Raw genomic sequence first — 135,668 nt, 5'->3', positions numbered from 1 at the left:
TGATGTGGATATTTATAATACTTTTTGAAAGACAACATTTCCTACGTCTACTGTATCAGTATATATACCACGAGGCACCAATCAGCCATTCAATTGTAAATGTCCACAGGTACACGGTCAGTGATTTAATAAATTCATTTTTTTTAATCTAGGAAGATTATTTGGCATTTTGAACAATTTTGCCGCCCCCCCCCCCCTTTCTGGTCCCTGGGGTTCATCCAGGACCAATATGGATATGGTATTAAAATGCTATTTCAGGCTAATAATTCTAACCCAGTTTGACTCATTTCCTATGAAAGCAAGCAAATAATGTTCATAAAAGTGTTTTCCTATATAAACTTTAGTAAATTTGACCCCCTCCCTAGGGGAAAATCTGAGATTCCAGGGCCATGAAATTCACAATTTTTGTAACGGGCATTACGACCTTCCAATCTATGAAGAGTATCTGGTTCCATCAATCCTGTGAATTGTTGTGTATTATAGTCACGTATAAATCATAAAGGAACACACCTAGCTTTGATGTGGATATTTATAATACTTTTTGAAAGACAACATTTCCTACGTCTACTGTATCAGTATATATACCACGAGGCACCAATCAGCCATTCAATTGTAAATGTCCACAGGTACACGGTTCGGTGTTTTTAAAATGCCATGTTGCAGTACATCATAAATCGCACAATTTGAATTGAATAATAATACATAGAAGTTCACTTTTAATAGCTTTCGCCGATTGACGATTGATTGCTGTAAAACACAGTGTATTTATCAGGAAAAAGAACATAAAGCAGACATTGGTTTGATCTAGGACGAAATGGAATGTTACGTCAAAGATTTGAGCTTCGATTTCTTTTCTCCGTTGTTCATGTATACGTAATAAACGCTGTTTCGAAATATCATTTACATAATAAATAAGTGGCATATAATTAATTATTTCATAACACTTTTACCAGGAGAAAAAAATGAGTACAAGAGGCCCACGAGGCCTTGACGGTCACCTGAGTGCTGCTACAGAAAGAGCATTGCAAAGTTGGTTCAAATCTGTAAAAACTAAAAAGTATTTACGAATTAGAATAAACTTTAAAGTTGAACCTTCGTATTAGAAATTTTATCTTTTGTTTTTCATTTTGATAGTGTATTATATTACTAAACTTATGCTTCAAATTCCAATTTGCTTTGCCAACGTTAAACAACAAAACCAAACTAGAAGTCAGTCAGCGTCAGTGATTTAATAAATTCATTTTTTTTAATCTAGGAAGATTATTTGGTTTTTTGAACAATTTTGCCGCCCCCCCCCCCCTTCTGGTCCCTGGGGTTCATCCAGGACCAATATGGATATGGTATTAAAATGCTATTTCAGGCTAATAATTCTAACCCAGTTTGACTCATTTCATATGAAAGCAAGCAAATAATGTTCATAAAAGTGTTTTCCTATATAAACTTTAGTAAATTTGACCCCCTCCCTAGGGGAAAATCTGAGATTCCAGGGCCATGAAATTCACAATTTTTGTAAAGGGCATTACGACCTTCCAATCTATGAAGAGTATCTGGTTCCATCAATCCTGTGAATTCAGAAGAAGATTTTTTAAAATTTTAGCCTATTTGACCCCTTTTGGCCCCGTCCAATATGGATATGACGATAAAATGCTATCTCAGGCTTAAAATTCGAACCCAGTTTGACTAATTTCATATGAAAAATAAGCAAATAACATTCATAAATGTGTTTTCTCTATATAAACTATAGTAAACTTAACCCCCTCCTCAGGGGGAAACCTGAGACCCCAGGGTCACATAATTCACAATTTTTGTAAAGGACCTTATGATCTTTCTATCAATAAAGAGTATTTGATTGTACCAGTTCCAGAATTTCAGAAGAAAATTTTTGAAGTTTTAGCCTATTTGACCCCTTTTGGCCCCGCCCCTAAGGCCCTTTGGAGTCAGTCATGGAAAATTTATTAATAGGATTCAATGGCCATTTCATAGGGATAATTCTGACAACACTTGGTTAATCTTCTATTATAAATGACCAAATAATGCTCCAAAATGTGTTTTCACTATATAAACTATAGTAAACTTAACCCCCTCCCCAAAGGGAAAAGAGAGACCCCAGGGTCATATAATTCACATTTTTTGTAAAGGACCTTAAGACCTTTCTTTCTATGAAGAGTATTTGATTCTACCACATCTGTGAGTAGAGAAGATTTTTGAAATTTTAGTCAATTTTACCCCTTTTGGCCCCTCCCACAGCCCCTGGGGGGTCATACAATTCACAATTTTGATTAACCTTAGGCCTTAGAAGGTTTGTGCAAAACTTCAAATTTCATTGAAATTGCTTCGGCGGTTTTTGAGAAGAAGTCGAAAATGTAAATTGTTTACGGACATACGACGGACGACGACGGACAAAAGGCGAATAGAATTGGTCACTTGAGACCTCGTCTCAGGTGACCTAAAAGCCTAAAAGGACTATATTTATCGGTGCGTTTAATTAAACATACATTTTAGTTCATTAGCATTATTGCAACAGGATCGGACACAAATTAATTCTAATTTACAAACACCCTCTCCATGAAAATTTACAACACATAATATTAACATTATAAGATAAAGATATATAAAATAAATATTTTAAATGTTATATCAATATTATTTTTCTTAAAGATGAACAGATTATAGAGTTCGCAGAACCAAATGATTTCTCTATGTACGATATGTTAACGTTTGCCACTGTCCAGGTTAAATGAAGTTTTCAAGTCTGGTCACCTGTCACTAATTTTGAAGAATGGCATCTCGCATATTGTGAATAAAAAGAATAATAGAATCTTACATGGGTCTGTCAAGTGTACAGGGATATCTCAACCCGAGTGAAGGATTTTGGCTGGTCAACCCGAGGCTTGCCGAGGGTTGACGGCAAAATTCTTTCACGAGGGTTAAGTATGGGAGAAATTAAGATTATCATCTTGCCAGTCTTTTATGTGGGGGTGCCAACTTATGATGAATTCCGCACCAAAGATTGACCAAAATATCATGAAATTCAAATATTGATTACCTCCTCCTGTCAGAAACACACTTGACAGAATTTTAAAATTTCTTAACATATTATACATCTACATGTATTACCTAACCCACACATCAAACATATGAAACTGATGCGCCCTGCATATCCAATCAGCAGGCTCCGAAACATTCACCTCTCCATGAAATCTTGTGCCCAAAAGGGGTTTCCAGGAATCTATTTTTGGTTTGATTCTGCGGTCCCATAAGAGAGAAGAAAGAGAAAGATAGATATAGAGAGGAAGGGATGGATGTAACATCAATATATCACATCTTATTTACGATCATTTAAAGATGCTCCACCGCTGACAAATGGTATTTTTTCACTATCAAAACAGCAGCAGACGATTTAGTATTTTTCTTCAGTTACAAAAGTTACTTAATTTACACCATTACCACCATTGAAAATTTTGAGCTTCTAATTTTACTTCAAGTTAGAAATATGAAAAATAATTAATTGCATCCGTTGCGCTATATCCTATATGGAATGAAGTACTGATTGCGCATGCACCAAAGGCGAAATAAATTATTTTATATTATTTTTGTGTTAATTAGGCATATATATACACGATTAAACACCAGTTATTGTTCAAATGATGAATATCATTTATGCTCTGTCGGCGGTGCAGCATCTTTAATTGGGACATGTTTTATATACAGTATAATTAAAGAAACTTTGTGCAGCCCACACTTACAATACTATCACGATCCAAAACTTACAGCTTTTCTTTATGTTCGTCACATCCACAGGGGGCCAACTCAATGAAAGGGATGCTTACATTTTTAGTATTTGGTGCATGGACTGATTAGTATATATGACAGTCGTGTGATTTTTTCAGAAAATATGAAATTTGAAAAATTATTTTAAAAAATCGGGATATTTACAAAAAGTTTTGTTTACTATGCCTGTTGAAGCGTTACGCCGGTGCTAACATCGGGTTCTGGTATCACGTCATCATCAATAATGGTTGTTATGTAGAGCCATAGGGGTAATGACAAAGGCGGTGTTAACGATGATATCTGATATAGAGTAGTGATGATGGTAAACAATGACTGACGCAAGCCATTGACTGATGTAAATAAAGCCTGATCAAGTATAAAACTCAGATTTCAATGCCAAGTACGTGGGTAGGCTTGGTGACTTTACAAAATCATGTTATATATGTGTTGGTAATTCAACAAAAAAACCCACACGTTTCTGGCAATAATTACCTGACGTGTTGATGCATTGGAGGTGACGAAGGTGAGCAGGGTGAATGTCATTGACCATCTATGACCAAATGACTGACAAGAATACATTAAATATCAGCATAAATGAGAAAACAAAACGCCAAAGGGCCTTAACGGCCATCTGACTACCTTGGTAACAGTTGTATAGGAAATTAATTAGATAGGATGTCATGATGGCCATCTTTGATTTGGGTTCAACCCAAAATGTAACAATTCATTTCAGGCAAGTTTCAGCCAAATCGCACTAATAGAACTTGAGAAGAAGTTCAAAATGTGTTTTCAAGATGACGGCTGTGGCGGACATCTTGGATTTCGGATCAACCCGAAAAATAACAACACTTTATCGGGACCATGCCAGGATCATTTCAGGCAATTTTCAACCAAAACGCACCGGCAGAACTTGAGAAGTTCAAAATGTGTTTTCAAGATGGCGACTGTGATGGGCATCTTGGATTTCGGATCGACCGGAAAATAACAACACTTTGTCGGAACCATGCCAGGATCATTTTAGGCAAGTTTTAGCCAAATGGTACAAGTAGAACTTGAGAAGAATTTCAAAATGTGAAAAAAGTTTACTGGCCGCGGACGACGACGGACGAAGCATTATGATTATAGGTCATCAGACCTACCTAAAAACCATAAGATTATCAACTACATAACAGGAATGCCGTTGTAAGCAGTTGATGAATTAGTCAATAAGTTTGCTCCGTTTTCGCCATGTTTCTATCCGGAGATGTACATGTTTGGCTAGACACGACAGCGTGTCGTTCACTAAAGCTGCAATAGTTATCAGGCAACGCTTCTTTCTGGTTTACTTTCTTTTACTCCCTATCACCAGCAGAAATTCAAATCTTCCGCGATACAGTTTAAAGATTTCTTTATAATGATATCTGCGCTCATAACATATAGGCTTCATTGCAAAAATATTGCTTTTCTAAAAAGGAAAGGGAAAATATGTCTGTTTTCTTAAATAAGATGAATGATTTCCGAAAATTTACTGTTCTAGTATTGTGTTGGTTGATTTTGTTCATGAATTAATAATATTTTTGAAGAACAATGAAAATTTCGATATGTTAATAGATCGTTTGCCGATGATTTACATATAACTATTGTTCTCACGTTATATCGGTGATTTTGTTGGTTTTTTTTAAAGCCGGTGTAGCCTTTTAACAATGTTGGTGATAACAATCCAATGATCTACGATTATTTGATATCAATTAAAAGAATTATAGGAAGACAACAACATCATTATTGACTGGTTCAAATCAAATTACACAAAGACTCCCAGGCAACTAGTATTGAAAAGGCGGCTGGTAGAGCAGAGTTAAATAAATGCTTGAGTGTGAAAACTGTGAAATTGCTGAATGTGGATATTGACTTTCATTTAACTTTGATCTACATGTTGCATGATTATATAAAAACGCATCAAAGCAACTTGTAGTTTTTAAAGAGACCGGAGAGAAATCTTACTAAGCAAGAAGAGATTATATCTTTTAAGTCTTTACATTGTCAACGTATTAATCTCCACTACACAGGTACTTATGCACACTACATATAAATTCGCCAAACTCTTTGAAAACGAGGCTGCGTGGAAATGTCAACATGGACATGTGTTTCTCAGTCGTGTCGGTTTCGTTTGATAAAACCACTAATGCGGTATGCAAATTGTTGTTTTGAGACGATACATTTGATGCAAATGAAGTATTCTTACATTAATGACAATGCTTTGTAATCATTTTTCGATAAAAGCATCTTGTACATGGAAATCGACACAAATATTCGGCCGATGCAGAGATGGGGCCCCGGCAAGGGGCAATTATTGCAGCATCGCATTCGTCGTATTTTACATCAACCGAATCATGAAGGTTAAATACAAATAATCGTAACATAATTTCCCATTTAAAACCACACGAAAACGTTCCATAGAACGTCCATGCATGTAGCTGTCAAAGATGTGAAAATAAATTAGCTCATACATAGATATTTTACAAGTACAATATATGTGTTCAAATTATTCGTGTAGTTTTTTTGCAGAGATTTAATTAAATTATCTATGTCTCTGGTTGTTTTTTTTTTGTAAACAATATTTGAGTTCTGGAGAGAGATGACATGAATGTCCAGCTGGAAGGAAAGAAACTTTTATGATGTATATGTATCGTACAATGTATATATGTAAACGTACATTCCATGTAGCTGCTATAGAATTACAACTAGGAAATTCTCTCAAACATTGATAATATTTAATTCTTTACATTCATGTAGGCCTATGCTGTGAGAATTAACACATCATATATATTTCCAGAAAACATATAGGCCTACATGTATGTTACTTTCCTTTTCTGTTGTTTCCTGTTCTTTTTTGTGCTCTGGAGAAAAAGATGATTGAGTTGAAGAAAAGTAATCAATTAAGAGAAATGTGTACCACAGTACTTTGTCTGTAGCCGAGGGGTTCTATACTGTTTTAATAGTCCAGTAATTAATAATGTTAAATTGAAAATTTCAAAATTAAGATGAAATTGTAAATTCCATTTTTGAATGAAGTGGTTCCCCTCCTTTGAGAGTACACAGTGTGTATACCCTTTTTGGTTTTTAGGAATAATACCTGAATAGGAACCTGAAATAACATGACAATCAATCAGGTATGTGTGTGTTGGGGGTGGGGGGCTAAAAGACAGAAGAATCATGAGGTTGGGAAGTTGTAACTTGAGTGGGGGGGTTGAAATATAGAATAGCTACAGATAACTGGAAGTGGAAGGGTGCTTTATCATTGATCTGGTCATTGCATATTTGGGGTTTACATGGCTTTTTTTTTTGGTTATTTAGTCTCATTGATTTTGGAGCAACTTTGAATCCATATGGTACTGTATATTTTTCTTTTTTCCATGTGTAGCTATTTCTTCTGTATTTCACTCTTCGCCCAAGTCACAACTTCCCAATAGGTACCACTTTTTTGTTTAGAACTCAAATCAAAGACAGATGTACATAGTACTACATACTACATTTTAGTCTATGTGTTTGTAATCACTGTTACTACAGTATCAATACATAAATGGTCTATGTACAAGTTACACATAGACAATAAATGTGAAATTTGGTTCAGACAAAAAGATTTTTAACATTTCAGATAACTTGCTAGTTTTATGGTTTTATTTATATGTTGAGTCTACTCTCTTGTAAAGTAGAATTTAGAAATCCTAAGACAATGGTATCTATATTGCTATATGTAAAAAAAATCCTTATATTTTAAAAGTAATTGAAAAGCTACCTCACAAGCCCTGACAAACAAATGGGCAGGCATATGGATGCAAGAATTATAATCACTGGATCTAGAGGACTAATATAAACAATGAAAAAGTATTGCATCATAATTTTATTTAATGATTACAGTTGAAAGAGAACATTTAATAAATTAATAATGTTTAAATGTTCTGTTCATGATCTTCTAGGTCCATATTGGAAAAGTTTACTTTCAAGAGCACTCAAATCAACATTCTTCAGTCTTCATATGATGCTAATTGTATGTATATGTATACATACACTTGTATACAGGTCCAAGGGATGAACTTTATGTATTCATGTCACTATGCATGCATGGTGTCTGAAAAAAAGAACCAACAATTTTTTATATCTGTTGAATGTGACAAAAATTGAAATGATCAATTTCAAATATATATAAATGAATAAATGTAGGTTCATTCTATAGGTTTTTTTTTTTTTAAAGAAAACATTTTATAAGTTGTGAATGTTTCACTGATGCATTTGATAGAATCAAATATTGTTTCAAAAAAGATACAAAATTCATTATCTATAGTTCCAACAAAAATTCAGAATAATTATAAATGATACATGGCTGCAGTACATTTCAACTCTGTAAAGTTTGTCATATACACATGTACAAACACTATTTATTATCATGACCAGAAATAATACTGTATGTGTCCTCCAAAATATATCTAAAGAACAAGCTAAAACCTACATGTACATATGTATATGTGTATATCAGAACATATACAATACAATTTTACCAATTAATTATAAACCTACAATGTAAATCCTATATACAATGTATGTGTATAACACTACCAGAACATGTACAGAACAAAAATTTACAAATTAAAAATCTATAAATATATACATCAGAACTGTATGAATTGACCGGTAGCATAATATTATAGATTAATTGAAACAAATCTTAGCTTGATAATGCACTAGCGGTTACATTCTAACTGTACATGCATTACAACGGTACATTTTATAAATATACAGGGCATTCATTACCCCTAAAGAGGCCCCACTAAAGAACCGCTATTTACCCCAGGGTTACGTTTTACGCGATTGGGGAACAGGTATGAAACATGTGACCATATGTGACGACTCATTTATGAAAAAAATACTGCTAGGGACTATTTACATAATGATCAAAATACGAAGACTCACTCACTATCAGCTGAGCAGGGAGTACCGGGTAGTAGGCCTAGGTACGTACAGTAGCGGTCCGGAGCCGCGTGCTCGTTTGAACAGTTCTCTTCACTATAACAAGTTGTATTAACACTGTCCATGCGTTGTAATGTTTAACGAGTCAGTTGTTGGGATTTGTCGCTGCTCCATTGCCTTTCCTTTCGCATTTTAGGTGAGTCAGTTGGTTGTTTTTGCGGAAACATTTTGGTTCAAAACTACGGTAGCCATGTTTTGTTTACTACGGAGAGTGGTGGGTGTTGCGCATGCGTTAAGGTTGAACTGCACTCATAGCCGGTCGGGAGGACTTTTAGGATTCCCATAGATATTATTATTTTCTTCGCATGTACAGCGATTTTGACGGAAAGTTTTATTTTTCTAATTCATAAGAAATTATACCGGATATATTAATACCATTTTTACCGATTTTACAGTCACTTGCCCGACTATTCGCTTTAATGAACACTACATAAAAACAAGTTATACTATGGATATGAAAGGAAACTGAAGAGCAGCTGTTCGTTTTATAAGAAATATTTTCATTTCCCTGTCTGTAATATTTTAATAATTTGCATTTGACCAGTTAAATGCATCAATGTTTGTTAATATTTTGAATGACATTTTTTCCAATTTGTTTTGCTCTTGATAAGAGAGGGTTTTTTCCACAACGTTTGGAAATGGAGCTACCTGCTCAAGAAGCGATTGGGATCCCTCGACTACCTGGTCAAGCAGTTGAACAAAATCTTTAAGATATACACAGCGTCAAAAGTGAAGTACCAACCTATTTTGTAGATGAACAAACATGTTATGTATACATTACCTGTTTATTTTTAAGATAGGCTAGTACATAAAGTTTCTCAATCAATTGATTAATGCACACATATTTTTTAATTCAGACATCTTGCAACGCAGGAAACCAGGTGGACAGCAAAATGTTATTTCAAGATCCTATAAAGATGGCTTTAGAGGTATGGTCATTACAATATAATGGAACAACAACAATCAAAATTGGGAAATAATACTCTAAGATTATATTCTGGTATTGTAGACCATTTAAAGGGACAATTCAGGCTAAAAGAACATTAAAATTTGTACATATATCGGAAAAAACCCAGTTCTAATGGAAATTAGAACAGTCGGTTTTACTGTGATATGCCAGAAAAGCCCATGGTGGCGAAATGCGTGTGGAGTGTTCAAACTCGCTCACTGTCCGCCATTACACATTTTGGTCGAACATTTTGTATGCCGAACCCCGTCCCTTGCTCGTAGAGTAATGCTACTTTTGTCTAGAACTGCTCAAATCGCTCTGACAATAGTGTGTTTACCTTATTAGGTAAATTGGCTGGTCTAAAAAATCATTTTATCACCTCCTCAGTGGTTATGCAGTTCATTTGTTTAACGTGCGTGACGTTGGCTCGGGTATTGATACAGCGTACATATTTTACCTGCTGAATCGTATTGATCAACGATTTATAATTACAACGGTATAGATTAAAATACTAAACAATGACGTGGAATTTGTCAATATTTTATGTTATATGTTTCATAAGAAATGTAGAACAATACATTTATGCCAAATTTTGCTTCTTGGTTTTGTAAAAGAATTAGTCTTAGAATTACAGTCATAGGAAACAAAACCAAGACCTTTACGAAGCCACCACCGAATGCATCTGTTGGTATGGGTGTTTCTCTGATGGTATGTAGTTCTTCGTTCCCTCTATACACTCAGCAACCAACAGTAACACGGAGGAAGAACCGACTTTCATCCGACCAATGACTAGAGGCAAAGGAAGAGACGTTCATGACAGCTGTAAAAATCTACACAGACGTTCCTGACGTATTAATTCCGATACTCTGCAGTCTCTTGTCTTTTGATAACATCTGTCCCTGTTATACTCCGGGGGCAACTCTTGCCAGCATCCTGCTCCAAGGAACCTACAATACCTGTCACTCCGGTGACTAACCCCTGGTCCTACCGCAGAAAGAGTGGTAATTTTCCTTTCAAAATCATCCTACATAACTACAAAAAGTGTCGTTACTAAGACGATAGCAGCCCTGTTTCATCAAAAATATCACGCAAATGTGCTCTCCTTTCGATTGGGAGCTGTCCAGGTTTCCTGGAAAATAGTTATATGTTTTTAAAAACAATGGTAAAACCGGTATGAAATCCCGACATGCACATAGTGCTAAAGTTCTAGCTATAAAAATGTCAAAGATTATAATACAACGCACGGACAGGTGAAAAGCATGTCGACGCACTGAAACTTTTAAAATCATTCAAAGCTGTTGTAGCAAGCAGTAACAGCGGACTAACCTACTGACGCGACTAGCAGAACATTAAAATAAAATCGCTACACCTGCGAAGTACTAAAAGCGTGTCTTTGAGAGATTTGAATTGTTAAAAGCACTAAGGCAAAGCCACTGTACACTAAAGATATCACAGTTTCAATAGTGGGACGTACCCACGCCTTCCCCTTATATTGCCGTTGACACAGTTCATTTCCAAAATTTCCGGGTGATAAGTTGAGAACACATCAACGGGATTTGTTCAAACTTCTTACGATGGTAACATAGGGGATAACATAGATTTGGATTGAATTTGGGGTCAAAAGGTCAACTACAAAGGTCACTATTACTTAAAATAGATTGTTTCACAAATGTTAGTTTCTGGATAAGCTGAAAACACAAAAACGGAATTTGTTCAAATTTCATACAATGGTAACATAGTGGATAACACAGCTTGGGATTAAATTTAGGGTCAAAAGGTCAACTACAAAGTGATAAGTTGAGAACATATACAATGGTAACATAGGGGATAACATAGCTTGGGGTTGAATTTAGGGTCAAAATGTCACTGTCACTAGAAATAGTTTGTTTCATAAATATTTTGTCTCCGGAGGATAATTTGAGACAGATTTTTTTCAAACTTCATACAACGATAGCATAACTAAGCAATAACAACTGGCCAAAGGTAAGAAAATTGTAATTGACGGCAGGGGACGTGTGTTGCTTGCAATACTGTAAGCTTCTTCATAAGTATTTTGGTGCGTGCTGGGTGGAGTGAGTAGCAGAGGTTCCTTGATACCACTTCTAGTTCGATGGAGTTTTGATGTTTTGTTTTGACAATTTCCTGCTGTTGGGTCCAGAAGTTGTTGATCGAAAAGTCCGTTTGTTAGGATGTTCTTGGACGAGTTCTTGCCTCCGATTTCTTCCAGATGCTCCATGATTCTTGTAGATGTCCTTGTCTTGTGGTTTCTAGTTTTTGGCATTTGGTTAGAAAGGGCGAGATATCCTCGTCATCCTCATTGCACATCAGACATTTTTGTCTAAGATTATTCTTGCTGAATTTGGCTACTCTCCTTAGTTGGCTGTATGTGTTGGTAATCAGTCGACCCTTGACTTCTTCTGCCTTGACGTCCCTGGCCGACGCTCCAGTTATTGTCCAGATGTTATGAGCTATGTTGAGAGGTTGGTCTTGCATTCGAAGTTGTGCAGTGAGGAGTGTTTTCCAGGCATTCCATACAGTCTTCAACAGAGGTTGTTTGCTTCCGTTTTTAGCATTCCCTTCCATATTATCTTCCTTGGAGGGTTTTCCAGTATGAACCAGGCGGAGGGTAGTTTGTATTTATCGAAATGTTGTGCAGCTCTTGTAACGGGACGCGCTGTTGGGCTCATTAATCAACAGAGCACGGCGAATGATGGCATTTTCCACTGAATCGATGTTTCTAGCAATATTGACGAAGAATACCATGGCGTTCTTTTCCAGCGTTATCGTGATTGACTCTGCACCGATTAGTAGGTAGATCGCAGTACTGGCTGTTGAGGTGGAGAGACCTTGTAGCTGTTTAAGAATCTTTCTTTGTACCTTTCGATGTTTTCAATGTCTGTGATCATTAATAGCATAAGCTCCAGTCCGAAGGTTTGGTGTGGAACAACATAGGTTCTCCACAGATTCTGTGTTGTGATCAGTGATATACCTTATTTTGCATAGAGTCTGTTCCCGGGAGCAAATAGATAGTTTTTCTTGCATTTTTTGATATTTTCTTTGGTATTCGGTTTGTTTGACTTTGTTCTAATGATTCCTAGGTGCTTCGCATCATCAAATGTTCCGATTGTCATCTTCGATGTTCACCGTATATGATCATTTCTGATTTGGAGGCATCGATGGTAAGTCGGTCCATTTTGGTGGGTTGGGTAACAAGGTCCAAAATAGCTTGCATTTCGTGGTGCTAGTAGCACTATGTCGTTCCCGCATATTTGGTTTGCAATGTTAATGTCACCAATATGTGTTCCCATTGCCGTGTTTGAAATCCTGTCTCTGGAAATTCATCATGGCACTTTCTAATATATTATGCATGCATTTTTCCCGGGTGTAATACATAAAAACGTTTCTTTTCAGTCAGCCATTGAGATTGCAGCAGTGATCTCGCTCATGCATAATGCATAAAAAATGGCATGATGAATTTACACTGCCCGATGGAGAATATTTGAGTGTTATTGTTGTTGAAACGGGGCTGCTATAGGCTTAGTACAACGGTGGTAATTGTTCTATGTGAAGACTTACTCGAAATGTGATTTTTTAGCCGTTAAAGCTACGTGGGGTAAAAGTTTTATCTCTGGGAGCTTTCCGCCCTTTACGTGTATAGTACAATGTAGAATAGGATAATCATTTTATCTAGCCCCTGAAACGCTTTAAATGGTGTAACAGTATGGGCACTTTGGTGGGTCCATATTTATATCAACTGTAAGTCCTGCCCCAAGGACCTCTGCTGAATACAGAATTCATTTGCATATTGTAGTAAATTGCAGTTCTAATTTTTTGTTCAATATGCTACACAATATAAACTACATAACCCTATTAAATTACTTTCTATAATCACCACAATATTGTACGATACAATATACCATTTTTCACAAGCTTTGTTAGTCAAATTACAGTAATGATCACCAACGTTTACCAAATGTATCACCAACCCTTATCAAACGTTATCAAAGGAAGGCAACTTGATCAGAAATTATCACACCATGACAAATGAGATTTCTTGAATCTTGCTTGCTACAAGTATTAGCTTCCCAAAAAGCTAAGTGGGCTATGCGGAAGCTTAACCCTTTGATTGGACACAATATGGAAATTAAACAATGATATGATGGTATTGTTTTGCAATTTTAATTGTTCTTTTGAAAGCCATTTTATAATTTGTGAACTTGTGTTAGTGTAAGGTACATGAAGCTAGGTCTGAAGCTGGGCCCCGCCCCTCCTGCCCCGGGGGGGACAGAGCCAAAATTTATACAAGTTCTGTTTCCCCTCCCCCAAGGATGTTTGTGGCCAAATTTGGTTACAATCCATGCAGAACTCTATGACTAGTAGCGATTTAAAGGAAATGTTGACGGACGGACGGACGACGGACGGTGCGCCATGACATAAGCTCACCGGCCCTTCGGGCCAGGTGAGCTAAAAAATCAAACAAAGAAAAATCGACCCCGCAATTTGTTTAATTTTGAATCCCAACCATATAATGATGCTATAGATACCATAGGAATATGCTATCAAATACATTGTTTCAGAGAGGAAGTAATTTATATGAAAATAGTAGCCTAATTAATCTTTTTGGCCCCGCGCCTAAGGCCCCAGGGGTCGGCCCTATCATTTTCACAATTTTGAATCCCCATTCTATAAGAATGCTACCATTGCATTATGAAAGTTATCCCATCCTTAGTTACAGAGAAGTTGTTAATATCGTAACAAACAAATTGATCCCTTTTGACCCCACCCCTCTGCCCATGGGGGGGTCAGCCCCATCATTTGTACAATTATGATCCTCACGCTGTAAGGATGCTACCATTTCATTATGAGTGCTCTCCCATGCTACGTTGCAGAGATCAAAGTGCCAAGGCCATTCATAGATGTTGTGAATGAAAGATTCAAACAAAGGAATAAAAGAATTGGTTTATCATTTATATTAAATTTAGTTAACATGTTATAGAACATTGCATTTATATAATGAACAATATTGAATTTTGGAGTTAAACAAAAGATATTTATTATTTCATTATTATCAAAGTTGATTCAGCCACCATAAGTTACATATGTTTTTACTGAAATATAATTTATATATTAAAATTTCTTATTTCTGAAATAAGCAGATTTATTAAAACAATAAATCTGGTAAAAATCCGAGTGCCACTAGTGCCATTTTCGTTTAATACATGTAAGTAATCTATATCCACGTATTAATTATTGAAATTATCAATTTCATCGACGTATCTTTAAAAGAAAAGAAGAAAGTTAATTAATGTGTGTCACTGCTTTCTGGATTATGGAGAAATAAATTAAGAAGGCTTTGGGTGTGGTTTTTCGGGAATACACAAAATCTGAACTAAGATCAAAACGAAATAGTTCTAAGTAAACATCAGAAAACATCACTGATTGCGTAATTGTACACATCAATTATCATTGTGACAGTTATTGTAGATGAGTGTTTTATTATTTTATACCTTCAATTAGGGTGTGAAAGTAACAAAACAGCATTTAATTTCCATCGTGGATTCATATTATCGTTTTGATGTGTTCAGGCTTGCTTAGCGTACCTATGATTGCTGTTTCACAGCATCGAAAAAATCGTTTATATGGAAATAGCCAGATTGACCCTTATTAACCCTGCCCCTCAGGCCCTCGAATTTGTACAATTTTGAAACCCCACCCTATAAGGATGTTACCATTGCATTATGAGTGCTCTCCCATCCTTAGTTTCTGAGAAGTTGTTTAAATGGAAATGGTCAAATTCACCCCTTTTGACCTCGCACCTCAGGCCTCCAGGTGACAGCCCCATCATTTTTACTTTTTTGAATCCCCACCCTAAAAGGATGCTACGCATACCATTGCATTATGAGTGCTACCCCATGCTCAGTTGTAGAAAAGAATTAAGTCATTATATGAAAATAGCCAAATTGATCCCCCTCAAGCGGCATAGCGACAATGTACATAGTGAATTTGAGATAGTTTCTTTCAGCTCATTCAACTCTGCTAAGCTCTGTTCAAACAGTGAACGTGAGCTGGTCTAGTCAATTTTTTGTTTTGAAGTTGCTTCATATAAGTATTAATAGACCAATAAGTTTTACTGTGATGAGAATTAGGGTAACTTTAAGTAAAAGTGAGAAGATGAGAGGTAATGATACACATACCAGTTTAGGAAACAATTTTGAGCACTTTATTACACATCATTCAATTTGTATCAGACATAATTACCATTCATGAATGTTCATCCATTCTATTTTCTCACTCTCTTATTTAATTCAAAAATATTAACCAGTATAAACAGCACACTAGCACAGTTGAAGATCCAATAAAGAAACACTAGTTCATCTGATAATCGATATTAACAGAATGCACATTACCAGACAAGTGGTACAGTTCATGATCCAATAACAGATCAATTGTACATCTCATGAATAGATAACCAAACGAAAGCACTTCTCATGACTTGCTTACTGATCACGATTACATTTCATTGTCCCCTAACATATCACTGGCACATTTCATTGTCCAGTAACAGATCACTGGCACATTTCATTGTCCAGTAACAGATCACTGGCACATTTCATTGTCCGGTAACAGATCACTGGCAGATTTCGTTATCTGGTAACAGATCATAATACATTTCATTGTCTGCTAACATATCACTGGCACATTTCATTGTCCAGTAACAGATCACAGGCACGTTTTATGGTTTGGTAGCAGAACACACGATCCTGATTTGCAAAAATATTCCTATTTGCTGTCATCAAATGAATATTTAATCACCAAAATTTCCAGATAAGCTGTCACCAGGAAGGCACACCAAATCGGAGCATCAGTTTGTCCTGGTCCGCAAGGTCTTTTTGTACTTTTTTCCTCATATAGAATATTGGACAATCTCGACTGTAAAGAAATAAGATATCCTGTTAACATCAATAATTACACCTAAATGTTTTTAACACCAAGCGGTCAACAGACAATCATGTAGGAAATTAATTAAATATGGTGTCATGGTTGCTTCAATTTGGGTTCAACCAGAAAGCACTTTGTCGAGACCATGTTAGGATCATTTCTGCCAGGTCAGAGCTAAATCGCAGGGGTAGAACTTGAGAAGAAGTTCAAAATGTGAAAAGTTTACGCACAGTGGACGACAATGGACGAAACATGATGACTGTCTGACTTACCTCGTACACAACACATCCTCGTGAAGGCTACCCTGACATCGTTGACACTGGGTCCAAAGACGAGAAAACTTTTCCTCTAACATGTTAAGATGAGAGACTTCCTTCTGGTACAGACCTGATTCCTTAGGTTTACAATATTTACACACGGCCGACTCTAACAAACACAACAAAAATTTGGTCAAAAGTCATAAATTGGACACTAGAGGTTGTTGGACTATTGTGACAGTCAGCTTAAAACATCTGTAGTAAAAACATTTAAAATCTAAGCAATAAACTGTCTTGTTAACAAACGAAGGCAAGGAGTGATTTTATTGCATTTAATTACTACCTAAAAAAGGACATCACTCAAATACTTTATCATGTGAATGATCAATGAGGGTTACACTAAGAAATATGGCCAATGAAGGTTAAACTAAGATATAACAGATTCCTGATACCATTTCAAATTTTTTCATACTATCAATTTGTTTTTTGTGATGACTAATTCCCATTTCATTTCTGTTTGTTGAACCGTGTATGTTTGTATTATATGGTTACAAATATGTCATTTTATCTAAGTGGGATTAAGGTGTTTAATCTGTAAATGACCATCTAACTGTAATAAATTGACCAGATAAAAGGTGGAGACACTCACTATCATCAAGAACTGTTTTACATCCGATACATTTCTCTTTCTTGGTGGCGAATGCCATGAGGCCCCCAATCTTGGCCGTTACCATGGTTTTAGTCCGGGTATGGTCACCACCTGGTAAAATATCACTTTTCATATCATATCATATATCACACTTCAAAGGTATGTTATGTTATATTCTTTTTTTATTTATTATTAAATTTTTCAAAACTAAAATTTTGCACATTAGGCAGTCATACGAAAATTGGCTCCATAAATTGAATAATCTTTTGAAAATAATTGATAAAATTCAATATTACAAAAAATTATCTACAGATCAGCAAATAAGTTTTTATCTAAGTAGATATAACTCACGTAAGAGTTCAGATTCAGCTTTCTTCTCCCCGAGAATAGGTTCAAATATCCGGAGTAGAGGTTTGGACAGCTGGTTCTCCAAGTAATACTGTGTGTCGATAGGGATGTTGTTCTCGAGCACATATATAGGGTCCTACATCAGACAAAGGGTATAGGTCAAAGGTCAGTACCATATATAGGGTCCTACATCAGACAAAAGGGTATAGGTCAAAGGTCAGTACCATATATAGGGTCCTACATCAGACAAAGGGTATAGGTCAAAGGTCAGTACCATATATAGGGTCCTACATCAGACAAAAGGGTATAGGTCAAAGGTCAGTACCATATATAGGGTCCTACATCAGACAAAAAGGTATAGGTCAAAGGTCAGTACCATATATAGGGTCCTACATCAGACAAAAAGGTATAGGTCAAAGGTCAGTACCATATATAGGGTCCTACATCAGACAAAAAGGTATAGGTCAAAGGTCAATACCATATATAGGGTCCTACATCAGACAAAGGGGATAGGTCAAAGGTCAATACCATATATAGGGAACTACATCAGACAAAGGGTATAGGTCAAAAGTCAGTACCATATCGAGGGTCCTACATCAGACAAAAGGTATAGGTCAAAGATCAGTATTAAACATAGGTCCTACATCAGACAAAGGGTTTAGGTCACATAAATTTTATCTAAGTGATGATTACAAATTATGTATTTTATCTAAGTGATGGTTACAAATATGTCTTTTATCTAAGTGACTGGTTTCAAATATGTATTTTATCTGTGATGGTTTCAAATATGTAATGTATTTATCTATAGTTATGATTACAAATATGTATTTTATCTCAGTGATAAGGTGTATAGCTACCTAATAAATGATACTTTGGGGTCACCTACAGAAAAAAATTGACCAGATAAAAGGTGTAGTGACACTCACTATCATCAGAGAACTGTTTTACATCCGATACATTTCTCTTTCTTGTGGCGAACGCCATGAGGACCCCCAATGGCTGTTACCATGGTTTTAGTCCGGGTATGGTCACCACCTAGTAAAATATGATCATCTGTAGAATTTGATCATATCATATGGCCACACTTCTTAAAGGACTATGTCCACGCTGACAAACTTCACACTTTGTCAATTTTCATATCAAAAGGTGTTGACAGGTTCAGACATTTCGGACTATTTTTCTTCAGTTACAAAAGTTACTTACTTTAACCATTACTACCATTGTCTTTAGAGCTTCTAATTTTACTTCAAGATAAAAACATTAAAAATAATTAATTGCATCCAAAAAAATTCTAAAAAATTACTATGTTCTATATAGAATGAAGTTCTGACTGCGCATGCACCAAAAGTAATCAAACCTGAAAATTATTGTATATTATTTTTTTGTTAATTAAACATGTCAATACTCACATACACGATAAACACAATTGTTGTTCAAAAATATCATTTATGGTCCGTCGGCGGTGGACAAAAATCTTTATATGTTGTATCATATTCTTTTTCTCTTTTTTGATAGTACTACATTAAATTTTCAAAAACGAAAAACTGAGTCATAAATTGAATAATCTTTTCGTTAAAGCATTGTAAAATTCAATATTACAAAAACATATTATCTACAGATCGTTTTTTATAAGTAGATACAACTCACGTAAGAGTTCAGATTCAGCTTTCTTCTCCCCGAGAATAGGTTCAAATATCCGGAGTAAAGGTTTGGACAGCTGGTTCTAAAGTAATACTGTGTGTCGATAGGGATGTTGTTCTCGAGCACATACATATATAGGGTCCTACATCAGACAAAAAGGGTATAGGTCAAAGTTCATCAGCGTACTGTATATAGGGTACCTACATCAGACAAAAAGTATAGGTCAAAGGTCAGTACCATATCAAGGGAATTAATTGGTCAGACAAAGGGGATAGGTCAAAGTTCATACCATATATAGGGTCCTACATCAGACAAAGCGTATAGGTCAAAGGTCAGTACCATATATAGAGGGTCCTATCAGACAAAGAGATAGGTCACATGTCAATACCATATATATGTTCTACATGGGTGAAAAAGTAAACAAGTCAAAAAGTCAAAGGTCAACACACTGTATTTTAAAACATAGGACAAATACAATGTCATCAAGAGAAAGGAATGAGTCATCAATATCAATACAGTACCTGAACCGTTTTTAACGTTCCCAACCTAACGCAAAGCAACGCAAAAAAATCGTCGTCCGTTAGCTAACTCTAACGATTGCTAACGCTAACGATTACGAGTTGATTAACGATTAACGATAAACGATTAACGCAATACCGGCTAACGATTAACGATTAATGCAAAACGCAAAAACGATCGGCACTCTATGATAAACCGGAAATACCATTGTTATAATCACGGACACGGCTTGACGGTAAATAAATAAATTACGGATCTTGATGTTTTGAAATACAAACGAAAGTACAAGAAAAACTGGAGTATGTTCGGGATTAAACTAAGTTTGTAAAATATCAGTCAACATTTCATATAAACTACAAAATAAGTCAAGTTTCGATCACAAAACAATGGACACAGAAGAAGTCAAAGACGACAGTACAAATGCAGTCAAGTTTCCATGTACAAAATGTAAGTCAAGTTTTCACACTCTATGAAAAATACACAAGTAATCACACAATCTAAAAACACATGTAGTCAAACAAGTTCTGTACTCGATACAGTAGTTCATCACACTTCACACGTACGTTTACAACTTACTTGTACACACCGTATGTTAAAGTTGAGAATTGTATTATTTATAAGTGTCATATTTGTCCGACATTTTAAGAAATAGTCAAACAAATTGTTACACTCACAACACTTTATTGATAATATTACCGTCACAATCTCATAAACTTTAGTGAAGCGATCGTCATACTGGTACAAATGTACTTTAAATGGAAACATTTTCACACAAACACATTTAAAATGCTGTAAATCAAATTTCATCTATATGTTTGATTTCTATTATCGATGTTTCATAACTCAACAATGGTAATAATTTAACATCTATAGTGTTTCCCGCATCAATCACAAGTTTCAGGGTTTTTACAAATCGTCGAAAGTCTCTTGACACCACGCTTATCATCACAAAAATTGTATTCTCGGAATATTTTTTCACATAACGGATTACACGCTCATATATTACTAGGGTGTGCATTCATAAAAGCTCTACAAAATATAAGACTCAAGTTCATCGATTTTAGGGTCGTACATGTACATTTACAAATGCAAATGTCACACTCTACAAAATATACAGCCGGCGCATCACAGCTACTAAAAAGATTGAACATTTGAATTCGTGTTTCGCCATTTGCAGTTCTCTCATTTTCAGTTTTTTCAGTTCATGCATATAATAAACAGATGAAGAATGAAAATCATTTCACTTCCAGTTATTTATATTCAAATTAAGTCAATTATACATAATCATTGATGACAACGACGATGAAGATAGTGATCACATGCATACATGTATGCACACTGAAAATACTGTAAAATTGCATTGCGACAAATTTACAATTAATAGACGTATATTCATAACTGGTGTAAGAAATATAGTTATTTGATCACATTTCACCAAGCAACTCTTCAATTTACAGTTTAACAAATTAATTTTTCATACAATGTATTTAAGTGTAAGCTAATTCATTCCAACGTATAAATATAAGAAAGCATATTGCACACATCAAAACTTTGAAAATACGACAGAAGTACATATATAAATACGAAAAATTGAAATAATGTACTGTCACAGTGTACATTTGCACGGGGCACAGGTAAGTTGGGTATAAAGTTAATCTCCCTCCCAAGAAGGTGTTAATTACAGGTCAAACTCCGCCCGTCAGCTACAGGGGGTCGACACAAGGTAACACCAGTCGTGACCTATATACTGTACAGGTAAAATACCCGTGCGCGTCATGCTGGGAATTGAAAAGATTCCAGGTACAAATACAACCAACACATGTGAGAAGGTGCCCATGACTGTCCAGTTTTTATTGATATTTTAAGCTTAAACGTATATCTGTGCCTGATTTGACACGCGTAATACAGTATGTGTGAAGGCTTACAATGTATAACGTTTCCACTGCACAGTTCAATTCTTACACGTGTTCTACATTAGTTGTGTATACTCGTACATTGCTTAACAAAAAACATTTTCTAAGTCGTCATTTTATTCCATTTTCATATAATGTAAATTAACTTTGCGTTTAAAAAATATGTACATGTGTAAATGCCAAATCTCACCTATTCCCCGTGTGTTCAAACTCGTCATATTAATGATTTTTACAAAGTTCACGAATTTAAATTTCAAAAATCAAAGTCATTTTTTGTTGCGTTTTTCGTACATGTTTCATAAATCAACAAGAACAAATATTATGCACGTGTCTCATCAGAACTTTTTTTATATTTTTATTATCTGTTTTAGCTATTTTCTTGTGTATCAATCAGTCGTCTACAATATTCATTTGTAAAATGATGCTTTTGACATTAATATTCTGTAAGACAATTTTCGTTAATGCAGAAAATGCTTTTCAAGAAATCATAGTAAAATACATTCATATATAAGATATATGTTTCTGATAATAATAATCAAAAAAAGCCGTAATAATCACACGAAGTTTTGAAATGTCATTTAAAGTATTACACGAGTATTTTCAAACGTTGTCGAACGGGTATAGGGGTCGAAAACGGGTCATGTATGCGATCTTGTTACTGTACTGATTTTAATTTCAACACATCTATCGTACACACAAACAGTATATACATCATCAAGAGATATAAAAAATGCACATGAGTCACACACTTACAATATTCATTTTTTTTTTCATCATTTAAAAATACAAATGTTCTTTAATCGCTTCTACATAGCGGTAAATATAATATCATATCCGGATCGTCAAAGCATCTCAACAAGTTCTATTTTTAGTGGCTAACGTTAGCTTTAAACATGGGGTGTCCTGCTAACGTATCATTTTTAACGCAAACGATTACTAACGCAACAGTAACGATTAACGATTCTAACGCAAACGATAAGTGATTAACGATAAACGATTGCTAACGCTAAACGATTGCTAAACGGAAATAACGCAAACGCAAACGAAACGCAAATTTTTGGGAACGTTAAACGGTTCAGGCACTGTATTTATCATTCATAGTTTCATTAATCATCTAAAATATTCTTAAGGAGTTATTTTACCACCTCAATATTTATAGGCTGCTGTCTTCTTAAGCTGCTGCGATGATCAATAACAACTCGATGTCTCCTAGCTAGCTTTGGAGCACATGCCAGGGTCTCTTTACACTTTATCCTAGTTATAAAATAAAAATTTTTCAATTTTAACGGCCATCAGTATGGTAAGGTGACCTAATAAATTATCATTTTGACACTACAGAACAAATTCTCTTTACACTATATTTATTTACAGTGTGCCAGTTCTACGTGTCACCTGTTTTACTAGTACTCATCATCAGTATAATTGTGAGTTCCTCATTTTGGTGATGACCAGCTGTGATATGTCTATCCTGCATTTACACAATAATATCAGAATGAAATAGTTTGGCATTCACAGCTCCTTTGGGGTCCCTGAGAAAAAAAACAAAGTTAAAAATAGTGATGACTTGGATCAGAAGCGCTCTCACCAACAAAGGCGAAGCACAGACTACAGTTCAAGTACACGGGAGGTCTCTATTGGACTATTCATGTCACAGCCAAATAAGGTCACACGCTTCAATAAGGTTTACACTATCGGACCTTGTCACAGCCTCACTTCACAGGGACCTGTCAATAAATCTGTAGACAGGTGTACAGATGAGGTTGGCCACTATCGGGATATATTGTCACGTACACTTCACTTCACACTTACCTCAATAAGAATCATCTTAGCACACTCTAAAATGAGGTTGCCGCTATCGGACAATTGTCACGTCTCACTTCACACTTACTGTCAATAAATCATCTGTAGACAGGTGTTCGATAAGGTTGGCCACTATCGGACTATTACATGTCACGCACATTCACACTTACCTGTCAAAAGGCAAGTCATCTATAGACAGGTTGTCACAAATACAGGTTGGCCAAACTAGTCAATACCACGGTCTCTATACCTACAGTGTCAATCTACAGTTTAACAGGTATTATTACAGTGTCAGTACAGTCCAGCGTACCGTTTCTTGTTGATGAGTAGATAGGGAAAGTAAACCTGAAACAAGGTATGATTGTATTAGCACTGGTGTCAATACTCACATACACATTAGAGGAACCACACTGGTACAAACAATGGGATCTTCAGGGATGGTTTAGTATTCAAACAATAGCCACGACATATGGAGGCAGTACACCAGCTGTTGATAGTACAACACTCAGCTGTCAAAAAGTCTTTACTAACTAAGTTACTTTTTCCGTATATAAGCATTTTCTGTGAAATCTGAAACCAAGCAAATACATATTCTTTGAATCCGTTTTTTTTATGTACATAATACTAACCGAGGAATATAATATTCAAAATTGGACAAAATATACAGCTATTGCATTTAAGGCAAATGTTATTAATTAATTTTCATATTTAGAGAATCATAGAATGATTGGTCTTCAAACAGAATGTCATTACAAGTCCTGAACACTTCTAACTAGATATACACTACACCTACCTTTTTCAAATTCTAGTTTGATGGGACTAACAAATTTCGCCGAGATAAAATTGGCTGCTTCTAGTTTAAATATTACCATGTGCTCATTGCCCTGTGTCCCACCTGTGCCCCAGTAAATTAATTACCTGTGATATCTCTAGACAGGGCAAGCTTGCCCACCTGAGCCCCAGTAAATTATTACCTGTGATATCTCTAGACAGGGCAGCTTGCCCACCTGAGCCCTTGGCAGTAAATTATTACCTGTATGATATCTCTAGACAGGGCAGCTTGCCCACCTGTGCCCCAGTAAATTATTACCTGTGATATCTCTAGACAGGGCAGCTTGCCCACCTGAGCCCCAGTAAATTATTACCTGTGATATCTCTAGACAGGGCAGCTTGCCCACCTGAGGTCCCAGTAAATTATTACCTGTGATATCTCTAGACAGGGCAGCTTGCCCACCTGAGCCCCAGTAAATTATTACCTGTGATATCTCTAGACAGGGCAGCTTGCCCACCTGAGCCCCAGTAAATTATTACCTGTGATATCTCTAGACAGGGCAGCTTGCCCACCTGAGTCCCAGTAAATTATTACCTGTGATATCTCTAGACAGGGCAGCTTGCCCACCTGAGCCCCAGAGTAAATTATTACCTGTGATATCTCTAGACAGGGCAGCTTGCCCACCTGAGCCCCAGTAAATTATTACCTGTGATATCTCTAGACAGGGCAGCTTGCCCACCTGAGCCCCAGTAAATTATTACCTGTGATATCTCTAGACAGGGCAGCTTGCCCACCGGAGTCCCAGTAAATTATTACCTGTGATATCTCTAGACAGGGCAGCTTGCCCACCTGAGCCCCAGTAAATTATTACCTGTGATATCTCTAGACAGGGCAGCTTGCCCACCTGAGCCCCAGTAAATTATTACCTGTGATATCTCTAGACAGGGCAGCTTGCCCACCGAGTCCCAGTAAATTATTACCTGTGATATCTCTAGACAGGGCAGCTTGCCCACCTGAGCCCCAGTAAATTATTACCTGTGATATCTCTAGACAGGGCAGCTTGCCCACCTGAGCCCCAGTAAATTATTACCTGTGAAATCTCTAGACAGGGCAGCTTGCCCACCTGAGCCCCAGTAAATTATTACCTGTGATATCTCTAGACAGGGCAGCTTGCCCACCTGAGCCCAGTAAATTATTACCTGTGATATCTCTAGACAGGGCAGCTTGCCCACCGAGTCCCAGTAAATTATTACCTGTGATATCTCTAGACAGGGCAGCTTGCCCACCTGAGCCCAGTAAATTATTACCTGTGATATCTCTAGACAGGGCAGCTTGCCCACCGCTGAGTCCCAGTAAATTATTACCTGTGATATCTCTAGACAGGGCAGCTTGCCCACCTGAGCCCCAGTAAATTATTACCTGTGATATCTCTAGACAGGGCAGCTTGCCCACCTGAGCCCCAGTAAATTATTACCTGTGATATCTCTAGACAGGGCAGCTTGCCCACCTGAGCCCCAGTAAATTATTACCTGTGATATCTCTAGACAGGGCAGCTTGCCCACCAGAGTCCCAGTAAATTATTACCTGTGATATCTCTAGACAGGGCAGCTTGCCCACCTGAGCCCCAGTAAATTATTACCTGTGATATCTCTAGACAGGGCAGCTTGCCCACCTGAGCCCAGTAAATTATTACCTGTGATATCTCTAGACAGGGCAGCTTGCCCACCGAGTCCCAGTAAATTATTACCTGTGATATCTCTAGACAGGGCAGCTTGCCCACCTGAGCCCCAGTAAATTATTACCTGTGATATCTCTAGACAGGGCAGCTTGCCCACCGGAGTCCCAGTAAATTATTACCTGTGATATCTCTAGACAGGGCAGCTTGCCCACCTGAGCCCCAGTAAATTATTACCTGTGATATCTCTAGACAGGGCAGCTTGCCCACCTGAGTCCCAGTAAATTATTACCTGTGATATCTCTAGACAGGGCAGCTTGCCCACCTGAGCCCCAGTAAATTATTACCTGTGATATCTCTAGACAGGGCAGCTTGCCCACCTGAGTCCCAGTAAATTATTACCTGTGATATCTCTAGACAGGGCAGCTTGCCCACCTGAGCCCAGTAAATTATTACCTGTGATATCTCTAGACAGGGCAGCTTGCCCACCGCGCAGTCCCAGTAAATTATTACCTGTGATATCTCTAGACAGGGCAGCTTGCCCACCTGAGCCCAGTAAATTATTACCTGTGATATCTCTAGACAGGGCAGCTTGCCCACCGGAGTCCCAGTAAATTATTACCTGTGATATCTCTAGACAGGGCAGCTTGCCCACCTGAGCCCCAGTAAATTATTACCTGTGATATCTCTAGACAGGGCAGCTTGCCCACCTGAGCCCAGTAAATTATTACCTGTGATATCTCTAGACAGGGCAGCTTGCCCACCTGAGCCCCAGTAAATTATTACCTGTGATATCTCTAGACAGGGCAGCTTGCCCACCGCAGTCCCAGTAAATTATTACCTGTGATATCTCTAGACAGGGCAGCTTGCCCACCTGAGCCCCAGTAAATTATTACCTGTGATATCTCTAGACAGGGCAGCTTGCCCACCTGAGTCCCAGTAAATTATTACCTGTCTGTGATATCTCTAGACAGGGCAGCTTGCCCACCGCAGTCCCAGTAAATTATTACCTGTGATATCTCTAGACAGGGCAGCTTGCCCACCGCAGTCCCAGTAAATTATTACCTGTGATATCTCTAGACAGGGCAGCTTGCCCACCGGAGTCCCAGTAAATTATTACCTGTGATATCTCTAGACAGGGCAGCTTGCCCACCGGAGTCCCAGTAAATTATTACCTGTGATATCTCTAGACAGGGCAGCTTGCCCACCTGAGCCCCAGTAAATTATTACCTGTGATATCTCTAGACAGGGCAGCTTGCCCACCTGAGTCCCAGTAAATTATTACCTGTGATATCTCTAGACAGGGCAGCTTGCCCACCTGAGTCCCAGTAAATTATTACCTGTGATATCTCTAGACAGGGCAGCTTGCCCACCTGAGCCCCAGTAAATTATTACCTGTGATATCTCTAGACAGGGCAGCTTGCCCACCTGAGTCCCAGTAAATTATTACCTGTGATATCTCTAGACAGGGCAGCTTGCCCACCGGAGTCCCAGTAAATTATTACCTGTGATATCTCTAGACAGGGCAGCTTGCCCACCGGAGTCCCAGTAAATTATTACCTGTGATATCTCTAGACAGGGCAGCTTGCCCACCTGAGTCCCAGTAAATTATTACCTGTGATATCTCTAGACAGGGCAGCTTGCCCACCGCAGTCCCAGTAAATTATTACCTGTGATATCTCTAGACAGGGCAGCTTGCCCACCGCAGTCCCAGTAAATTATTACCTGTGATATCTCTAGACAGGGCAGCTTGCCCACCGGAGTCCCAGTAAATTATTACCTGTGATATCTCTAGACAGGGCAGCTTGCCCACCTGAGTCCCAGTAAATTATTACCTGTGATATCTCTAGACAGGGCAGCTTGCCCACCGCAGTCCCAGTAAATTATTACCTGTGATATCTCTAGACAGGGCAGCTTGCCCACCTGAGCCCAGTAAATTATTACCTGTGATATCTCTAGACAGGGCAGCTTGCCCACCTGAGCCCAAGTAAATTATTACCTGTGATATCTCTAGACAGGGCAGCTTGCCCACCTGAGCCCCAGTAAATTATTACCTGTGATATCTCTAGACAGGGCAGCTTGCCCACCAGAGTCCCAGTAAATTATTACCTGTGATATCTCTAGACAGGGCAGCTTGCCCACCTGAGTCCCAGTAAATTATTACCTGTGATATCTCTAGACAGGTCAGCTTGCCCACCAGAGTCCCAGTAAATTATTACCTGTGATATCTCTAGACAGGGCAGCTTGCCCACCAGAGTCCCAGTAAATTATTACCTGTGATATCTCTAGACAGGTCAGCTTGCCCACCTGAGTCCCAGTAAATTATTACCTGTGATATCTCTAGACAGGGCAGCTTGCCCACCTGAGTCCCAGTAAATTATTACCTGTGATATCTCTAGACAGGGCAGCTTGCCCACCTGAGCCCCAGTAAATTATTACCTGTGATATCTCTAGACAGGGCAGCTTGCCCACCTGAGTCCCAGTAAATTATTACCTGTGATATCTCTAGACAGGGCAGCTTGCCCACCGCAGTCCCAGTAAATTATTACCTGTGATATCTCTAGACAGGGCAGCTTGCCCACCTGAGCCCCAGTAAATTATTACCTGTGATATCTCTAGACAGGGCAGCTTGCCCACCGGAGTCCCAGTAAATTATTACCTGTGATATCTCTAGACAGGGCAGCTTGCCCACCGAGTCCACCGAGTCCCAGTAAATTATTACCTGTGATATCTCTAGACAGGGCAGCTTGCCCACCGAGCTGCCCACCGGAGTCCCAGTAAATTATTACCTGTGATATCTCTAGACAGGGCAGCTTGCCCACCTGAGTCCCAGTAAATTATTACCTGTGATATCTCTAGACAGGTCAGCTTGCCCACCGCAGTCCCAGTAAATTATTACCTGTGATATCTCTAGACAGGGCAGCTTGCCCACCGCAGTCCCAGTAAATTATTACCTGTGATATCTCTAGACAGGGCAGCTTGCCCACCTGAGCCCCAGTAAATTATTACCTGTGATATCTCTAGACAGGGCAGCTTGCCCACCTGAGTCCCAGTAAATTATTACCTGTGATATCTCTAGACAGGGCAGCTTGCCCACCTGAGCTCCAGTAAATCCATATACAGAATTAGCACTGATCTTCAGAGCAAGCTGACGGCCATCTAACACTTTCTTTTTGAAAGGGTCTGTCTCTTTTTTTAGATCAGCTTTAGCTCTGGAAAAAGTTAAGCAACATGTAACAGAAGGAGTGTCTATAAACTCTGAAGTATTACACCCTACTCGCATCATATCAAGTAAATAGACAATAATGTTCATTGCTAGAAAGATACATATCTTTTAATGTAATGTTTTGCCTAATGAAAATCGAGCTCATTTATCAGTGATGAAAGTAGTGTTTGCTTATAATAATTAATTGATGTTTTAGAGTTACAAATTAGTTTTTATCCATCATAATTATTAAGTCTAAATCTTGTATGTTTCTTTACTTATTTCTCGTTTTTATCATATCATCATGCCATGTAATGTTTCATAAACTGTGCTAATGACACAATTTCTATTACAACTTACTTTTTCCTAGCACCAAGTAGATGCTCCAGAATTTCTGGTAGGAGTCCTTTCCTGTGCTTGGCTTTAATGAACAGGTTTCCTGAGGGGGTCTTGATGTACTGGTCTGGAGTCAAACTACAAGGAGACAGTAATTACATTTATCTCATATCTGGTCTGGGGTCAAACTACAAGGAGACATTAATTACATTGATCTCATATCTGGTCTGGAGTCAAACTACAAGGAGACAGTAATTACATTGATCTCATATCTGGTCTGGGGTCAAACTACAAGGAGACAGTAATTACATTGATCTCATATCTGGTCTGGGGTCAAACTACAAGGAGACAGTAATTACATTGATCTCATCTCTGGTCTGGTCTGGAGTCAAACTACAAGGAGACAGTAATTACATTTATCTCATATCTGGTCTGGAGTCAAACTACAAGGAGACAGTAATTACATTGATCTCATATCTGGTCTGGGGTCAAACTACAAGGAGACAGTAATTACATTGATCTCATATCTGGTCTGGGGTCAAACTACAAGGAGACAGTAATTACATTGATCTCATATCTGGTCTGGGGTCAAACTACAAGGAGACAGTAATTACATTGATCTCATATCTGGTCTGGGGTCAAACTACAAGGAGACAGTAATTACATTGATCTCATATCTGGTCTGGGGTCAAACTACAAGGGGACATTAATTACATTGATCTCATATCTGGTCTGGAGTCAAACTACAAGGAGACAGTAATTACATTGATCTCATATCTGGTCTGGGTCAAACTACAAGGAGACAGTTAATTACATTGATCTCATATCTGGTCTGGAGTCAAACTACAAGGAGACAGTAATTACATTGATCTCATATCTGGTCTGGAGTCAAACTACAAGGAGACAGTAATTACATTGATCTCATATCTGGTCTGGGGTCAAACTACAAGGGGACATTAATTACATTGATCTCATATCTGGTCTGGAGTCAAACTACAAAGAGACAGTAATTACATTTATCTCATATCTGGTCTGGAGTCAAACTACAAAGAGACAGTAATTACATTTATCTCATATCTGGTCTGGGGTCAAACTACAAGGAGACAGTAATTACATTGATCTCATATCTGGTCTGGGGTCAAACTACAAGGAGACAGTAATTACATTTATCTCATATTTGGTCTGGAGTCAAACTACAAGCAGACAGTAATTACATTTTATCTCATATCTGGTCTGGAGTCAAACTACAAAGAGACAGTAATTACATTGATCTCATATCTGGTCTGGGGTCAAACTTCAAGGAGACAGTAATTACATTGATCTCATATCTTGTCTAAGGTCAAACTACAGGGAGACAGTAATTATATTTATCTCATATCTGGTCTGGGGTCAAACTACAAGGAGACAGTTATTACATTGATATCATATCTGGTCTGGGGTCAAACTACAAGGAGACAGTAATTATATTTATCTCATATCTGGTCTGAGGTCAAACTACAAGGAGACAGCAATTACATTGATCTCATATCTGGTCTTGGGTCAAACCATAAGGAGACAGTAATTACATCGATCTCATATCTGGTCTGGGGTCAAACTACAAGGAGACAGTTATTACATTGATCATATATCTGGTCTGGGGTCAAACTATAACCAGAAATGACTGTACGACTAAAATGCTACTTAAACATCAAAGGAGATTTGCTGTCACAATAGCAGTTCATTTTATATAGTAGACTTACCCTTCTTTGGTGATGGCGTTCTGACTGAGTAGTGTTGTGTAACACAGGTTGTGAGCCATCATAATGGAGGGATACAGCGAGGAGAAATCTAATGTGGCTATCGGCATGTTGTAGTATCTAAAACAAACCCAAAGCAACTATAGTTGATGTCATCAACAATGTACGCCACAGTTACACAGCATAAAGTCATGACATCACATCATTGTTTTACCGAAAGTTCAGGTTCAGAAGGTTAGCTCATGCAATCTGTTATACCCTAGTGGTTGACAGAGAAATCTCTCAAGGCTAAAACCAGTGACAAACCAGTGACTGGTGGGAGAATGGGTTATCCTTAATTAGTTAAAACCAATGAATGAGTTACCCATGACAATATAACCTCTTTGCTAACACAATCTAACGAGAAGAGATATTTACCCCTTTACAGGTTCTATGACTGTTGCTCCCTCATATTCATCACCGACTTCAATCTTCTGTGTGGGCAGTACTAAGTCCTGTTCCTTGGCCTGCAAAGTCAAACAATATCAGAAAATGTATTCTATATATGTGTTTGGGAACTTAACATCAATATTTTGATCACAAAATAATGATATGATAATCGATACCTACCCACAAGGGAGGTAAATCTGTAATATGAAAAGACAGAATATGTACATATTTAGAAGTGTTTGTATTTTAAAGATGCTCCACCGCTGACAAATGGTATATTTTCACTATCAAAAACAGGAGCAGACGATTTAGTACTTTTCTTCAGCTACAAAAGTTACTTACTTTACACCATTACCACCATTGAAAAGTTTGAGCTTCTAATTTTACTTCAAGTTAAAAATATGAAAAATAATTAATTGCATCCCGAAAAAAATCTGTGTCACTATATCCTATATGGAATGAAGTACTGATTGCACATGCACCAAAGGCGAAACAAATTATTTATTATTATTTTTTGTGTTAATTAGAAATATATATACAAAATTAAACACCAATCATTGTTCAAATGAAGAATTTCATTTATGCTCTGTCAGTGGTGGAGCATCTTTAAGGCCTTCTATCACTATAATTCATAAAACTTAAATTTGATTCCATCCAATATGAGGGTTTCAACAATTTACTGCTGATTAGTCCCACCTTCGACAGATTGCAACCTCATAAATATCACATCACAATCAATAGACGGTGTATCATACTTTACCCATGTTGTTTTGGTATCTTGTTCGATATTAACACCAAACACTTGAGAATGTTGCCGGTAGGGACGTCTGTCTGTTTTCCTAACCTATGTGTTAAAGATTTATAGAATCTTATATGGGTCTGTTAGGTGGACAGGGATATCTCAACCCGAGTGAAAGATTTTGGCTGGTCAACCCAAGGCTTGCCGAGGGTTGATGGTCAAAATCCTTCACGAGAGTTGAGATACCCCTGTCCACCTGACAGGCCCATGCAAGATTCTTTTTCTCCCATACTTTAACGAGAAATGGTGAAAATTCAGTTGATATGAATGTCGATGTGCGTAAAAATGGTCGCCACATGTATTGATGACTTCACTGTCTAGCGCCTGTGAGCTGTCTTTTCCCTACCCCCGTAAAAGACAGTTATCGTATTTATGCGCATATAGTGCGTACTTTTTCCCCCATAAATTTACAAGTGAAAAATTGGGGTGCGCACTATACACAGATACAAGGCATGGCCTCATGATCACCGACCGGCAGGTCCTAGCTAAAGTGTGCAGTAACATTTTGTACATGTTGTTGTGATAGGGTTATGATTAAATACTTTGATCAATGCATATATTCAATATAAAAGGAAAACATCACTTGAAATTTCTATCAAAAGGAAAACATCACTTGAAATTTCTATCTTTAATTCCTTGGAAGTCCATTTTGGGAGCACATGTGTTTATGACCGGACACATGTTACGATCGTGAATCTCCAGTAAGGTATCTCCAAATCTAAATGGCTAAATGATTATAGTCTGGAGCTTGAAACGAAATATATGTGTGTAATTGATTCGTCACATTAAACAGATTACCTTATATAAATATGTTTCTCCAGCATGTGAAAACTTTTGAACTTGCAAATGTTTACTGAAGTGAGTGTATTAATGGCCACATGCAGAGCCAGCAAATTAAATACGAAACTAAAACCTTCTAACATTAACACTGACCAATCCGCACTATAAATGACAGCATGACTGTAAAAATTACTCTTATTACCATCTTTTGAAATGGTTCTGTAAAATCTCAACCTGATTTCAACACTTATTGAAATAATTGAGAATACGGAAGTGTGCAGTCAGTACTCAAATATGGCGGAAGTGTGCAGTCAGTACTCAAATATGGCGGCCACCTGTGGTCGATTAGCCTACTCGGTCGGCTTTCCAGCTAACATCTTGGATAATGATTAAATCTAAATGCCTATCAGATACACAATAGTTATGTTATTAATCAGAAGGTTGTTTTTAGCACTGATAAACAATAAGAACCGTTTGATTTTGTTCTTCAAGAGTGTTTGGAGGCAATGCAAAACATTTTGAACGAAGACACAAAAATGAGGGTTTTTTTTGGAAATGTTTTTCCCCCAAAATGAAACGCAAAAACGTACCTGCGCACTATACACGAGTGCGCACTAAACGCGCAAAAATATGGTATCTTTTCCCTAGCAACTGCGGGATAACCCTCCTAGCAACTGCGGGATAACCCTGTCAAGTATGGGAGAAAGGGATGTCTGCTATCCTAACCTATATATTACCTTTCTCAGCAGCTGTGATATGACTTTGATCTGCTGTCCGCGAGACAACAGGTAGGGTAGGGGTACGCCGGTAACTCTCGCCATCTCTATATAGTTGATCACACACATAAGTTTGTCCAGGAGACGGAGCGGTAATATGGCGTCTTTCAGACAGTATACAGCCAAGCGGCGTCTGGTCTGGTCAGTGCCATTCTGAAAAGTCATACAGCATTAATAGACACATAATGGAACCTAATTTGGTAATCAGACTTTGTACACTTCACATGTTTTTACACAGCTATTTATATACAAAGAGTTGTAGCTCACTTTAAATGTTACCAGTACAACCTGATCACAAAACTCTGTAACTTTATATCTGTGTATACAACATAATCAGGAATGTAGAATTCTCACTGGCAGTCTGGCATTGATGTATATGTTTTATGTCTTACACTAGATTTTTTTCAGTATTTTCAGCCCTAAGAAAAAATACATGTGCAAAGTACACTGGTGTATAAGTTACACAAGTTTTTACGGTATTGGTAACAATAACGATTATGTTTGGTACAGCTTACGCAGCCAGAGCGCCCGCGATTTACCTGTGGATTGGCGACAGTTCTCGAGTCTATAAATAACTAGCTATACCCATTCAATACATCGATACAAGTCAGCGGCAGAGCGGTAGGGGTTTATATACAAGCGTCGTTCTCAGTTGGGGTAGCACGGCTGTAAACAGTTTTTCGTGAAAACATTGCATTCGAGTTTGAGCTTTCTAGTGAAATTACCCAAAAATTTGTATCTTAGGAAAATTAAATGGTTACCAATTTACTAAAGAGATGCTTGGTCATTTATAAGTAATTATACCCTTCAGACTAAAGAAAAGTTGTCACATCAACTTACTTGTAGATCTGTGATGATGGAATGTTGTACATCTTCCTTCTGTTCTTGTAGAAAATGGAAGGAAACAGCATTCAGTGAGTATGAGCGTAGCTTGTAGTCTCTCAGAACAATCTGAAATAGAGATTCATAAACTGTTACAAGACAGGGTATACAAACAGTGCCGTAATTAAGCAATCAGTTAACACCTTCTAATTCCAGGGACCTATAATCTGAGTGACAAATCGTTACTAGAAAAAGTATCTATACAGTAAAACAAGGTTTTAATGAACCTCTGCTTTGTTTTTGGTAGAGGTTGTGTCAAGAATGGTGATTACGTTTTGTAAGTAATATGACCATTAAAAGATTTGTCTCCTGGACGTGGTTTGTTTTCTGACAGTGGTTTTTTCAGTGTGATTTGGGAAATAGTGGTGGGGAGTAACTCCAAGTATAACTATCACATAGAATACAAGAAGATGTTAGAAATAACTAATTACAACGAATAAACTCAGATTTTAGTATGGAACAGACAATGGACCAAAGTCCATGTTGTATATATTCTACACTTGTCATTGCTCTCAATACTGTTAAATTTCCTGAAAAATAAATGTAAAATATTACATGTATATTATTTTAATAAGATATAGTGTATGCTGTATATATAGATATAAAACACAAAGTAACCGTATTGAACAAACCTATGCTCAACATAAAAATCCAAGTATATTCTTTATCAGAGGATACCTCTGAGGAACAACAAAATCACTTTGTTATAAGCATAGTTCATTATACAGATAATGCAGATATTTCATGGGAACCTTCACAAGGAATGAAAATTACTACATTATCTGAACCATGAATTCATTGTAAGTGTGTACGTTATAAACATGTTTTACTGTTCAACTATTTTTCAAGGATATTTCTCCTGGTCGATGCTGAGAAATGATAATGTACATATGCTTTTTCCTATTCATTATATTCAAATCTATAGTACACCCTCAAAATGAAAATTGTGTTCATTGCCAGAAGACAACACTGCTGTATAATCCTGCAGAGTCCTTGTCGGAACCAAACATTCCACAACTAACCTGGAAGAGATCTAACTGAGTGCGGCCCTCCATGTTCACCACTTTGTTCTCACGTTTACCCATCTGTTTACTCTGAAATGTTGATTCCTTGATGACAGATTTGATGTCGCGGATACGCCCCATGAATGTGAAATCCTTCACTTTTAGATGGTTGGCCCTGTTGATGAGGTAGGGTGTGTCAAAATTCTGTATGTTATAACCAGTGATGATATCAGGATCCACCTCTCGTACAAACGCGGCCCATTTCTGTATAATAAAAATTCTGTATGTTATAACCAGTGATGATATCAGGATCCACCTCTCGTACAAACGCAGCCCATTTCTGTATAAAACAAATTCTATATGTTATAACCAGTGATGATATCAGGATCCACCTCTCGTACAAACGCGGCCCATTTCTGTAAAATACAAATTCTGTATGTTATAGCTAGTGATGATATCAGGATCCACCTCTTGTACAAACGCAGCCCATTCCTGTATAATACAAATTCTGTATATTATAGCTAGTGATGATATCAGGATCCACCTCTCGTACAAACGCGGCCCATTTCTGTATACGCGGCCCATTTCTGTATAAAACAAATTCTGTATGTTATAACCAGTGATGATATCAGGATCCACCTCTCGTACAAACGCAGCCCATTTCCGTATAATGAAAATTCTGTAAATTATAATCAGTGATGCTATCAGGATCCATCTCTCGTAGAAAGCAATAGAGGTTTTGGGTAGGTCTCAAAATGTGATAGGCACAGCTACAGAACAACAATAAGCTACATAATACCCCTTCAGTATTATCTGGTGTAAAGAGAACCTTGATTTCAAACATACACTTCATACATGATGTTATACATATACCCCTACCATGATGGCCTCCGTGTGACAGATGACCTTTAAACTTGTCTGTGATACATACTTCTAACATATTAGCCTCCTTCATGTGACAGATGACCTGTGACCCTATGACTGGAGCACATGTGTTAAGTGTGAATACATTCCTGATGAACGGTTCGTGGTCGCCCTGCCGGATCACCATGTTGGCTATCTGAATCACAGGGTCCTTATCAGGCTCCGGGAAGATTCCTGTCAAAGTTCAAGAATGAGAACAATATATCAAATCTTTCCTTTTTCTTAAAATCACTTTACTGTGCACCTTATGAATATATCAACCAGATAATATAAAAGTATCTTTTATACTAAAATCTAATAATGACATTTGTTAGTTGAAGCATTGACCTGAAAATTATGATTAAACTTGTTTGTTTTCTGTAAGCAACTGCTGAGAAGTTTGTAATTAACATTAACTACAGAGGATTCCGCTTATTTGAATAAGTTATTTTCCAGAAGAAAATATGCAAATAACCGGAGTATTCGAATAGGCAGAGATGACATTTTGCATCTTCATTGACCTCACACATATGTATGTGAACAGGCAAATAGATATCGTTTCGTTTACTTGATAAATATGTCAATTATTTACACTTAAAACGAACTACAAGTAATTAGTTTCAAAGTTGTAAATCGATTTAATTGTTTAATAACAAAAAATATTCCAATATTAGATTCTTGTTTACGTTAGATCAACACTTGAATATTAGAGAAACAGCTGCTAAACGATCGATATCAAATGCAATAACTAAACTGGATTGAATTTGTGTCTATAATTCTGAACCTAAATAATAAACAAATTTACATAAATTTGCCTGGCAAAGTGAACATACGATCGTGATTAAACTTCAAAGTGCCGATCAACTAGTAGTGTTGTTTTTACACATGTGTATGAATTCGAAAATGGCGGCAGGTGAAGCCATGCGTTCACTGGACCTAAATGTGTTTTGAGAATTCTCCCTGTATAGTTGATCTATACGGCGAATAGCTTGATAACATTTCAGAAATTAATGCATATTCAAGTAGCAATGAAACAGCGTAGCAACTATCTTTTGTATCCTACATACTGTACGAAACTTGCGGTAGTCATTGCACGCCGACTTTGCATGCTTTTATGTCTCGTTCAATGAGATGCTTGATACGCACATATCTGTCGTAGTCAACAAGACTCTGGTTGAACGAGACTACTCATGAGTGGCGATTGTTGTAAGGAAGCATGGTTTCCCCAACCGATCGCGAACTAAGGTACGTTACGTTAATAAATAAACATATTTGAAAGTGCAAATGCTTTAATTAGATGTTTGAGTCAGTGATTATACTAAATTTATGATCAACAGCTGCTGATGTAAATCGTAACAGCGTCGAATACCTTTGCAGATTCATGCATAAAATAACAAGCCATACGATAACGTTCTGTCACCATGATGATTTCTAGTAAAAGCGAAGTATCTTGAAACATATATTGGCGAATTTCGCTAAAAATATATTGAAAAATATTCGATTTTATTTTTAGAATTTCCCAAATATTTTATTCAAATAACTGGAGGTCATGTAAAAGTCTGTGCAAATACACGGAGTCGAAAAACAAAGATAAAGAAGGAAAAAATTGGGACCGCAGAATTTTATGCAAATAATCGAAATATTCAAATAACCGTTATTCGATTATGTGGAGTCCTCTGTATATTGATCAAACATACAAAATTGCTCTGTTAATAAATCTAATATCAATAACTATTTTATGCATCGCATGATTAATGATAAATTTTTATTATTGTCTAAACAAATTTCACCACAGCTGTTTATTAAGATACCTCAGTCCTATTACTTCTATAACAAGATACAGTAACATGTCCGCTCACCTTTCCTACCAGCACATTCTATATCATAACTAAGGATCCTTAATGGGGCCACTTTTGACCACTCTCCTTCGGGGACATGCGACACGAAATCTTCCCAGGATACATCCAGTTCTATCTGACAGCGTGACGTGTGTGCTGGGTGGCGGATGTCCGCATTGGATGTATTATTTCGGTGACGTAGCTGATACTTTTTGGCAGGAACTTCGATCCAGTTACAACCCACTACATCACTGTCCACCATAAAACTGAAACATTTCATTTCAAAATATTTTATTAATCAATACAAGTTATACAGGAATTACAGAGAAAGATATTATATTATTGTATTGCTAAATGGATTAGACAACAGGCAAAGCCTATAGAGGTCCTCTCCAAAATGAAACATGCATCATAAAAAGCATATAAGCATCAGAATCATATTAAGAAGACTTTTTGAGACTACCTATCAAATGCTTACCTTACAAATACAGATTCATAGAATCTTACATGGGTCTGTCAAGTAGACAGAGATATCTCAACCCAAGTGAAAGATTTTGGTAATCAACCCGAGGCTTGCCGAGGGCTGATGGTTAAAATCTTTCATAAAGGTTGGGATACTCCTGTCAACCTGAGACCCATGTAAGATTCTTTTTCTCCCATACTTTAATGTGAAATAGTGAAAACTCTGTCAACATGCGGGAGATAACACTTTACTCAAGGAAATTTCTTTACCAAACTTCAAGGTTTATTTTTCAGTGTTTCCTTTATATCAAAATTTCTAACTAAAGATCAGTTTATTTCCTTACAAAATTGAATTAAATTCCTTTACTAAACATCATGTGTATATTTCCTTACCAAATTAAAATTCAATTTCTTTACTAAACCTCCCAAGTATATTTCATTACTAAGGCCAAAAAAAATGAATTGTTAGTTTCTCAGGCCACTTTTTTAAAAAGTCAGTGCGGGCGGCGGGAATATTTTTTTATTTTTTATTTCTCTGAAAACAAATGGGGCAGATAACATTTTATTTTTTTCTCACTTGAAGGACATGAAAATCAATGAAAACACGTGTAGAAAATGTAAATTCTTACTCAGTCTTTAAGAATAGCTTTTAAATATCTCAATCGTCACTATATCCAAAGAAAACCAGTTGAAAATACATAATCCTGGGAGTAAACATTCCGTTTTGACCAGTTGAAAATACATAATCCTGGGAGTAAACATTCCGTTTTGAGCAAATGCTGACATCGGCAGCCATTTTTTACCGGAAATGAAAGGTGCATACTACAATTGGAGCCAATTTCCGGGTGCGTTTTCGAATGGAAATTTCGGGCGAGTTCGAATGGAAATTTGGGGAGCGTTCGATGCGGCGGTTTCGATTTTAATTTTAAGTTATGGCGCATAAAAAACGTTGGTGCAGGGGGTAAATGTCGATGCAACGGGGCCTGAGAAACTAAGAATTAATTTTGTTTGGCCTAAAGCTGATTCCCTTACTAATCATTCAAAGTAGATTTCCTTACCGCACTTCAAAGTCGATGTTACTTTCGTATGACAGAAAGCCATGCTGTAGATATCCCGGACAGGTAAAGCCCTGCTCCAGTAGCCTCTTAGCCGGTGCAATCAAACGGGGTAAGGCTACTGTGATCTTCAGGAATGGAATTTTTCTGTTGCCATGGTAACCATATATACCTAGAATTACACACATAGTCAACTAATATTATAATACTTCAGTATGTGTACAACTACACATATTTTAATAACTTTTTTTTCAAACACATATATCTCTTCAGTTTGACATTTCTAGACATCAAGGACTATCATAATGGTATTAATGGTGGGCTATGAACATAATACCATATCTTACATTTTATATTATGTAGTTACTAAACTGGCGACTTCGAAGCTCCTTTCAATATGAACCCTCACACTATCTAGTTTGTAAAACTTCTAATCAAATTTGATATGGTGGTAGCTCAATGGTATCTGATCCATACAGTACTGTATAACACTAAAATCAGTTCAGAACCAGTATAGAAATTGTACATCTAATTGATTCAGTAGTAGCTCACTTTCCCTGCTGACCATGTCGACGGCCAGTACAGCACTCTGTAGGCCCTCTCGGTTAGATCTCAGGTCCTTCATCACTACTGTGTCCAGGGAGTTCTGTAACAAGATCGTCACAATTTATCATTGCTATTGTTTGAGAACCATAATAGATACTCTATTTCAGCCACAAAGGCTTCAAACTTACAACTTAATCACAAGGTAAAGACAAATATTTCAAATCTTTATGCTCAACATAAACAATTCTGTGGCAATGATCTTGATATTAAATCACATCCAAAATATGACAAAATTCATCTCTTTAGTTGAGATTTGATATTGTCACAGAAAACAATGAGAATTACTGATTTTGAAGCCAGCTGAGAGTGTTATTGAATAACATATTATGAGCTTTACTGTCAGTAATATAAGCACCAGTTGAATCTAAATTTGGAAGAAAATTGTTCTTTTTTGAAATTCAATGTAATATTCCAAAGACTTCATAGATCGATTATTAATGAATGACGGGTAATTTGACGGAAGCTGTTAACTTGTGATGTTAAACCTATTGTAGATAACTGCCCAAACAATGGAGTTTTTACCCTAAAAGTATCACAGTCCTGACTTTTAAAGCCTGGTTGAGCAGGCACGAAGAAATATGGTGCAAATCCGTGGATGTGAGCGAGAACACTGTTTCCTTCCATCGTCACGCCGTACATCCTGATGATTGGGACTGGACCATTCGTGGAGCCAGGCATCCCCGGCAAATGTTTACCTGGGCAAACAAAACGTCACATTAAAATTCTGTTTCAGGCTGTTATCGATTGTTTATGTTTTTTATTTATGTAAGTTGACCAACACTATCTATTTAAGTTTCCTCAAAGATTCCTCTGTAATACAAATAATGATATTGTCTGTTGTAATCATACAAATAATAATATTGTCTGTTGTAATCAGAGAACTTACTTGTCAAATGAAAATTATAACAGAAGTCATACCACATATGTAATCAAGCTCAAACCTTATTTTAAGTTGAGCATTGTTATTAAACTCAAAACTTTTTAACTCAGAAGACCATTTTCTTTGAACTGAAGTTTTCAATGTATATCCCAGTAGACGGAGTTTAAATACTCAGATGAATCGAAGTAAATACTCAGATGAATCGAAGTGTTATGTCGATCTCACCAGCTTCATGTTAAACACAATTTGTAAGTCTTTTACTTTTGTAAGACTAAACAATAAAACTCTGAACTAGACAGTGAAATCAAATGTAGAGTGTTCTTGTTAACACAAGGAATAAAGACTTACCAATATAGTAATCCACGTCCATCTGCTGAAAGGTCACCGAATCAGACTTGGGGTTAAGTGCAGGAGCTGGGGGGCGTGACCACTTTGTACTTGTGGCTACATTGTCAGGACCATCTCCTATAACAGAAACGTAAGAAAGTCATATTCAAGGATTTGTTATCACTCATAATTAAATGCACCTCTGTTAAATCAAGTGAATTTAAAGGCCATTTTATCATTTTATTAATGTTTTATTGTTTCAAGGCTATAACCTTGTTTTCCGGACTATAGCATTGTTTTTAGGACTTTACCATGATCCTTCCTGCCTTTTTGTCTATACCTGCAACAACATCTGCCATATCTACATCTCCCTTCATTTCACTTTCCATTTCATCATACAAAGCCAGATCATCCTCAAAACCTGCTCCATCGTCATCATCAAAATCATTTCTGAAACGAGTATCAACGGTGTACATGTTCTTTTTGAAGATATACCGCTACATGTATTTCTGAGTTCCCTATATATATTGTACTGACATTATGATTTGAACACTTTAATCTATAATTTCAAAAATTCATTTGTGTTTGCTTTTTAAGCCGAGACAGCCCTGCAGAGCCCCATTCAGTCACTCAGCATGGACTCAAAAAATCATTATAAAGAACCAATTTTCAAACTACATTAACATTTACAAGTCCTTCCACATGCCCAAGAAAGAGCAAATATCTTCTTGTGTTTTGACTGTTTTCCAAACATAGCTAGTTATTTGTTTGTGTAGAAAAACAGCTAGGGAAATTAGTACAAGTACCTTAGCTGACAAGAATTGAACCAAAATGGGTTTCCGATGTGAAAAAAACAACTATGGCTCTACCAACTGAGCCAAAGAAGTATGCTCCGTCAGCTGAGTTACAGAGACTATAGCACTGTGCAAACCACACTGACCCACTCCTTTAATTTGACATAATTAGTACCTGGGTTTCTTTGCTGGTGGCCCCTTCCTTATATCCATGACTGTGTCCCTTCAATGTGTGTCCTGTGCCATACAGTAATTAGTAATACTGCTGCATGTACAAAACTGCAATGGAAAATACTACATACTGTATTCGACAAGTTTTAATTAGTTTGAGAAAACTCATTAACAATTAAACAAAATAACCTTCGTGTAGAAACAATAAAAATTCTTAACAACAACAACCACTTCATTAAATGAATTCAGTAGGCCTAATAGGCGTATACATTGATTGAATAAATTTAGGACTTAACGTTATAGGCTTAACGTTTAACGAAGTGAAAATGAAAGTTTACATTCAGTATTACAGAGAAGTCTTCTTCAGTATCGTATCTAAACATTTGAAATGAGTTACTTAATCTCTGTTTTCTAAAATTTAAGGCAGTAGAACATTTAATGTTATATACATTGTTCATTTAGTAATAAGAAATATGCTTACCTTCCCTTATTTATTATTGATCGTGAAAACGCGGGAGTTTGAAAATCTCGTTTACATTTTCTCGCGAGATTACGTTTAGTAACGTTAGGCTACTGTGTTGAGAGTGGGCTCTGTCGTCGAATATTTCCTTGACATACACGCTAATTTTTCTAACTTTGTATATTTTATATAATATGAAATAACTGAGCTGTTATTTGTAGATAACGGGCCCGTACTTATGGTAGAAACAACTCACGTGATATTGTTAACCGAAGTAGGTCAAAGTTCTGTATTTACTTGTACGTAGACCTACTTCCGGTTGAACTACTTTCATTTTCGCCCAGCTCTCAAGACTGACGATTGGGACAGTTTGGTGTCAAAATGGCGCTTGATTCATTTGATGTAGCCGAATTCGATCGACTTTTAACTGCAAATGAATTTGGGAAGAAAATAATTTACAAGGATGTAACGGAAACAACTATGGATGATGCTCTGAAGGCAGCACATGAAGGTAAACAATCTATGTAGTGTTTAGTTTACTACCGACAGACTTGATGACTAGTCCTAGTTATTATAACCTGCTGTCAAAAAACTGTGCCATTTAGCTAATATGCATTAATAATACATGTACATAAAGTCATGATGGAAACTTTTTTTCATTTAGACATATCTTACAGTTTGTATATATATGTAACATATAACCTATATTGGCACACGTTTTTCTTATTTTTAAGCATCTATTTGTCAGATTGCAATATAATTCCAATTTTTGTACCAATCTCACAAATAGAGCCTATCATCTGTCTGTTGGTCTATGTTTGGAATTCTTCCTGCACGTGTTTCCATAAATAGCATCCTTGGATACAGGTCTGGAGCGCACCTGTTATCAACCAGGTGCGGGTACCCAGATTGGCACACCCAGGTAGAAATAGTGAGCATTGAAAAATATCGCGATATTTCAAATATAAATCGACTTTTATTGAAACTACAATACAAATATCAACAATTAATGCCATTGAACAATTTTCTCCATATGTATTTTTAGAAAGATTGACGTCAAAATCAATGTTGTCAATAGGCAGGTAAATTTTCATCTTTATGGTTATCACTTGCCTTTCTTACATGATTTTAACGACAATATTCATGCATATTTTGCCTTTTTAAGCTTTGTGTGTGTGGTACTGTTAAATTAACATATAAATGGCATAAGGGAAGTAACTCTTGGATTTATAAGTGCTATTCGAGCGCACCTTTGTTTCATTTCGCATGCGCACATTATCGCAGATGAAAATTTCCATTCTAGAAAATCGACATTTATGGAGGATAAAACAGCTTTGAACTATGAAACTACCAAATAACTGACAACTAAATTGATTAAATTTGTATTCTAGACATAGTTTATACCATTTCCCCACTTTTTAGAGCAGACTTTTGAGCGAAAAGAGGAAACTAGAGTCATCGCACGGTGCAATATTTACCGTAACACTTGATTTCAGGTATTTTCTCAAGTTTATCTCTGTACTAAATTCCTCCTAGCTATGGTCATATGGAAATATCACCATTAAAATATTTCATGATGATCAGGGAATAATTATAGCAACAGCTAAAAGAAAATTTCCAAAGTGAATTAAAACGGAAGCATTATTATCAAAAAGTGTGCCATTTTGGGTAGCGTGCCAATTTGGGTTACATGACGTTACAGTTTGTATATATATGTAACATATACACTATATATTAATGCATTATAGTATAGAAAATTATATTTGTAACTAAAAACTGCACGTGTACGACATGTACATATTGCGTGTGTTAAGGCCTTATTAAGGCCAACCACATCCCTTGATCTGTTGTGGTATCTTTTTTTAGTAACAGACACCCAAGTTCATATAAAATTAAGTAGTTGCCCATCCATTAGGCCAAAAAAATGTCTGTTTAGGGTTACCTGACCGACCCTAATTTTTTACCTCAACCCTGATTTTTTTTCCCACTTTTCTACGAAAACAATATTAGAAGTCTGGATTTCGATCTCAGACACCTGTTCAGACCATTATTTTAGAGTGAAAAGAAAAAAAAAAAAAAAAAAAAAATCCTCCTGACCTACCTACCCTGTTTTTTTGCCAATTCACCCTAAAAAGAACTGTTTTTTTCTTTGGCCTTATTAAAACACATTTAAATGTTGTCATGCAGTTCTATCTATACATGTAATATTCCATACTAATTTAATGTAATTATACATTAACTTAAGAGCACTATGGAAAAATTCAATGTAGAAATAGTACACTTTCAGTGATTTTCTTAATCAATAATTTCAGGGGACTGTACCATTTGAAATTTGAAAAACACTACATTGCAACTGTCTTGAAACATGGATATTTTATAGAGTTTTTCTTAAGTTTGGAAAATATTCACATAAAATTGGAAGAATACAGCAAATGGGGAAAGGGACCTTTATTTTGCTCAAAAATTGTACCTAAAAACATCACTGACTTTGTAATCTTCTGATCCCATTAATGACTGTTCTGAACTGACTGTAAAATCTACTAATATTATAGAGCATCTGTCAAAATTGTCATTTCTTGATAAAATTGAAATTACTTTTAAAAATTACAAATTACACTTCATTATAGGGACCCCAAATGGCACTGCGATTATGGCTGAAAAACAGTCGAAGGCCAGAGGAATGAAGAACCGCAAGTGGAATGCACAGAATACAGGGAATATATACATCTCTTATGTCTACCACAGGGAGGCTGTCCTCGAGGTATAAACACATTCAGATAACCAAGGAATGCAATATGTCAGTAAATGATTAGTGATAACCAAGGAATGTAATATGTCAGCCAATGTTTGGTGATGACCAAGGGATTCACTGCTTTGTTTGCTATATAAATTGAATGAAATATTGTTTACATGAAGTACCCCTGAGTCAGTTCTATATTACCCGGTAGTTAGAGCATGCTTCAATTGGAAATAAGTATTAATATTAAAATGACTGATAATTTAAGTACTCTGATCAACTGAAAAATTTGGTTTTGGGAGAAAGCTATCTATTTGAAATTCAAGTTCATCTTGGGGTTAAATCCCACAAAGTGTTTGTCAGTATTGGAATTATCGCTAAAACATGTAACAGGAAAGGAGAAAATGCAGCATCTAAACCACGGACCGCCGAACACTAGCCGAATGCTCTGCTACTGTGCTACCTGGTCACCAATGATCGACCCATTCCAATTCTGTTACATTCCTCCCTCCCTTTTCAAAGTCTACGCCCTCAAAGACACACATGACCCTTATATCACCACTGTGGGTATTTTACTAGTAGTTAGGCACCAAGTTAGTAACAGAAGAGGAGAAAATGCAGCAGCCAGACCAGGATACAAACCCAAAGGCCCTCAAACACTAGCCAAATGGTCTTCTGCTGAGCTACTTGGTCACCAATGACTTTATTTCGTAAATTTTTATTGGTCCTGGAAAATTTCCAGAAATCATCTTAGTTCTGCTCTCGCGGGTCTTTATTCAGTTTTCAACCATAGACTCCCAATTTGTAGTTATTACCAGAGATTTATAGTGTTAAAATTTATGCTATTTTAGGATCCGAGACGCGATGAATGTCTAATGGAGGTGTCCGGGGCGCTGGCTGTCTTTATGGCCCTGAAGGATATTGGAGTGGAGGATATCAACATCAAGTGGTTAAACGATATCTGGGTCAGAGGTCATAAGATGGCGGGAATACTAGTAGAGGATAAAGGGCCACTACCAGGTAAATCTGTCAGAGGTCATAAGATGGCAGGCTACCAGGTAAGTCTGTCAGAGGTCATAAGATGGCAGACTACCAGGTAAGTCTGTAAGAGGTCATAAGATAGACCACTACCTGGTAAGTCTGTCAGAGGTCAGAGGTCATAAGATGGACCACTACCAGTTAAGTCTGTCAGAAGATGGACCTCTACCAGGTAAGTCTATCAGAGGCCATAAGATGGTGGGCTACCAGGTAAGTCTGTCAGAGGTCAGAGGTCATAAGATGATGAACTACCAGGTAAGTCTATAGGGGCCAGAAGATGGATCTCTACCAGGTAAGTCTATCAGAGGCGGTAAGATGGATCTCTACCAGGTAAGTTTATCAGAGGCCATAAGATAGTGGACTATCAGATAAGTCTGTCAGAGGTCATAGGATGGCAGGCTACAAGGTAAATCTGTCAGAGGTCAAAAGATGGCGGGCTACAAGGTAAGTCAAATTAACGATGAGTGTTGTGTCTGATATGTGTTGTATTGAAATATATGTAGACCATTTGCGACCCATAGAGAGTGGTATTGAGGAGGTGGTCTCTATACAGAAGGCGGAACGAATATACGTACCCGGCCTACTATACCTTTCGGCCGGGTACGAATTGGTCCCTATGTGTCGTAGTGGAGCAGCGCCTCCGAAAATCACTCGGGCACAATTTTCTATACTTTGTTGTAGGTTTCCGATTATTTCATGCGTATACAAGGATTTACATAATGTTGTTATCCTAAAAAAACATAACTAACATTCTAAATATCAACTGTACCGCTCACAAGACGTCAAATTCATAATTTGAAGACTTCCGGTATATATTCTCTTCAGAAAGGCCTTCATATGTATATGTAAAAAAATAATGTCTAGCTGAGAATTTGATATTTTATACGGTTCAGTTTTATTGTCTAGTAGGTAAGCGATATAAAACAAAAAAGATAAAATGCATGCAAACGTTTTATAATGGTTTGCATAACAATTTCTTTGCTCCATTAGCAGTAATAGGCACCAATTGTAGCTCTAAAGACGACATCATTATCTGTCTAAAAGTCTTATTGAGGAGGTGGTCTCTATACAGAAGGCGGTTGCAGGTTTGGTTTGGTTACAGATGATACTTCCAGTAATAAAAATTATTATTTTTAAGTACATCACCATTGATTGTCTGTCACTTTTTCCATTACTTTTTTTCATTCACTTTAAGATTTTGGCAAATATAAACCAATTTCCTATTATTAAAGGCACAAATTTAGTTCGATTGTAATTGGAAATTTCTGAAAAATTCTGTTTTCTTTTCTATACAAATAATAAGATTCAAGTGACATTGAGCATTAATGAATGTGTAAATGCATAAATTGTGAGACTGGCTACAAAAGGGCAGGAGATGACTGTTAATGGGAAAAAAAATTTCTTGTCTTTCAAATAGCTGATGAAACAAAACGCCTGTGTATCGTTGGTATTGGTGTCAATGTGAATGCTGATGTACGCAGACACCCAGAGCTTCATATGATATCCACCAGTGCTCGAAGTCAGCTACACGGGAATATGGTCAACCGAGAGCTGTTCCTGGCTAAAATGAGCAAATACCTGGAAGAGTTCTTGCCCCTTAAAAAGGAAGATTTGTTTGAGAAGGCGATAAAATACCAACTGTTCCAGCTGGGTGATCCAGTTAAGATCCACAGTGAGTTAAACACCAAGGTGACAGATGGGACTCTAGTGGAATTTCTGGACAACTGGTCAATCAAACTTAAAGGTACCAAATTCAGATAAGAAATACAAGTAAATGAAAATCAAAGAATCAATGCAGAAGTGTTGATATATGGTCAAGGAAATAAAATGTAAAACTCTTTATGGAATTTTATGAATTTTTTATGTTAGGAATATTTATCTGTATATGTATAGATGAGAGTGGTGAAGTGTGGACAGCTATTCCTGACCATTACTCCATACGACCTTGTTCGACCTCTACTGTGTATGTGTACAATGGGAGGATAACCTGTCCTTGGAGCTCCTCGGCCCTTCTCCGATGTCTGTCGTCACTGGTGGACACCACATACACCACCGTTACCTTCCTTAGTGATGCCAAGATGAAGGAAGGTTTGTGTCTATCTACTGTAATACCTGACAGTTTGGTGTAATGTACATAAATTACTAAGAGTAAAAATAAAGTATTGCTATAACAAATCCCATGGGACTATAAGTTAATTAAAGTCATAGGCTGATTGCACCCAGAATCAATGTAGATACTAAGCTTAATCACAAATTCCAAAAGTCGGCAACCATGTCTTATTTCACAGATTTTCCATTATCGTCAATTAATTGTATATTTGTTCAATTGTATTTAATTTTTCTATTTCAATTGATTTCCCTTTCTGGCTCCAAGTCTCACTTTAAAACAAGACTACATTCAGCACTTTCAGAAAACAAAAGTCAGAAAGATTTGTTATAGAGCAAATATTGACTTGAAATTGTATCAAAAGATAATTTGTTATAGGTAAATTTGTTACATGTTTTTCAAAGAAGTATAAATAAAGAGAAGCCAAAACCAGAACAATGTTTAATATCTAATCCAGAACTCTCAAAAGAGGAGTTAAATGTTGAGATTTTTGTGGTTGTAGGAGTATGGAGAAAAGATGCAGCCATGTTGGCTATAGGAGAGGTGTGTGTAGACAGTGAGGGTATCAATACAGCTCACCAGACCTTCACAGAGATACTGGGCTATATACACAGTGGAGGGGCGGTGGTGATGATGGGGAACGTCTCGGGGATATTTACCTCGTACCTACAGACCCCGTCACCTACAGGTAAGTAGATCACCTTTATACTGGCCTTTGTGTCCAACAGTGGAGGGGCGGTGGTGATGATGGGGAACGTCTCGGGGATATTTACCTTGTACCCTCAGGCCCTGTCACCTATAGGTAAGTAGATCACCTTTATACTGGCCTTTGTGTCCAACAGTGGAGGGGTGGTGGTGGTGATGATGGGTAACATCTCAGGGATATTTACCTCATACCTACAGTCCCCGTCACCTACAGGTAAGTAGATCACCTTTATACTGGGCTTTATACACAGTGGAGGGGTGGTGGTGATGATGGGGAACGTCTCGGGGATATTTACCTTGTACCCTCAGGCCCTGTCAGCTATAGGTAAGTAGATCACCTTTATACTGGCCTTTGTGTCCAACAGTGGAGGAGTGGTGGTGATGATGGGGAACATGTCGGGGATATTTACCTTGTACACTCAGGCCCCGTCACCTACAGGTGAGTAGATCAACTTTATACTGGCCTTTGTGTCCAACAGTGGAGGGGTGGTGGTGGTGATGATGGGTAACATCTCAGGGATATTTACCTCATACCTACAGTCCCCGTCACCTACAGGTAAGTAGATCACCTTTATACTGGGCTTTATACACAGTGGAGGGGTGGTGGTGATGATGGGGAACGTCTCGGGGATATTTACCTTGTACCCTCAGGCCCTGTCACCTATAGGTAAGTAGATCACCTTTATACTGGCCTTTGTGTCCAACAGTGGAGGAGTGGTGGTGATGATGGGGAACATGTCGGGGATATTTACCTTGTACACTCAGGCCCCGTCACCTACAGGTGAGTAGATCAACTTTATACTGGGCTTTATACACAGTGGAGGGGTGGTGGTGATGATGGGGAACGTCTCGGGGATATTTACCTCGTACCTACAGTCCCCGTCACCTACAGGTGAGTAGATCACCTTTATACTGGGCTTTATACACAGTGGAGGGGTGGTAGTGATGATGGGGAATGTCTCGGGGATATTTACATGGTACCCTCAGGCCCCGTCATCTACAGGTGAGTAGATTAACTTTATACTGGGCTTTATACACAGTGGAGGGGCGGTGGTGATGATGGGGAACGTCTCGGGGATATTTACCTTGTACCCTCAGGCCCCATCACCTACAGGTGAGTAGATCACCTTTATACTGGCCTTTGTGTCCAACAGTGGAGGGGTGGTGGTGGTGATGATGGGCAACGTCTCAGGGATATTTACCTCATACCTACAGTCCCCGTCACCTACAGGTAAGTAGATCACCTTTATACTGGGCTTTATACACAGTGGAGGGGCGGTGGTGATGATGGGGAACGTCTCGGGGATATTTACCTCGTACCTACAGACCCCGTCACCTACAGGTAAGTAGATCACCTTTATACTGGCCTTTGTGTCCAACAGTGGAGGGGTGGTGGTGGTGATGATGGGCAACGTCTCAGGGATATTTACCTCATACCTACAGTCCCCGTCACCTACAGGTAAGTAGATCACCTTTATACTGGGCTTTATACACAGTGGAGGGGTGGTGGTGATGATGGGGAACGTCTCGGGGATATTTACCTTGTACCCTCAGGCCCTGTCACCTATAGGTAAGTAGATCACCTTTATACTGGCCTTTGTGTCCAACAGTGGAGGAGTGGTGGTGATAATGGGGAACATGTCGGGAATATTTACCTTGTATACTCAGGCCCCGTCACCTACAGGTGAGTAGATCAACTTTATACTAGCCTTTGTGTCCAACAGTGGAGGGGTGGTGGTGGTGATGATGGGTAACATCTCAGGGATATTTACCTCATACCTACAGTCCCCGTCACCTACAGGTAAGTAGATCACCTTTATACTGGGCTTTATACACAGTGGAGGGGTGGTGGTGATGATGGGGAACGTCTCGGGGATATTTACCTTGTACCCTCAGGCCCTGTCACCTATAGGTAAGTAGATCACCTTTATACTGGCCTTTGTGTCCAACAGTGGAGGAGTGGTGGTGATGATGGGGAACATGTCGGGGATATTTACCTTGTACACTCAGGCCCCGTCACCTACAGGTGAGTAGATCAACTTTATACTGGGCTTTATACACAGTGGAGGGGTGGTGGTGATGATGGGGAACGTCTCGGGGATATTTACCTCGTACCTACAGTCCCCGTCACCTACAGGTGAGTAGATCACCTTTATACTGGGCTTTATACACAGTGGAGGGGTGGTGGTGATGATGGGGAATGTCTCGGGGATATTTACATGGTACCCTCAGGCCCCGTCATCTACAGGTGAGTAGATTAACTTTATACTGGGCTTTATACACAGTGAAGGGGCGGTGGTGATGATGGGGAACGTCTCGGGGATATTTACCTTGTACCCTCAGGCCCCATCACCTACAGGTGAGTAGATCACCTTTATACTGGCCTTTGTGTCCAACAGTGGAGGGGTGGTGGTGGTGATGATGGGCAACGTCTCAGGGATATTTACATCATACCTACAGTCCCCGTCACCTACAGGTAAGTAGATCACCTTTATACTGGGCTTTATACACAGTGGAGGGGCGGTGGTGATGATGGGGAACGTTTCGGGGATATTTACCTCGTACCCTCAGACCCCATCACCTACAGGTGAGTAGATCACCTTTATACTGGCCTTTGTGTCCAACAGTGGAGGGGTGGTGGTGGTGATGATGGGCAACGTCTCAGGGATATTTACCTCATACCTACAGTCCCCGTCACCTACAGGTAAGTAGATCACCTTTATACTGGGCTTTATACACAGTGGAGGGGCGGTGGTGATGATGGGGAACGTTTCGGGGATATTTACCTCGTACCTACAGACCCCGTCACCTACAGGTAAGTAGATCACCTTTATACTGGCCTTTGTGTCCAACAGTGGAGGGGTGGTGGTGATGATGGGGAACGTTTCGGGGATATTTACCTCGTACCTACAGACCCCGTCACCTACAGGTAAGTAGATCACCTTTATACTGGCCTTTGTGTCCAACAGTGGAGGGGTGGTGGTGATGATGGGGAACGTTTCGGGGATATTTACCTCGTACCTACAGACCCCGTCACCTACAGGTAAGTAGATCACCTTTATACTGGCCTTTGTATCCAACAGTGGAGGGGTGGTGGTGATGGTGGGTAACATCTCGGGGATATTTACCTTGTACCCTCAGGCCCCATCACCTACAGGTGAGTAGATCACCTTTATACTGGGCTTTATACACAGTGGAGGGGCGGTGGTGATGATGGGGAACGTCTCGGGGATATTTACCTTGTACCCTCAGGCCCCATCACCTACAGGTGAGTAGATCACCTTTATACTGGGCTTTATACACAGTGGAGGGGTGGTGGTGATGATGGGGAATGTTTCGGGGATATTTACCTCGTACCTACAGTCCCCATCACCTACAGGTGAGTAGATCACCTTTATACTGGGCTTTCTACACAGTGGAGGGGCGGTGGTGATGATGGGGAACGTTTTGGGGATATTTACCTTGTACCCTCAGGCCCCATCACCTACAGGTGAGTAGATCACCTTTATACTGGGCTTTATACACAGTGGAGGGGTGGTGGTGATGATGGGGAACGTCTCGGGGATATTTACCTTGTACCCTCAGGCCCCGTCACCTACAGGTGAGTAGATCACCTTTATACTGGGCTTTATACACAGTGGAGGGGCGATGGTGATGATGGGGAACGTTTCGGGGATATTTACCTCGTACCTACAGTCCCCATCACCTACAGGTGAGTAGATCACCTTTATACTGGGCTTTATACACAGTGGAGGGGTGGTGGTGATGATGGGGAACGCCTCGGGGATATTCATCTCGTACCTACAGGTCCTGTCACCTACAGATAAGTAGGTCACCAGACCTTTGTATAAAGTTTTATGACAAAAAGTCTCATCCTTTGTGTTATTGGAAACTTAAACACTTGTGATTTAGTTACCACATACCTTTTATTTATTTTAGAGACGACGTGCTGCTTACAGCCAACACCAGGAGGTCCAGACACGGCCTCACCGGGTCATGTGGTCAGACTGGATCTCAAGTGTGGGGACCTCACTCAAGTATTTGGGTACCGCAATCAGATGGAGGACATCACATTCCCTGAGGAACAGACATCAGAGGTGCTAGGTAACTATGGTAACCATGAGGCAGCTGTTGTAGTGTCTACATACGGCAAGGGTTCCTGTGTACGGCTCGGTTTTAATGCTGAAGTGACGTATGTGGAGGAATGTATCCATATACCTGACACGGAGTTAAATAATCTTAGAGACACAGTTTTTATCAGAGACGAACTTCTACTTAATATCCTGAAAAGGTTTCGGTTGTGAATAAAAAGGGATTCAATATGGTGGTTTGCCTAGTAAAATGATGTCCATGATATATACGATTTAGTCACATTGTCTGATGATTTCACTCTGTTTTTATGGGGCCTTATGATTTTATTACACAAACAAGAAATGAAAGGCAGGGTTGCCATCCTCCAGAGTTGTCAAAGTTGGAGATCTCCCACCAAAGCATTGCTCAAAGTGGGAGATTTTGCGCGGTGTCATTTTATCGACATTTGCATGTTTGCACAACAATTAAAATATATATTTAAGAATTTAACCGTGTGAAGAAAAATCTGGACTTGCTGATAGTTTTGGTTGGTGAAATGGTGGGAGGAAATTATCGTAGAACGTGAGTTGGTGGGAGGAATTATCGTAGAACGTGAGTTTTCGTCTCACGTCACGTGGGATAAGTCTTCGTGGGAGAAATTCGACCCACCGAGGACGTGAGAGGTGGCATCCCTGAAAGGAGTATTTTTCACCACAATGTATCAATATGAAAATATTACTTATCAGTTTTCGTTCATTTGCTAGTAAGTATAGTACATTGTATTTATATTTTCTAGTCTAATGTGCATTGATTATTTCCTTTTGTGGATAATTTACTTGAAATTATTCTATTTTTCTGTGTTAGCATATGTCCATTCAGAATAACTTCTACATAGCAAACTTTCTTAGAAATTAAGAAACATATTTCTGATTGACTGAAGTGTGTTTGATTATAAGATGACTGCTTTGTTCAAGAGTCTAGTGCGTGTGAAATTGATCACTGAATATCCAACTTAACCTCTGAATTCCCAACATATTGCTGTCACCATGCAGGCTCCAGTTTCATGATAAGCATCCCTTATGAACCAGAAATTCATCTACTTAAAATTCTGCGTAGGAAATGATTTACAGAAATCAATTGAATAATGAAGAAAAAGTCTTTCCTTATAAATGTTTGTGAAACTTATGGACCCAGATTTGGACTTCAGATCCCTGCATTTTGATCTGAAATACAAATGAAGGAAAGCCTCTGATCTATGAACTGATTTATTACTGTGAGAAAGAGTTGTGATAGGGTTACCAGGTATTCTTATAACATCCTCAATTTATGTAAATCAGTCTAAATCAGGTTGTCTTTCAAAGCTAGCCTACTGAATGTTACAATGAATTGGTTGAGGGTATTACTAGTAACAGTTTAAAACTTTACAAAAACGTTTTGTACAAATTCATAATATAGACATGATTTTCATTTTACCCAAATTGAATACATTTAATGTTAATAAAGTCATAATATTAATCATTCCATGGTCAAAGGTCATAGTAGTTTCATTTTTCCTATGTATCCTATTAAAAGTAATTGTAAGATTGTAAGATGTTTTAGTCTGTAATGTATTCCAAGCTGTTATTTTAACCAGTGATGTCAAAATGAATGTTATGATTTTATCCTTGCTTTACTTGTGTATATTCATTAATGGTATGGTGCTACAAAGTTTACTGTTGAAACATTTTGCTTTTGTGTCAGTCACAGTTTATCCTACTGTAACATATAAGAATTCATTATATACCTTTACCATGCTTTAATTTTTGGATTAATGATGTGTCACATTATTGACAATGATCTACCTGGTGCCACATTATTGATAATGATGTACTTGGTGCCACATTATTGACAATGATGTACTTGGTGCCATATTATTGACAATGATGTACTTGGTGCCACATTATTGACAATAATGTACTCGGTGCCACATTATTGACAATGATGTACTTGGTGCCTTATTATTGACAATGATGTACTCGGTGCCTTATTATTGACAATGATGTACTTGGTGCCACATTATTGACAATGATGTACTTGGTGCCACATTATTGACAATGATGTACTTGGTGCCACATTATTGACAATGATGTACTTGGTGCCACATTATTGACAATGATGTACTTGGTGCCACATTATTGACAATGATGTACTTGGTGCCACATTATTGACAATGATGTACTTGGTGCCACATTATTGACAATGATGTACTTGGTGCCACATTACTGAAATGATGTACTTGGTGCCACATTATTGAAAATGATGTACTTGGTGCCACATTATTGAAATGATGTGCTTTGTGCCACATTATTGAAAATGATATGCTTTGTGCCACATTATTGAAAATGATGTACTTGGTGCCACATTATTGAAAATGATGTACTTGGTGCCACATTATTGATAATGATGTACTTGGTGCCACATTATTGACAATGATGTACTTGGTGCCACATTATTGACAATGATGTACTTGGTGCCACATTATTGAAAATGATGTACTTGGTGCCACATTATTGATCAGTTGATGAAGGATTAGATATAATTGTACAGATGCTGTACTTTACACTGTTCTACTGAATTGTTATAATGGTTGATTGCTGTTTAATATGTTTGTTGATTTATTGATATTGCTTTAAATTATAGGGTTTTGATTAAAAAGTAATATTTAGTATTTTAATATTTTATGTGCTTTTAGAGACAGTATACCTATATACTGGAAATGAATATAAATTGTACAAGGATAATGCTTTAAAAATGATTATAAATACCACAAGTGTTCACAATTTGACAAGAGAAGTTATACCCTGTATGTAGAGTAAAACATGTTTATAACAAATACTAACTTGGCTAGCCAAAGGTATTCAGTCCGATAGTCTCCCTGCAGGGAGAGCATCGGCCTGAATTATACCGTTGGCTAACAAAGTTGAACGAATGCACACTTACAACAAATTTATGATTATAATTCTTATTCCCTGTAAGTGTTCCTATGAGATACCTCAGTAAGTGTATAACAATAACTAAATTTTTCATTGTGTAGTTTGGTCATTAACTATATGCTTTTCTGTATTATGAACACGACATGTATGTGTTGATGATTAATAATAAAGGAAACTTGATGAACCTTGAAAATTATATCTGATGTATATGCCTTCAGCTTTTTATATACAATCCTTCTGACTGACAAAATAATCAACTTCATTTTTAAAAAATTGACATCCGGCTATGGAAATTCATGACAATCATAAATTTTGCAATATTAGGTCACCGTGACCTACTTTTCTATAAATTTTCTCATGACAATGCAAATGATCGTCCGAATATATGCATGCATTTTAAGTCGGGAGATTTACATTTGTGCTACAGCAAGCATATAAACCCCTACTGCTTAGCTGCTCACTTCTATTAAAATACTGTTTGAGTGTACATGTACCATGTAGCCGTGTACTATTTATAGACCACGGTGTCACCAAAGCCTAGCAGGTAAATCAGTACTGATGCTTCATTATTTGGGCCTCTCATCCATCATGAATTCACCTAATAACGAAAATCGCCATCAGAAACGAATAAATCATGCTGATCTTGAATTTTTGACAATACCAGGTAGGTCACCATGACTTACCTTTTAGCCCACCATCATCAGGTATTGGGCTATTCAAATCGCCTTTCGTTCGTGATCCATCATCCGTCCGTCTGTTAATAATTCTTGTTACCGCTATTTCTCTGAAATTACTTAAGGGATCTTTTATCAAATTTCATATGTAGGTTCCCCTAGGGCCCTAGTTATGCGTATTGCATTTTGGGACCGATTTGTCAACAAGATGGCCTACTGGCCGCCGTCTTGGATTTTGATAGTTAAAGTTTGTTACCGCTATTTTTCAGAAAGTACTAAAGGGATCTTTCTCAGATTTCATATATACATTCCTCTAGGACCTAATATGTGCATATTGTATTTTGGGACTGATCAGTCAACAAGATGGCCGACTGGCCGCCATCTTGGATTTTGATAGTTTTTTACCACTGTTTCTGTCCCCTAGGACCCTAGCTGTGCATATTGCATTTTGGGATTGATTGGTTAACAAGATGGCTGACTGGCAACCATCATGGATTTTGGCAGTTAAGTTTGTTACTGCTATTTTCAGATAGTACTAAAGGGATCTTTTTCAAATTTCATATGTAGGTTCCTATAGAAGCCTAGTTGTGCATATAGTATTTTAAGACCGATCTGTCAACAAGATTGCTGACCAGCCGCCATCTTGGATTTTGATTGTTGAAGTTTGTTACTGCTATTTCTTAGAAAGTTCTGAAGGGATCTGTCTCAAATTTAATCTGTAGATTCCCCTAGGGCTTTAGATGTACATATTGCATTTTAATGGCCGACTGGCTGCCATTTTGGATTTTGGTAGTTAAAGTTTGAAAAGCAGAGAAAAGATTCTCTGTCTAATTTATTAGGAAAATTAAAATTGAAAACAGAGATGAACAAAACATGCTTTGAATTCTAGAAAAATGGTCACTGTGGTCTACTTGAAAATATTTACCAAAAGCAATATCATTAAAATCTTGGTAGAGGATTTCTTCCTCAACTATTTTGGGAATAATGGTACACTGTGATTGACTGTGGCATTGAAGTCGGGTGTCACTGTCAGTAATATATAAAGGGAGTCTCTGCAGACCTGTGATTGGCAGTTTTTTTCTCTCAAACTGCCTTCAGTTTTAAAAATTGCTATGACGTATTCCAGGGGAAGATATTACGAAAAGGATACAATGTAGTAACCCCTGGAGTATCAAATGTACATGAAATCAACACAAACAATAATGATAGCAGTCTTAACAATTTATTTAATACATTCAGTAAATTTGTTATTGTGCATCAGATTTCAACATGAAAGTTGAACAAAGAGAAAACAGAAGATGAGTAACATGATGATATTACAATACAACAACTCAAGCCTAACAAACACGTGTGTCATGTCACCTAAAGAAGAGTTCAGGGTAGTAGTAAATGACAAGTATATAGTTAACTGGTCCAAGTTATATATATAACTACCGTCATTACTGATAAACTGTTATGTCATCTTGTACCGACACAGGCCTCGCATCAAGTCAGTAAAGTAAGGTTAATCAGTTCTTGGTGTAACTGGTTATGTTAAAATCATCTCCATATTGTTTCAGTTTACTGGACTAACATTCAAATAAATGAAGAGTCTTTTGTTATTCAGTAGTTACCATTTGTAAAATAATGTACAGTGTTTTCATAAAACATATCAATTGATACCCATAGTAGATAAATTGATACATCTGCAATATGAAAAGATAGAATTATTTACATTTTACACTATCCTTAACCCCAGTATAATGTTATACAAGTACTGTTTATCATATGAAGCAATGCAATATGGGAGAAACATCACAAATAATATACTAATCTGGTTCACTTATCAGACCACACAGCCAATATACATAATCCGTTTAAAAAGAAAGGTTGCAGAAAATACGACAGAATGATAGAGGAAGAACTAAAGTTCTAAATATACAACTGTATAATTACACTCGGACAATATCTACGACTTATAGATACACTTTATACATCATTAATTTAATAAATAACTTTTCTATAACTTACAGCACATGTTATACCATATTCTCCAGACAGGATATCTATTTGATCCAAATGTCTTGGACAAAATGTCAAATATGACGGAATATGTCTTACAGCTTGTGATAGGGTCAAAGTAACCTTGGTTAACTTCTTACATCAAATGATGTAATCCATAAATAAAAAATGAAACTGTCAAATCTAACTGAAACTTTCGTATGTACATAATGAATTTGTTCATTAATAAATGAAATTTTAATCCTTTTGGGACAGGATGATGGAATTTCAAAATGTGCAGATTCATGATGTTGGTGAATATCTCACACACAAAAGACTACAATAATTGTAAAGTATTTGTACATAGTTCACATTCACATAAATAAACATCAATTATATGAAATTGTTAGGAAATATTGTTCCTTCAAATTCCCCCTATTTTGTAATGTGGAATACATCACACTTTTTTCAAATATCTTAAAAACATCAAGGTATATCAGCTTTGCAATGAAAATATATCTTGGTTATGAATTTCACAAATAATACACAGAAGAAGGAGATTGCTGTAAATAGGTCCTCTTATCCCATCCTCTTCATTACCTACCTCTAACCATGTTCACACCCACAAAAAAAAACATTACAGATATTCATTATAGAAGGAATGGATCAATGAAACAGCAATGTTTAATGACATTGAATGTGATAAGTCTCGCATGGTTTGCGACATCATACAGTAATAGTCCGGCCAAAAGTGTGATGTCCCAGTCACAGGAGGCTGGGACTAATCGTACACAGACGGTGTCATATTACTATGATCTCTACACAGGAGATAAATGTTAATCAGCTAGGGAGATGATCTCCACATACAACAATCTCAGACAGGTTCATTAATGAGAAAAAAATAACATGCTTTCAACTTCACCTACAAAATATTTCCCACTTAACATGTAAATGAAAATTGAAAATACATAAAGCTAGATGTGAAAGAAAAAGATAAAATGTTTACAAACTGATTTGAAATAACTAATAAAACTAATATTGAAAATATGTACAGCTCTTCAGTTCATAATAACTTGACATTTATGTACACACCATACAAATCTTTCACAACAAATTTCTCTCTTACATTAATTACACACATACACACCATCCCCTCAAACATGCCAACAGATACTCATAACCTGGGTACTTGCTGATTGGTTTGTTATTTTTATGATTTCTTTTAAATGCCTTTGTCAAATGACCTGGACAGTGGTCAAAGGAACGTTGGATACTTCTACCAGTAGGACAACCTGCAGCTTTATAATTGGAAATTATAAAAACAATAGTTCGCCAACTAAGCAAAATAAATGAGCAACTCCTTCAGGCATACTTGGCATGTTGAACAGTTGATTGATAACAATTTATGAATGTTGAGCAGTCTAGCATATTGCTTTATATTTAATAGTGAAATTTCTTTACAACTCTATATTTTTCATTTTACTCAATACATTCAAATGGAAAGCTTTCAGGCTTTGTACTGGCTCATCGATGTTATCAATATCTAATGATGTCTTTTCACATTTGTAACAAGAAGTTCCTAAACACAATATGTATGTTTTACTTAATTTTGTGGCTATATACATGACCACTGCTATACTAACTCAGCTGTTCAATAAATAATTCAAAATTTCAAAAGTCTATATTCAAAGTACAAAATATCTGGCGCTTTCATGAACGATCCTTGCATGCATTATGCTAATATACGTGCACACCACTAACAGATGATAGAGAGCACACATCCTCTTGCGTACACTCTCCAGCACTACAGTTATACAACTCCCCACAATGTATAGCCACCTTTAATTACACCCCACATCACATCAATCCTCCACATATCACTTATCATGTAAGAATTTCTCTATTTACTGCCATTAGTGCTGTATTCGTATTTTCTGTACTTTATTTCAGAACTTCAGATATATACTGCTGATACCAAATACCATAATCAACCCAATAAACATTCCTGCCCAAATTATGGTATCCTCACCGGTTTTATACGAAAAAAAGTTGGATATCATCAAACTAATTCGTCTTTCCATTCATTTTGTTTTTAGAAGCATACAATGTACTCAATAACCTGATTGAATTTGTGTTACCACAATGCATTATCTTATTTTGTATTCACTTTGCGTTTTATAAACATACTGAGTGCTCGAAAAGTTAAAAACGTTATTTTGTATTAATTCAGATAAGGGATACCACAATGCACGACTGACTACATAATGTTTCTAGTATAAACACATTAGAAACTCTTACATGATAAGATCTTGTGTTCAACACGATATCTTAGAGCAGAGAGTCCATCACAACTCTGTAATCAGTCACCATGTCTTTTGTTCTAGTCTTTGGCAGAACTGCACAATGGACTGGCTTCTTCCTGGAATTCTGGTCGTAAATCACATGCTTAGTGACTTCATTTCTGTTGCGTTAATTGTGTTGTTAGCCTGGAAAGAAAACAAAAGAGTCAAAAAGAAATACAGGACTATTAGTCATAAACATTAGTGTGGTGAGCAATATCTACAGAGTGTAGTGAGCAATATCTACAGAGTGTAGTGACCAATATCTACAGAGTGTAGTGACCAATATCTACAGAGTGTAGTGACCAATATCTACAGAGTGTAATGAGCAATATCTACAGAGTGTAGTGACCAACATCTACAGAGTGTAGTGACCAATATCTACAGAGTGTAGTGACCAATGTCTACAGAGTGTAGTGACCAATATCTACAGAGTGTAGTGACCAATATCTACAGAGTGTAGTGACCAATATCTACAGAGTGTAGTGACCAATATCTACAGAGTGTAGTGACCAATATCTACAGAGTGTAGTGACCAATATCTACAGAGTGTAGTGACCAATATCTACAGAGTGTAGTGACCAATATCTACAGAGTGTAGTGACCAATATCTACAGAGTGTAGTGACCAATATCTACAGAGTGTAGTGACCAATATCTACAGAGTGTAGTGACCAATATCTACAGAGTGTAGTGACCAATATCTACAGAGTGTAGTGACCAATATCTACAGAGTGTAGTGACCAATATCTACAGAGTGTAGTGACCAATATCTACAGAGTGTAGTGACCAATATCTACAGAGTGTAGTGACCAATATCTACAGAGTGTAGTGACCAATATCTACAGAGTGTAGTGACCAATATATACAGAGTATAGTGACCAATATATACAGTGTTTTATTATCATCAGGTTAGAAAGAATGGTTTATATAATGATATTAACTGTTATTTTATGACTGGTGCTCTGCTGTATATAATTGGCCGATACCTTTCTCAGAAGTATTAATCAACTGATATAAACCCTGAAATTGGCAACGAAAACCAAGTGAGGTTACTGGACTCAGTCCAGATACCTCTCGTAAGTCCATTAACCTATGTCAAAAATAGTTCGAGGAAAACTCCCTTTAGATGTGACGGCATAATCACTTTTGATGTTGAGTTGTACCTAAATACAGTGGAACTTGGTTGATACGAACTCGGATAATTTGACAACCCCGCTTAATACGAAGTACTTTGCCGGTCCCGGCCGAATTCCCTCTTTATCTTTGTTTAAAGAACTCGGATAATTCGAATTTGGAAAACTCGAAGAACTCGGATAATACGAAGCAAATTTTGGGTCCGAGTGACAAAAATCATACATAAATTGTTCTTACAACTCGAAATGGGATTTTTTGGACAACGAGTTCGCAGAAAATGCCGATTTTCTTATTCATAAATCTGCTGTAGAACAGCATTTCAAAATATATATCTCGGTTTTATTGTTATAATTTTGCAACTACCTTCGGCGATTTTGACATCTCTCTTGTTCACATCATTTTACAACACGGATCTAGTCTATATATACCAAGTAAAGAGATCATCAGTAGACAGAAGAACTCGCTTAATTCGAACACTCGGATAACTCAAAAGTTTTATCTCGGTCCCTTCGACTTAGTATTAACCGAGTTCCACTGTATAGCGTAACGGGAGTTTCCTAATTCAATGACGTCAGGATAATCTATTATGAGCAAGTTATCTGCGATCAACGGTGATCAACTACACATTTCCATTTAAGGGAAATGTTCAAGAATGCCACACGGACTGTTGATGCAGCGATAAAATATTCCAGTTCTTCCAGTCTAAAACATTAGCAAGAAGCGTTTGGATATTTACCATATACTTAATAATGGATAAACCACTTTTGTAAAAAGAACATTTGAAATATCATCCTGTTTATTGTAGTAAAGCCTTTTTAAAGAGAAGGGTTAATATCCTGTAAATGTCATATAATAAAACATTTATTCACTTATTTTCAGGTGGATACGGTGAGATATCAACCCTCGTAAATTATATAACCATTGGCCTTCGGCCTCGGGATATATATCACTAAATCGGGTTGATAACTCATCGTATCCACCTGAAAATAGGTCAATAATTGTATATTATACAACCAGTGAAAATCATGTCTGACATTTTAATGACTAGCTAGTATGATGTGTACCATGTCATCTTTATCAGACAAATGACCAAGCAGAAACATTATGAAATTTTCACTGGCTGTAGCAATAATATTTTTTATATCATTACTAATATCTAAACAGAATGATTCCCCACCACCATTCTGTTCCATGGGGAGTAGTAATGTTAAGATTCCATGCTGGAACTTTTAAGTATTTGATAAGTAAACAGTGGAAAGTGCTGTTCATGAAACAGGAAACAAAATTAGTATAGTCACAAATCTATTCCAAATGTTTTATAACGAATGACTTACCATTCCATAGCTTCCTCTAAGCCTGTTCCTTTTATTGCAGATGTTTTAAATACTTGATAGGTATGTTTGAGAGAAGACAGACCCAGAGCTTTAGTCACATCTCCAGGAGACATGGCACCCTCAATGTCTTGTTTATTGGCAAATATCACAATTACCGCATTTTTCAATTCCTCTTCCTACAGAATAACAAAATGTCATTTTATTAGGGTTTTTGTTTTTACAATACACTGGAGTGCTAGTAGATATACGATATATTTTGTGCATATATTTGAATATGCAAACACAAACAAATGTAAAACTGCACTTGCTTGTTTGATAGAATTTCATTGTTCTGAATGCAGAAAAAGTATCCATATCATTGACAGAAAATCATTTATGGCGACTAAAAATAAACTATTGGTTAGTTTGTTTTATACAAATGATTTTAATCTGACCATCACTAAATATAACTTTAACAATCTGGTATGAATGTATAAATGACTCAATATAAACATAATTCTTCTTATCAATAGCTTATCAATACCAACTCTTGTTGTTATAAACAGTTATGTATTCACTCATCCTTAGCTTGGTTGTTGCTACCAGACTTTTCCAATATAAGTTGGTACATCCCTTTGGCAGTTAATCAAATTTGAAGCAGGCTGATACAAGCTATCACACAATAAGACATTCTTAGCCATAAAAAGATCAAAATATCTAAGCAGAAATTATTGTTACCGCCAGCATGGAAGCGAGTTCTTGTTTAGAGATGCCTATTCTGTCCTTGTCTACACTGTCCACAACATAGATGATGGCATCTGTATTAGAGTAGTAGCATCGCCAGTATGGCCTGAAAATTAACACAAAATCATGGTAAACACATGTATTAAAGCTGACTTCTGACACAAATTACTTATTGATATTTAATTACAGATATCACCAAATGTCAAAAGACGAATTTGAAATATCAAAAAAGCGCTTCTTGGATTGAAGTTAATTTCAAGGTTTCATGAAATAATCTTTTAGAATTACGTACAAAGTAATTGTATATCAGACTTAGGTTTTATCCTAAAGCACTTTCAGTACTTTGAATATACCTGATACTTGTTTGACCTCCTAAAGCCCACACTAGATTTACTATACCTGACACAAAGGTTTCACAGTTAGAGAAGTTTCAGTACATTGATTATACCTGATACTTGTAGACAGTTTTAGTGCTACAGTACTTTCAGTAATTTGATTATACCTGATACTTGTTTGACCTCCTAAATCCCACACTTGAAACTTCAAGTTCTTGTGATTCACCGTTTCCACATTAAATCCAATAGCTGGAAAAACAGATATCAGTAACTGTTAATTGTTTTTATGAATAAATTACAAACAATTTCATGTTAAAGATGCTCCACCACTGACAAATGGTATTTTTTCATTAACAAAAACAGGAGCAGACGACTTTGTATTTTTCTTCAGTTACAGAAGGTACTTACTTTACACCATTACTATCATTGAAATGTTTGAGCTTCTTATCTTATTTAAAGTTAAAAATATAAAAAAAAGTAATAAATTGCATCCCGAAAAAATTCTGTGGCACTATATTTCCTATATGGAATGAAATATCGATTGCCCATGCAACAAAGGCAAAATAAATTATTTTAAATTATTTTTTGTGTTAATTAGACATATATATACATGATTAAACACCAATTATTGTTCAAATGATGAATATTATTTATGCTCTGTCGGCGATGCAGCATCTTTAAATAGAACTGAACAGTTACACTTTGAAAATTAGAGAAAGTCATGAATTATAGTTAATATTCAGTTTATCATACATGCCATAAATCCAGCATTCAAATTCATAAGATATATTCTAAGAACAAAGAAATTATTTTGTATTCCAAAAGAGGATAAACTTACTTGGAATAGTTGTAACGACTTCGCCCACTTGAAGTTTATATAAAATTGTCGTTTTACCAGCTCCGTCTAATCCTAAGATCAATATTCTCCTTTCTCTTGTCCCAAACAAACCAGAAAAATAACTCATCAGTCCTCCTGAAATATTCAGCCAAAATGTAGATTTAATGAATATATACAGTTTTACCTGTAAATCAAAAGATATTTAAGAGAGACAGGTTTGTATACCAGGCATATTGTTAGATAATGGAGACTGTCTAGTGACTGGTGACCAGCACAGATTTAGAAAGGAATTATTTTAAACTAATTTTCTTTTTTTTTTTATCGTCATCATACCACTGTTGGTACTAATTTGCTCAGAAGTGTGGTACTACTCTACATTAAAACTTCTAAATCGGTTTGGACTGACATTGTAATAAATCCATCAAAATCCAACACCAGAGAATTTAATACATCAAGTTATGTTTAGATATATGAGGCCCTCCTCAGGTAACTATAGGAATGTTCAAACTGAACGAAATATTATATGTTTTACCAATGTTCCCTAATTTCTCGCCTTCAGTTGAGGGTATACCTCTATGAGGAAGGCTCTAGTTTCTGTGTCCTGGTGAAGAACACTACAGAGTCTATAAAAGTGGTAGATTCTGTTTCTCATTAATGTCCAGTAGGGAATGAAATGACTAGTTTCTCCCTATTAGTATTAGGCTTAATTGTGGGTGTGTGTCAATTCACCATGTAGATATTGAACATGCGATAAAACTAGAGATACATTCTGTATTATATGTCCATGACTATCAAAGATTATAAAAACACATTTCAAATCCACATGGTTCTTTGGTCAAGAAAATTGTTTGTGATGCCAATATTACAGAAATCAAATGGCCCCAAGCTATACAACAGCAATATATCTAACATGCATTTTAGGATCGGCTGACGTTCAATCAGAAGAGGCAAGGGTGCTTACAATGCTAATTCAATACATCAAATACAGTATGGGTATTGATATGTACCAAAAACCTAAAGTATGCACATATCTCATTATGCTGTAGCTTATATAACTTTCTTTGAAATATCAAACATATTATCATAAACATGTTTTTTCCCAATAAAAGCCTGCATTGGGGTAACTAAAAGATTACTCAAATGAGTGTTACTCATTCTTATATGTTACTTAAATGCAGACTGTTTTACAGCTTGATAACCACCCTGAAAAGACAAGAAAATACTAGATACTCTCCCTTCACAGAGATCAAACAATCCTAACTGCTCTTAAAATTTATTACCAATTATAGGCTACAGAAATGTGAAAATTTTTGTATCACGATTCATTACGATACATGATCAGTGTATCGTGATACGTCTCATAATATTTTTGTTTACATCTAGTTGAGACACAAAGCTACAGGCGACATAATGCAATAACTAATAAATAAATGCAATATTATATTATGAACTGCTAATATTTACATGTCAATATTGAAATTAAATGATGGAAGAATTAATATATATTTGTCTTCACCAAATGACCGTGCGATTGTGACTAAACTTCAAACAGCTGAAATGCAGTTGTTTTGTCAGAAGTGTAAGAAAATGGCGACAGGTTTGCTGGGTTATGAAGCCTTGTATTCATCGCACCTAAAATGGGTTTGAGAATTGTCCCAGTATTAATTTTGTCAATACGGCAAATATCTTGATAATATTTCAGAAATTATTGCAAATATAAACTGCATCAAAACATTACAGCAAGTATTTATTTGCATCCATCTGGGCATCTTATATACCAAACTTGTGGTGATTATTGCACACCATCTTTACACATATCACCCATGATGCAATATGTGCTGAATGTATACAGTATCACATCATGGACACTGTTGCCCAACCGATCATAAACTGCAGTTTCATTACATTCACAAATATAATAGATCCAAATGTATTTCAAAATTTTCATCATTCAACAAATACTTCAAGGAAACTTGTGAGGATAATCCTGAGTGAAACCGATACTATATGTATGTGTGAAGGGAGCGGGTCTCTGTGGCTTGTACATAATGTTAAATATGGTCTCTGTCACTCAGCTGACAAAGTATGCTTCTTTGGTTCAGTTGGTAGAACTGTAGATTTCCACGCTGGAGACCCTGGTTTGATTCCTTGTCGGGGCACTTGACAGGAATGTGTATTTTCCCTGTTCTTCTACATATATGTACCCATATGCAGGACTAAGTATGCCCAACGTGTTCATTGACCCTGTAAATCAGAACCTTCCAGATACAGACCACTTGAAAAAAAGAGAAACATATATTCTCTTCTCATTTTACTCAATTGAACTCCTTGTAATATAACTCCATGACCACAAATTACAACAAGTAACATCTTGCAAATATCTAGGAATCACAATACAAAATAACTTACGATGGGACACGCACATCAACAACATAACAGCCAATGCTAACAAGACACTAGGATTCTTGAAACGAAACCTACAGATAAACTCACAACATATAAAAGAACATGCATACAAAGCCATAGTCAGACCCAAACTGGAGTACTGCTCCTCCGTATGGGACCCCCACCAGACAAATCAAATCATGCAAATCGAAAAAACACAACGCAGAGCAGCACGCTATACAACAAGCAGATACCACAACACAAGTTCAGTACAAGACATGATGGAAAACCTCAACTGGACCTCACTACAAACACGCAGAACAAGAACACGTTTAATTTTATTTTATAAAATCATACACCATCATGTGGCAATAAACTATAGTCAAATTCTCAATCTGACAGACTTCAGGACGAGACAATCACATCCATTCACATATAGACATATAGCTGCCACCAAGGACATATTCAAACACTCTTTTTTTCCACACACAATTAAACAATGGAACATCCTACCGGTGGCTACAGTACAAAGCACTACACTAGAGGTCTTCAAGTCACATATCCTAAAAACAGAACTTGAAGACCTAAACCCCACTCCCTAAAATTTCTATCATATTTTTATCTTATAACTGTCACTAAAAGAAAATAATAAAAAAAAAAATAACATGCACCTTCACGATCACTGTAAATAACTTCACTCTTTTTTTTCCACAATCACGCCTCTGCCAATCCGCACAATATAATCATCGGCATCGATGGATTTGTGTTGAACAGTAGAAGCTGTGCTTCATCACGACCAAGATTCCAATGGATCAAGAATTTACCTCTTGCAGACATTACTGCTCAGTTTTCATAGAAATATTAACAACAACATTATCAAATGCACAAATATTTGCATTTCCCTGCAATAAAATAACCAAATAGGCTTATTTATTGATGTCGTATATTATTTGATTTGACGATAAACGAAGAGCGGGGGGGGGCATCTAATCAAAACATGTCAACAGTCACGGAAATGTAGCTGCAGATCTATGGCGTGATAATTGACATATTTTCAGATATAGAGAGAAGAACTTAATGTATTCTGACTGATGTCTTATATTTTTCATAATCGGTTCAGTCAAATATTTACCCATGATTGTGTTTGTTTTCTTCACGCCGGTGCTTGCTTGCTGTCAGTGGATTGGCAAACGTGTACAGCCCTTTTGAGCATGCGCAAACAAAAAATGATTACATTTCCGGTGCGTTCGATCACCTTACTTTAATCTCTTATAATGCAAGAGTTCTTTGAGTTCCACTTATATCTATAACATGTACAATGTATTTCTATGGGGTGGGGATTCAAAACACAACAGCATGATCGCAGTATACGGTAGTGTATAACAATTAGTGTATTATAAGTCCATACTTGCCAACCCTCCCTATTTTGGAGGGAGACTCCCGATTTTGGACCCCCTTTTTAGGCCATTTAATCATGTCCAAATTCTTTAATATTCAAAATGTCAAAAATCTGACTATACCATCAGAAAGAACAGGTCAAAATATGCAAAAAATTAACCTTTAATTTCTTCATAGGGGGTTACAAAGTAGACTTTCTTGAGGTCTAAAGTTTAAACACATGAAATTACCCCCATGGGAATTTCAAAAAGTTGGCAAGTATGCAAGTAACTCCTTTGTTGAAGCCTGTAAGTATAAACGCAATGGTTTATAAAGGACTTAATAATAACCTTATAAATCCTTGGTTCAAACCTTTAATCATGAAAATTCAATACACATGAACTAGACTAAAAATGTCAAGTCCGCTAAACACGCCAATATAATAAGACTTTTTTTTAATTATTTATTTTTTTTGCGCTAATATCGGACTATATATTAGGCAAAAAAATAATAAGCCTGATAATATAGGCAGGTTTAGCGGACTAGGATTGTACTATCTCAAAAAAAAGTCTCTTAAAAATAATTAGTTTACTGTGTATATGTCTAAGCAAGACAATTAATTCATTATTGGTTTGAGTTACATAACAATGTGCCGATGGTGTGAAGCCGTTATGTTCAGATCGATCAGGGTTGCATATCGTCCGCTAAACCTGCCTATACTATTAGGTTTTTTTTTTTAAATATTTTTTGAAAAAAAAACCTAATAATATAGGCAGGTTTAGACGACTAGGTTGTATAATGATAATTTGTACTCAAAACCATCTAAAAATACTGAACTTGTGTAATATATCAAAGTTTTTCTCTTGTACTTATAAGTACAGGAGAATAACTTTGATATGTTAGACAAATTAAACTAATAAAGAGTTTATCTATAAAAAAAATTAGCACATACAGAGGTACGTACATGTAGATCTGTCGATCGTGAGCGAGTTTCCAATAAGAAATAGAGACTTAAAAATATGTGTTTATATATGTTTCTGGTTGTAGTAAATTCAAATCTTATACAGATAACCGTGGTACTCGTAGTAAGGCCAAAAAATATATGTCTGTTTAGGGTAACATTGGCAAAAAATTTGGGTCGGTAGGTCACTTTTTTAACTTAAAATTTTAGTTTAAACAGTATTTTATTCATGTAATGATATATATAATACAGTAAAAAAAACACATTCCGGGATCGGAAAACAAGCTTAAAGGCCCACTACCTTTCCGGAGGAAAATTTAAAGGTTTCTTAAAAACATTAATAGCAAAAGAAAATATATATCGATGGCTTAAGATGAGGTTACAACACTAAACATATGCAAGATTTCCTGTCTAATATACGATAACAGTGGAGATTCATTTCGCTGTTTTGCCGTCTGGCGCAGTGATAGTCAACTACCGCGCGGCATTTAGGACGACGGCGGGAAACATAAAACGACCCGCATTATGAAAACTAACATTTTATTTATTCTAATTAAACAGTTCTGAAGGTGATGATAAGTGTGCTAGTAAACGTATAGTTAATAACTTCTGCGACTCTATAAAATTCTTGATCTCGTTTTACATTCCTATTTTAAAATTAAAAGCCGTTTCGGAAAGGTAGTGGCCCTTTAAAGCTTATATAAATTCCTTTCCCTAAAATATCAAGCCAGAGGAATGTTCGGCACTGGAAACACCTTTTGCAAGATATGTATAAAGAAAGATTAACGCAGAAAAATATTAAATTTAGAAAAATACGTGTACATAGAAACATGTATCGCGACTTTTATTTTTTTCGTATAGAAAAAAGGGGTCGGGGGTAAAAAGTAGAGTCGGTCGGGTAACCCTAACCAGACGTATATAGTAAAATGGTAATGCAATTATCAACAAGAAAGTGCTTGAAGGATATTATGGTAATGGAATAGTGACAATTTTTAAAGGCCCACTACCTTTCCGGAGCAAAATTTAAAGGTTTCTTAAAAACATTAATAACAAAAGAAAATATATATCGATGGCTTAAGATGAGGTTACAACACCAAACATATGCAAGATTTCCTGTCTAATGTACGATAACAGTGGAGATTCATTTCGCTGTTTTGCCGTCTGGCGCAGTGATAATCAACTACCGCGCGGCATTTAGGACGACGGCGTGAAACATAAAACGACCCGCGTTATGAAAATTAACATTTTATTTATTCTAATTAAACAGTTCTGAAGGTGATGATAAGTGTGCTAGTAAACGTATAGTTAATAAAGCCTCCTACTCTACAAAATTATTGATCTCGTTTTACATTCCTATTTCAAAAATTAAAAGCCGTTTCGGAATAGTGACAATTTTTAAACATATTTTTGTATGAAATTAATTCGAAAGTATTACCAATTTTTCATCCACAACAACGATACACGATACCAAAAAATAGATAATTTACTATTTAAATATCTGAAGATATGTACATTTTTATCGCGATACCTATAAAATAAATATAGTTCTTCCGAATACGGCTAATAGTCGCTTTAATAACGAGAATGCGCGAAACAGACGGAAGTCCAAAACCTACAACCGAACGCGCCCTTCACTTTTTAAATATTATTATACGAAACAAAATACAAAAGAAAGATAATTATTTAGGCCTAATAATCTAAACTTTCGAATTCCAATCAAGATAATCTTATGGGTATTTTATCATCAAAGATAATAAAAGTAAACGACAGAAACAAAATTAAATGAAAATTGTTTCGTTTCGCTAGTTTTGCATTCCTTGCGAGTAAAAGCAAACATGTCGCGCAGAGAAGGGCAGCTTTTTGTTGGAAGACTCAGTAAAAGCACACGTGTACGTGATCTTGAAGATGTCTTCGAAGCCTATGGTCGATTACAAAGATGTGAAGTTAAATATGGTATGTAAAATATTGTGTTATATTAGTGATTTTTATCATATTTATCGAGTTTATTATACTTCAAAATGGCGCTGACTCTTTTTGCTTCGTGAATTTATTTTTATCCGTCGATCGATGATTTATTCGGATTTCGCTTTACATCTACTCGTTCTGCTGAAGCAGAAGTATTCTATCTGAATGATTAGAATGCATGTTTGTCTATTGGTCGTATTGGATCTTAGAATCATGTGAACAAAAAGTCCACTAGATACGTAGATTTGATATATGAATTAAAGGGAGATAATCAATATTTAGTAATGGTGACAAACATTTCACGAAGATCAATAATTTTCATTCGTAACACATGTTAAAGATTTTAAAATAGCTGTATCACATATTTTGCTCCTTATACTGCTCTAATAATGCACATTTTCTTTCTTAGGTGCTGAAATGGGTAAGTGAAATTACTTTAATCAGGTTGGGGACACTCCCGTAAAGGCAGGATTGTCCTGCATTTGAGTAATAGTCCTGTATTTGAGGGATAATTTTGTTAAGCAAATGCAGGATTTGCGCTCTTATAATGATTATATAGATCTATATATGAACTTATATTGCTGTGTACTGTACGGTAGCCTTATGAAGACTTGCTAAAGTCCGATGTATTGCATGAAGTTTTCTTGATGTTAGCGTTCTTATGAATTCAAAAGAAATTTTAAGTGTTGTAATTAACCAAATGAAATACCTTTTACTTGGCAAAAGTATATGGCCATGTTTTATTATAAGTCAAAATTCGGCAAAGCAAAACTCGCGATAAAATGTTCTGCACGGTAACATCTCGCCAACCAGTTACTGTTAGGCTTACGAAGACTTGCTAAAGTCTGATACATTACACTGAAGTTTTCTTGATGTTAACAGCTAGCGTTCTTGTGAATTTAAAAGAAATCGAAGTGATATACGTAGTGAAATAATGTACCTTTTATTTGGCAAAAGTATCTGGCCATGATTTATTAGTCAAAAGTCGACAAAAAGGACACCAAAACATATCCGGAAATGGTAATATTTGGATATACCGTATTTTCCCTATTAAGAGCGCCTCCTCTAATAAGGGCGCCCCCACGTTTTTTGCTGAAAAAAATCAGCTAATTTCATACAATTTTTGTGCCAGATTGTGATGATTTGTCTTTGCAGACGCTAATAAAATACTGTTTCACATCAATCTGATGCTTAACAGATATCCGATCAGCTATAAATGTATTGCACTGGGTAACTTAGGACATCTTTGCCAAGTGTTTACACATAGAAACAGCGAGAATTCCATGTTCAAAACAAAACGTGTCACTTGAATGCCCCACACACGTGTATGGATGAAGACTAACTGGCAACAACATTTTAGCGATGTCTATACAGGTTTTATGAATACTTACTGTATGTCTATGATAAAGGTTACTAAATAACAGGCATGTTATCATTTTTAAGCATTTAATTGTGTGCTCTTGTCGGTATTTCCCATCTGCCACAAAACGAAAGTAGCGATCGAAAGCACCGTCCGCCATTTTGTGTACGCATGGTAAACAAACAGGCTAGCATAAAATGCCAAAATTCCGTGAAACATACATATTTAACCAATGTTTAATACTTCTGGTGCAAACATTTCTTCATAATTATGTAATTTCAATACTTACTTGACTTCAAAACGTAATTTGGCTATAGTAAGTTTCAGAAAAATACGAAACTAAAAGCAAGATGACTATAGTCTGTTTCAGAAAAAAACATCTAAAAATGGTCTCAAATAACGGCGCCCCCCTAGGCCATTTACCCGCGCCCGGCGCCCTCATTAGGGAAAATACGGTATATGATGAAAATTTCATTTGATATCTCAAAACAGTTTAATAAGAACCTTAAAATCAGAACTTAACATTTAAAAAAGAATTTAATGATTATTGTAAAAAGTAGACAACAGCACAGAACTGAAAATTGTACTAAAGGGGTTTTCTTACATTTGATGTCGTCAGATTTAATTTTCAGATTGGGTCCTTTTCTCAACTTTTCCATGTGGATAACAGAAAACGAAGCTTAATCAAATGATTATGGGTAATATTACTCATCTTGAGTGTAGGTCCTTAAATAAACCAGAATTTATCACGGTAACAGCACAGAATCAAAATATTGGGACAAACAAACAAATATCACAAAATTATACAAATTGAAAAAAACAACAACATTTTTGGTCAAAAACCTTTTATAGAGATTACAATACCAGCATTTGTTGCAAATTAAATAACTTAAAGTATATGCAATGTTGTTTTTTATAAAAGTAAATTTGGTAACCATGCCATCTGACAATATCATTTTCTCAAGATTCCAATATTTAAAATGATCCAATTTTTATAAAATAATATTTTTTCAGGTAAAATATGTGTTAAATTAAAGTATTACATGTAATTTATCATTAAAACATACATTTGATTATATTGTTTGATTAGAAATAAAAATATAAATCTCTGAAGTGCTCGGACAGGAAAAGGGACAATTTCTGATATTGACTCATATAATTTAGATATGAAATTTATTACAGTTATTTCAGGAAAATGAGTTATTCAACTTATTGTTCTTGATAAACTATATCATAAAATAAATACAGTATACCGTAAATGTATTTTGTTAAACTCCGAAATTCAACACAACGCACTTAGTATTACTAAATTCAATATTTAAATGAAGAAACAATTTCTTTATTCCTTTGTTTAAGTCCTTCATTCACAACATCTATGAGTGGCCTTGGCACTTTGATTTATGAAATCACCTGATTGTTCACGAGATATAAGCAAAATTCTAAATATGATGAAATCAGGTCCCTTACATTAGGGCTAGCGCTCCTGTTTGTGAACATACCAAGTTTGTGCTCAAAACAGCTCAGTGTGAAAAATTTTCATTTCTATCGGTCTTTAAAAATTGGGAGCGGGGGAGGGCAACATACATGTATGACAGCTAATTTGTAACACAGGGCTTTATCTAGGGTCTCGCAGGGGCCGATATTGGGCCCCATTCTCAATGATATTTAGGTTGGAAGTTTCCCAACTTCATGGGGTTTTTTCCCAATCTGAAAATGGTGGCAAAGTCCTATGACTTTTGAGACTAATTGCGATCGAACGCACCTGAAAAATTGCATTAATCAGTTACCTTTGCGTTTTATTTAGGACAGAATACTTTTCTATTTAAAAATGTTTTTTTTGTAACATCATGCAGTTTAAATTACATGTTTAAGTCATAAAGATATATGATGATTTTATTAGTATTTTCTCCTACTGAACATGGATTTATGAATCTTATGTCAATATATATATGCCGATGATTTTTCCCAAATTCACTCGGGGGCCTTTTTCCAATTTATCTAGAAAAAGTCCTGTAACAATATTACCGTGTTCATCATAATTTGCACCCAGGACACTTTAGTATTATAGCAAAGGGAGTTCTTGTTAGGAAAAGAAAAAACGAGTTGTGAACGAAAAGGCTCTAAAAATGCTATATTTGAACTCTTTTCGTTTTCATGGCAAATTAATCTTTTGCAGTAAACATGCATATGCTTTTTAATATAACATGTTACATGCAGCGTTTGTATTATTGTTATTCAGTTTACTGTTGATTTGTAGGACTTGCCCTACAATGACATATCTAGTGGTGACCTCTTGAACCATTTCATTTATAAACTTCTATTCATAAATTCCCTATGCATTGAATAATAATCCTTTGGACCAATCAGTAGTCATGGGAAGACTGCCTTCTGATTGGTAGAATACACAGAGTGTGTATAGAATACACACAGTGTTATATATATAATACACAGCGCCACCTAGGTCAACTGTACCTTATACCAGTACTCCCTGCTGGTGACTCCTCTGTCCAACTTTTATAATCTCTGTTAGTGATAATTCAAATTGGACTTACTATCTTAAAGGCTTATAGACCTGAGAGTTAAAAAGTAAACTAATCAGATGATCTTCAATGTACCTTAAAATAATGTTTTTAAATGATTGTTAAAAACAGATCTTAGGTAAAGGCAATATAACTTATAAGGCTGCCCTCATGTGTGCATGGTTTTACAAAAATAAGTGTATGTGCAACATAAGAAACAATAGGATATAGGATTATAGGATAAAAACTCATTTTAATGAAGAATTTTGTTGTCTTTTGTAATTTTTAAATCTTTTATTTCATGTAGGAACTAGGAACTTTAATTAAGAAAAATGTCGAACAAAACATTTATTTGAATTGTAGTTGAATGTTCTTGAAATAATTGATATCAAAGTCTTTATATGGTTTATATATTTTGATTTTTGAAATTCATTTGATTTCATTCTATTTTTCTGTTTCTGCTGTGTTGTATTTGCAGTACTTTGAGTACTTTGATTTATCTTTTAGACACATAATTATGATGTTATTCACAGTTGAAAGACTTGTAAATTCATGCAACATAGGAAATAATACTAATGTTATATAATCTAAAATTTTGGTTTTCCAATATGCATAGACATCACATGAATAGTCTTCCTTTTTTTCAGCATATGCCTTTGTTGACTTTGAGGACCGTCGAGATGCAGAGGTAATTATAGCAAATATGTTCTCAATATTTTCACAGAAATATTTATGGCAAGCATAGCACTACAATTATCTTACAAAAAAAGTCTCATTTCAAAATGTTAACCATTTTCATTTTTTTTTAATTTTTATTTATTTTTTGTTACAAAATTTTGTTTATTACCAAATTTTGTCATGTTTTCAGACAGTTTTCGAAAAGTGTTAAACCTTAAAACATTTCGCTGAAAAAAATGAGAAAAAAATCATTTGCTGAGATTTTACTTTTTTCAAAGTCACTTGGAAACCTGGAAGTTCTCTGAAATCATCTTTCAGAATGTTTTATTTTTTCAAACTTAATTGGTCAGAGATAATGTAAACATTGCATGATTTAAGTTGACATTTGGAATGTAATGTTAAATAAAATAATAGATATAAAAAAAAATTGAACCAAATATCGCAAAATGGAATCAAATTAAAAAAAAAAAAATGGAAAGAAGAGTATCTGTACAAAATGAAACACATAGTTTGGAGGTAAAAATGTGAAATGATATTTTTATACTGAAATTAATGAATAATTTATGGCAAACCTTAGCAGTGAGCGAGCCCCCTGCCTTGCCATGACATGCCTGCCAATGCCAGTACAGATTGTGCCCATTGCCTGCCAACACCCATAGGCAGACAGACCATTGAACCCTAGCCATTGGTCACAGCATTAGCCAATCAAATACCATGTACCATACCAGTACCTCCGCCTGCCGGAGCCGGTGGGTCAGTCAGTTAATTCCTCTGTCCATCAACTGACCAGTTCAGTGTGCCAAGTTAATTCTCGTGTTGATCCATGTCCGACCGGTCAAATGTCCGTCCCACCAAGGCTCCTAAGACAGAATCCATCTGTCTGATCCGACCCATGGTATATAAACAGTAGGTTGTTTAGTAACAGTCTCCATAGCATATACACTGAAACCTGTCTTCATATCCCTCATCAAACCATTCTCATAAACAAAAATATTGATGCAAGATGATCATATGAAATGATGTACTTAAATAGTGTTTGTAGATCTCCACTGTACAGAGAGTAAGAAGGGATCATTACGACAGGTTACATTGTATATGTACTGTATTAATTGTTACTCAGTGTATGAATAGTGATTGCTTCTTGTACTTCTTGTTTAGTATATACTTGTCAGATTGCAATAAACTTGGCATATCAGTATTTTCTTATTGAATAATTTGGCATTCTATACATCGTTGCTCTATTAAAAGTCGTGTTCGTGTAAGACTGTTTATATCATCGATGTGGTTTGATTGTGTTATTATGTTTGTTACAGGATGCTATAAAGTATGAAAATGGTCGTGAAATCGCAGGTTCTGGAATCGTGGTGGAGTGGGCCAAGGGTAACCGCCGGGGTGGTCCAGTTGTCAGTCGGGTAAGTAGTCTTGTAGCCAAGGGTAACCGTCAGGGTGGTCCAGTTGTCACTCTAGTGAGTAGTCTCGTAGCCAAGGGTAACTGTGTGTGTGGTCCAGTTGTCAGTCCAGTGAGTAGTCTTGTAGCCAAGGGTAAGTGTCAGAGTGGTCTAGTTGTCAGTCGGGTCAGTAGTCTTGTAGCCAAGGGTAACTGCTGGGATGGTCTAGTTGTCAGTCGGGTCAGTAGTCTTGTAGCCAAGGGTAACTGTTGCAGTGGTCCAGTTGTCAATCTGTTGAGTAGACCTGTAGCCAAGTGTAACCGTTGGGGTGTCAAGTTGTCAGTCGAGTGAGTAGTCTTGTAGCCAAGGGTAACTGTTGCAGTGGTCCAGTTGTCAATCTGTTGAGTAGTCTTGTAGCCAAGGGTAACTGTTGGGGTGTCAAGTTGTCAGTCGAGTGAGTATTGTAGCCAAGGGTAACCATTATAGTGGTCCAATTGTCAATCGAGTTAGCAGTCTTGTAGATAAGGGTATCCGGGGGGGGGGGGGGGGGGGGGGGGGTCCAGTTGTCACTCAGGTAAGTAATCTTGTAGCCAAGGATAACTGTTGCTGTAGTATTGTAGCCAAGGATAACTGCTGGGGTGGTCTAGTTGTCAGTCGGGTCAGAAGTCTTGTAGGTCCAGTTGTCAGTCGAGTGAGTAATCTTGTAGCCAAGGGTAACTGTTGCAGTGGTCCAATTGTCAATCAAATCAGTAGTGTTGTAGCCAAGGGTAACCATTGGGGTGTCCAGTTGTCAGTTGGCGGAGAAATCTTGTAGCCAAGGGTAACTGTTAGGGTGGTCCAGTTGTCAGTTGGGTGAGTAGTCTTGTAGTCAATGGTAACCATCGGGATGGTCCAGTTGTCAGTCGGGTGAGAAGTCTTGTAGCCAAGGGTAACCATTGGGGTGTCCAGTTGTCAGTTGAGTGAGTAGTCTTGTAGTCATGGGTAACCGTCGGGGTGGTCCAGTTGTCAGTCAGGTGAGTAGTCTTGTAGCCAATAATTTGAAAAATTCCTGTTATTAGGCTGAAATTAGGATGGTCAAAAGGTTAAGATTAAGATGTTCTATCCAACTTTCACCACTGAACCATAAAAAGTAATGTTATAAAAAAAATAGAGACTTAAAAAGTGAGAATCAAAGGGTCAAAATATGGAAACAAAACTTATTTTATAACATAGAAGACCACAGTTGGTTAAATTGAGTTGGTTAATTTGTTGAAAACTATTCAGAAGTATAACTTAGCTGATAAATGAAGCACAAGTACAAAATGTAAGTATTTGGGTGTTATATGTTGGTGTTCCATTAATATAAACTAGTAATATATAAGTTTATAAAAATCAGTGATCCAGTGTCTCAGATTTGTTTAAAACATTTGACAGAATTTCACTAAAGTTGTTTTAGTAACCCTTACCCCATAGAGACAGGAACACTTATTTTACAGACCTTGTAGTTTTTTGGGACATTATTCTTCAATGAAAGTTGATATATCATATTTTAGTGATCAAGCTTTTCACTGCTGATGTTAATTACAGGGTTTTGATGACTGCTACAGATGTCATAGATCTGGACACTGGGCAAGGGACTGTCCAGATGACCGAAACTACGGCTTCAGACGTCCCGGTCAGTCTGGTGGACGCTATAGGTCACCATCACCAAGAAGAAGGAGGAGGTACAGTATCAGCTAACACATATTGTTATATCATACCCTAAACATTAATATTGGTGTATTGTACTAAACTAGTCTCAGGGTGTAAAATCATAACACTATAGGTTCTTGTTAAAAAGACTTGTTTAGGTTTCTGCTACATGAATAGTATTGTAATAATTTGTGCTTGTAACAGCAAATAACGGCATGAATAATTGTCAGGTAAGTTTAAATGGTGTTAGTCCGGTGATGTATACACTCTACATTTGGTTGATTTATCTTCATTGCTTCTTCATTCAATATATAAACATGGCTCCCAGGATAACCATAATTTCATTTTAATAAAATACTTTTATTTTAATAAACATACTTACGAAATAAAATTATATAGACGATTTTCATTATTTCTGATACTAGTTTGATGTTTTCCTGTGCAGGTCAAGGTCAAGAAGTGACTCGAGAGATAGAGATAGGAGGAAGAGGAGGCGCTCAAGGTCACGCTCAAGGAGCAGGAGTCGTAGCAGGGACCGCAGGAGGAGGTCAAGGTCACGTAGCGACAACAGAAAGAGGAGTAGTCGCCGTAGGAGTCACTCCAGGAGCAGATCAAAATCTAAATCACGAAGTCGGTCAAAGAGCAAAAGTAAATCTGTTGCCTCAAAGTCACGGAGTCGCTCTCGTAGTGCAAGTCCGGCACAAGCCAATGGCGACTACAACAGTGATAGGTCCCCATCCAGATCACCAGCTCGCTCAGATACAAGCGCATCAGAATGAAACATTCAACATCTCACAATTAGTTTTGTCAAGTTCTGCTGTTTTTTGTTTTCCCTCAAAAATTTGTATTGTGTGAAAACTGATGTCTTCATTATGTGATCATGTGTAGAAACTTTATGGCAGAGTTATATTTGATCATCATTAGTGTTCACATGGCAAAGTATACATATTCAGATGTGTCCACATTGACAGACTTTGATCATTATACATTTGTGTCTACATTGACATACTTTGATCAAGTGACTTTGATCATGATACAGTTGTGTCCACATTGACAGAATTTGATCATTATACATTTGTGTCCACATTGACAGATTATGATCATTATACAGTTGTGTCCACTTTGACAGACCTTGATCATTATTATATACAGTTGTGTCCACATTGACAGACTTTGTTCATTATACATGTATGTCCACATTGACAGACTTTGATCATTATACAGTTGTGTCCACATTGACAGACTTTGATCATTATACATGTGTGTCCACATTGACAGACTTTGTTCATTATACATGTATGTCCACATTGACAGACTTTGATCATTATACAGTTGTGTCCACATTGACAGACTGTTATGATATATTTATGTCCACATTGACAGACTTTGATCATTATACATTTGTGTCCACATTGACAGACTGTTATGATATATTTATGTCCACATTGACAGACTTGGATCATTATACATTTGTGTCCACATTGACAGACTTTGATCATTATACAGTTGTGTCCACATTGACAGACTTTGATCATTATACAGTTGTGTCCACATTGACAGACTTTTATCAGGATATATTTATGTCCACATTGACAGACTTTGATCATTATACAGTTGTGTCCACATTGACAGAGTGACTTATTTCATTATACATTTATGTCCACATTGACAGACTTTCATCATTGTACATTTGTGTCCACATTGACAGACTGTTATCATGATATATTTATGTCCACATTGACAGATTATGATCATTATACAGTTGTGTCCACATTGACAGACTTTGTTCATTATACATTTATGTCCACATTGACAGACTTTTATCATTATACATTTATGTCCAGATTGACAGACTTTTATCATTGTACATTTGTGTCCACATTGACAGACTTTGATCATTATACAGCCGTGTTAACATATGACTTCAATCTTTATAGCGTCATGTTTGGAAGGCAGAGTGACTTTGTTTCTGTCAAGTCTACATGTGAGGGCTTTAATGGGAGATTTTAACCATCACAGATTTCCGTAACAGTGAACATATTGTTATCACTATTTTTTCAGATATCAGAAGTTGGAATAAAGTCATCAATGAAAAGCTTTTTTTCTCGACTTTGTATTTGCAAATTAACAATGTCAGTGAGCTTATAGTCATCACTGTGTGCAATGATCAGCATATTTTCTTGTCTTATAAACTAATAGACTCAAATCCAGGACCTCCAAATACTAGAAGGATGCTCAACAGCTTGAGCTACCTGGTAACAGATGATCAGCGAGTCCAACAGACTCAAGGCAGTATTATCAACGACCAATTAACATGAAATTTAGTCATGATATGTTCAGTGCATAAATAGGCATCTTAGTGCCATTAATACCAAAAAAAAATGTGATATATGCATGTTAAATAAGAGATAAAAAAATATGTGCTTTCACTTCTAGCCTTATTCAATGAAACATTTTATAATACATGTGTAAGAGAACCATACATAAAATCTAACCATAAATTAAGATGGCTTAGATTCTGCCAATTTGGTTTATCGTCAATCTAAAACAATGAATTGGCTCAACTAGAGGCAAAAGGAAGTCTATGAAATAAAAGATAGATCCCCCGTTGTAAATTCTTCGAGGGTTTGTTTAATGATCAAAATCCACGATGGCCATGTTGTATTTGGATTAGTCCAAAATGCATTGGACACAACAAGGAACTAACAGGAATGTTAACCTACTTATGAAATTAAGTTGATCGAGAGCTACAACAACACGGACATTTTTGTGGGAAAATGTCAAAATTTAACCACAACTACTGTACGTTCTACAGACCTGAATGAACCAATACTACATATTAGAATTTCAGAAAGATCTTTGGATTACTGGATACTGTTTTCATAAATAGCGAAAATAAACTGAATTTATCAAAATATTGAATTGCTTGTCAGACATTTAGCTTTGGAATGTCCCAAAATGCATTAGTATATACACAACTAGGAACTATTTGGAGACATTTTAAAAAGATCCTTTGTCAAAAAATGGTTTCCTATCGACAATGCTGTGTTTTGATTGGTCCAATAATGTGATGTAAAACTAGAGACCGAATGGAACCATCAACTTACATAATAGGCTAGGGAATTTATCACAAATAAATGACGAACAAGTTGACATGGGGTGAATTATGGGATACATGCATATATTGCCCTTGTCCTCGACGAGGATTGCCTATTTCCCTTTTCAATGGACCCCAAGGCCACCACATCGCTGAGTCTTGTGGTCCCACTTGAGTTTGCTTCATCCAGTAATATGTCCCTGCCTGACGGCACTAAATTATGTCCTCTGATTTGGCCAGCGCCCAGTCTCGAGTGACAGGAAATCTATACTATCTTTCGTGCTCATGGACTGCAACTCTGGGTGTCTGATCTATTGGAGATTGAACCATCTGATTATGCCACCCATGTCGGGAGGTTAGCCGCGCATCCAGCCAAGCAGGTATTTTTCTTCCTGGCATGGGATGTTGGTGGACCAAGTAGAGTCCAGGACTTCCTTATTGAATGGTTTACTTACCTCTAACCTGAATTCAGCATTCAATTATGTTTAGTAATTTTGTTGCTCATTCAGGTGACTGAGCCTTCATTCAGGTGACTGAGCCTTTCATCCTGTAACTCTTATAACCCTTTTAAATTGAGCTACATTTTCAGTGGTATCTTGCATGATGCACAGAAGGATCTGAAAGAGGACTCTGTTGCCTCTGTTCGCAGGTTTCTGGGCCTGCTACGATGGAGGAGAGACCTAATTCTAAGTCAAACTTCAATAGCAAAGGGACGATGGGGGAATCCGGGATGGCAATTAATAACCTCCATCTAAGATTGAGTCGAGTTTCTGACTCGTCTTCCCCCCCCCCCCCCCCCCCCCCCCCCATGCCTCTCTCAATTGGCTCCAGGGCCTTCCAATGTTTGGGAGGGACTGGACGTACTATTACCAAACTTTCCTCCTGGAGGGAAATCAGTCAGGACAGCCGGAGCCTGCTAGTGGTATCGGAAGGATTTGTGATTCCTTTGAATCGGGATCCTCTTCTGTCGGCATTTTTCCGTCGGAGGATCAGAACAAATATCTTGCCTTGAAGGCGGTAGTCAGGACCATATGCTCCACAAGCGTGCGGCCGAGGAGGTTCCTCTGGTAGAATGTACGCCCAGTCTTTAATCCAGACTGTTTATGGTCCGGAAGACGTCAGGAGCTTGAAGTCGGTCATGATTTGAGATAGAGACCCCATAATTGCTTCTGTAGAGGAAGGTATGTGGGCAACTACAGTCTATCTACGATTTGTCCAGAGGACAAACTCAAGAAGGTTCAAGATTTGGTTCTAGCCTTAATGGACATGTCGCATATTAACGTGCGTTAGTTTATCAGACTTCTGGGGGATCTTAACCTCCTGGCCGATATATAGTACCATCGTGACGTCTATACACCATAATGAGGTAAAAACGCTATAATACTAGTATATTAATAATCCGAAATAAAAGGGGGGGGGAATAAAGTAAAATCAAAAATTATTTCTATGGAATATATATTCAGCCACTATAGGGCCTTCTTCAGTCCAAAATAAAACTCGAAGTATCACTATAAATCAGGCCACTTCAAATAGTCATTCTCTTCATTTGGTCTCCTTCTTTGAATTGGGAAGCAATGCTTCCTATAACGCAGTCAGTGAAAGACTTTGACTCTTTGTGGACCAATCAGAAAAAAAATCTTCATGGAGCTCATCTTCGCAGACTAAGTCCCACCGTGACTCTGTACATCCATGACAACAATCGACCGCTTACGTAGGCAGTCATATCCGGTTCTGGGAAGGGGAGTAGCTTTTGAATCGCATTTCATAAATGTGCTTGCTAGTGATCATTAGTGATGGGAGAGCTGTCCAACTCCACAGTTGTCACTTACTTTGACAAACAAGGGGCACTTAGTTTCATGTGCTTATCGCCCTGGCCAATTTGGTTTTGTAACAGTCGCGTGACCGAGTGTGCCTGCCGCTTCTACGTGCTGCAACTACAACTGTAGTACGGTACATTACCAAGTTCAAACTTGGACTCAGGCATTGTTACACACAAACTACAATATGCGAAATGTTGCCAATAAATATAAAAATAAATGGCTAGTCTACTTGATTCCTGATCACATATTAACAACCATGTTCTGATTCATTTACACCTGTTCAATATTACAACTGAATCACCTTGAGCACCCTGTATCTTCAATACCACAGGTCTAGGTAAAGAGGCTGCTTCATGATGACAGTCAATTCCTCGTGTACAAAGCACACAGTATCACGACAACTATACCGAGAAACCTGTAACTACATTACCGAGTCATCCTAAAACCTCGGCACCGAGTGCTTTGGCAAACCTTGTGTCATTGTTCAAGCAACACGTCGCCCTGTGATACTGAACACCTATAGTATCGAACCGACACCACGTTACTCTGTACTCGCCAGTACGTCTCCCTGAACTGCAGTATCCTGTAACGTATACGCCATAGTGATAGCAACAGTGGCACCCCAACTTTCTCAGCTGAGTCCAAACTTATGCAGCTTGGTCACTGACAGAATCTTACCGAAGCTATGGTGGCTGATTACGGCCATCTCGTGTTGTTGTGTTGTCGCCTTGTCGTGTTGTCGCCTTGTCGAGTTGTCGCGGTCTCAAACTGCGACAACCCGAGATTTAACAGTTAAAATGTCGACTAGTTGCGTTTTCGAACCGCGACAAGTCGACAACACGACAAGACGACAAGTCGACAACACGACAAGTCGACATTTCAAACACGCTAATTAGCGCGTACAGAATCTCGTGTTGTCGCGGTAAAATGTCGACTTGTCGTGTTGTCGAGTTGTCGACTTGTCGTGTTGTCGCCTTGTCGTGTTGTCGACTTGTCGCCTTCCTGTTACACATGCGCAAACAATGGATAACACTCGCCATATTGGATTGCTAATGAAAATAATTGTGTGCATGTGTTTGTACCTAGATGAAGAAATTTGATAGCAATTTCTTTACCGAGAGTTGTCAAAGTATTTTTCTCTGAACTATGAATTTCAATAATTTGTTTATTATATGATAATCGTGTAATGATGGTCTGGTCACGCCGTCTGATTAGTACGCAGTAATCGTCATCTGTTAATTTTAAGGTCACTTGAACCGCTAAGGCCTAATAGTTCGAAGGCCCGTTAATCCGAAAATTAGAAAATATTGCAATTTTTTGTGGCATATGTCTGCCATCGATTTGCCGACTTACGACTTAATAATGTCGACATCGTTAAGGCATTAAGTCGACATCATATCGATAGATGTCAACATAAACAGAAGAATATGTCGACTTACCACATGTACATGCCCACATAATGATTCCAAGATATTTATGTAGACAGTCGGTAACTCGGTGATTAATGTGTTTATGCTCGGGTGTGACACCGACTTGTCAGTTATTGATGTCGACATCTAAACTAAAAGATGTCGACATCTGGTCTTGAAAGTGGAAATCAAAGGCCACCCTTTCATAGAGCACTGTGTATATGCAGCAAAAGCCATACAGCAGAGATCGACGTTGATTGTTAATTAAAGGCCCACTACCTTTCCGGAGCAAAATTTAAAGGTTTCTTAAAAACATTAATAACAAAAGAAAATATATATCGATGGCTTAAGATGAGGTTACAACACGAAACATATGCAAGATTTCCTGTCTAATGTACGATAACAGTGGAGATTCATTTCGCTGTTTTGCCGTCTAGCGCAGTGATAATCAACTACCGCGCGGCATTTAGGACGACGGCGGGAAACATAAAACGACCCGCGTTATGAAAATTAACATTTTATTTATTCTAATTAAACAGTTCTGAAGGTGATGATAAGTGTGCTAGTAAACGTATAGTTAATAAATCCTCCGACTCTACAAAATTATTGATCTCGTTTTACATTCCTATTTCAAAAATTAAAAGCCGTTTCGGAAAGGTAGTGGTTAATTAAAGTTTTTATTTATTTGATTTCAAAAAAAAAAAAATTGTGATCCTGCACATCCCGGCCATGAAACTGTAGCCTGCGTGTACGTAGCTGTTAACCCGAGCTAAGGAAGTGTACAACGAATTATAATATATATAACCGTGTGTTGAAAAATCGTTTCACACTGTGTGTGTGTTTTGTTGATTGCCATTCGTACCAAGTCCATGTAGTACATACCGTACTATATTATACTAAAAGAATGAAAAAAAAATAAAAAAAAAAAGATTTTTTATGTTGTATTTTCTTGTGAATCCCGAAAAATACCAGTTACGTAATTTAAAAGCCATAAAGGTCACAGTACAGGTACACAATACACATTGGGAAACCAGCTTTACTTGTTAGCTTGGCCTGTCCATATATCCCTCGATACACTTATATAAAGGCACACTGAATTTTTGTTACGGTCTCAATGGTCAGATAGAACCTTTGGGCTAAAAATCTTCCAGGGACGCGGTTTTAAACTCCAAACTCGCGATACATCTGCATCTATTTTTCGTAGTAAAAACATGCATTCTTTGTAGTCAAACGTAGTAAAAAAAAGTCACGTGCTTGTACCACATTCATGCCATTGGCCGGAATATACAATTGTATTATGGGTAACTAGTGATCACGTGATTTGTGTTTACTTCCAAATATGGTGATAGTTTGCTTGCCATTTCTTCGGGGAAATTGATTTATTTGAAAATATTTAGACTCCAAAATGCTATTAATATTGCATGCATATCATTTTGACTTGCACATATGCACTGTTTTACTATAAATAATGAACTGAAATGAGTTGTAAAACTGCCATTTTCCCGTTTTGTAAATAAATGATACAATACGAATTGACCAATTCAATAGGTCTAACCGTCTAATCTAAAATCAGCGAAGATCGGCTACTCCCGGCTAAATTCGTAGAATTCTAAATTTATATTTATATATATTATTACCTGCTTTAGGGTTCAGAACATATACATATAACACAGAGAAAATAAGATCTTCTTCAAAAGGCCTAATTATGTATAAATACCAGGTCAGAGAAATCACTCTATTTGGAAGTAAACACACACTCATGTGATCACTAGTTACCCACTAATACAATTCCATATTTATTTCAGCCAATGGCATGAATGAGGTATAATCACGTGACTTGTTTTACTACGTTTTACTACAAAGAACGCGTGTTTTGTACCATTATGGGGGAAATTCTCTGCTGATCGTGGTTTCATTTCCACCATTTGAAATTGTTAGCAATACTATCATATCATAGTTTATTTTCCATATTATTTCCAAACAAATAGTATAAGCTTCCGCATAGCCCACTTAGCTTTTTGGGAATCTAATACATACATGTATGTACACATATACTAAGAAACACGGGTTTATGTGCTTACATGGCAGCTTCCCGCCTGGTAAATTGGGACCTAGGACCTAACTCATTATGTTTCGGTAGGTTCCGTACGAAAATTTATCATTTTGTTTGTCAGAATAACTCTTCATAGATTGAAAGGTCTCAAGGTCCTCTACCAATATTGTGAATTTCATGGCCCTGGGGTCTCGGAATTTTCCCCAGGGGATAGGGTCTGTACCATATTTTATATAGGGAAACACATTTATGAGCATTATTTGCTCAGTTTTCATAGGAAACAGATGCAATTGAATCAAATACTCTTCATATATTAAAAGGTTAAATGGGTATCATCACTGGCTGATTTCATGGGCCTGATAGGCCAATATATGGTGCTTATATACAGTGTATGTATTTGTTTCATTCTTTATCCGAACTCGGGTGACCAATCAGAAAAAAAAAACATGCATGGCTGACAGGTGGCTATGTGTTTTGTTATTCCTGCTATATAGACTTCATTTTTAGTTTTCCCATGTTATTAAAACATTTCCAAGAGGAAAGAAAAAGGTAAAGAATAACAGAAATAGAGAAAAGATCCATCTTTTATTGGCATGATTTACATCAGTCAGTAGTGGGTACCAAGTTCATTAAACTTTTTAAATGTGCAACTGCAGGGGCGTTAGGAAGAAAAGGGTCCTCCTGCACATTTTTCGTACTTCATTTTAGAAAATTTTGCCGCTTTGCGGCGCATTTCCTAAAAGTTCAAGCACGTAATTTTCAAACCTTTATTAATAAAAATTAAATACACATGAACTAGACTCAAAATGTCCATCAAGGGATTCTACTATTTCAAAAATGTTTCTTAAAATATTATATTGTTTATATGTCTAAGCAAGACAATTAAATCAATTCATTATTTTTTTTTAGTTAAACAACAATGTGCTGATGGTGTGAAGTCGTATGTTCAGATCGAGCAGGGTTGCATAATGATATGACGACATTCACAATTATAATTTCTAAATGCAGGTAAATGTAAATCGAAAAATTACCACGTTAAGAACGCATTAAAATCCTCAAAATACACCGTAAAACTCATATTGGCCATTCCAAATCGTAATATTTTTCGCGGGGGAGACCATCGGACCCCCAGAACACCAAAGTCTCGCGCATTCGGCGCTCGCAAAATCATAAAAATCGTAATTTTTTCCGGGGGAGATCCCCAGACCCCCAAAACACCAAAATCTCGCGCATTCGGCGTTCGCAAAATCATCAAAATCATCAAAATACATCGTAAAAATTATCTCAGCCATTCTAAATCGTAATATTTTTTTCCAGGAGAGACCCCCGGACCTCCAAACACCAAAATCTCGACCCTTCGACGCTCGCACGCCATTTTGCATATTCATTAATTTCCTGTTAGCGTCGCCATTGATATGGATGTGTACAAGGATTATATGTAATGATTTATCAGAAAAAGTATATAAAGTATATATGGTTGTGTGTTGAATTAATCTCCCCCTGTGTGACCTATTGCAATTGTCTTTTGGCCGGCAACATCCAGTGTCTGTTGTAAACAATTTACAATCTTCTTAATAACCAAGAACCTCATACATGGACATGTTATTGGGCCATAGCATGCTGGGATGAAGGAATACAAAGTTTGTTCAAATCAATGATCTTGACCTATGTGCCAAGTCACAGGGCTGAGACATATTCAATTTATAACTGTGCATATCGGAATTCAGGTGACTATTAGACTTATATATCCTTATTGCCTTCTGCTCATTCTCAACTCTCATCCATTTGTAAACAATTCAAATTTTAACAAACTTCTTCTCCACAACACGTTTTTTCTCATTTTACAGCAAGTACAAAAACAACAACAATCAAATTACAATCATGAATATTTTGTATTGATATTAATTTTTTTGCAAATTTTCAGCAAAACAAACATGTTTCAAATTAAATTAATACACATATTTGATTAATATATTTGATTTGCATTCATTATTGAATTTAAAAAAAAAAATGAAAAAAAAACAACAAGTTTTAATCAAGGGAGATAAATCCGTTTTGAAGGATTTTCCACAAAGTGGAAAAGTTCAGATTAATCAGAGATTTACTATTTAAATCTCTGGATTAATTCACTTCCCATGCATCATTAACACAAATTTATTAGATGAAGTAATTGTCGAGTATATATACATGAACTTTGACATCTGCCATGGCACAACATGTAATCTTCAATTTATCAATGTTTCACAATCAAAGTCTACTCTAAGCCTTCTGTTTCAAATGGTGGAAATGAAACCACGATCCGCGGAGGATTTCCCCCATAATGGTACAAAACACGCGTTCTTTGTAGTAAAACGTAGTAAAACAAGTCACGTGATTATACCTCATTCATGCCATTGGCCGAAATAAATATGGAATTGTATTAGTGGGTAACTAGTGATCACATGAGTGTGTGTTTACTTCCAAATAGAGTGATTTCTCTGATCTGGTATTTATACATAATTAGGCCTTTTGAAGAAGATCTTATTTTCTCTGTCTTATATGTATATGTTCTGAACCCTAAAGCAGGTAATAATACATATAAATTCTACGAATTTAGCCGGGAGTAGCCGATCTTCGCTGATCCTAGATTAGACGGTTAGACCTATTGAATTGGTCAATTCGCATTATATCATTTATTTACAAAACGTGGAAATGACAGTTTTATAACTCATTTCAGTTCATTATTTATAGTAAAATGATACATATGTGCAAGTCAAAATGATATGCATGCAATATCAATAACATTTTGGAGTCTAAATATTTTCAAATAAATCAATTTCTCCGAAGAAATGGCAAGCAAACTATCACCATATTTGGAAGTAAACACAAAATCACGTGATCACTAGTTACCCATAATATAATTGTATATTCCGGCCAATGGCATGAATGAGGTATAAGCACGTGACTTTTTAACTACGTTTTTACTACAAAAAATAGATGCAGATACAATGTTTATCCCGAGTTTGGAGTTAAAACCGCGTCCCGCGGGAGGATTTTTAGCCCAAAGGTTGAATCTGGCCATTAAGACCGTAACAAAAATTCGTTGTGCCTTTATTTAAGTGTATCGAGGGATGTAAATATTTATGTATGCATGTATATATGGACAGGGCAAGCTAACAAGTAAAGCTGGTTTCCAAATGGGTATTGTGTATCTGTACTGTGACCTTTGTGGCTTTTAAATTACGTAACTGGTATTTTTCGTGATTCGCAAAAAAATGAAATCTTGAAAAAATCATTGTAATATAGTATAGTATGGTATGTACCACATGGACTTGGTACGAATGCTAATCCACAAAGCACAAACACAGCTTTTAAACCAATTTTCAACCCACGGTTATATATATTAATAAATGATTATGGCCAAGAGGATGGGGATTCGTTGTACAAAGCAGAGTCCTTTTGCACTCTAACTTCCTCAGCTCGGACTAACAGTTACAATGTGTACATACACGCAGGCTACAGCTGCATGGCCGGGATGTGCAGGATCACAATTTTTAATTTTGAAATCAAATAAATAAAAACTTTTCTGAATTAACAAAATCAACGTCGAACTCTGCTGTATGGTGCCTTGCTGCATATACACAGTGCCCTATGAAAGGGTGGCCTTTGAATTCCACTTTCAAGACCAGATGTCGACATCTTTTAGTTTAGATGGGTATTGTCGGTGTCAGTCGACATATTCTTCTGTTTATTTCGACATCTTCCAATATGATGTCGACTTAATGCCTTAATTATGTCGACATCATTAAGTCGTAAGTCGGCAACTCGATGGCAGAAATATGCCACCATAAAAATTGCAATATTTTCTAATTTTCGGATTAACGGGCCTTCGAACTATTAGGCCTTAGCGGTTCAAGTGACCTTAAAATTAACAGATGACGATTACTGCGTACTAATCAGACGGCGTGACCAGACCATTATTACACGATTATCATATAATAAACAAATTATTGAAATTCATAGTTCAGAGAAAAATACTTTGACAACTCTCGGTAAAGAAATTGCTATCAAATATCTTCATATAGCTACAAACACATGCACACAATTATTTTCATTAGCAATCCAATATGGCGAGTGTTATCCATTGTTTGCGCATGTGTAACAGGAAGGCGACAAGTCGACAACTCGACAACACGACAAGTCGACAACTCGACAACACGACAAGTCGACATTTTACCGCGACAACACGAGATTCTGTACGCGCTAATTAGCGTGTTTGAAATGTCGACTTGTCGTGTTGTCGACTTGTCGTGTTGTCGTGTTGTCGTGTTGTCGACTTGTCGCGGCTCGAAAACGCGACTAGTCGACATTTTAACTGTTAAATCTCGGGTTGTCGCAGTTTGAGACCGCGACAACTCGACAAGGCGACAACACGACAAGGCGACAACACAACAACACGAGATGGCCGTAATCAGCCACCATACCGAAGCAGAGACTCGCCTCTTACATCGTGCTCCCCATTGACTATCTAGCTAAACTATACAACTTAGAATAGATGGATTATTATTGGTATACAAAATTTCAATAATTAACTATTTATTTATTTCAACAATGATCAACCTATCATTGCTATTATAGCTTTTCTACACATAACTGTAAAATTAGAAACTATTAACAGTATTCCAGACTTGCCTTGTATTAATTAGTCATTGATTAATTAAAGAATCATTATAAACTTCCGGAAATCAAGGAAAATAACTCTAATTAAAATATATTACAATCATTCGCTTAAGTTTTGTTGCCTTGCCAGGAGATACATTTTGCCATTAAAATCAAATACATATCTCCCAGGCCGCTAACCGAAACCATTTTCGGGTGTCGTCAGCCGATGTTGTCAGAATAAAGCCGTCGGGCAGTTTCTCAGGTTTGAAACAGATCACGTGTGGATCCGTCTGTCAAGACCTTGAATGTCCCATTGCCAACCTAGCTACTACAATTTATGTCTCTCTGGGTTCTGACCGGCAGCTGCAATATTGTTGTTTGGGGGGTCCGGGGGGTTCGCCCCCGATATGAGTCTTAAGCCCTGATATGTAATTAATATTTCGCTAATGGCTATATCTGACGTAATTTTTGTGAGCTTTTTGACACTTTGGTCCCAGTGCATCCTCGATACTCCAGGGGTTCCGATCACTTACGATCTCTACATTACTAAATTACCTGTTATATTCTGTTGCCTCCAGTTTTACTATGAGATAGTCCAGGGGTGTAGAGATCGTAAGTGATCGGAACCCCTGGAATATCGAGGATGGTCCCAGTACTGAAAATCGGGTTATTTGATGACCCGCCGGTTCAATCGGGTTAGGCATTCTAAAATGTCTAAAAACGGGTCAACCCGGGGAAATCGGTTGGCAATACTGGATGAGGTTACAACACCAAACATATGCAAGATTTCCTGCGTAATATATTATAACTGTGGAGATTCATTTTGCCGTCTGGCGCAGTGATAATCAACTACCGGGCGGTATTTAGGACGACGGCGGGAAACATAAGACGACCCGCGTTATGAAAATTAACATTTTATTTATTTTGATATACAGTTGGTAGTAGACTAAAGGTTACACATTGTGCACACGGTGTGAACTATTGTGTTATGTACGACACTAAATACATGTAGTTATGAGATAAGGGAGATAACTCCTATAGCTTTAATATCAATACATCCTATAAAGGTCATATCATTGATTTAGGTTATAGAACTTTCTAGAATATAATCATGGATAAACAAATATGTTTGTAAACATGTTGATTTTAAGTAGAGATCTAGAATGATCTATTTCCAGAAAGTTCTGTGTGTTTACTTGTTTACTGTTTTTAGTTAGATATTTCTAGAAGTAGAAGGTTCTCCAATATTCTTGAATTAGGGTTAAGCTATATATACTCCAGCTGCCCAAGGCTAATCAGAACTGTAATGAGACCTGTAATGAGACATATCAAGAATTGTACAGTGCCATATTAGATTCTATTGGAAGAGCTATTGTGACTTTATCTGTGGATTATTACAACATTTTGTGTGGATTTATTCATATTGCCTGGAACTTTACAAATCATCTGTGGACATTCATTTTCCTCGTGGATTTTTGATTATTGTTAATTTGAAACCTGGAATGATCAAGGATTATACCAGGACATTCGCATACAGATAAGTAACACTTTACAGGGGCGTAGGAAGCGGGGGGTGGGGGGTGGAGTGGGGGGGGGGTGCAGGGGGGGCCACTCCCCCCCCCCCCCCCCCCCCCGTTCCCCAGGACGGGGGGGCAAACATGTCTTTTTGCCCCCCCCCCCCCATTTTCGCCGACTGAAATGTTCTAAAAATGCATATTTGAAAGAAAAAAGAGTCCTCCTGCACAATTTTCGTACTTCATTCTAAAAAAATTTCCGCTGCGCGGCGCATTTCCTAAAACGTTCAAGCACAAATTCAATACACATGAACTACACTAAAAATGTCCATTAAGGGATTCTACGTACTGCATTTGTATTTCAAAAATGTCTCTTAAAAGATTACTTTGTTTATATGTCTTAGCAAGACAATTAATTCATTATTATTTTGAGTTACAAAACAATGTGCCGATGGTGTGAAGCCGGTATGTTCAGATCGAGCAGGGCTGCACAATGATATGACGACACAATTATCACAATTATCATTTTTAAATGCAGGTTACTTTAAATCGAAAAATTACCATGGTAAGAACGCTTTAATATCATTAAAATACATCGTTAAACATTCTAAAATCGTATTTTTTTTCCCGGGGGAGACCCCCGGACCCCCCAAACTCCAAAATCTCGCGCCTTCGGACGCTCGCAAATTCATCAAAATGCATTGTAAAGCTCATCTTAGCCATTCTAAATCGTAATATTTTTTCCCGGGAAAGACCCCCGAACCCCCATAACACCAAAATCTCGCGCTTTCGGGCGCTCGCAAAATCATCAAAATACACTGTAAAATTCATCTCAGCCATTCTAAATCGTAATATTTTTCCCGGGGTCGACCCCCAGACCCCAAAATCTCGCGCCTTCGGCGCTCACACGCTAATTTGGCCAGTTTTCGTTAATTTCCTTTTAGCGACCCCACTGTCTATAAATGTGTACAAGGATTATATTTAATGATATATGAAAAAAGTATATAAAGTATATATGGTTGTGTGTTGAATTAATCTCCTCCTGTAGGTGCGGCGGGGGGGGGGGGGTTTACAAAATATTGAGGACCTTTGCCCCCCCCCCCCCATTACGTTTCATCTTCCTACGCCACTGCTTTAAAACATCGTATTACTCTTGTACCACCACCAATTACTTTAGACATTGTAAACCATCTCTGTATAATATTGTATATATAATTAAATTGTGTTTTGCATTTAGCTGCTGGTTTCTCATTTCTGTTATTCTGGGTCACAACAACTGTAATTCAATTTTGCTTGTTACGATCATTTTCATTGGTCTAAACATTTACTTTATCAGCCCATAAAGGAAAAAATGGTGTCGCCGTTTGTGACGTTGCTTCTGATTGGCTGAGATGACGGCGTAATGATTACGTAGACAAAAGAGTCCCAATATGAATTTTGAGTATTGAAGAGATTATCTTTAGTAAATTGAATTATAAGGATTAATTTGAATAATTTTTTATGTTATGGAGATATAACACAAAAGTCTGAGTGTACTCTCATCATAAACCGCTTTGCGGTTTATTAAGAGTACACTCAGATTTTTATGTTATATCTCCATAACATAAGAAATCTATTCAAGTTAATCCTTAAGAAATTGTTTAGAAGATGTTGATAAATGTAGTATTAACGGTAAGTTAATAATTTTTGCGACCCTACAAAATAATCGATCTCGTTTTACATTCCTATTTCAAAACTTCAAAGCCGTTTCAAAAGGTAGTGGACCTTTAAAGCGTTCTTAACGTGGTTATGTTTCAGGGTCCGTAAATCAACAAAAGAAAATTAGGGTACATATATTATAAAAAGTTATCAACTTTCCCCTAATTACACACCCAAAAAGTCCCGAGTTCAAAAGAAATTAATGATTAAAAATTCGATATCCAGAGTGTTTGAATATGCATTTTCAATCGTAGACGATCACGTGCCGTTTCAAAAGGTAGTGGACCTTTAAAGCGTTCTTAACGTGGTTATGTTGCGAAGAAGAAATAACACTTAAACGGATTAATTCATATTGCAGATTGAAAATTACCTATATTTAGAAATTCTAGTTGTAAATGTCGCCATATCTGTATGCAAACATATGTTTGGATTCTATTTTTTCCATGTCTTTGGTATTTTTCCTACTACACTGCGATTAAATGGTAGAGCAATCTTAATAAGTTTGTAAGAAAAAAGTGTAAGAGTAAGTGGTGATACTCCATTGGGTCATTTGTATACATGAAAACGCATAGGACCAAATGAAAATGTATTCTTGATTTGCACACTTATATTATAGCGACGAAGACTAGTCATACATCAAAGTTCAGTGTAACAACATCCTCCTGGTTTTTGCCAATCGAAATTGTCAATGACGATATCGACGTCCATATGGGCATGTAAGGATGCGTGGAAACGGAACGGATATATAATTTTCCGGGAAAAAAAGTAAAAATGAAAATAAAAAGCGATCTGGATAACATATCTAATAATGTTAGTCCCGGTTTCTTCGTGTTGTTCTGATTTTGAAAAAAATATATGATTAATATATATATATATATATATTTTTTGAGAATTGATTGATGTGCATGCGTTTTTGCGTCAATGGTAGCTACGCCATTGGCTCTGTCTCTTAAAATGAGCCCATTTTCTTTTTGTTGTCGTTTATTGATACGCTCATTTTAGAAAAAAGAAAAGGAGTTAATTTTAAGAGACAGATTATTCGGTCAATTAAAAAGACTTGTATAATAAAAGTGGGAAAACAATCAATAAATCATAAGGAACCCGTAATTTATAATTAGTCGCATTGCCATCTTACATCACCATTGTGATAACTGACCTTACGTCATATTGTGAAGATGCATATGACGTCACAACAAAATCCGGCACGTGCCATATAGTAGTCAGTGATATGTTACATTTTGTTGATTACAAAAATATTACTTTGTCGAAATTATTTTTATAACAGGTTGTGTGAAGATGTATGGTGTATTTAGTTTTGCGTGCTTTTGACAGTCAGTGTTATTCAAGGTCGTACTAGGTTTGTTGGTGGACTATTCGGAGAAAAGCCAGCAGCCAGTACGCGGCAACTGCTACCAATGGGATTCGAACTGGCGACCCAGAGGTGAGGGGTTTTTTGGGGTAATATGTCGGGACATCTTAACCACTCGGCCGCCGCGATAAAAAAAAATAGAAACAAAATAAATTATATCTTGAAATTGTATGGTTTATGTCTTGCTGACTTTTTATCACATAAAGGAAAATTTATTAAGTGTTCTATAATTTTTCTCCTTCCCTCTCTACATTTTAAACTTACAATATATATTTACCTAATTTTGTAAAGTTTATGTTCGCAAAGTAAAGTATACATATTACTTTTTTCCTCGTGTACACGCTGCATCCTCAATACTCTAGGGGTAACTAATTACTGACGTGACAATCTCATAGTAAAACTGAAGGCAGTTCAGAAGAAATTTGACCAATCACAGTCCTGCAACTGAGACTTCCTTTGAAAACTACAGCAAGAGCGACGCCCAACTTCAAAGCCACACAGTCAACAACAGTGTACCGTTAGACGATTCTTTTGATGCATATCAATTAGGACTCAATTATCCGTTCTATTCTATTGCCTCTAGTTTCACTATGAGATAGTCTAGTTTGGAATAAAAGTCACCCGCTGAGGATGGTGATCCGTGAAGTTTTCAAAATGCATGATATTTCATCAAACTTTTCCTCTACCTCATTGACCAGTACATGTATGTTAGTATTTTTGTGAAATATGACTTTAATTAGATACATAGATAATTTAATCACTATTCAAATATCTGCATTAATTACTGTAAACATTAAAAAGGCTTTTAGGTCACCCGAAGCAAGGACGTATATATGAGAAATCCTTGCCTGAAGGCATTTAAGACATGTACATGAATTGCATCAAATACATAAATACGTAATTTATGCAAGGGTTTGTAAGATACACTTATAAATCCTTGATTTATGTAATAAATATCAGAAAAATTAGGCCTCAGCCTCTCGTAAACTTTTGAACGTGCGCGCCTCTTTAAAGTCTGCATCACGAGCTAAGCGCTTGTGTGACCTAGAATAGGTCAAAATCTGGGTCGTTAGTCGTTGACCGTCAAGATAAAACACAGTCATAGTGTCTAACTGTACTGTATCTTTCTCTTTACCCTTGTATTCGGATACGTTGACAGTGACCATAAACTGCTGAACAGAAACCATGGCAAGCTACAGGGAGGTAAGTTTGACAGCTTCACCGCAAACAATGTCTGTTTTGTTACCAAGAACGCTTTCATTTATAGCGTCTTTGTGGCATAGGTAAATATTATATCAGCAGGTTTCACCGAGAGCAAGGTTCACTCTTTCATTGCCATGTTGATTATAATTAAGGATTAAGTGTCTAATTGATTAATGTAATAATTTACAGCGCTACAGATTTTTTTTAATTTGGCTTGTATGAACAGCCTACTCCTAGAACGAATATACGTACCCGGCCTACATGTGTAAAAGGAGCGGGTCGGTGTGACTTGTAAATAGTGTTAAATACGGTCTCTGTCACTCAGCTGACGGAGCATGCTTCTTTGGCTCAGTCGGTAGAGCCGTAGATTTCCACGCCGGAGACCCGGGTTCGATTCCTGGTCGGGGCACTCGACAGGAATGTGTATTTTCCCTGTTCTTCTACATTGGCGCCCAACTAAATAACCCATGGTAGGTGGTTAAAGAGTCTCGGGTTGAGATTTAGGAAATCTCAAGAAAAACAGGGGGAGTAGTGTAAAAGGAGCGGGTCGGTGTGACTTGTAAATAGTGTTAAATACGGTCTCTGTCACTCAGCTGACGGAGCATGCTTCTTTGGCTCAGTCGGTAGAGCCGTAGATTTCCACGCCGGAGACCCGGGTTCGATTCCTGGTCGGGGCACTCGACAGGAATGTGTATTTTCCCTGTTCTTCTACATTACGTACTATACCTTTCGGCCGGAGACACCACAAACCTTCTTCTTCTTCTTTGGTTTATCACCATCCGTCAATAGTGACGATTTTAGGTGAGTGATCGGCTCAGTGGCGTGGGGGAAGGGGTTATATACAGTGCATTTTTTTTTTTTTTTTTTTCTTCTGGTGCTGGAATAGATAAAAGTAGATAGGTTAAAAACATGATAAAAATGAGGTGTTTATTTGTGAGTGGGGGCTTCAAGGGCTACGTTGTTTATGTTTGCCTTGAAGCCCTCCAGTGTAGTGTTTTGTACTGTTGCCACAGGGAGGAGATTCCAGTGTGTGATGGTGTGTGGGAAAAAGGAGTACTTAAATGTATCCTTTGTGGCTGCGATGTGTCTGTATGCATAGGGATGTGTGTGTCTAGTGCGGGTGTCTACAGGTGTTAGGTATTGTTCTGGGTTGATGGCAACGAGATGGTGTGTGATTTTATATAGGAGGATGAGTCGTGATTGTAGACGGCGTGTTTGTAGTGTTGGCCATTGGAGTGTGTATAACATGTCTGAGACTGAAGAAGTGTTATGATATCTGTTTTGTACATATCTTGCTGCTCTGCGTTGAGTTTTTTCTATTTGTTGTATTTGGCCAGTATTGTGTACTATACCTTTCGGCCGGAGACGACACCATTTTCTGTCTAAAAGTCTTTTGAGCAACAATATTGCAGCTAATGTACTCCTGCAATGTTAACTTAGAGGTATAGCACGACGAGACACTTAATTTTGATCATTACGTCGTCGTTGTTTCTCACTATCGACGTCTAATATTATTCGGTTACAGCTGATAAAACCACAGGGTCACGCAAATAGACCTTTCGACTATTATATCAAAGGAGTTTGACGTTTTGTCAATAATGTATAGTAGACATATATATAAAAAAAATACCCCTATATACTATATAAAAGTGTTTTTATATAGTATATAGGGGCATTTTTTATATATATGTATACTATGCTATATATATTGATAGAACGTCAAACTCCTGTGATTATATCTAAGTCTCTGAAATTATGAATAATTTGCGTGCACTTGTGATGAAGCCAAATTAATGAGAGGTTTTCCTGGAGATAAAACCTGTGTGAATACGAGGGATGGTCATATTCAGGAATGGCTATTATTTTCATATTGACACCATCTTTGTAACCTAGGACCGTGCCTATATACATTGTAATGAGGAGTAGTGTAATAGGTTTACTTGTTAATGCTGCACATTGCTGTAATAGCAGCAGATAAATGTACAATTACCCAGGTTTAAGAGTCCCTTATATCAAGCAAGCAAAGTCACCTAGTAGCTTTAAACACTATAATGTACAAATGTTCAAGAGTTCTAATAGAAGAAAATGCCAAACAAGAACCCAGGACCTCCAAACACTACCTTGTACGTTGATGCTCTGATGAAGCTACACCTGTTCCTGGTCCCCGAGATAATCATCTTGCATTGTAGATCTGAAGTATTCGCCTCACTTAAAATAAGACTTGGTCATAGCAGTGTTTTTCCTAAGTATTTTGGGAAATTGCCACTTGGTGAAAATTGGGAATATTTGAGTGATAAAGTAGTAACACAAAATGTGTGTCAGAGTGACCAGTGATTTGGGAAATTTAGACATAGTTTGGGGAAAAAATACAAGAAATACAATACGGAATGGGGCAGAAATTTGGCCCCAAATATATAGGCAGGGAAAAAAACTGCATAGGCACCAAATGTCATAGATTAGTGAAAAACGCACTGCTAGATTGGTTTCGAACCTGAAATCCTCAGAACAATAACTTGCAAATTGATGTTCTTCCAATCCAGGTATGATACTCAGGTGATCTTGATGATTGATCAAGTCCTGTTACACATAACTATAGTCCTTTTTCCTACTCAAAAACAGACGAATGAGACCCGCTTCCAAAATTATCACAATACATGTGTAAAGTATTAAAGGGACAATTTGATCTAAGAGTACATTAAAATTTGCATATATATCGGAAACAAACCAGTTCTAATGGAAATAAGATTAGTTGGTTTTACTGTGATGTGTCAGAAAAGCCACTGTAGTGAAATGTATGTGAAATGTTCAAACTCACTTGCTGTCTGCCATTACACATTGTGGACTGGTTTGACTCTTGTATGCAGAACCCAGGCCCTTAATTGCCAGTGTAGTAAAGAATTTTTTGTCTTGAACTACTCAAATCGCTCTTACAGTAGTGTTTACGTTATTAGGTGCATGTTCTTGTCTAAATATAATTTCACCAACTCCTCAGTGGTTAAGTAAATGCATTTGATTAACGTACGTGACTTTGGCTCAAGTATTGGTACAGCATACATGTTATACCTGCTAAATCGTATTGATCAACAATTTGGAATTTAAACGGTATCAATCAAAATACTTAATAATGTCATGGAATTTGTCAATATTTCTTGTTATATGTTTTATAAGGATTATAGAACAATACAATTATGTCATATTTTGCTTTGTGATTATGTAACAGAATTATCTTCATTGAATTGTCCCTTTAAGTTGGACATCAATTCATTTAGTAACTTGAAGGAAGTAAAATACAAGATCAGATTCAGATCAGGATTTGAACCTGGGACCTTCTAACACCAGCCAGATCCTTGACCTGGTTGCTGACTATGAACTTGATTCAGAATTATTACAACAATAGAGCTCTGCTTTTGACCAAATGACTATGTATTAGTTTTGTTTTGATTAACACCCCATTAATTAACACCCAGTGTCAGATGTGTACAGATATAGGAGGTCAGGTTGTTCAATGGGTAGAGCAACCGGCTAGTGTTCAGGGATTCTCGGGTTCAAACCCTGGTCTGACCGTGCATTTTTCTGTTCCTCTTACAAGTAGTCATGACATTTGCCCCCTGGAGGTGAATAGCCATATACTGTTTGCGATTTCCATTTCAAAGCATTTTCACAGAGATTAAAGATGCTCCACCGCCGACAGAGCATAAATGATATCCATCATTTGAACAATAATTGGTGTTTAATCGTGTATATATATATATATGTCTAATAAACACAAAAAATAATTTAACATAATTTATTTCGCCTTTGGTGCATGCACAATCAGTACTTCATTCTATAAAGGATATAGTGCCACAGAATTTTTTCGGGATGCAATTTATCATATTTCATGTTTTAACTTAGAGTAAAATTAGAAGCTCAAACTTTTCAATGGTGGTAATGGTGTAAAGTAAGTAACTTTTGTAACTGAAGAAAAATACCAAATCGTCTGCTCCTGTTTTTGATAGTGAAAAATTACCATTTGTCAGCGGTGGAGCATCTTTAAGTTCCATGGATATTAAAAGATATCAATTTGTGGAGATAAACTTGTATTAATTTATCTTGATAGCGAAATTTGCGAAAATAATTTGCATGCAAAAAAGTTGGTTTACTTTAATAATACGAGGACTTGTAGCCAGTGTGGTGACTACTGTTCAGAAGAATGTTATATGACAGTGAATGCTATAATTTATTCAGTAAATATTTAACATGTAGGTCTGATATCAAACCTGGTAAACCATACGTACCTGTTATACAACTGTCAGTAACCTAAGTATGAAAATCAGATATGTGATGGTGTGAAACACAGGGACTTGACACAAATTTCCAGCAAATTGTATTATTAAATGATATTAAAATACATGCATACAATTTATTGTTGGTTGGAGTTGTGAAATATGCCATTACATAAGTTGGGGAAGTTATTATCAAAAATAATATGATAAAGGATAGCTGTATATATTAGATTAGATTTTTATTCATGTTGAATAGCATGCAACTGACTTTACTTACTGTAATTATAGCAATGACGTGCACATTTTCCATCACGAAAAGCCACTCATCCATTATTTCATTTATTTTCTCTAACCAGACTCTGAATAGCCTCCAATGCAAAAAAGTGCTGAAGAAAATATATGAATAAATTATATATATGCATTCCTGTCAAGTTCTAATTCTCATAACAGAAGAAAGGGTCTTCATGCATGAATGATGATAAAGATAGAAAGGAGTTGTGCATATTCATTTACTTGTAGTTGTGCATATATATATTCCCTAGACTATCTCATAGTGTATATGTACAATTTGTATCATGACCTTTGGACCACCTAAGTTAGGCACTATAGACACGATAATGTATTCAAGTTAAGTTTTATTGAGCATATCCTGAAGACCTATATTTTCAACCTGTTGGTCTACATATATACCCAGGCATCTGTCAACCTGTGATATACAAATGCTAATTATATTGTTTGTGTATCTGGTTTGGCATCTGTTTGTCATCTATTTTTGGACAATCTCAATATATAAATTTAAAATGATTGTAATATAGTCTTATGTCTTATGTGACTTTCCAAGGGGCTGTTACAAATAAGTCACATAAGACAGGGAGTCACTTAAGACAGTCCAAGTTCATCCGCAACATCACTGTAGAAAAATGTGTCTTTAGTTGTCTTTAAATTTATTCTTAATTATAAATATATCAATTAACCTGACTTTTTAAAAAATAAATTAAAAATCATAATAAAAAAAAAATATAAAAAATAAAAAACCGAAAAATGATTTTCTTCTTAATAAAAATCATTTAGTATTAAATTAAAAGCAGATGTACATTGTTGTATGGTTTTAAACTGTGTTCAAAACAAATCTATCTGGATGGGCTGTAATTTTGGGTTAAAACTCTCAATCATTTTTTGTGATTAAAATAAATTGAATATCATTGTTTATCAGACTTGATAAAACCACAAAAATCAGACTTGTCCTAAAATAACCACAGCAAAACAATAACAGATGTTGTGTAAATTAAAAAATATTACTTTTGTATGTATGTAATATTTTAAAGCTTGGGCTTTATTTTGCTGAATTTTACAAATCTATTGTACATGTACTTCAGAAACATTGAGGAATACCATGTAATAGAGAGACTTGGTAAGCCTTGTCCAGTATGAATAATTGTAACAAAGGTGGGAGGAAGGGGGTGCTTATTAATGCACCAAAGTGTAAGTTATCAACGAAAAAATCCTGTGATCCTGTGAGACGCATGATCATACCGTGATTCACATGTAAAAGACTCACAAGTTCATGTAATATGGGATACAATGCTGATGTTAGAGACATCACATGTCGTAAAACATTGTTATATCCATAAGATGAAGGCTTTTATACCACTTCAACTCTTATCTAAAAAAATGGGACAGGTGCTTATAGGAGGAGGGATGCTAATTACGACGAATCTGGTAATATTTCATTCGTAAATAAATAAATTCACTATTATGGGCTGCATAATCAATGTTATTTATCATTATACAATTATTTGTGTTATTTGAGTTCATCTTTGAGCTCTCTCGTGAAGTAACATCTCTTGTGTAATTGTTTCTCATGTGTAATTGTGTCTCTTGTGTAATTGTATCTCTTGTGTAATTGTTTCTCTTTTGTAATTGTATCTCTTGTGTAATTGTGTCTCTTTTGTAATTACATCTCTTGTGCAATTGTATCTCGTGTGGATTACATCTCTTGTGTAATTTTATCTTCTGTGTAATTGTATATCTTGTGTAATTACATATCTTGTGTCATTGTATCTCTGGTGTAATAATATCTCTTGTGTAATTATATCTCTTGTGTAATTACATCTCTTGTGAATTTGTATCTTTTGTATAATTTTATATCTCTTATATATGTAAATGTATCTCTTGTGTAAATGTGTCTCTTGTGTAATTCTTTTGTGTAATTGTATCCTGTCACTTTTCGTGATAAAATATAGACAACATACCTTGTTTCTTGATTAATACCAGTTATATTTCATAAAGTGAGGTTAAAACTTCGAGATTTTTCACCAGTGCAGAACACAAGTAAAAAATATCAAAGTTTCCACCACATGACAGGCTGCCATCTTTGATTTTGATAGTAGAAGTTTGAAAAGCAGAGAAAAGATCCCTCTGTCAATTGTGAGACATAGATCAGTCTTTGGTGGGTGCCAAGATTCCTCTGGGATCTCTTGCTGTGGATTTTATTTTCAAGGGGACACAAATGTTGTGTGAAAAATTTCTGTATCCCCTCAAAATGAACAGCTATCCTGACTTTGTATAATTACAGAGACACAGCTAGTCAATCACTCAAGGTCACCCTTTATGTCACACTTTATACCATTGATAATGTTTAACATCAAAAAAACAATTTATATGTCTTTATGATTCTAGTATCTTCAGCTGAAAGAAGAAATCTTAACATTTTGTAGAGAAGACATGTACATGTACACACTTATCATGAAAGTTTTGTTTTTCTGTTGGCAGCTTATCACATCAATGCGCACAATTTTCCGTACTGGTAAAACCAAAACCTACGAATGGAGAAAACAACAGTTAAACTCACTACTACGATGTTTGGAAGAAAACAAAGACGCAATCTCTGCAGCTCTCCATAAGGACTTGAGGAAGGTAGGAACTGTAGGATATTTATTGTAGGAGGAAGATAGGAACTGTAGGATTTCTATTGTAGGAGGAAGGTAGGAACTGTAGGATATCTATTGTAGGAGGAAGGTAGGAACTGTAGGATATATATTGTAGGGGGAAGGTAGGAACTGTAGGATATATGTTGTAGGAGGAAGGTAGGAACTGTAGGATATCTATTGTAGGAGGGAGTTAGGAACTGTAGGATATCTATTGTAGGAGGAAGATAGGAACTGTAGGATATCTATTGTAGGAGGAAGGTAGGAACTGTAGGATATCCATTGTAAGAGGAAGGTAGGAACTGTAGGATATATATTGTAGGGGGAAGGTAGGAACTGTAGGATATCCATTGTAGGAGGAAGGTAGGAACTGTAGGATATATATTGTAGGGGGAAGGTAGGAACTGTAGGATATTTATTGTAGGAGGAAGGTAGGAACTGTAGGATATCTATTGTAGGGGGAAGGTAGGAACTGTTGGATATTTATTGTAGGAGGAAGGTAGGAACTGTAGGATATCTATTGTAGGAGGAAGATATATAGGAACTGTAGGATATATTGTAGGAGGAAGGTAGGAACTGTAGAATATATATTGTAGGGGGAAGGTAGGAACTGTAGGATATTTATTGTAGGAGGAAGGTAGGAACGGTAGGATATCTATTGTAGAGGGAAAGTAGGAACTGTAGGATATCTATTGTAGGAGGAAGGTAGGAACTGTAGGATATCTATTGTAGGGGGAAGATAGGAACTGTAGGTAGGAACTGTAGGATATATATTGTAGGGGAAAGGTAGGAACTGTAGGATATCTATTGTAGGAGGAAGGTAGGAACTGTAGGATATCTATTGTAGTGGGAAGGTAGGAACTGTAGGATATCTTTTGTAGGGGGAAGGTAGGAACTGTAGGATACATATTGTAGGAGGAAGGTAGGAACTGTAGGATATCTATTGTAGGAGGAAGGTAGGAACTGTTGGATATCTATTTTAGGAGGAAGGTAGGAACTGTAGGATATCTATTTTAGGAGGAAGGTAGGAACTGTAGGATATCTATTGTAGGAGGAAGTTAGGAACTGTAGGATATCTATTTTAGGAGGAAGGTAGGAACTGTAGGATATCTATTGTAGGAGGAAGATAGGAACTGTAGGATATCTATTGTAGGAGGAAGGTAGGAACTGTAGGATATCCATTGTAAGAGGAAGGTAGGAACTGTAGGATATATATTGTAGGGGGAAGGTAGGAACTGTAGGATATTTATTGTAGGAGGAAGGTAGGAACTGTAGGATATCTATTTTAGGAGGAAGGTAGGAACTGTAGGATATCTATTGTAGGAGGAAGGTAGGAACTGTAGGATATCTATTGTAGGAGGAAGGTAGGAACTGTAGGATATCTATTGTAGGAGGAAGGTAGGAACTGTAGGATATCTATTTTAGGGGGAAGGTAGGAACTGTTGGATATTTATTGTAGGAGGAAGGTAGGAACTGAAGGATATCCGTTGTAGGAGGAAGGTAGGAATTGTAGGATATCTGTTGTAGGAGGAAGGTAGGAACTGTAGGATATCTAATGTAGGAGGAAGGTAGGAACTGTAGAATATCTATTGTAGGAGGAAGGTAGGAACTGTAGGATATCTATTGTAGGGGGAAGGTAGGAACTGTATGATATATATTGTAGGAGGAAGGTAGGAACTGTAGGATATCTATTGTAGGAGGAAGGTAGGAACTGTAGGATATCTATTGTAGGGGGAAGGTAGGAACTGTATGATATATATTGCAGGAGGAAGGTAGGAACTGTAGGATATCCATTGTAGGAGGAAAGTAGATTCTGTAGAATATCTATTTTATTGAATAATCTTATGATTTACGTTGTCCAGTGGTAGGCTTCATCTGCTAAATTACTGTTTAATGCTCAATAACTGATTTTTGTAGGTACAATGTATTGTATATATTTCCATGTATTGACCATACTGGTTGTAAATTATCACAATGGAGTAAAAGATGATCATTATGTGATATTTATTAGTCTATTGTATTTGCTTGTTCATCTAGTCTACTTTTAATGATATGCTGTTGTAAACTCTTCTGATATATTCCATCTTTGCATATGACAGAGTTAGCTCCCTTGTGGGTAGGTATGGCTTGTTATGTAATTATTTTGTGAGTGCATTTAGGTCATTTTCTCTGAAAAGTTTGATGTTGCCAACACATAACATCACAATCAATACCTTCCCACAAGGGCAGATAACTCTGTAATATGCAAATACGAAATATCTTATTTTGAATGTGTTATCAGATTAATACCAATTTACCTGTAAGCTTTAGTCACAACATTTTCTTTTTACAGTCCAAAATGGAGTCGCTTGTTTTTGAGATTAATTACTGTAAAAATGACTTAGTGGAATCTCTCAACAATTTAGACGAATGGATGAAGCCAGAAAAGGTAACCAATATCAGCTGTAATACACAGCAGGTTTATCAGCTGTAATACACAGCATGTTTATCAGCTGTAATGTACAGCAGGTTTATCAGCTGTAATGTACAGCAGGTTTATCAGCTGTAATGTACAGCAGGTTTATCAGCTGTAATGTACAGCAGGTTTATCAGCTGTAATGTACAGCAGGTTTATCAGCTGTAATGTACAGCAGGTTTATCAGCTGTAATGTACAGCAGGTTTATCAGCTGTAATGTACAGCAGGTTTATCAGCTGTAATGTACAGCAGGTTTATCAGCTGTAATGTACAGCAGGTTTATCAGCTGTAATGTACAGCATGTTTATCAACTGTAATGTACAGCAGGTTTATAATCAGCTTTCTACCACAATAGGGGGTGTTATTCAACTCTCATGACATTGAATAAACACTGCAGCTGTTGATTAACAATTTGTTTATACCACACGTGGTATAAACTCTGTACGCATTCTGATTGGATGACACGGTGAACTTTGACCGAACTACTTCTTTCCCAGTGTCACATCATCATTGTCAACGTCATCAATAATCAATTGACGTCATTCTATGTTGTGATGGCCGCTTGACGTCCAAAACTGCTGTAGGAAAGCGTATGCGCCGTGGTCATTGTGTCATAATACGTGACGTTTTCGTACATGTTAAATTGACCATTATTACTAATTATACATCTTGCCGGACAAGAATTTTACTGATGAGTTTCGTAGTTTTAACGTTTATGAACGTTATCTTGACGGTAATGGCTTGATGATTATCTGGCGGGAAATAGACGATGCCGTGTCGTGCGAATGCTTTTACATGTATACATGTAGTCCGACATTGAGTTTTATTTTCTGGAAGCAATTTTGAAGATTTGAACTCAATAAGACGTTAAATGAGTATTTTTTGACCCTAGAGTTGTTCCCAATTAGAAGAATTTGATATCGACGGATTCTTTATCAAACGATGACTTTTGAATACTAATTAGAGTCTTTTTGCTGATGAAAATATTACTACACCTTATTTGCATATTTCGGTAAATACATGTTACTGTATCCCTGCCGTATTTCTATCGGCTAAAAACGAATATTATTGTGGTAGAAACAGGTCACACTACTCGTGGTTGTTGAATATTGAATTTATTCCACACTCGTAAGTTATTTTTTAAAAGTTACAAAAGACACTCGCTAAAGCTTGTCTTTTGTAACTTTTAAAAAATAACTCACTCGTGTGGAAAAAATTCAATATTCAACAACCACTCATTGTGTAACCTCTATCTAATACACAGCAGGTTTATCAGCTGTGATATAAAGCAGGTTTATCAGCTGTAATATACAGCAGGTTTATAATCAGCTGTAATATACAGCAGGTTTATAATCAGCTGTAATATACAGCAGGTTTATAATCAGCTGTAATATACAGCAGGTTTATAATCAGCTGTAATATACAGCAGGTTTATAATCAGCTGTAATATACAGCAGGTTTATAATCAGCTGTAATATACAGCAGGTTTATAATCAGCTGTAATATACAGCAGGTTTATAATCAGCTATAATTTACAGCAGGTTTATAATCAGCTATAATACACAACAGGCTTATCAGCTGTAATACACAGTAGGTTTATCAGTTGTAATATACAGCAGGTTTATCAGTTGGAATATACAGCAGGTTTATCAGCTGTAATATACAACAGGTTTATAATCAGCTGTAATATACAGCAGGTTTATCAGCTGTAATATACAGCAGGTTTATAATCAGCTGTGATATACAGCAGGTTTATCAGCTGGAATATACAGCAGGTTTATCAGCTGTAATATACAGCAGGTTTAATAACTGTATTATACAGCAGGTTATCAGCTGTAATAAACAGCAGGTTTATCAGCTGTAATACACAGCAGGTTGATCAGCTGTTCTATACAGCAGGTTTATCAGCTGTAATATACAGCAGGTTTATAATTAGCTGTGATATACAGCAGGTTTATCAGCTGTAATATACAGCAGGTTTATGATCAGCTGTAATATACAGCAGGTTTATAATCAGCTGTAATATACAGCAGGCTTATCAGCTGTAATATACAGCAGGTTTATCAGCTGTGATATACAGCAGGTTTATCAGCTGTAATATACAACAGGTTTATCAGCTGTGATATACAGCAGGTTTATCAGCTGTATATTACAGCAGATTTATAATCATCTGTAATACACAGTAGGTTTATAATCAGCTGTATTATACAGCAGGTTTATCAGCTGTAATATACAGCAGGTTTATCAGCTGTAATATACAGCAGGTTTATCAGCTGTGATATACAGCAGGTTTATCAGCTGTATATTACAGCAGATTTATAATCAGCTGTAATACACAGTAGGTTTATAATCAGCTGTATTATACAGCAGATTTATAATCAGCTGTAATATACAGCAGGTTTATAATCAGCTGTAATATACAGCAGATTTATAATCAGCTGTAATATACAGCAGGTTTATAATCATCTGTAATGTACAGCAGATTTATAATCAGCTGTAATATACAGCAGGTTTATAATCATCTGTGATATATAGCATGTTTATTAGCTGTAATATACAGCAGGTTTATCAGCTGTGATATACAGCAGGTTTATCAGCTGTAATATACAACAGGTTTATCAGCTGTGATATACAGCAGGTTTATCAGCTGTATATTACAGCAGATTTATAATCAGCTGTAATACACAGTAGGTTTATAATCATCTGTGATATATAGCATGTTTATAATCATCTTTAATATACAACAGGTTTATCAGCTGTCATATACAACAGGTTTATCAGCTGTGATATACAGCAGGTTTATCAGCTGTAATATTACAGCAGATTTATAATCAGCTGTAATACACAGTAGGTTTATAATCAGCTGTGATATACAGCAGGTTTATCAGCTGTAATATACAGCAGGTTTATGATCAGCTGTAATATACAGCAGGTTTATAATCAGCTGTAATATACAGCAGGTTTATCAGCTGTAATATGCAGCAGGTTTATCAGCTGTAATACACAGCAGGTTTATCAGCTGTGATATACAGCAGGTTTATCAGCTGTAATATACAGCAGGTTTATCAGCTGTGATATACAGCAGGTTTATAATCAGCTGGAATATACAGCAGGTTTATCAGCTGTATTGTACAACAGGTTTATCAGCTGTAATATACAGCAGGTTTATCAGCTGTAATATACAGCAGGTTTATCAGCTGTGATATACAGCAGGTTTATCAGCTGTATATTACAGCAGATTTATAATCAGCTGTAATACACAGTAGGTTTATAATCAGCTGTAATATACAGCAGGTTTATCAGCTGTAATATACAGCAGGTTTATCAGCTGTAATATACAGCAGGTTTATCAGCTGTAATATACAGCAGGTTTATCAGCTGTAATATACAGCAGGTTTATCAGCTGGAATATACAGCATGTTTATAATCAGCTGGAATATACAGCAGGTTTATCAGCTGTTATATACGACAGGTTTATCAGCTGTAATACACAGTAGGTTTGATTAAATGGAACCAAATACATTAATTAAGTTAACTAAATCAGTGGAACGTTAGACTTTAATTCCAAGTTTTAATCCTATAGTGGCTATATATGACAGTACAAGTGTTATGTGAGTTACTAACTCTTCTTTGTATTATTAAGATCCAAGATTTAAAATATGTATACATGTATCATATAACTGATCATCAATGAAATATCAGGCAAAACAATTTTTTTATTCTTTAAGAGTTGTCAATTATCACATACTTATATAAAGAATTTTCTGTATATGTGTATATAGCACCAGAAGTGATCTATTAAGTTTCACTTAATATACCTGACTAAAGTGAATGCTTTCAGAGATTTTATGCATGATTTCAGGTGAAGAAGGGCTTAATGAACATGATGGACAAAGCTTACATAAAGCGAGAGCCGTTTGGTGTGACTTTGATTATAGGAGCCTGGAACTACCCTGTACAACTCACTATTCTCCCTCTCATTGGGGCATTGGCGGCAGGTATACAGATTGTTCATTTTGTGTTTGTAGCTTTAATTAATGTTGTCATTGTAAATATATAAAATTAAAACTTTACACAATAAAAACTACATGTGTATATTTTATAGTAATTCTTACTATGAGTACAATTTGTTTGCCTTTTTTTCACAGGAAATTGTGTCATTATAAAACCATCAGAAGTTTCCCCGGCAACAGCCACAGTTTTAGAACAGATACTTCCCAAGTACCTAGATAATGTAAGTACACCCCAAGTACCTAGACAATGTAAGTACACCTCCCCAAGTACCTAGACAATGTAAGTACACCTCCCCAAGTACCTAGACAATGTAAGTACACCTCCCCAAGTACCTAGACAATGTAAGTACACCTCCCCAAGTACCTAGACAATGTAAGTACACCTCCCCAAGTACCTAGACAATGTAAGTACACCTCCCCAAGTACCTAGACAATGTAAGTACACCTCCCCAAGTACCTAGACAATGTAAGTACACCTCCCCAAGTACCTAGACAATGTAAGTACACCTCCCCAAGTACCTAGACAATGTAAGTACACCTCCCCAAGTACCTAGACAATGTAAGTACACCTCCCCAAGTACCTAGACAATGTAAGTACACCTCCCCAAGTACCTAGACAATGTAAGTACACCTCCCCAAGTACCTAGACAATGTAAGTACACCTCCCCAAGTACCTAGACAATGTAAGTACACCTCCCCAAGTACCTAGACAATGTAAGTACACCTCCCCAAGTACCTAGACAATGTAAGTACAACTCCCCAAGTACTTATACAATGTAAGTACACCTCCCCAAGTACCTAGACAATGTAAGTACACCTCCCCAAGTACCTAGACAATGTAAGTACACCTCCCCAAGTACCTAGACAATGTAAGTACACCTCCCCAAGTACCTAGACAATGTAAGTACACCTCCCCAAGTACCTAGACAATGTAAGTACACCTCCCCAAGTACCTAGACAATGTAAGTACACCTCCCCAAGTACCTAGACAATGTAAGTACACCTCCCCAAGTACTTAGACAATGTAAGTACACCTCCCCAAGTACCTAGACAATGTAAGTACACCTCCCCAAGTACCTAGACAATGTAAGTACACCTCCCCAAGTACCTAGACAATGTAAGTACACCTCCCCAAGTACCTAGACAATGTAAGTACACCTCCCCAAGTACCTAGACAATGTAAGTACACCTCCCCAAGTACCTAGACAATGTAAGTACACCTCCCCAAGTACCTAGACAATGTAAGTACACCTCCCCAAGTACCTAGACAATGTAAGTACACCCCATACTGCCCCTCCCAAGTACCTAGACAATGTAAGTACACCTCCCAAGTACTAGACAATGTAAGTACACCTCCCATGTGTAAGTACACCTCCCCAAGTACCTAGACAATGTAAGTACACCTCCCCAAGTACCTAGACAATGTAAGTACACCTCCCCAAGTACCTAGACAATGTAAGTACACCTCCCCAAGTACCTAGACAATGTAAGTACACCTCCCCAAGTACCTAGACAATGTAAGTACACCTCCCCAAGTACCTAGACAATGTAAGTACACCTCCCCAAGTACCTAGACAATGTAAGTACACCTCCCCAAGTACCTAGACAATGTAAGTACACCTCCCCAAGTACCTAGACAATGTAAGTACACCTCCCCAAGTACCTAGACAATGTAAGTACACCTCCCCAAGTACCTAGACAATGTATGTACACCTCCCCAAGTACCTAGACAATGTATGTACACCTCCCCAAGTACCTAGACAATGTAAGTACACCTCCCCAAGTACCTAGACAATGTAAGTACACCTCCCCAAGTACCTAGACAATGTATGTACACCTCCCCAAGTACCTAGACAATGTATGTACACCTCCCCAAGTACCTAGACAATGTAAGTACACCTCCCCAAGTACCTAGACAATGTAAGTACACCTCCCCAAGTACCTAGACAATGTAAGTACACCTCCCCAAGTACCTAGACAATGTAAGTACACCTCCCCAAGTACCTAGACAATGTATGTACACCTCCCCAAGTACCTAGACAATGTAAGTACACCTCCCCAAGTACCTAGACAATGTAATACACCCCCAAGTACTAGTAATGTAAGTACACCCCAAGTACCTAGACAATATAAGTACACCTCCCCAAGTACCTAGACAATGTATGTACACCTCCCCAAGTACCTAGACAATGTATGTACACCTCCCCAAGTACCTAGACAATGTAAGTACACCTCCCCAAGTACCTAGACAATGTATGTACACCTCCCCAAGTACCTAGACAATGTATGTACACCTTCCCAAGTACCTAGACAATGTAAGTACACCTCCCCAAGTACCTAGACAATGTAAGTACACCTCCCCAAGTACCTAGACAATGTAAGTACACCTCCCCAAGTACCTAGACAATGTAAGTACACCTCCCCAAGTACCTAGACAATGTAAGTACACCTCCCCAAGTACCTAGACAATTTAAGTACACCTCCCCAAAATATTCGGCATTTTAGCCCCTCGCACACCCCTCAGGATATGTGGTAATATATCAGGCATTTAAACCCCTCGCATACTCTTAAGGATTTGTAGTAATATAGCGGGTATTTTAACCCCTTGCCCACCCCTTAGGATTTGTGTTTATAAATCTAGCATTTTAACCCCTCGCACACCCCTAAGGACTTGTGGTAATATATCTGGTATTTTAACCCCTCACACACCCCTAAGGACTTGTGGTAATATATCTGGTATTTTAACCACTCTTACACTCGTCAGGATTTGTGGTAATATATCAGGCATTTTAACCCCTTCCACATCTCTAATGATTTGTGGTAACATATCAGGCATTTTAACCCCTTCCACATCCCTAATGATTTGTGGTAATATATCAGGCATTTTAACCCTTCGCACGTCCCTAAGGGCTTCTGGTTATATATTAGGTATTTTAGCCCCTCGCAAACCAATAAGGATTTATGAAAATATATCTGGCATTTTAACCTCTCCCACATCCCTAAGGGCTTCTGGTTATGTATCGGGAATTTTAACCTCTCGTACACCCCTAACGACTAGTGGTAATATATCGGGCATTTAAACCCCTCGAACACTCCTAAGGACTTGTGGTAATATATCGGGCATTTCAACCCCTCGAACACTCCTAAGGACTTGTGGTAATATATCGGCCATTTTAACCCCATGTACACCAGGTATAACCATCCATATGAGGTAGTTGCTGTCAACTGGAAAAAATGTTACTTGAGCGGGTCTTTTCTTTTGTGCAAACATGTATATAATTATATGTGTAACTATAAAGCACTTTTATTGAAGACCATTATTTCAAGGTTGATTTTAGATTGATAATGCTTCAAATTTAATCACATCAGACAAAGTAAATCTTCAGATTTTTTTCTTTTAATCAAATCAAGTTATTGGCTAAAATTTTACATGACATAGGAAAACGCCAAATTTAAACGTACCAAAATTGAACCACCCTTTCACCATGCCAAAATTTCCCTGTCGCCAAAATATTCCAATTTATGGTGTTGATCACACATATATGTGTTTTTGATAGGACTGTGTCAAGATAATCAATGGTGGAGTACCCGAGACCACCGCTCTCCTGGCCGAGAGGTTTGACTTCATCTTCTACACAGGAAGTACCCAAGTTGGTAAAATAGTGATGCAGGCAGCCAGTAAATATCTAACTCCTGTGTGTCTGGAACTTGGAGGCAAGAGGTGAATAGATATTGGAGATTTGACTATATATTGTACACTTTCTATCAACGGCATTCCATTCTTAATATATTAAAAGGCAAAAATATTAGAGATTTCTTAATAACCTCTTTTTTGCAATTGAATAAACCTTCTATACAAATGCATACCTCTTAAATCATTTATGAGAAATATATTTGATAATGCTGGCCCCCCCTCTATACCATTGTCTTCTCTCTATCTACTGATGGTAGTGGTTGGGTGGTTGTATATATGTAAGATGGCCAAACATATTACAACAAGCCTTCCACTTCTGGGTCGTGAATTTAAATCCATTGTGAAGCAGTTGCCAGGTGCTGGTTGGTGGTTGTTTCACCGGGTACGCCGGATTTTATTTCCTCCTTCTCCTTAACCTTTCACATCCTTAAATGACTCAGGCTGTTGATTTAAGGACTTTAAACTAATGACACCATTGTACACCTTATGAGATCGTGATAATCATGATTTTGATGTATTTTCAGCCCTGTGTTTGTCGACCGTAACTGTGACTTGACGGCCGTTGCCAACAGAATACTGTGGGGAAAGACCTGTAACTCCGGACAGATTTGTATTGCTCCAGATTATGTCATGTGTTCAAAGGACGTCCAAGTAAGTATTCCTATTGTTGATTATCTCCACTATGTTATCATGAATTTTTAAAATTATGTTACCATCATATTTGTTGCAGTTAGATATCAATCTTAACGTGACATTCTGTTAGCGATGAACATTCCTGATCTAGCTCAGGTTCACAAAACTTAAGTCTAATAGAATATCAGTTGGTTTATAATGTTAGTGTTATTTTTGTCTCTGATTTTAGGACGAGTTGGTAACTAAACTCAAGGACTCCATTGCTATGTTTTATCCTGATGGTGTGGAGAAATCCTCTGACTACTGTCGGATCGTCAATAGCCGTCACTTTCAGTACGTATCTTCAGATCAACATTAACAGTTGATGTGTATGATTTACCTTTGGTAACAAAGGGATTATAATGCTTGTTACCTGTTCTTAGATACCATTAGTTAGCTGACTGATTGAGGGGCATCTTGTTAGCATTGTAACTTATTGTTGTCTGGTTGTGCAATGTAAACACTGGGAGAAAATTTACAAGGGACCTTTTGCCACTGGGTATAGATATTTACGCGACTTTTGAAAGTGTTATGGGAGGGTCTTCAACTACAGAATCAGGTACTAGGGAGTTCAACAAGTCCACTACTTGCCGGCTAAATATACCTTTTGTTACATATTATCCTGCTCTGTTTCTTCAAGAGGTTCATACTATTGCCTCTGGTTCTAGTCGAAGACATGGTAAAATGTTTGTCTTTATAAGTTTATCAATGTCACTTAGAATTTTGTATATTTCAACAACATCATTCCTTTTAGGCCTATATTCTAGTGTCCTAGCTTGAAAAAGATGTTCCATATTCTCATCTATTTGGACTAATATAAAGCTATTCCATTGTTGTATATTTTTTAACCATTGTGAGACAAATTATACATGATATTCACTAAATATCTATCACTTTTGTTCGCCTAGATGATATGAACATGTGTAAATGTGATAGGAATCAGAGAGGCAATCCTGTGTGACTGGGAGGTCGATCCAATACTTAGTCACATCCTATAGTGAATCACTTTATTTCCACACGTACAATGATCGCAAATACATCAATTCACAATCAAGGGTTCTTACTAATTAACATGTATTATATGGTTTTTGTCATTATTTGTGAAACATTTGAATTCGCATTCAACTCTCTTGCAAAATAATGTGACCAATTTATATCTCACGGGTATACAGTAACCAGGAATTGAACACCGACCATCTTGTTGGAAGGTCAAGTGTGTTGCTAGGTCAAGTAGGGGATTGTTTTTATGATAGATCCAAAACAACCAAGCCTTATTATGTATATCACTGTTTGCAGGCGACTAAAGAAATTGGTTGACGACTCCAAAAGCGTAGCGATCAGAGGACAAGTGGATGAGAAAGACAACTTCATGGGCCCCACCGTGGTTACTGATGTCACACCCGACGATATCACCATGCAGGACGAGGTAAATCTAGGCACAACGCGAATTCTAAAGTATCCTTGGTTATCACATAACTGACGTAGCCATGTCATAAATATCTTTAATTTAAACAGAAGTGTAAAATACTTTATTGTGATCAAAATACGATGGCACACAATTTACTTATTTGATGGAAACATCAGATCTGGGCCTGATTTTGCCACTCTTACATAGAAAGGAAATTAAAAGATTTTTCCATAATTACTAGTTATATGCCATTAATAGAATCTTGCACTCGTAGCTCTATGTAATATGAACTTTATCAAACTTGTTAGATAATTGTATATTACATAGCCACTCATGTAAGGTGTTCTATACAGTTGATGTGTTCTATAGACCAATAAAAACACTATTAGCCAACTACTGAATGGTGTTGTCTGTGAGATGTGTCCAGACATGGCTGTGATATTCCTTGGTCTGCTCCTACAAACACATTTTGTACATTGTGTTGAGAAAGTCTACATGGCTGTTAGATTCAGTACCTTTCAGATTCATAAAGGCTATGAATGCCAACTGAAAGACGTTCAATGCTTATATTTACATTTGGTTACAATTTCATGTTGAAATACCAAAGGATTTTGCATCTATAATGAATTAATCATTGGTTATCGTCAAGGATGGAACAGCCATTTGAACAGGTTTTTTTTCCATGATCGCTGGCACGACAATTGTAATAGTCATCCTCCTGTTATAAAAAGAAAACGGATGAAAATTAAAGTATGAAAATTAAGTTATACGTTTGTATAGTGAAAAAAATCATTTGATGGAACAGCCAATTGTTTGACGGGAAAGAGTTGAGTCCTTGCAACTTCCGGTGTGTTGCCATGGACAACCGACTAAACAATAACAGTAGATGAAAAAGTCCCATCGCTAAAACGGGATATTCAATGAAATATTTTCGTAAGAATATGTTGCCATATTGATCAATTTTTAGAATATGTTATATTCTTCCGTTAATTATCATGCTGACGTAAAACCAGTCATTTCTTGACCTTAGTTTAAGTATTAGTACGCCAGAGCCAAACTGCCAAAGTAAATATTGGAATTTATCATACATTGGGCTTAGTAGTAACATATCGGTGCTGTGCAGTGGTAATGCAAATATGATGATAATGACGTCATAAGAAGCGATTGAAGTTCATAGCTATATGACTGCCAACTATGCTTGGTAAAGTTACATAGTGGGACTACAGTGAAAATATACATATACATCATTGCATAAACCTGTTAGATAGTTTAAGTGCTAATTTGATTGGGTTTGAAATAAAAAGTATTTACAGTAGCATATATAAGTGAAATAATTAATCCAAGTTCAATTGATTTTGTCCAGATATTTGGGCCGGTCCTCCCCATCATGCCAGTTAAAGATGCTAATGCTGCTGTAGAATTCATCAACAACAGGTGAGATGTTAGTCACTCTCTGTAGACTTCATCAACAACAGGTGAGATGTTAGTCACTCTCTGTAGACTTCATCAACAACAGGTGAGATGTTAGTCACTCTCTGTAGACTTCATCAACAACAGGTGAGATGTTAGTCACTCTCTGTAGACTTCATCAACAACAGGTGAGATGTTAGTCACTCTCTGTAGACTTCATCAACAACAGGTGAGATGTAAGTCACTCTCTGTAGACTTCATCAACAATAGGTGAGATGTTAGTCACTCTCTGTAGACTTCATCAACAACAGGCGAGATGTTAGTTACTCTCTGTCTGTAGACTTCATCAACAACAGGTGAGATGTTAGTCACTCTCTGTAGACTTCATCAACAACAGGTGAGATGTTAGTCACTCTCTGTAGACTTCATCAACACATGGTGAGATGTTAGTCACTCTCTGTAGACTTCATCAACAACAGGTGAGATGTTAGTCACTCTGTCTGTAGACTTCATCAACAACAGGTGAGATGTTAGTCACCTCTCTGTAGACTTCATCAACAACAGGTGAGATGTCAGTCACTCTCTGTCTGTAGACTTCATCAACAACAGGTGAGATGTTAGTCACTCTCTGTAGACTTCATTCAACAACAGGTGAGATGTTAGTCACTCTCTCTGTAGACTTCATCAACAACAGGTGAGATGTTAGTCACTCTCTGTAGACTTCATCAACAACAGGTGAGATGTTAGTCACTCTCTGTAGACTTCATCAACAACAGGTGAGATGTCAGTCACTCTCTGTCTGTAGACTTCATCAACAACAGGTGAGATGTTAGTCACTCTCTGTAGACTTCATCAACAACAGGTGAGATGTTAGTCACTCTCTGTAGACTTCATCAACAACAGGTGAGATGTTAGTCACTCTCTGTAGACTTCATCAACAACAGGTGAGATGTTAGTCACTCTCTGTAGACTTCATCAACAACAGGTGAGATGTTAGTCACTCTCTGTAGACTTCATCAACAACAGGTGAGATGTCAGTCACTCTCTGTCTGTAGACTTCATCAACAACAGGTGAGATGTTAGTCACTCTCTGTAGACTTCATCAACAACAGGTGAGATGTTAGTCACTCTCTGTAGACTTCATCAACAACAGGTGAGATGTTAGTCACTCTCTGTAGACTTCATCAACAACAGGTGAGATGTTAGTCACTCTCTGTAGACTTCATTAACAACAGGTGAGATGTTAGTCACTCTCTGTAGACTTCATCAACAACAGGTGAGATGTAAGTCACTCTCTGTAGACTTCATCAACAACAGGTGAGATGTTAGTCACTCTCTGTAGACTTCATCAACAACAGGTGAGATGTTAGTCACTCTCTGTAGACTTCATCAACAACAGGTGAGATGTTAGTCACTCTCTGTAGACTTCATCAACAACAGGTGAGATGTTAGTCACTCTCTGTAGTACTTCATCAACAACAGGTGAGATGTTAGTCACTCTCTGTAGACTTCATCAACAACAGGTGAGATGTTCAGTCACTCTCTGTAGACTTCTCAACAACAGGTGTGTAGTCACTCTCTGTAGACTTCATCAACAACAGGTGAGATGTTAGTCACTCTCTGTAGACTTCATCAACAACAAGATGTATTCTGTGAGATGTTAGTCACTCTCTGTAGACTTCATCAACAACAACAGGTGAGATGTTAGTCACTCTCTGTAGACTTCATCAACAACAGGTGAGATGTTAGTCACTCTCTGTAGACTTCATCAACAACAGGTGAGATGTTAGTCACTCTCTGTAGACTTCATCAACAACAGGTGAGATGTTAGTCACTCTCTGTAGACTTCATCAACAACAGGTGAGATGTTAGTCACTCTCTGTAGACTGTGTTAGACTTCAGACTCATCAACAACAGGTGAGATGTTAGTCACTCTCTGTAGACTTCATCAACAACAGGTGAGATGTTAGTCACTCTCTGTAGACTTCATCAACAACAGGTGAGATGTCAGTCACTCTCTGTAGACTTCATCAACAACAGGTGAGATGTTAGTCACTCTCTGTAGACTTCATCAACAACAGGTGAGATGTTAGTCACTCTCTGTAGACTTCATCAACAACAGGTGAGATGTTAGTCACTCTCTGTAGACTTCATCAACAACAGGTGAGATGTTAGTCACTCTCTGTAGACTTCATCAACAACAGGTGAGATGTTAGTCACTCTCTGTAGACTTCATCAACAACAGGTGAGATGTTAGTCACTCTCTGTAGACTTCATCAACAACAGGTGAGATGTTAGTCACTCTCTGTAGACTTCATCAACAACAGGTGAGATGTTAGTCACTCTCTGTAGACTTCATCAACAACAGGTGAGATGTTAGTCACTCTCTGTAGACTTCATCAACAACAGGTGAGATGTTAGTCACTCTCTGTAGACTTCATCAACAACAGGTGAGATGTTAGTCACTCTCTGTAGACTTCATCAACAACAGGTGAGATGTTAGTCACTCTCTGTAGACTTCATCAACAACAGGTGAGATGTTAGTCACTCTCTCTGTAGACTTCATCAACAACAGGTGAGATGTTAGTCACTCTCTGTAGACTTCATCAACAACAGGTGAGATGTTAGTCACTCTCTGTAGACTTCATCAACAACAGGTGAGATGTTAGTCACTCTCTGTAGACTTCATCAACAACAGGTGAGATGTTAGTCACTCACTCTGTAGACTTCATCAACAACAGGTGAGATGTTAGTCACTCTCTGTCTGTAGACTTCATCAACAACAGGTGAGATGTTAGTCACTCTCTGTAGACTTCATCAACAACAGTAGAGTCACTCTCTGTAGACTTCATCAACAACAGGTGAGATGTTAGTCACTCTCTGTAGACTTCATCAACAACAGGTGAGATGTTAGTCACTCTCTGTAGACTTCATCAACAACAGGTGAGATGTTAGTCACTCTCTGTAGACTTCATCAACAACAGGTGAGATGTTCATCACACAGTATGTAGTCACTCTCTGTAGACTTCATCAACAACAGGTGAGATGTTAGTCACTCTCTGTAGACTTCATCAACAACAGGTGAGATGTTAGTCACTCTCTGTAGACTTCATCAACAACAGGTGAGATGTTAGTCACTCTCTGTAGACTTCATCAACAACAGGTGAGATGTTAGTCACTCTCTGTTGTAGACTTCATCAACAACAGGTGAGATGTTAGTCACTCTCTGTAGACTTCATCAACAACAGGTGAGATGTTAGTCACTCTCTGTAGACTTCATCAACAACAGGTGAGATGTTAGTCACTCTCTGTAGACTTCATCAACAACAGGTGAGATGTTAGTCACTCTCTGTAGACTTCATCAACAACAGGTGAGATGTTAGTCACTCTCTGTAGACTTCATCAACAACAGGTGAGATGTTAGTCACTCTCTGTAGACTTCATCAACAACAGGTGAGATGTAGTCACTCTCTGTAGACTTCATCAACAACAGGTGAGATGTTAGTCACTCTCTGTAGACTTCATCAACAACAGGTGAGATGTTAGTCACTCTCTGTAGACTTCATCAACAACAGGTGAGATGTTAGTCACTCTCTGTAGACTTCATCAACAACAGGTGAGATGTTAGTCACTCTCTGTAGACTTCATCAACAACAGGTGAGATGTTAGTCACTCTCTGTAGACTTCATCAACAACAGGTGAGATGTCAGTCACTCTCTGTAACTTCATCACAACAGTGAGAGTTAGTCACTCTCTGTAGACTTCATCAACAACAGGTGAGATGTTAGTCACTCTCTGTAGACTTCATCAACAACAGGTGAGATGTCAGTCACTCTCTGTAGACTTCATCAACAACAGTGAGATGTCTATCACTCACTCTCTGTAGACTTCATCAACAACAGGTGAGATGTTAGTCACTCTCTGTAGACTTCATCAACAACAGGTGAGATGTCAGTCACTCTCTGTATACTTCATCAACAATAGGTGAGATGTTAGTCACTCTCTGTAGACTTCATCAACAACAGGTGAGATGTTAGTCACTCTCTGTAACTGTAGACTTCATCAACAACAGGTGAGATGTTAGTCACTCTCTGTAGACTTCATCAACAACAGGTGAGATGTTAGTCACTCTCTGTCTGTAGACTTCATCAACAACAGGTGAGATGTTAGTCACTCTCTGTAGACTTCATCAACAACAGTGAGATGTCATCCTTCTGTAGACTTCATCAACAACAGGTGAGATGTTAGTCACTCTCTGTAGACTTCATCAACAACAGGTGAGATGTTAGTCACTCTCTGTAGACTTCATCAACAACAGGTGAGATGTTAGTCACTCTCTGTAGACTTCATCAACAACAGGTGAGATGTTAGTCACTCTCTGTCTGTAGACTTCATCAACAACAGGTGAGATGTTAGTCACTCTCTGTAGACTTCATCAACAACAGGTGAGATGTTAGTCACTCTCTCTCTGTAGACTTCATCAACAACAGGTGAGATGTTAGTCACTCTCTGTAGACTTCATCAACAACAGGTGAGATGTTAGTCACTCTCTGTAGACTTCATCAACAACAGGTGAGATGTTAGTCACTCTCTGTAGACTTCATCAACAACAGGTGAGATGTTAGTCACTCTCTGTCTGTAGACTTCATCAACAACAGGTGAGATGTTAGTCACTCTCTGTAGACTTCATCAACAACAGGTGAGATGTAGTCACTCTCTGTAGACTTCTCAACAACAGGTGAGATGTAGTCACTCTCTGTAGACTTCATCAACAACAGGTGAGATGTCAGTCACTCTCTGTAGACTTCATCAACAACAGGTGAGATGTCAGTCACTCTCTGTAGTGACTTCATCAACAACAGGTGAGATGTTAGTCACTCTCTGTAGACTTCATCAACAACAGGTGAGATGTTAGTCACTCTCTGTAGACTTCATCAACAACAGGTAGAGTTAGTCACTCTCTGTACTTCATCAACAACAGGTGAGATGTTAGTCACTCTCTGTAGACTTCATCAACAACAGGTGAGATGTTAGTCACTCTCTGTGTAGACTTCATCAACAACAGGTGAGATGTTAGTCACTCTCTGTAGACTTCATCAACAACAGGTGAGATGTTAGTCACTCTCTGTAGACTTCATCAACAACAGGTAGATGTAGTCACTCTCTGTAGACTTCATCAACAACAGGTGAGATGTTAGTCACTCTCTGTAGACTTCATCAACAACAGGTGAGATGTTAGTCATCACTCTCTGTAGACTTCATCAACAACAGGTGAGATGTTAGTCACTCTCTGTAGACTTCATTCAACAACAGGTGAGATGTCAGTCACTCTCTGTAGACTTCATCAACAACAGGTGAGATGTTAGTCACTCTCTGTCTGTAGACTTCATCAACAACAGGTGAGATGTTAGTCACTCTCTGTAGACTTCATCAACAACAGGTGAGATGTTAGTCACTCTCTGTAGACTTCATCAACAACAGGTGAGATGTTAGTCACTCTCTGTAGACTTCATCAACAACAGGTGAGATGTTAGTCACTCTCTGTAGACTTCATCAACAACAGGTGAGATGTCAGTCACTCTCTGTCTGTAGATAGACTTCATCAACAACAGGTGAGATGTTAGTCACTCTCTGTAGACTTCATCAACAACAGGTGAGATGTTAGTCACTCTCTGTAGACTTCATCAACAACAGGTGAGATGTTAGTCACTCTCTGTAGACTTCATCAACAACAGGTGAGATGTTAGTCACTCTCTGTAGACTTCATCAACAACAGGTGTAGTCACTGTAGACTTCATCAACAACTCTCACTCTCTGTAGACTTCATCAACAACAGGTGAGATGTTGGTCACTCTCTGTAGACTTCATCAACAACAGGTGAGATGTCAGTCACTCTCTGTCTGTAGACTTCATCAACAACAGGTGAGATGTTAGTCACTCTCTGTCTGTAGACTTCATCAACAACAGGTGAGATGTTAGTCACTCTCTGTAGACTTCATCAACAACAGGTGAGATGTCAGTCACTCTCTGTCTGTAGACTTCATCAACAACAGGTGAGATGTTAGTCACTCTCTGTAGACTTCATCAACAACAGGTGAGATGTAGTCACTCTCTGTCTGTAACTTCATCAACAACAGGTGAGATGTTAGTCACTCTCTGTAGACTTCATCAACAACAGGTGAGATGTTAGTCACTCTCTGTCTGTAGACTTCATCAACAACAGGTGAGATGTTAGTCACTCTCTGTAGACTTCATCAACAACAGGTGAGATGTCAGTCACTCTCTCGTAGACTTCATCAACAACAGGTGAGATGTTAGTCACTCTCTGTAGACTTCATCAACAACAGGTGAGATGTTAGTCACTCTCTGTAGACTTCATCAACAACAGGTGAGATGTTAGTCACTCTCTGTAGACTTCATCAACAACAGGTGAGATGTCAGTCACTCTCTGTCTGTAGACTTCATCAACAACAGGTGAGATGTTAGTCACTCTCTGTCTGTAGACTTCATCAACAACAGGTGAGATGTTAGTCACTCTCTGTAGACTTCATCAACAACAGGTGAGATGTCAGTCACTCTCTGTAGACTTCATCAACAACAGGTGAGATGTTAGTCACTCTCTGTAGACTTCATCAACAACAGGTGAGATGTAGTCACTCTCTGTCTGTAGACTTCATCAACAACAGTCACTCTCTGTAGACTTCATCAACAAACAGGTGAGATGTTAGTCACTCTCTGTAGACTTCATCAACAACAGGTGAGATGTTAGTCACTCTCTGTCTCTGTAGACTTCATCAACAACAGGTAAGATGTTAGTCACTCTCTCTGTAGACTTCATCAACAACAGGTGAGATGTTAGTCACTCTCTGTAGACTTCATCAACAACAGGTGAGATGTTAGTCACTCTCTGTAGACTTCATCAACAACAGGTGAGATGTCAGTCACTCTCTGTCTGTAGACTTCATCAACAACAGGTGAGATGTTAGTCACTAGCTAACCTGTAGATTTACAATCAACACAGGTGAGGAGAGTTGTTGGTTGTATTTGTAACTTCATCAACAACAGGTGAGATGTTAGTCAAGTCTCTGTAGACTTCATACAACAACAGGTGAAACTGATATTGTAGACTTCATAACAATATGGTTACAGGGAACATCAGAACATGTAAGTCCTCCTAAAACCGGAAACAGAATTTGATGAAATTTGGTACACAGAACCCTGACATAAAGGGAAGTTGTATTTATAAAGGGTTCTGCAATGTCCCCTATTAATGGAGTTACCTTTCTCTAACATTCTAGTTTGTATTGCAATGATTTTATGTGTATTAAATGTATATTTTATACCTTTCTCTAAATTTTATATTATATTTTAACAGTGTCTAGTCTACCTTTCTTAAATGTATATTTATATTTAACAGTGTCTAGTCTACCTTTCTCTAAATGTATATTATATTTAACAGTGTCTAGTCTACCTTTCTCTAAATGTATATTATTATTTAACAGTGTCTAGTCTACCTTTCTCTAAATGTATATTATATTTAACAGTGTCTAGTCTACCTTTCTCTAAATGTATATTATATTTAACAGTGTCTAGTCTACCTTTCTCTAAATGTATATTATATTTAACAGTGTCTAGTCTACCTTTCTCTAAATGTATATTATATTTAACATTGTCTAGTCTACCTTTCTCTAAATGTATATTATATATTTAACAGTGTCTAGTCTACCTTTCTCTAAATGTATATTATATTTAACAGTGTCTAGTCTACCTTTCTCTAAATGTATATTATATTTAACAGTGTCTAGTCTACCTTTCTCTAAATGTATATTATATTTAACAGTGTCTAGTCTACCTTTCTCTAAATGTATATTATATTTAACAGTGTCTAGTCTACCTTTCTCTAAATGTATATTATATTTAACAGTGTCTAGTCTACCTTTCTCTAAATGTATATTATATTTTAACAGTGTCTAGTCTACCTTTCTCTAAATCTATATTATATTTAAACATTGTCTAGTCTACCTTTCTCTAAATGTATATTATATTTAACAGTGTCTAGTCTACCTTTCTCTAAATCTATATTATATTAAACATTGTCTAGTCTACCTTTCTCTAAATGTATATTATATTTAACAGTGTCTAGTCTACCTTTCTCTAAATCTATATTATATTAAACATTGTCTAGTCTACCTTTCTCTAAATGTATATTATATTTAACAGTGTCTAGTCTACCTTTCTCTAAATCTATATTATATTAAACATTGTCTAGTCTACCTTTCTCTAAATGTATATTATATTTAACAGTGTCTAGTCTACCTTTCTCTAAATCTATATTATATTAACAGTGTCTAGTCTACCTTTCTCTAAATGTATATTATATTTAACAGTGTCTAGTCTACCTTTCTCTAAATGTATATTATATTTAACAGTGTCTAGTCTACCTTTCTCTAAATGTATATATATATTTAACAGTGTCTAGTCTACCTTTCTCTAAATTATATTATATATTTAACAGTGTCTAGTCTACCTTTCTCTAAATTTATATTATATTTAACAGTGTCTAGTCTACCTTTCTCTAAATTTATATTATATTTAACAGTGTCTAGTCTACCTTTCTCTAAATCTATATTATATTAAACATTGTCTAGTCTACCTTTCTCTAAATGTATATTATATTTAACAGTGTCTAGTCTACCTTTCTCTAAATCTATATTATATTTAACATTGTCTAGTCTACCTTTCTCTAAATGTATATTATATTTAACAGTGTCTAGTCTACCTTTCTCTAAATGTATATTATATTTAACAGTGTCTAGTCTACCTTTCTCTAAATGTATATTATATTTAACATTGTCTAGTCTACCTTTCTCTAAATGTATATTATATTTAACAGTGTCTAGTCTACCTTTCTCTAAATGTATATTATATTTAACAGTGTCTAGTCTACCTTTCTCTAAATGTATATTATATTTAACAGTGTCTAGTCTACCTTTCTCTAAATTGTCTAGTCTACCTTTCTCTAAATGTATATTATATTTAACAGTGTCTAGTCTATTTTATTCTAAATGTTTTTTTTATTTAACAGTATCTACTCTACCTTTCGGGGGAGTAGGAAACAGTGGCACAGGAAATTATCACGGAAAGTTCTCATTCGAGACTTTCACTCATAGACGAGCTGTTCTTCAAAAGGAGCTCAAAATGGAGTCAGTAAACAAGTAAGTATACTTCTCACTACCTGCCTTTATGTATTATTATCCAACTGAATGATGTTCATTTCTGGCAGTATATTTCTATATGTGTTATTTACAGATGTTTGTATACTGATGTATGTTAAGGAAATTTTTAAAATTCCCAATCTTATTGATATTATTTAATTGTCTATTTGACAGAATACGCTACCCTCCCTATTCTGATCAAAAGTTAGAAATGGTGCAGCTAATCAGCAATAAATCTCCAAAGAAAAAAGGATTTTTCTCATTTTTCTCCTGATGTATCTGGTAAATATTGACTGTGGGATGTTTTAACGGTCCATCGTTGATTCAGACACGGTATACATAATGGTGTTAAGGGGATTAGATATTACATTGTATTGAAGAAAGCTCTTTCTATAGTAACCAAACACGTCAAATATTGTCAATTAAAATTAAATTTAAATATTGATTCATTCTGGCAGTATCAATTCATTTGTCAAGGGGACAAAGCTCCTATCACCAATTCTTGTATACTTTGTCTGAATTATAAGTTTGGACGTTGTTTATTGTGGCATGCAATGATCATTGTTTTCTTTATTCATACAGTTTACGATACCCACCATTCACTGAAAAGAAGCTAAATATTATATCCTGGGTGAGCGCCAAGAAACCAAAAAAGGCTGGCCTCTCATCTTTTTTGCCTTATTTCGTGTTTGGAACTTTAATTGCTGTGGTTCTTAAGGTAAATTTCAAAGTAGAGGTTTTTAATTTTTCAAAATTTTGATGTTGATTTCAAGACATATTTAAACAAGTATTCATCTGTATGAAAGAATGGTCTTTATGTTTTATTTGTAGATCTTGTAAGATATAAAAACTTGTAAATATAGTATGATTTCTGGGGATGTTGGTCTTAAAGGGTTGTGAAATCAGATACATTTTATTTCTATGCAATGTATAAAGTATCCAGCATAAGTCCGATTTACAAGTATTATATATGTACTATAAATGAGGATATGCAACGTATAAAACAACCACCGCATTTAATGATACATGTAACCAGGTAATCCTATGATGTAGCCAGGTAATCCTATGATGTAGCCAGGTAATCTTATGATGTAGCCAGGTAATCCTATGATGTAGCCAGGTAATCTTATGATGTAGCCAGGTAATCCTATGATGTAGCCAGGTAATCCTATGATGTAGCCAGGTAATCCTATGATGTAGCCAGGTAATCCTATGATGTAGCCAGGTAATCTTATGATGTAGCCAGGTAATCCTATGATGTAGCCAGGTAATCCTATGATGTAGCCAGGTAATCCTATGATGTAGCCAGGTAATCCTATGATGTAGCCAGGTAATCCTATGATGTAGCCAGGTAATCCTATGATGTAGCCAGGTAATCCTATGATGTAGCCAGGTAAACCTATGATGTAGCCAGGTAATCCTATGATGTAGCCAGGTAATCCTATGATGTAGCCAGGTAATCCTATGATATACCCAGGTAATCCTATGATGTTTAGTGATTGTACCCCATACATATATTGTGTTGTCATGTTGTTCATTCTCTACTTAAACAACAACTCCTGTATAACAACCATTTCTTCCCTATAACTACTACAGTTACTGTATAACCTGTCAAAACTGACACTTGTCTAATCTGGCTCCCTATGTACTCTGGCATAGTTGTATGGCATTTTCAGTAATTTACAGCACTGTATAACATGACATATTTCTGTGGACTTTCTTTTGTGGGGTGGAACTTTGAAAGAATTTAATGGATAGAAATATTTGTGGTTGCACATTTGCCAACTTGTTTAAGATACCATGGATATAATTTCAGGTGTTTAAACTTTTAACCCCAAGAAAGTCTGCTAAATAACCCCCTATGAAGATATTAAAGGTTGATTTTTGTCTATTTTGACCTGTTCTTTCTGATGGTATAGTCAGATTTTTGACATTTTGAATATTAAAGAATTTGGACTTGCTAAAATGGCCTAAAATGGGGGTTCAAAATCATGAGTCTCCCTCCAAAATAGGAAGGGTTGGCAAGTATGGGTTATAACCAATGGAGCAATAGTGAAAATCAAAATTTGTTTGTTTATTCAAGATTGAAACAGTTACCTCCAAAACAATGAAAGTTTGTACACAATGTCCATTTTATGTAGTAGAGTAATGAAGACCAGTATAATCTAGAAGTCTGGCTATATCAACCAGATACACTGGTCCCAGTGGCTGGAAGTCTGGCTATATCAACCAGATACGCTGGTCCCAGTGGCACCCATTTGAGACATTTTGATTTAAATATATTCTATCGTTATATTTTGGATTGGGCACATGTTCTCCAACTTATATGAAGTCCTGCCTCTGACTTGTTAAACTGTATGAATAGTGAATACCATTCCATTTCAATTTGAAAATAATGCATGTTATTCTCCAAACTGATTTTTTTTTTTTTGCAATTTTTAAATCGTTTTGAATTTACTATTATTAAAGTACATGTTGAACATTTTTAAACATAAAAAAATCAATATGGTGCAATAAATTTCTAATTATTGTTTCAAGTTTGCTGACTAACAGATTATTGGGTTTGTTTCTAATATCTAGACATTGTGTCAATATTTTATCATATGATATTCTTTCCTTTTCAGTATGTCGGAATGGAGAAAATCATGTCATACTTAAAGTAATGTGAAGACATCCGTGTGCAAGTGGCTGTCAATGTGAAATGTGCTATTTGAATCAAACACTGAAGTGATGTGATCTGGAAGTGTGTCATAGAACTGTGATGAGTGAACAGACTCGTGAACAAATCCTGCTGTACACATCTCTTTGATTGTACATTGAAATGTTCCTAGTCAGGGTATTGTCTATAACTATTGTGGGTTTACACTGTAAAATTGATATGCAGAATAATAAATCAAGCATGGGTAATTATGTGTTCTAACTAGGTCATTACCAGTATTACTGTAATATTTACTAGGTAATTACGAGTATAACTGTCATATTTACTAGTTAATTACAAGTATAACTGTCATATTTACTAGGTAATTACGAGTATTACTGTCATATTTACTAGGTAATTACGAGTATTACTGTCATACTTACGTTGTGCCATAAGTATAATTGATCATGGAACTGGCGTCTCACACAGAATTGAATAGTATAAAAAATATATTCACTTTTGGAAGAAATATATCAGAATTATATATAAACCTATCATACTTGAAATATTCACTAATTTCAAAAGAAGGAATGTCTGCTTTCAAAACCGGTTGTGAATTAAGAATGAATATGATTAAACAATTAGAAGACCATCATGTTAATTAATATCATTTCTCAGCTGATTGTATATTAATTTATTATAAAGATACCCATGACAGATTTTGGTGGATAAGTATTTTATTATTAGTGGGCATGACTAGCTGAAATACACATTGTGCAAGGGGTATATCCTGATTTCTGGTGGTTCATCATCAGACACGTTGTTTTAATTTGGGTTTTTGAGGGGGTTTACCAGGTAAGGTAATCGGTGTTCGTAATAGATAAAATGACTGTATATCAAACCCCTGAAGTCTATGTAAAAGGCCAAATGTTTTCAAATATGTGTTAGGTGACACAGTATCTGTTAACTGGGTTTATATACAGAGCGGACAGGGGTTTGTGATTCTGATCTTCAAATCTGTAGATTTAGATAATGTGGAGAATGTTCTGTATAATTTTATATATTAGTTTTCATCCTAACTTTACTGCTGAGTCCCCTCTACAAAGTCTTGTTTGTAGAAATATTTCTATAAATTGCAAAAAAAATCCTTATGGTAAGCAAAATGGATAAAGAGAATATTAAAGGAGGCTGTTTAAATTTTGTTGATGACTTTGGTATAAGATCTTCATGAAGGAAAAAAAACACAAAAAGGATTTATATTACCTTTCATTTTTCATCAACCTGCAGTTCCATAAAATGTTGTTGTTTTTTTGAAAGAAAAGACAACAAATTTAAAAGCATGAAGTTCTTTCTTATTAATGTTCAGAAAGGTTGATGTGTATTAATTTTACATTTATTTATATCCTATCTATGTAAAATGCAGCTCTTTTTAGTTTTTAATTATTGTATTATAAGGTGCAATGAAATATGGTCAAATCAAAATTTCCTTTGCAAATGGCTCAATAATAGAATTTCAGTTAGCATTAATAGCTTATAGTTAGACTTTGTATAAAAACAAGATTACAGATGGGAAGGAATATATAGATATGAGAAGAAAAAACATACATGTAACATCCTTACAACAGTAAAATATCCAATCCTAATATCAGTATACTTTGTGGGTATCCTTAACAACTGTGTTCATGTAGAATATGTGATGTGTGTTAAAAACAAGACACATACAGTGGATTATATCATATTAGTATAAATAAAGGCAGTTCAGGAGGAAAAAACTGACCAATCACAAGCCAGCAGAGACTTCTATGAATGTTATAGTTATGACCAGAGGTTGATATATAATTATAGTTTTGATTCTTGGTGCTTAGTATGATTACCCGTCTCATTTATACAGCATATGTTTTTTTCTTTGCATATTATTGATTATGTAAGTATCTATAATATACAGACCATCACTGAAGGAAAATCTGTTTGTGACCAACAGTTTTATTCTATATTATTTTGTTTGTTGTTATATTGTGTTGATTACTGTTAACCAGCTTATTTCCGTGGTGACTAAAATTATTAGTCATGTTCACAGAGATTTAATTTCACGATTTACAAGTAAAACGCTGTATTATAATAGTTGTGAATTATTTTTTGCAGCCATTTATTTTCGTGAGGTTTTTTTTGGCGCGAAATACACGGAAATAAAATGGTTTGTAGCAGTACAGTTAAGCTTTTTATTATTATTATCTATTGTTTGTACAAACTGTGCCAAACGAAATGAAATTTCCTCCTCTTCTATGGCACTTTATGTCACATATATGTTTATTGTTAGATATATTTTTTATCTATTTTTGTTTGATTATATAGCTGATTACCATCAGGTCATATATGTGTGTTACATATAATGTAATTGCTGTAGATTCTACACCATTAATATTTTCACAATAGAAACATAAACTTTATTAAAATATTCTCTTTATGAAAAGTCAATAGAACTGTATCACTGATTTTGTTTAAACAGATCCAACTACTTTATTATATATACAAATTGATGAATAAAAGTGTACATCTATTGTGTGTATTGGTTTGTGATGTTGTAAAAGGCGACTAAATTTAGGATATTATCTATATCTATATATCTCTCTTCTTCCTAACTGACATTAAGTGACATTAACTGACGTCTCCCTTGACACCACCTCACTTTTGGTCTTCTGTAGAGAGCTTGCCCCTGTGAGGTAGGCTCAGAGTTCTGTTCCCTGGCAGAGACACACCAAAGTGGTAGTTTCTGCTCCTGATTAGCGGTCAGTATACAGGGAGTGGAACGTGTATGATGTGACCTGGTGGGTTCTGATGCTTGGTGTCTTCGTCTCTGATATATGGCATTAATTAATCAAACAAACAAACAAACATATGGCACTATAAAAGGGCAACAGTACTAGTTCCACTGTACAAGAAGACACAACACAAACATACACACAACACACTCATACATGGGAGGCCTTCCTTACATGACCCTGGCTATTAATTAATAGGTTTCTATTTAAAGGGCCACTACCTTTCCGGAGCAAAATTTATAGGTTTTCTTAAAAACATTAATAACAAAAGAAGATATATATCGATGGCTTAAGATGAGGTTACAACACCAAACATATGCAAGATTTCCTGTCTAATGTACGATAACAGTGAAAATTCATTTCGCTGTTTTGCC

General features: G+C 36.7%; 5 protein-coding genes across 7 annotated transcripts; 3 read left to right on the top strand and 2 right to left on the bottom strand.

The window, feature by feature from the left end:
• Nucleotides 1–15,921: 15,921 nt before the first annotated feature.
• On the bottom strand, nt 15,922–43,809 carry LOC138329772 (DNA polymerase delta catalytic subunit-like). Its single transcript, XM_069277063.1, has 20 exons — nt 43,702–43,809; nt 43,225–43,328; nt 42,596–42,705; nt 42,277–42,393; nt 41,571–41,743; nt 40,995–41,088; nt 40,446–40,614; nt 38,947–39,191; nt 37,116–37,282; nt 36,203–36,448; nt 35,139–35,249; nt 34,260–34,451; nt 31,932–32,020; nt 31,518–31,634; nt 29,803–29,916; nt 29,302–29,449; nt 17,921–18,053; nt 17,570–17,680; nt 16,936–17,089; nt 15,922–16,654 (listed from the first exon to the last, which is right to left on the bottom strand). The coding sequence occupies exons 2-20, from the start codon at nt 43,260–43,262 to the stop codon at nt 16,558–16,560; spliced, it is 2,625 nt and encodes an 874-aa protein (XP_069133164.1). The 5' UTR covers nt 43,263–43,328; nt 43,702–43,809; the 3' UTR covers nt 15,922–16,557.
• A 30-nt stretch (nt 43,810–43,839) lies between these two features.
• On the top strand, nt 43,840–57,506 carry LOC138329599 (uncharacterized). Its single transcript, XM_069276689.1, has 7 exons — nt 43,840–44,191; nt 46,308–46,441; nt 47,269–47,437; nt 48,873–49,199; nt 49,349–49,543; nt 50,065–50,250; nt 54,207–57,506. The coding sequence occupies exons 1-7, from the start codon at nt 44,062–44,064 to the stop codon at nt 54,569–54,571; spliced, it is 1,506 nt and encodes a 501-aa protein (XP_069132790.1). The 5' UTR covers nt 43,840–44,061; the 3' UTR covers nt 54,572–57,506.
• A 1,684-nt stretch (nt 57,507–59,190) lies between these two features.
• LOC138329598 (ADP-ribosylation factor-like protein 1) lies at nt 59,191–70,281 on the bottom strand. Its single transcript, XM_069276688.1, has 6 exons — nt 70,187–70,281; nt 66,670–66,804; nt 65,999–66,080; nt 65,491–65,602; nt 64,774–64,949; nt 59,191–62,450 (listed from the first exon to the last, which is right to left on the bottom strand). The coding sequence occupies exons 1-6, from the start codon at nt 70,188–70,190 to the stop codon at nt 62,420–62,422; spliced, it is 540 nt and encodes a 179-aa protein (XP_069132789.1). The 5' UTR covers nt 70,191–70,281; the 3' UTR covers nt 59,191–62,419.
• Nucleotides 70,282–73,199: 2,918 nt separating this feature from the next.
• Nucleotides 73,200–83,069, top strand: LOC138329597 (probable splicing factor, arginine/serine-rich 6). 3 transcript variants are annotated; one of them, XM_069276687.1, is made up of 6 exons: nt 73,200–73,345; nt 73,767–73,778; nt 77,884–77,924; nt 79,228–79,326; nt 80,869–81,005; nt 81,419–83,069. In XM_069276687.1, the coding sequence occupies exons 1-6, from the start codon at nt 73,228–73,230 to the stop codon at nt 81,750–81,752; spliced, it is 741 nt and encodes a 246-aa protein (XP_069132788.1). In that variant the 5' UTR covers nt 73,200–73,227; the 3' UTR covers nt 81,753–83,069. The 3 variants fall into 3 exon arrangements, with proteins under 3 accessions (XP_069132788.1, XP_069132786.1, XP_069132787.1); XM_069276685.1 differs by lacking the exons at nt 73,200–73,345; nt 73,767–73,778 and adding an exon at nt 78,492–78,809; XM_069276686.1 differs by lacking the exons at nt 73,200–73,345; nt 73,767–73,778 and adding an exon at nt 78,495–78,809 and having other exon boundaries at nt 77,909–77,924.
• A 16,536-nt stretch (nt 83,070–99,605) lies between these two features.
• LOC138329596 (aldehyde dehydrogenase family 3 member B1-like) lies at nt 99,606–135,033 on the top strand. Its single transcript, XM_069276684.1, is given in 14 exon segments — nt 99,606–99,777; nt 106,815–106,958; nt 109,302–109,397; nt 113,288–113,423; nt 113,574–113,659; nt 116,996–117,159; nt 117,657–117,783; nt 117,995–118,098; nt 119,101–119,230; nt 120,576–120,646; nt 124,571–124,647; nt 129,666–129,837; nt 130,420–130,555; nt 132,462–135,033. Coding segments are annotated over 14 exon segments (1,500 nt in total). The 5' UTR covers nt 99,606–99,759; the 3' UTR covers nt 132,501–135,033.
• Nucleotides 135,034–135,668: the final 635 nt, after the last annotated feature.

The sequence above is a fragment of the Argopecten irradians genome, chromosome 8 (assembly GCF_041381155.1).
Source record: "Argopecten irradians isolate NY chromosome 8, Ai_NY, whole genome shotgun sequence".
Classification (NCBI taxonomy): Eukaryota; Metazoa; Mollusca; class Bivalvia; order Pectinida; family Pectinidae; genus Argopecten; species Argopecten irradians.
Note: the sequence above shows the minus strand (reverse complement) of the source record. Positions and strands in the feature narration are given on the sequence as shown.

Coding starts and splice junctions, on each gene's coding strand:
- LOC138329772 (XM_069277063.1), bottom strand. CDS start 43,262: ATGGATATAAGGAAGGGGCCACCAGCAAAGAAACCCAG. Junction 32,021..34,259: donor TATCACAGCTGCTGAGAAAG/GTAATATATAGG, acceptor TTGACTTTGCAG/GCCAAGGAACAGGACTTAGT. Junction 31,635..31,931: donor GTCATAGAACCTGTAAAGGG/GTAAATATCTCT, acceptor GGTTTGTTTTAG/ATACTACAACATGCCGATAG.
- LOC138329599 (XM_069276689.1), top strand. CDS start 44,062: ATGGCGCTTGATTCATTTGATGTAGCCGAATTCGATCGACTTTTAACT. Junction 49,544..50,064: donor TGATGCCAAGATGAAGGAAG/GTTTGTGTCTAT, acceptor TTGTGGTTGTAG/GAGTATGGAGAAAAGATGCA. Junction 50,251..54,206: donor ACAGACCCCGTCACCTACAG/GTAAGTAGATCA, acceptor TATTTATTTTAG/AGACGACGTGCTGCTTACAG.
- LOC138329598 (XM_069276688.1), bottom strand. Junction 66,081..66,669: donor AGTCGTTACAACTATTCCAA/GTAAGTTTATCC, acceptor CTGTTTTTCCAG/CTATTGGATTTAATGTGGAA. Junction 62,451..64,773: donor TTAGAGGAAGCTATGGAATG/GTAAGTCATTCG, acceptor TTTTCTTTCCAG/GCTAACAACACAATTAACGC.
- LOC138329597 (XM_069276687.1), top strand. CDS start 73,228: ATGTCGCGCAGAGAAGGGCAGCTTTTTGTTGGAAGACTCAGTAAAAGC. Junction 77,925..79,227: donor AGGACCGTCGAGATGCAGAG/GTAATTATAGCA, acceptor TGTTTGTTACAG/GATGCTATAAAGTATGAAAA. Junction 79,327..80,868: donor GTGGTCCAGTTGTCAGTCGG/GTAAGTAGTCTT, acceptor TGTTAATTACAG/GGTTTTGATGACTGCTACAG.